Source organism: Myodes glareolus, chromosome 5 (genome assembly GCF_982192425.1).
Source record: "Myodes glareolus chromosome 5, mMyoGla1.1, whole genome shotgun sequence".
In the NCBI taxonomy this organism is placed as follows: Eukaryota; Metazoa; Chordata; class Mammalia; order Rodentia; family Cricetidae; genus Myodes; species Myodes glareolus.
Window position 1 is genome coordinate 87,755,756 of NC_142030.1, and position 129,485 is coordinate 87,885,240.

The following is a 129,485-nucleotide window of genomic DNA, read 5'->3' on the forward strand; positions in this document are numbered from 1 at the left end:
CACAAACAAAGAACAGGGTTGGCCTGGGGTCTTTACTTGTAGCCCAGTAATCTCTTAGTTACCTCTGAACGCTCTTACCTGCCTTCAATGGTGTTCAAACATAATGGCAGCTTTACTTAGTACTGGTGACTCAGGAAAGTTGGTTTGCATAAGGAATAAATAAAGGAACAATTTGTTATAGGATGCCAGAAAATTCCAGTGCTGGACCTGGGATCCTGGGGCCAGTTTTCTCCATTCTGTGCAGACGCTGAGTCATGGCATGGTTCTGGGAAGTTATGTGGTTTCTGAGTGTTTCTGTCATGTCACGCACACACTAGACATCATACCACACTAGAACTGTTGTCAAGACTGATGAGGTAATTCTTGTGAAAGCTTGTTAGCTCCTCAGATGACAGTCACCGCTGTATCTAGAAATGATACATGGTGCAGATGCCTTTCTCACATTGGCTTATCAGAGGCAGCTATACATCCAATGAACCCCAATATTGCCACTGATTAGCTAAGAGTTCCCACACATACCTCCACCTGTGTGTGTGTGTGTGTCTGTCTGTCTGTCTGTGTCTGTGTGTCTGTATATATGCTTGTGGTAGAACCCGTGAATATTGAGTGATCTACTGTTTAGCTGTGTTTCCAATCCCTATTTCTAACCTAGATGATTCATATTCCTTACAGTCTCACTCCTAAATTCCAACAACCTAAGGTCTTCTAATTACTTATGCCTTCTTCTCAGTGGTTTTAGCTGTCAAATGAGGATCACAGGGCTGTGATGAGATTAAGTTAACATACAGTGAACACAGCCTGGTGCCCAGAGAGTGCCCAGTGAGTGCTAGCTTTTATCACTGTAACTCTGAATAGATCTGTGAACACTACTCAAAATAATATCAGTGCTCTGTTATTATTCCTCCTTCCTGCCCCCCCCCTTTCTCCCTTTCTTTGGAAGAGAAGGGTCTTAAGTGGCCCAGGTTGGTCTCAAACTCACTGTGCATTCCAGGATAGCCCTGAACTCCGGATCTTCCTATCTCTGCTTCCCAAGAGCTGGGATTCCTGGTGTGTGGCCTCCAGGCCTGACACTGGAGGTCAAATCCAGGACTTCTCACGTGCTACACAAGCACTCTGTCACCTGAGCTACACTATGATGATGTTTTCTGTAGGAGGAATAACAAGGCTTTTAAATTCTGGTGACACAGACCTGACAGTGAAGACAGACTGGGCTTTTCGGATCACGGGGGTTCTGTGTTTCCACGCTTTCTCAGTAAGAATTTGCTGTCGCTGCTTCCTCTCCTCCTTCTCCCCCCCCCCCCCTTTTTCTTTCCTTGTTTTTGGGACCAGTCTCATGTAACTCAGGCTGGCCTTGAATTTATGTATCCTAGGATAGCATTGAACTTCTGATCCTCCTATCTTAACCTCTTTTATACAGTATTGGACTTACAGGCCCATATCACCATGCCTAGATAAGGAAGCTGCTTCTTCAGCTGTCTGGTTCGGCACTTGGGAGCTCCATCAGCACTGTCTGAGGAGTGAATGAAAAAACACAAATCTATTGAAAGGCAGAAGTAGAGGATGACCATAAGGAAAGAAGCCTGCTTGATATTTTCGGGTTTCCAGGAAACGGGAGGGAAACAAGATAAAGAAGAAAGTGGTGTATCCATGGGGATAGGAGTCCCTGCTGGACTGAGACCCCAGACCTGGAAATGAAAAGCAGAAGGAAGCTGTGCAGTTGGATGAACAGGCCCAAAGAATCCATGGGCTTTGTTTTCGCTTCAAACAAAGTCAGTTGTCTCCAGAAGGCAGAGGAGAGCATTTCTTTCCGACAGTGATAGTCCGCAGAGATTTCCAGTTTTAAAAAGGATCACTCTGAAGGTGTCACAAAGAGCACCCTATTAGAGTGTCCGCCACCCTGAAAATGAATCTTCCTCCTTTGTACTCAGGGTGTTTCCTTGTTAATGGCGGCCTCCCCCTGTGACCCCGAGTTGTTGCACAGCCTCCCTGAAGGTGAAAGCTGCTCATTGTCTCAGTGCTCCCCTTCCCGCCTCATTCCTAAACAGACTCGTTTCCAATTGGGGTCAGAGTAATAGTATCCTGACTAAGGCATCACTGCTGAATCCAGGGACGAGTCTCAGCAACTCTCTTTGTCTTCTTCTCTTCCTCATGCAGTTTATTTAGGTTGAAATGGTTCTCAATGGGATTCAACCCCGTCTGCGCACAGGGCTGTGCTAGATCAGGGCAGCACAAAGGTGACCCGGTCTGGTCGGGTCGCTCGCTGGCTTTGAGAATCTTCTATTTGCTTGTAGAGTCATATAATAGCAGACATAGTATTTCAGTAACACTTTCTTTTTCTAGGCGACTGATTTCTTTTAACTTGATATGAGTGCGCTAGAATCCAGTTGAGATTGAATTTAAGAACATTAGATGTAACAGAATTCTCTAAGATACCTTCCAAGTACCCCCTACCCATATACTTTTGCTGTGCTTTTTAAAAAAATCTCTTACAACATGTACCAGTTTTACACTACATGATATTTATTTGTATATGTGCCAGAAGCCACTAGAGAGAGAGAGAGAGAGAGAGAGAGAGAGAGAGAGAGAGAGAGAGCAAGCCCAGAAAAGTGAGGAGTGGAGACAGAAGACCTGGACTCGAACGTGAAGCTAGACTCCAATACAAGTGGACCCGGAAAGCTTGATCACGCCACTTGATCTCTACGATCCTCAGTCGTACACCTAGAACAGGAAGATAATCAGTGCCCATTTCATCACATAGATGCGGAGACTAGCTACTATTTGAATGCGCTTTCACCACCAGTATTTATATGTTAATTTTATAAAGGTCCTTGCCTCTGAGAAAAACCCTATTAATATTAATTGAATTACTGAAAAAATATGCCAACCCCCCAATGGCATATTGTTATTATTTGGCGCTTTTTTTTTTCCTGCTCTGTATTGTTAGTGGGGCTTATCTGTACCGCCTTATGGGGTTCAGAGAGAAGTGTTTCTAGGGATTAAGCAGAATCAAAAGGGAGGGGCTTGCCAATGGAGTTAGTAGGGTCCAAAGCTCCTCCCCTCATGTTTCATATGTCTTCTCTGATAATAATGGATAATAATAAACGACTGATAATAACGGGGAGGCCCTAGTTGTGTAAAGTAAGATAGTTCTGGGTTCAAACTGTGAGTGTGCCTCTACTATATCTGCAATTTAAGATGCTTTTCTGAGTCTCAGTTCTCTCTGTAAAATGAAAACAAAATAAAATTATATAATCGAAATTAAAGTGCAATGTGTTAAAATAAGACTCAAGGAACTACCAAAACTCAGTATTAACTTCAGTAACATCCACCCATTAATAGAGCAACCACTGTTAGGGTGAGCATCGTACAGTGCTAGAGAGAGACAATGTCATCTGTGTGAATGACAGTTAGGGACTGGCATACAATGTGGCGAGAGTGATAGCAGAGAGGATATGCATTGCTCTGGAAACAATCCGGGAGGGGCCTATGTGGCAGCTCTGCTCGGGAAGTTGGCAGTTACTATTAGGGAAGGCTTTCTAGAGGGAATTTGTGGAGGGGCTTAAAGTCACAAGGACAGAGAGACCACAGTGACAGGACCAGCGCACAGGTCTGAGAAAGCATGCCCATCTCTGGGAACCAAACGAATTCATAGAAATCTATGACAAATTATAATTGTGCATTTTTTTGGTGTGTGTGTGTGTGAAACGATTTCTGCTTCTTTCTATGAGGTAACGGAAGGTACGGAAAACCTGTTCCCTCACTTAGAAAACTTCAATGGGGAGTATCAAGTTAAAATGTCTTTATATAAATACAATACAGGTTTGGAGACTTTAAACTGACCTTCAACCCTGGCTAAACCCCGTGGGTTTAACTTACTGCCTTAACTCACTGCATCCCTCCATAATTTCGTGGTCAACCAGCTGTAACACCTATCTCTCAGGGTTACTGCAAGGACTAAGAAGGTGTGCAAGGCAGGTTCGCAGCAATACGTGTGTGACATAAGCAGCATTTGGAATAAATATCAGTTCTCTCGGCTAAACCACGTGTATCAGGAGGAAAAAGCCTCTCTCCTCCCTTTCTCTCCTGGCCTCCTCCAGCAGTGTCAGCGGCGGCAGCCCGAAGCCGGGGACGTACAGGACGTCCACTCAAGCGGGCACTCTGTTGATTAATGGACAGGGGCGCGGAGCCCGGCGCGGGCTGGGCATGCTCAGTGCGCGCGGCGACGCGAGGCAGCGGCGGGGGCGGGGCCGGGGCCGGGCGCGCCAGGCGCATGCTCAGTCTCCCCATCTGCTCTTTCCATCCAGTGCCGCAGCCGGAAAACCGCAGCGGCCACGGCGGCGGCGGCTGTAGGGGAACGACGCGGCCGGCGTCGGGAGGGGCAGCGGAAAATACGAGGGCGAGCCCGATAAGGCAGGAGCCGGGGGCCCGTGATTTGCGGCCTCCTCAGGGCCGCTACCTCGGCCGTGAGCTCCGCCGAGGAGGCGGGCGGCGGCGACGGGAGCGCCGGGGAAGCGCCGGGCCGCGGGCGGCTCGCGCGCTGCAGCGATTCTGACGTTTTCCGCGGCGGGTCCCGCGGCCAGAGGGGCGGCCGTGAGTGAGGCGGGGCGTGCGCGCTCCGCCATGGCCGGGACACTGTCCGCGACGTGATCGTCCAGGCTGCCCCCGCCCGAGCATTCCGGGCCCTCGCAGCCGCCACCCTCCTCCGAGCCCGTGTGACCAAACGGAGACAAAGGGGAGGCGGCGGGGCAGACCGGGGCTGGAGCGAGCGCGGCCCGGCGCCGCTTCACATCTATGCCCGGGGCCGCGGCGGCTCCCGCGGGCGGCGGCGGGCTCGAGACGAGCGCAGCTGAGTTTTTCCGCGCCCGGCGCCCTGGAGGGCCGCGACCGGCGCGGACGATCTGAAGTCCCTCTCCGCCACACCATGTGAAGGCTGTCGTCCCGCCGTCCCGACCAGCCGCCGTGAAAGATGGGGGATGCTGCAGACCCGCGGGAGATGAGAAGGACGTTCATTGTTCCAGCCATCAAGCCCTTTGACCACTACGACTTCTCCAGGGCCAAAATCGCCTGCAATCTGGCCTGGCTGGTGGCCAAAGCCTTTGGGACAGGTAAGTGGTGTCTTGTCTTCCTCTTCCTCCCGATGATGTCCACATCCCGGTTTTTGTTCCTGATTCCACCCCTTCCCCCATGTATGTCTTCCGGTACAGGTTCAGGGAGATGATGGGAGACCAGCTCTAAGAAAAAGAAAGAAGGCAGGTTTGGTCTTAAATGAGGTGCCCTTGACTGATCGCAGGATGGTTGTCCAGATTCCTTTTAGTGTGTGTGTGTGTGTGTGTGTGTGTGTGTGTGTGTGTGTAAATTAAACGAGCAAATTGTCGTGTTTTCCTAAAATGGCTTCAATTTGTGGTGTTTTCCACATTGTGCTGCATACATTTCCCTCTCAGTCATAATTGTGATTACCCTACCAAGAAATCTGAGTTTATTACGGGAAGAAGGCGGATGGTCCATGGTGCTATATTGATTTTGACATTTGTCATGGTGGCTGCTCTTCAGGCTTTGTAGGATGAAAGGTGGTCTCTGTTGAAGTGCAGTGTTAATTTTTGCTGTCATTCTTTATTTCCTCTACCACCCTTCCACACATTTCAAATCCTTGTTAAGCCACCCATTAAAACCAGTTTTAGTTTTCTGACTGTAGGGTGCTGTTTTCACTTAATATCATTGAGGCATATTCCTTTTTCTAAATGTATTTTGATGTCATAAAATCAGATAAACAAAACCTCCTGCTTTGAGGTTTTCTTTTTGATGTAGAAGTGGTTTCTTGGGGGGTTGGGGGAGGCATATGCTGTTGACACAAAAATCCTGTAGTACTGTGGCAATTCAACACTCCCTCCATAGCCCAGTCTTTGCAGAATAACAGGAAAGGGGCCTCCTGCTGTAATTCCTTAGCTCTTGCTTTAGGAGCTCATGTTGTGGAATGCTTAAAAAAAAAAATTAGTGAAGTTCTTCAGTGCTTGCAAAATGTTCTCTGGATGTTTCTTGGAGGGTGACTGGTTTCCAGTTTCAGGACTGTGAAGATATGTGGCTAAATGGTTTAATCCTGCTGTATTGTTTAGCCTTACACATGGGCCAGTGTTTTCAAGACTTGTACATCTGGGTTAAAGAGTAGATGAATTCCCCCATTTAGAAACGTGTTTGTTAGTTTAGAAGGAATTTTTGTGTGTATGTCTAATAGGAAGCACAGATAGTACTTTTTTAAAAACTGATATAAGAAATGGGAAGCAGTATACTAAATATCTGTTTGGAGAACTGATGAGGCTCTACGTGAAAAACAGGGAAATGGGCAGCGTTTCCTGTGTGGCAGCTAGAAGACGGGGAGGACCCGGGGCATTTTCGCCATCTGAAACTGAGAGGTGCTTGTAGCACAAACGTGAACGCTGTGCTGTTCCCTCTCCCAGAGGCTTCTGAGCAGACATGCCCTACTTTCGGGATGTATGTCAGGCCGGTCACTGGATTCTGGAGTACTGGAACACACTTGAGAAGAAAGGAAGTATGGGACTATACTGTCAGTGCAATCTGCCTTCTGCAGGGCAGCCACTGACATGGATAAAAAGATCTGAGGAAGACCTTAAGAGAGTAGCTTACAAATTGATAGATTCTTTAAGGTGTGTGTGTGTGTGTGTGTGTGTGTGTGTGTGTGTGTGTGTGTGTACTGAGCTGGTACTTGCTGTGAAGCGCAGACTGACCTCAGATTCATAGTAATGCTCTGCCTTAGTACCAGGCCTCAGTGCTGGAGCTAGAGATGTGTGCCACCATGATCATCTTTACTTTGCTTTATTGACAGTCTTTTTTGTTTTATTATTTTTTAATTTTATGTGGATTGGTGTTTTAACTGCATGTACGTATGTTTGTGTGAGGAAGTTGAATCCCATGGAACTGTAGTTACAGACAGCTGTGAGCGACCATGGGGGAGCTGGGAATTGAACCCGGGTCCTCTGCAAGAGCAGCCAGTACTCTTAACTACTGAGCCATCTATCTCTCCAGCTCCTGTTGATAATCTTTAAAACATAAACTTACATAGAGTGACTAGAAAAAAAGGTAATATTTTTTTTTAATTTTTGCTACATTTTTACTTGCCATAAACACAAAAAAGTTAATAGGCAAATACTTCAAAGCTAATAATTGTATTCATTTATTCAAAATATTGACCCAACATTTTTAGAATAATGTACAGGCTTTTTGTTGTTGTTGTTGTTAGAAATGTTCAAAGTTTTAGAAATAATTTATTTATTATATTTATATGCTGTGTGTGCATCACACACCTACCCATTAGAGGCCAACCTGCTGGAGTCAGTTTTCTCTTTAGCATGTGGGCTCCAGGGCTAGAACTCAAACTGTCAGACTTGGCAGCAGGCCTTTATCTACTAAGCAATCTTACTTGTCCCTTCCTAATTTTTGTCCTACAGAATATCAGCTTTAGAACTGTATGTTGAAAAGGCAATTCAAAATGATTAATGAAGAATTAATTTTGGACAAAGAATAAATTAATTGAATTGTAAAACCAGTAAGAGACACTGACATTGTGATACCTAGAAAGCAGATAAGAGGTATTTGCGTGAATAATACTCTTCTTGTTCTGAAAAATATTTCAAAGGCCCCATCTTTTAGAGAGTGTATGTATTCTTTTTTTTTTTTTTTGGTTTTTGAAAGACAGTGTCTCATGTAGCCTAGAGAAGCTGAACTGTGTGGTGACCACTGCTGTGTTTGAAAACAACACATTCAAGGAGCAGTGTAACTGAGGTTACCTTCGATGTTTTCTTCTTTTGACTCATCAGCTGATGGGTGTAGAATCTCTTGGAATGAATCCCACTCCCTTTCTCCTTCCCACACTCGTGTGTGTGTGTGTGTGTGTGTGTGTGTGTGTGTGTGTGTGTGTTGTGGTGTGACAGGGTCTTACTCTATAGTCCTGGCTGGCCTCATACTCACTATATAGGCCAGACTGGCCTGGAATCATACAGGTTCTCCTGTCTCTGCCTTCTAAGTGCTGGAATTGAAGGCATGCACCACTATGCCTGGGGTGTGTGTGTGTGTGTGTGTATTGACACAGGTTCTTGCTGTACAGTTCTGGCTAGCTTGGAATTCATGTGAGTTGTCTTATTCAGCCCCTCCTGAGTGCTGTGATTGCAAATGTGAGCCATCAACCCCCCCTTAAGGCCCAATTTGTAGTGTAAATTTCTCATTTTAGCCTCAGTAGCTGTATTGTCTTTTGTGTGTACATATGTAGGTACATATTCATGTGTGTGCGTGTGTCTGTGAAGGCCATAGGCAGAACTGCCCTCCTCTTTTTGAGACAAGATTTCTCTTTGAACTTGTAGCTCACCAATCTGGTTAGATTGACTGGCTAGCAAACTTCAGGGATCTTCACTTTTCTTCCCTCTCAGTGCTGGCCTTATAGGTGTGTGCTCCCACCAACCCTGGCTTTTTGTGTGGGATCTAAACTCAGGTCCTCAGACTTGTATAACAAGCACTTTTACTTAAAGACAGCGTCCTCTACCCGGCCCCTTTTTCTTACTCCATCTAGTTAGTGGTATAAAATCATTTGCTGTCATAATATACCTTGTCCCATTTCTTTTATGTCCCTGGCAGATACTGTTAAATTCTCATAGAAGTTCTGGCTCCTAAATATTTACAAGGACTGTTAGAGTGTTGAGTAGCCATGAGGTGAAAAAGGTACAAAGAGGCCATTTGGGACATTATTGCAAGAGTCTGGCAAGAGGTGATGAGGGCTCAAGGTGGGGTGGAAATAATAGTAAATCTGCTGTATTCATCGAGCAGTTACTGGGTGTCATACACTTCACACAGTATCTCATTTTAACCCTCCTGATGGCCTTAAGAGGGGGAAACTGTAACTCATCCCACTTTTACTGGGGAGGAAAATGAGATTTGTGGCTTTTGGAGTTTATCCAAAGGCACCAAATCAATGAAACCAGGATCAAAACCAGGGAAGTCTGACTTGCTGTGTGCTTTTACTAGTTAAGAATATTCCTTGGGCCAAAGGAAGGGAAAAGAAGCAAGAGGCAGAGAAATATTGCAGAAATTTAATCCTTAGTATTTCTAAAGGACTGAATTTGGGATACATGGGCGATTTTTGGTTTTTCGTAACAGGGTTTCTCTGTGTAACAGCCCTAGTTGTCCTGGAATTAGCTCTTGTAGACCAGGTTGGCCTTGAACTCACAGAGATCCGCCTGCCTCTTGTCTTGAGTGCTGGGATTAAAGGCATGCGCCACCTCCGCCTGGCATCCATGGGTGATTTTGAAGAATATAAATGAGGATAAGGAGACTTGTGACTGGAAAGGTAAACTGTAGCACCAGCTAACAGAGGAGCAGCAGATTGGGTGGGAATGCAGATGGTTTTGATATTTATGAGCTAGATGCATAGGTCCAAATATGTTGTCTGAGAAATCTGGTAAAGTGGGTAGTTACAAATAGAGCTAAGACTGCAGTGTGACTCCGAAGCCGAGACTGGAGCATTCTGTGGATAGTAGCAATGCAACTGAGTTGCAGGTAGATATGATTGTAAGGACAAGGAAAAAGTTAAAGACACAATTTAGAAGAGTGAGGACTTAGAGGAAAAGGAGGCAGAGTCAGAGCGATCAGTTAAGAGTTGTATTGTAAGAAGAGCATATAGGCCAGTGAGCTGGCTCAGCTTGAGGTTGAGTCCTAGGAACTACATGGTGGAAGGAGATGCTGACTCTGCTCTGGCAAGTTGTTCTTTGACTTTCATACATGCACCACGAGACAAGCCTTCTTCCTTCCTCCCCCCAATAAATAAATAAATTAATAAATGTTTACTTTTTTTTTCTTAGAAGAAAGGATACTAGTGCTGAGGCCCTGGGAGGAAAGGTGTTTGCCAGACAGTGGTTTAAGCAAAGAGGAAAGTCTAACTACAGTATAGTTCAGGATAAGAGGCTTACAGTGGCCACAATGACATTCAGAAAGACTGGTAGGGGTGGGGAGTGGTGCTGGAGGCTAGTCCAGGGAGATCACTTTCAGCTCAGCAGTCTGAAGTCAGATCTCTGTAGTAAAGGAGGCCGGTTGAAACAAGACCCTGAAATAGGCATTGAAGATGAAGAAAATGGTTTGGATGCAGGCCATGGAGGTAGGACATCTAGGTGGTGGTAATGAAACAACAGATTTGGCAAGATTAATGTAGTGAAGTGGAGGGAAAACTAGTCTGAAAGGTAAATTAGTGCACAGTGGTACTTACAATCAGGTTTTGTTGTTGCTAGTAGATAAATTATCCTAAATGCACTGAATTAAAATAAAAAACATTTTATTATACCATGTACTTTGAGCTAATTACTATTACTATTCAATGCATTGAACATGGATTTTTCTTTTAGTTCTAAGAACAACCCTATTGAGCAGATATGTTATTTCTTCCCCTAAATCACTAAATCAGGGTTTTCCAACTATAGAACTATTGATCAGGCAATGCTTCATTCTAGGGCCTCTCTTGTATATTATAGAATTTTATCAGCATCCTCAGTTCTTGTCCAAATTCCATAGTGTTCTCTGCACCTGCTGTTGTAACACATTGTCAGGTTAAAATGGTATTTGTACATTAAAGTGTAAAGAATATCCATATTGGAAGCCAGAATGTAGCTTTCTTTTTTTTAAATAAGTGAAGAAACAGGCATAGAGGGGCTAGTTAAATTATCTTTACCCATCCAGCTAAATCTACTGAAAGTTTTCCTTCTTGCCTGGCACCCTGACCTACTCAGTTTGTGTTCTGGGCAAGGCAGCTCATCAGAAATATTTTTCAGAAGCTGTCAAGGAGTACACTTTAAAAAGGCTGAAGTGTATACTTCATGTTACATGCATATTATCATAAAGAAAAACAAAATCTTGGAAATAGACTAGGAAATGGATTTGAGTAGGGGATCTATTGGATGTTTAAGCTAGTACATGCGGACAGATGTGACTAGGTTGAAAGGGGATAGGAGATAGTTTCATTTTTAATTAATGGAAACCCCACCTCAAATTGACTAACAATAAGGAGCATGTATTGGTTTATAAAACTACAAGAGTCCTAAAGTAGGATGGATTTGGATTGAATCTTCAGGTCTTGTTTTTCCCTGATTCCTTTAGCTGTACCCTTCATCACAGATGGGTTTCATTCTCTAGTTGTCATGGTACAAAATAGCTGTAGGTGGTCCAGGTGTCAGCCAGGACCCCACAGTTCAGAGCCCTTTGCTGATGATTATGTTCTGCATTCTTATCTTGCCTTTTTCTTTTTCTTAAACAAAACCATTTGATGATATCTCACTTATGTATACTAACAATAAACTTTTGTGGCCTCATTACCTTCACAGTCATGAACTTGTGGCCAGTCTTAATCCATCTGTAAATACTTTCACTCCACTCCCACCAATTACTTAAAGCAAATCTGAAACTGCTCTCTGTCCAAAGCCAAAACTCTTTAAACTGTAACCATGTCACTGTCATCGCCAGAGTCCCACCCCAAGGCATAGGTATTATTAGCATTGCAGATTGTTTCGTACAGTCCTTCTTTTTCTAGTTGTTTGCTTGTCCTTGCCAGGGTCTGCAAAAGGGCCATTTGGTCGAAGTTTGTCTTTGTTTTTCAAATATATAGACTCCCTCTCTGTCTTATTTTGTCTTTCTTACAATTTGCTTGTTGGAGAAAGCAGACTATTTGTTCAATAAAATGCCTTGGGTTTCAGCTATACCACTCCTGGAAACAAACCCGAAGAACTCTGTATTCTCCACAGAGACACTTGCACATCCATGTTTATTATTTTATTCCTGATAGCAGGGAAATGGAACCACTCTAAATGGTCATCAACAGATGGATAATGAAAATGTGGTACATATGTTAAAGAAAAATGAATCATGAAATTGGAAAAGAAAAAATAGATGGATCTAGAAAGTATAATAATAATTATATAATATAATAAGTGTGGTCACCTAGACTCAGAAAAACAAATCTCATGTTCTTCTAAATGTACAGATCCTGCTTATAACATATACAGGACATACATAATAGCTGTACTTGTGGGAGAAGTCTAAATTCTGGAAAGGAGTCCAAGAGGAGGGTGATGGGCGGTGAAGAAAGGTAGAGGGTAGGCAGACGGTCACGTGAAACCTGACAGATGAGAAGAGTCGTGGGGAGTCTGCAGGTCAGGAACAGGGAAGCCTGGGGGTAAGAGAAATGAGGACCAGAGAACCACAGAAACACACTCCCTTCAAAATGTCGTCACGGTGTTTGCCACAGTACATGCTGAGAAAAGGAGAGCTTGTATGTTGTTGTCTTAGGAAGCCAGTCTGGCCTTGCACATTTGTAGCCAGAGATGACTTTCAGCTTCAGATCCTCCTGCCTCTACCCCCCAGGTGGTAGTTTTGTAGGAATGAAATTTTTTATTCTTTAGATCTCCAGAGAGTTGTTTAACAAGTTTATTTTCTTCTGGGTTTCTGAGTTGATAATTTGATTTAGAGAATAGATTACATTCAATTTTTTTTTAAATTGGGTTTTGTGTGTGTGGATTTTATTTTAACCAGGTTATACATCATATCTGTCTGTCACTTTGTCATAATGTCTTCTGCTCATTGGAATACTCCTTTAAAAAGAAACTTCTTGCTGCCAGGCTTGGTGGCGTACACCATTAATCCCAGCATTTGGAAGGCAGATGCAGGCAGATTTCTGGTCACACAAAGTGAGCTCCAGAACAGCCAAGGCTATTACACAGAGAAACCCTGTCTTGAAGAAAAAAAAAGAAAAGAAAGAAAGAAACTTCCCTGTATTACTTGGTTGCCCTAAGTGCTGTATGGGAAATTACCCTGATACAGTAATAATCTCTTCGCACATACCAGGCAGCCCATCCCAGAGGTCTTGGAAGAGAAAGCAGAGAAAATAGCATGAAGTGCTGACTCTCATGACTTGTCACATCAGTCTACAGAAATAAGTGAGAGGGAAAAGGTAATATAATTAGGTTAAGGTGGAAGCAGGAAGAGCCATATTTCAAATTCTGTGATAGACAATATTTTTATGCCCATCTTTTCCCCACTTTAGTTTTTCCTGCTCTTGATATGGTCATCAGGACAAGAGTTGAAATTCCAACAAGGAGCCCCTTAGGGAAACACAGCCACTGACACATACTGTCTTTATCAGAGACAGTAGAGGAATGAGCATGTCTGCCACAGTTGAAGCTTCCCAGTAAGCTTAATGAATAGTCATGAATTTTGTGTTCCTTGGGTAGCAAGCGTCTAGGCCATAGTTACGTCATTGTTGTATAGCTGGATTAAGGACTCATGAATATTAATTTTATAGACCCTTTCTCTGTATTTACTGTGTCATAAATATTTAGTACCATATATGTGTATATATTTATAACATGAATATTTAGTATCTAGGTGAGCATTAGGGTATTTTCCATTCCTTATGTTTGTATACATATAATACGAACACTTCAGTACATTCTGTTGAGTCTCTAGTTGCTAAACTTTTCCTTACTTTAAATACCTCAACACATAGTTATGTTTTATAAGCTACAAACTCACTCATCTTTTCTAATAGAATTGAATAGTCTTTAAAGTAGAGGCACACTGAGATATAGGGACAACAGGATAAATGGTACATTCTTTTCTTTTCTTAAAGGAATAATTGGACCATGTTGTAAATCACTGACCTCTGGGAATCTAAAAGGGTATAAAGAATAGCAAGAGAGAACATTGCAGCACGGGTGACCAGTATGTGCAATGGCTCTGTAGTAGACGAGAACTTGGTTTCTAGAAGCCGCGTGTGTCTGGCAGAGTCAAGAGCACTTTTTTCTTATATGCCAGAGGAAGGATTTTAATCCTCAGAGAGAGAAAAAATAATTGAAAACCCTTGGGATGGATGGGCTCTGTGCCATGATTGACTTTGCTTATGCAAAATAATCAGGGTTTGACTAGAAAGAATGATTTAATTTGAAATTTTATTTTAATTAATTAAAAATCGTGTGTGTGCGTGCGTGCAAGTGCACATGCACAGGTGTTTTCACAGAGGTCAGCATTAAGTGTCTTCCTCTGTTGCTTTTTACTTTTTTTTTTTTCTTTTAAGACAGGCTTTCTCAGAACCTGGAGCTCACCGCTTTGACTATGCTGGCTTGACATCAAAATCCCCAAGACTTAGCTGTCTCCTCCACCAGCACTGGGCTCATAGGTGTATACTGTTATGTCCACCTTTTACATAGGTGCCAGGGATCCGAACTCAGGTTCCTTTGCTTGCGCAGCAAATGTTTTACCCACTGAGCCCTTGCCTCAGCCCCAAGTAGAGTAAGTATGCTTTGGAATGAACACAATAATGAACGTGGGCTTGCAAAACCAGCAATAAATGTAGTAATTGAAAAGTGCTGATTGTATGGACGAAAGAGACGTGAGTTGACATGGTAAGGGGAACATTCAGTCTGGGCTCGGAGCTTTTATTGAAGGTTAAAAGAGAGGGAAATAGTAGTAATGATGACTCCTAGATTTCTGGCTTGTACAGCCAGAACACTGTAGTTCATTCGTGTGTAGAACTGTGGAAGATGTTCAGGTCTGGCTGGAAAGATTGGTAGTCAGCATTTTGAGGTCTTTTTTGGTTTTTCGAGACAGGGTTTCTCTGTAGTTTTGGAACCTGTCCTGGAACTAGCTCTTATAGATCAGGCTGGCCTCAAAAGAGATCCACCTGCCTCTGCCTACCTGGTGCTGGAATTAAAGGTGTGCGCCACCACCGCCTGGCCATTTTGAGGTCTTATACTTTTCCCTTCACCTAGATTTACCAAGTGTTAACATACTGTTCAGTTTATTATTCTGTTCTTCCTTCCCTCCTTCTACACAAACACATGTATACATTATATATGTGTATGTGTGACTTATATAGATAGATACAAATATGTGTGTGGTTTTTTTTTGTATTTATGCACTGGGGACATTGTACCACTATGCCCAGTTATTTCACTGTATTTCTTTAAATATAAATTAATTTTCTTAGATAATCTCCATTAAAAAAATCAGAAAATTAGCTATGATATATTTTCTAATCCACATCCCATGTTCAATTTTGTTTCAATGCTAATTATTTCTATTTTATTTCTCATTGCAAAGTTAAATTAGGGATCATGCATCGTACTTAGTATGTTTACATTCGCTTTTAATCTTTGATAGTTCTGCAGTCTGTCATGACAGCAACATTTTAAAAGCCCAAGCACCAAGCTACATGCTGAGCTGGGCCTCAAGCTTTTCCCTTGGCCCCTGTGTTAGTCCTTGCCAATCTACGTTTACACTGTGTGCCTGGTAAAAGCAATCGGTTTTATACAGGAGTTGCCTGGCTCACCTCTTTCTCTGTGGTTCTCTTCAGTGCTCCGGAATGCTGGACTTTCCTTAGCAAATGTCTCCTTCCATCTTGGGTCTGAGTGGCTAGAATGGTGATGAGATCCTGGCATGGGTTCTGGCTGTTTCCCAGAATAGGAATGCTTAGAACTGGAGAAACAGAGGGTAACTTAACTTCTCTCAGTTAAGTTGATAGAAGCTCAGGAACTAGAGACCATGTCCCAAATCCCTGGTAATGTCTACCTTCTGTCTTCCATCTTCTTTGACCTTCTTTCTTTCTTCTCTTATTATTACCACCACCACCACAGCCAGCACTTGTTTTTCTACACCAGATGTGCCCTGTTGCCTCTTTACCTAGCACCGTCTCTGCCTTCCACAAAACCCTTGGCAAAGGTGTCCTGGCACCTAAAGACGAGCCAAATAGCCCGAAGGAAACATGTTCAAATAGAAAAAGTTTCTTTACCCACTGTGTTCCTCCCAAGGTCTGAGTGACTTGACATCCTCTCGTACAGTGATGTCAGGACGGTCTGGGGCTGGAGTAGAGAAGTGGTAACTCCTCTTTTGCATTATTCCCCAGTGTGTGAACCTTCAACGTTAATTTTTTTTTTTAAATAAAATGCACTTTTATCTTAGAAAAAAATGGGTCAGTTTTTTACGGGATGTCTCTTAACTTGGATTTGTCTAATGTTGTAGTAGTTGAAGGTAGTACAAATCTGGCAAAACTGCCACAAAAGATACGTATTCTCAGTAAATCAGATCACATGACATTGTGTTTGTTTCACTGTCAGGGATGTTTGCTGTGATCATTTGCCAAAGTTTCTCCACTATAAAATGAATTCTTTACATTTAAAAAAAGATTTATTTTTATTTTACATATGTGAATGATTTGCCTGCTTGTATGACTGTACACCACGTGTGTGCCTGGTACCGGAAGAGGTCTGAAGAGTGTGTTGTGTCCCCCTGGAAGTGGAGTTAGAGATGGTTGTGAGCCACCATGGGAGTACTGGGAATTCAACCCCGGTCTTCTGTAGAAACAGCACATTCTTTTAACCACAAGGTCATCTCTCCAGCCCCTCTTTTTTCCCCATTTTTAGTTAATAATTTATGGGGATTTGACTCTGTAAACTTGTACCTACTATGTTAGCATCAAGTAATGATTTTGCCTGAATCTCAATTATTGCTGTCATTTCTTCTCATTTATTAGTTGGTACTCTACTACAAGAAGAGCTCTTCCTTTCCTATGTATTTACTTATTTGTTGGGGCAGAATCGTTGGTTCATCTTTTATTTAATGCATTTTAGTCCTTTACTGTTATGCATTTGGTATAACTCACATCGCCCTAGATTTGGCCAGTATGACCCCTTCCATCTGGAGCCACCATCCCCTTGACATAGTTGCATCACTTCTTACAGCATCTCCTTCCTCTCTGGCGTTCATGCTCACACATAGTTAAGCACGTGTGTGAGGGAACATAGGTGTTCTAAGCTATCCTGTACTTTCTCTGTACCAGGCTTTGATGGGAAGAATGCGGGAAACTAAGATAAAGATTGTAGATTGCTGTGGAATGTTAATTTAGCAGAAAGCTAACACAGAGAACATATAGCTACATGTATTTTTTATTTTTCTCTGTGTATAGTATATTTTAAATACTCTGTATTTATACTGACATTTACTATTTCATACAACACTAAAGTTCCTTCTAGTCTTCGTCATATTGTAACCCCTTGGCCACTGTGAAACCTGATTCCTGTGAGTTTAGGTTTTTTTTTTTGTGGCATTCAAGGGAATTAAGTAGGTTGGTGCTTCTGTAATGATCTGGAGCATAAAAGAGCTGGTCCCGGTAATGGAAGGAGGGAGTGGTGACTACGCTTGAGCGTGCCATGCGGCACGTGCAGTACTCAGCACATGGCTTGGTAGTGAAGCTCAGAGGAGGAAGGACTTCTTAATTGGTGTCATCTGTATTTAGGCTGTGCTTTATTTTAGTAACAAGAGCCTGCTCTCTGTCATAGTTCTGTGCATAAGTGACACAGGACAGAGACATTAGAGTAGGAAGGGGCAGAAAGAAAGATGTAGAAGTTAGGGGATAATTAAAATTGTGAAAACTCAAACTTTTGGGAGTTGGTTCTTAACATCTGCCTTGTTGATGCAGGACACTCTCTAGTTTCTACTTTACCGGGCTAGGTGGCCTGTGACCTTCTGACCTGCCTCTACCTCCTCTCCTGCCCTAGAATTACTGTTACAGTTCAAACTCAGGCTGGTAGGCGTGGCAGCCGGCCTGGTACTCTCTGAACTTTTCTCCAGCCCCTCTTTAACAGTGTGATGTCAAAAGCATCTTTAATTGTAGCTTCTTAGATTACTAGTACTATGAGTTTCTTTTACTATTAGTGATGGCTCTTTATGTTTTTCAGCTAATTGAAAGTTCAAAGTTGGGCTTACCTTTAGTTGGAGGTTTTTAGAATTTGTATATCAGTGTTAGTAATTATTTCAGAAACTTTTTTTTTGAAGAGTTGAAAAATGCGGCATTCCCCTCCTATCTGCTGCCCCTTACTGTTCCACTTGCAGGAGTATGGGCGCACTGGCAGCTGACCTCTCCTAGACTGTTGCCTGAGCAATGCTGTCGCTACTGCACTTCCAGTGTCTGTGAATTTCAGAATGTAAATCTAGTCAGCTGATCGTAACATGATTGAGATAGGTATTAAAGACCTGGCGCACAAGAAAAACTTGTCTTCCATCCTTTGCCATTCTCACAGTGCTATTTCACTCGGCCATTCTGTATTTATAAGTTTTTATTTTGTGTTTTGTTCTAGAGTTCAGAAAAGAATGAAACATTTTACCTGTTTTTGCCCGTTTCTTTTCAAATATTCTGTTTTGGCTCATTTTTCAAAAAGTATTCCAAATAATTTTGAAAAATAATATGTAAACCTTGTAATCTGTTTTGAAAGTCTTTTCTTAAGAATGTCGTTGAGGGGCTGGTGAGATGGCTCAGTGGTTAAGAGCACTGACTGCTCCTCCAGAGGACCCGGGTTCAATTCCCAGCACCCACATGGCAGCTCACAGCTGTCTGTAGCTCCAGTTCAAGAGAATCTGACATCATTATACCAATGCGCATGAAATAAAGTTAAATAAAGTTGTTTTTTTTTTTAAAAAAAAAAAAGAATGTCTTTGAGGATTTGTGTTGGGTGTGGTGGCTCTTACTTGTCCGTCCCAGCCCTTAGGACACTTATACAGAAGAATGACTGCAAAGTACTCAATATGGAGTTTTCCTTTCTTTTCTTTCTTTTCTTTTTTAAGAAAATAACTGCTGTTGAGTCTATCCCCTGACAGTTCCTACAAGTATACAGTCCACTCTTGATTGCTGCCCCCTCCTAAGGGGGTTGCTGCTCTTTGAAACCCCAACCCTTCTGCCCTCCTTCCTAGGAGTCGCTTTGCTTCCAGTCCCTTTTTGACTTGATGGGTTTGATCAGGGCCATCCGTGTGTCCTGGGTTTAGCGCTATTTATTGGAACCTGATGGGCTAGCTCAGTGGCATACACAACTAGCCAGTGTCTGTTCTCCCAGAATCCATGGTAGCTGAGAGTTTAGCAGGGAGGGCAGGCCCTGTGAGTTACTTGATGTATTGATCCCAGGCCCAGTCTGTGCGGGCTCATTGCAGATTGTGTTGGCCGTGCTGTGCCCAGAAGATGGCTTTCACACCAACTTTTACACCTCTTCACCCCTTCCTTCTGTAATAGTTCCCAAACTTAAGCAGTGGTTCTCAACTTGCGGTTCGCAACCCCTTTTGGGGGGGTCGACCAACCCTTTCACAGGGATCGCTGAGATCATCAGAAAATAGATACTTAATTACAGTTCATAACAGTGGCAGAGTTACAGCTATGAAGCAGCAACGAAAATAATTTCATGGTGGGGGGGGTCACCACAGCATGAGGAACTGTATTAAAGTCGCGACATTAGGAAGGTTGAGAACCACTGCCTTAGAGGGGATGAATGCCTTTAGGGCTGAACCAGTTCAACCCTCATCACCTTGAGCAGCCACACGTCGCTGTGTTTCTTGCTAATCGTTGTAAAGAGAGCCTTCTCTAATTAAGGCTGGAGGCGGCCTGTGGATATAAGCAGAGATTTATGAGAGCAACTTGGTATCATGACAACTTTTTCATTCTTTAGAGGGTTGAAAATACTTTGGAGAGGATTAAAGGCAGGGTTTCTTTGTGTACCCCTGGCTATCCTGGAACTCACTCTGTAGACCATGCTGGCCTCGAAGTCAGAGATCCTCCTGAGTTTGGGATTAAAGGTGTGAGCCACTGTTGCCTGACAAAACTACTTGTAAGCGTATCTGAAATAATGTTTTGTGTGTTTGTTGACATGGTTTCTCTGTAGCCCCTGATTGTCCTGGATATCCTGGAATTCAATTTGTAGACCAGGGTAGCCTTGAACTCAGACAGCTCCCTGCCTCTGCTTCCTGAGTGCTGGGTTCACCTGAGTGTGCGCCACCACACCTGCCTGCATTTGAAGCACTCTTTGATTTTGCACTAAATGCTTACTCTTCTTGTACTACCAGAGTTGTTTTCAAAGTAGACCTTTCATCTAAGGTTTATGCTGTGCCTTAATGAAATGAAAATAGCACCTTGGCTTGCACCTTTCACCTTCCATCCTTGTGGTCTTGGAATATCAAAGCCATTTTTTAGTGTATTACCTGTTTAGAACTAAATCTCTGTATTTATAGCTGTGTGTCTTAGGACAAGATAACTGTTCTTTTTTTTTTATGTCAGACACATAAAAGGTGGTTAGTATTCATGTTTAGAGCAATGCCTGACAGTGTTCTTATACTTCTCTGATTTACCTGTGTATTGCCCTACTTGTCTTTTTCACCAAGATACTGTAAAACTGTGTGTGAATATGTATAAATGGATGTGAAGCCATTAAGTAAACGTTAAGTGGATGTATAGAGATGTGTGTGTGTGTGTGTGTGTGTGTGTGTGTGTGTGTGTGTGTGTGTGTACTGGCTTGTTTTATGTCAACTTGACCAAACTTGGGAAATAGGAGCCTCAGATGAGAAAATGCTCCCACCAGACTGGCCTGTGGGCAAGTCCCTGATGCATCTTCTTGATTGATAGTTGATGTAGGAAGGCCCAGCACTATGGTGCCCTAGGTGCTATAAGAATGCAAGCTGGGGAGATGGCTCAGAGGTTAAGAATACTGGCTGCTCTTCCAGAGTTCAATTCTCGGCAACCACATGACAGCTTGCAACCATCTGTAGTGAGATCTTGTGCCCTCTTTTGGCACACAGAAAGAACATTGTATACATAATAAATAAATTAATCTTAAAAAGAAAAAGGAATGCAAGCTAATGCAATCCAGCCTGTGAAGAACAGGTTAGTAAGACATGCCATCTAGGTTCCTGCATCCAGGCCCTGCCCACTCCCTCAGTGATGGGCCCTGATGGACTATGATGTGAAACTGTAGACTGAAATAAACCCTTCCTCCCCAAGATACTTTTGGTTGGTGTTCTGTCACAACAGTAGAGCCCTGACGAAGACAGTAAGGCAGAGAACCTAAAACCCTAGTAGTGAGTACTCACTTTTCTTTCTGCATTGCTAGTGTTTAAATGCCAAGATTACCTATTAATTATTTTTACTTCTATTATAGGAAATAAAATATCCGCTAAGACATTTCATAATAATTACCTTTTGTTTTGTTTTCTGTTTTTGTTTTTGTTTGTTTTGTTTTAGAGACAGGATTTCCCTGTAGCCCTGGCTGTCCTGGAACTAACTTTGTAGACCACCAGTCTGGCCTCAAACTTAACAGAGATCTGCCTGCCCCTTGCCTCTCATGTGCTGGGTCTAAAGACGTACACCACCACTGCCTGGCTCACCACACTCTGAAGCTTTTCTCCTTGTTTGCTTCTCCTGTTGTGTATCTCAGAACCATATCTTCTATAGAGGGAATTTGTATCTTTCCTTTTAGGTCTTATGCCCAGCCCCCACACCCCAGGAAAAAAAAAAAAAAGGAAAATCATCTTGCCAATTAAAGGACTAATTAATATTTTTAGAAATAACTTCAAATTCTGTGATGTGAATAGTAATTATTAAATGACATGTGTGAATTTTTAATAGAAATGTTATAAAAAGATTTTTTCCCCTTAATTTTCATAGAAAATGTGCCAGAGGAACTTCAAGAACCGTTTTACACAGATCAGTATGACCAGGAGCACATCAAGCCACCTGTTGTTAATCTGCTTCTGTCTGCTGAGCTGTACTGTCGAGCTGGGAGCCTCATCCTGAAGAGCGACGCAGCGAAGCCCCTCCTGGGCCATGATGCCGTAATCCAAGCATTAGCACAGAAAGGCCTTTATGTCACTGACCAGGAAAAACTGGTAACTGAACGAGATCTCCACAAGAAACCCATACAGATGGTAAGTTTTTGTATATATGTAAGATTATTTCTAGTCTAAAATACATACATTTGTGAATTGTACTATAAAGTAGAAGGAAATACATTTGAACTTTTTTATGGCCTCCACACCTAGAGTTTAAAAGCCATCTTGTTCTTATAAAATTTGCTTCTTGTTCTTATAAAATTTGCTTCTAAGTGAAAGATTTTGACAGATTATTTTGGAATATTTGGAGCCCCTACTTTGGCTTCCATGTGTATACACCTATGCACACATACATATGCACACACAAAAGTAATATTTAAAAATGTAATGGAAAAATGGGGGAAAATCACAAATGTAAGTATTAATTTATATGCTTCAGTTATGGTAAATTCTTACACATTAGATATTTTAGCTTACTTAATAGCCATTAACTCATTCTGGTAGAAGATACATGTAGAAGGATTCTAAGTGGAATAAGTATGTAGGAACTCACAGATAGTCTATAGACATGAACCCAATTTTTTTTTTCCCTTTTGGTTTTTTGAGACAGGGTTTCTCTGTAGCTTTGGAGCCTGTCTTGGCACTAGCTCTTGTAGGCCAGGCTGGCCTCGAACTCACAGAGATCTGCCTGCCTCTGCCTCCCGAGTGCTGGGATTAAAGACATGTGCTGTCACCACCCGACTGAATCCAAGTATTTTGAAGCTCACAGTGTGCTTTGGGCAAATTTCACAAAATATAAGCATCATCAAGAATGTTTCTGAAAAGCAGTCTTTTGAGATGGCCCAGTGGGTAAGAGCACTTGTCATACTGTTGTGAGAACCTGAGTTCAAATCCTCAACACTAACATAAAAACAAGTCAAGTGTGATCTCTTAACTCTGTAACCTCAACACTGTGAGGTATAGATACAGGAAGATCACTGGGGTTTGCTGGCCACCAGCTTTGCTCCAGGTTCAGGGGAGACTGAAAGAATAAGGTGGAGAATGATGGAACAGATACCCAGCATATCCTTTGGCCTCTGTGCATGCACACAGATGTGTACACCCACATAAAGAATGCTAAAAATTAAAAAGTGGTTTGCATACTTAAATGATTTTTCATGAGAATAGTAGTCTTGGGATAAAGGACTATTATATAGAAGGGTGTATTATAAAACTCAAGAGTGAACAAAATCACCAGGTCTAGCACTAAGTGGAAGTGACTTTGCTCTCTGTTATCTTTTTTTTTTTTAAAAAAAAAAAACAACTCACTTTAATACTTGTAAGGAATTGAGAGAAACTTCTCAAGAGTAACTTAGTTAAAAATTTATAAAATAAATTATTAAGGATAACCTGGAATGTTGATCTTTTTCCACATGCGAGATTTTCAGTTCTCGTTGATAGCTCCAGATTCACATATGGTTACCCTCCCTGACTTGTCTACGTGTGCATATGTCACATGTCAACCATTCACTAGTTCTGGGGGCAGTTAAATTCTATTTCTGAATATGCCACAGTCAGCTCTTCAGGATTTACTCTCTTAGTTGGATTCATATGGCAGCTACATTCACTCCTGAGTAATTGGAAGTCTCAAGGCCAAGTAGATAGTTACACAGCACACTATTGACTGTGAAACAGCATTTGTTTGGGAGCTGCTCTTTCAGACCCAGGTAGGTACGCGTTCGGTAACCCAGATGTCCTAACATAGCTTATCTATCTTCTTAAAGCAAACTTTACTTACTTTCTACAGTTTTTCTAGTGCAGTTTGTATGTGTGAAGAAATAAAGTATTCGGTAGCCATCTAATTGCTTTACTTAGGTTTCTTTCACCCCGTAGAGCTTGCTGGCAACTTTGAATGTTTACTATTTACAGACTAATTTAAATAACTTATTGTGCTCCTCTTTCTATAGCGCTGACTTCTAATTGTTAACTATTATAACTTCAGACTAGACTCCATCAGTAGTATCACGTTTATAGACCTGAATTTGAATTGTATACTTTAATTTTTGTCAGAATCAAGAGTTTTTCAAGTTGTAACTTTTTATTGTTGCTCTTCTAAATTACTCTTTTAAAAGCCTATATGAGAACATTTTAGTGGTAAAATTTTGCTAAGGAATGTTTTAAATGTAAAGTGAGAGTTATTTAAATTACCAGTTGCTTCTTTGTCTTGCTTTTTAGAAGGTTTTCATTTAAAATAATGTTCTTCCAGTGAATGTATTGATACCACATTTTGCAGTTCTGAATAACTTACTGGTTTTAGTGGTTTTAGTATATTTTATTTCTGTGTGTATGCCTTGCAGCTTTGGAGTCAGGGTAAATATAATAGTGGCAGAAAAATCATCTTGACTTTTTGAAGGCAAATATTCTTCCCGATTCTTTTTTTTCAAAATGTACTTTACTTGATATATGTGAGTATATATTTTGCCCACATGTGTGTGGGCACTGTATTCATGCCTGGTGCCTACAGAGGCCAGAAGAGGGCATTGGGTCTCCTGGAACTAGAGTTACAGGTGCCTTTAGCCTCCATGTGAGTTTTGGGAACCCTGGTCTACTGCAAGAGTAGCAAGTGCTCTTAACAGATGACCTAGCTCTTCATTTATTTTTTTTTTATCAAAGTCTAAGACAATGTAATATTTAAAGAACTAATTTAAATGGTACGTTTTCCCTTTATTTTGACTCCGCCTTCTGATTGTTGGTTGTTAAAACTTCACACTAGAGTACATCAACTTTCTCACAATTGTGTATTTGTGAGAGTGGTTTTTCAACAAAATGTTTTAGTTTTTTTCTGGGAAATGAGATTAAAATGGGGTGAGAGGGATGAATAGAAGATTCCTTGTCATTTGATGTATTTCTGTAGTGGTGACTTTTGCATATAATTACATACACTATTTTAGAACTTACAGAGAAGAAATTTAAGTTTAAGAAGTGGTTTTACAGTTCTGAAGTGGTTTTACAGTCAGCCTTGATTTCACGTTAGCAGATTCAGCTGGAATTGAAGCTACTTCAGGAAACAAAACCAAAACTGTTCATAGTGAACAGCTTTTTTCCTTGTTATCCCCTCAACAATTTATTTTAACAACATGATATAGTGTTAACTCTCTGTTGGGTAGGACAGGTAACATGGAGAGAGGCATTATACATAAATACTCCATAGATGAGACTTGAATCCTCAGATTTCAGTGTCCCTAGAAGGTCCTGGAACAGCTGCCAGGACAGCCAGGAATGACTTTAGTTCAGTGTTTAAAAGCAAACTTTTCTGAGGATTGACAAGAATAAATAGTAATTAATACCAAATTTTTGACTGGTAATTAACCTAAGGAATAGTTGCATATGTGAAAATTACAGATGAACATTTCTCAACTAGAAGTATATTTTAGGCAAAATCTTATCAAAATTTCAGAATAAATACTGGTATCTAAGCTGACATGAAAAATGGACCCAAATGCTAATAAGTAAGATAGATTGAGAATATGGAAAAGGTTTTGATTGTTCTTTAGTGAAATGTAATTTCATGGGAATTAATATCAGTTGGGCTAGAGTGCTGCTCGGTATCATAAAATTTCAAGTGCTGAAACTAATTGCCAGTTTAGAAATCAGGAAGCAGTAAAATTAAAACATCCCAAAAGCTGTCTGGGAACTCTGAGTATAGACGGTGAACCTCTAGCCAGAGCTGCTGCGTCAGCACCTGTAGGGAAAGAGGCTGTGTGTTTGTGCATGTTCTGCTTTGGCCCAGAGTATTACTGTGTGCCCTGCCAGCTTTGAGCTTGTGGGATTCTTCCTGCTCCCGCCCTCTGCCACACTCAGTCCAGGGGCTTCTAGTTCCTAAAATCTGGTTTTTTATGGGTGATTTCTATGATCAAGAATGTATGGGAAAGGTTTATCTAATCCGGAGTTTTATTTTGTGCATATGATATCACATAGGGCTTGGCAGTGTGAAGTGATTTGCCTAAGAGAGCCCTGCTCTGTAGGGAAGCTAGTTAGAATTAGAACCTAGGCGTAGCTGTGGGTTTCTAAAGCATGCCCTGGCTGTCCTAGAGCTCACTATGTCGAGCAGGTTGGTCTGGAACAGAGGAATCCACCTGTCATCTAGACGAAATTGAGAGATCAAACTCTTGGTTGTGAATTAATTTTCCATCCATATTTGTTCATGAAAGTAGGGAAAAATTGATATCCATAAAACTAAGTAAATGTGCATATGTATATAATGACATGAGATTGTTTTTTAGATATGGTTTGCATGACAAGGTCTATTGTTTATTATTATATAAATCAAAGTATTTAATTGTAGCTGAGTCCTAAAGGCTCCCTCTGGGGAGGGGGTGAGAAGGGGCAGAGTCAATGGCATAGATTTGAGGAGTCAGTCAAGTGGCAAAGCACACTCATTTACTCAGCAATGGGGAGAGCCTTATATATCCTCCTCCCAGCTCCCAAGCTGTGTTCCCATCTGTTGACATTGCATGATTGTTCCTCATTGGCTAGGCACAATCAGGACCTTTGACAGTGCTTGTTGCTGGACCGTCAGACAGCATCACATGCTTGCCCCTCATTGACTAGGCCTGCGCAGGCCCTCTGTCAGCACTGTTGCTAGGTTCTCAGGCAGACTCCAGGCTGTCTCGGCCTTGGAGGCTTATCTTCCTATGCTTATTTTTTTTTTCACTTTTTATTTTGTTATGTTTTAATAAAATAAAAACATGAGACTGGGTCTCATGTTTCCTGGGCTGGCTTCCAATTTACTGTGTAGTTGCCTTGACCTTATATTCTCCTGCATATAACTCCCAAGTGCTGGACTCCCAGATGTAGATGTGTATCACTACGCCTGGTATTGGTAGGCATCAAATCTAGGTCTTCTTGCATGTAAGGAAGTCTCCCATCTGAGCTACATTCCCTGCCCCCAGATTTTATATTGAAATCCTTTATTCTAATGAATACAGAAGAAGTAACTTATTCTGTTTACTTAATTGTAATTAAAGTAGGATGATATATCACTGGATAAGTAAGGCATCACATGTTTTCTGCTGAATTGCCAATGTTGTTATGATGGAAGCTTTATTTATTTACTTGTTAATATTTACTTAGAATGTTTTTGATGAGAGGGTTGGCAAAGTCTTGCTACATAGCCCAAATGATCTTAAACTCATAATAATCCTCCATCTCAACCTTTTCAGTTCTGGAATTACAGCTGTATACTGTTACCTGACTATTTTATATATATGATGTAATATATATATTTGTGATATAATATATATATCTAAAGCTAAATAGTTGTAATCCATCTGTACTATGCTGCTTTATTATACTACCAAGGCAGGGTCAGTGAAGTTGTAGCTATGATATGGGAAGTCCTTCTGTGTATGTGTTGTTTTTATTGGTTAATGAATAAAGCTGTTTTGACCAGTGGCTTAGCAGAATAGAACAAGACAGGAATTCCAAGCAGATGGAGGAGGAAAGAATGTGGAGTCAGAGAAAAGCCATGGAGCCACCAAAGGAGACAGACAGACGTCCAGGAACTTTACTGGTAAACAATGAGCCTCGTGGTAAAATATAAAATAATAGAAATGGGTTGATTCATTATGTAAGCTAGCTAGGAATACACTTAAGTGATTGGCCAAGCAGTATTTTAATTATACAGTTTCTGTGTAATTATTTTGGGTCTGGGCGACTGGGAAATGAACGAGCAGTCTCCAACTACATAGCTAGACACAGATGGTGGAAATACACACACACAATACACACACACACACACACACACACACACACACACACACACATTGGTTTTTCAGGACAGGATTTCTCTGTAGCTTGAGCCTGTCCTGGATCTTGCTCTTATAGACCATACTGGCCTTCAAATCAAAGAGATCTTCCTGCCTCTGCCTTCTGAATGCTGGGATTAAAGGCATGCGCCACTACTGCCTGGCTGGTAGAAATATTTTTTTTTACCCTTAGTAAGGGTATTTCTATATATAAAGAAATTTTATCTTTTATTATGTTCTATGCTCTGTACTCAACTGATCACTGAGAGGATATCTTCACTTAAATAATGAGCTTAAGAATTTAATGAGGAAAACACTGGGGCAAGCCCCTCAGTCAGAAGGCAGGAAATGTGTGCTCTGAACTGTCAGCCTAAGCAGTAGACACCAACCACGAGGTAGAGGATGACCTCTGCTTGGTCCTAGGAAAAGCAGTGTAGGCTAGGTTGACTAACAGGATGGGGTGAACGTGGTGACTGAATTGACAGAACTGTTTGGCCCAAGTTTGTCATACTGTGAAGTATGTTGTTTATGAAATTGAAATGTGTCTCGAGGTCAGATGAAAACTGATACTAAGTATTTTACCTTTTTTCCTGAGTGACAAGATTACGGACTAATGGTCATGGTATTCTCCGTATTGCGTGTGTGTATGTGTGAGTGTGAGTGTGTGTGTGTGTGTGTGTGTGTGTGTGTGTGTGAGAGAGAGAGAGAGAGAGAGAGAGAGAGAGAGAGAGAGGGAGGGGGGGGATATGAGAATGAATACTTGTGGAGGTCAAAGGGTAACTGGAATTGCTTTTCTCCTTCTTTTATGTAGGTTCTGGGAATCAAACTGGGTAGTTAAGTTTGCATTTTACTTACTGAACCATCTTGCCAGTCCTTCATCCAAGTTATGAAGAAATTTTCTGGACTGGGAAATGAAGGGTGTGGTGTTGATAATGTGGGGGAATACAAGGCAGTGTTTAGTTGTAGCTTTAGCATAAGGTACTTATTGGGACATGTCAGGAGTTGATGCCTCAGAATGGATGGAAATGACCCGAATGCTGTGACAAATGTGTTCTCCTAGAAGGAAGAGAGACTTACACAGACTAGAGGTTAAACCCCACAGAGAGGGTATAATCAGATTTGTGTTTGAGAAAGTCGCTTTGGTAGTACTGTCCCTCGGGAGGGTAACATTGCTGGGGCTGAACTACAGAGGAGACAAGAGCTGGGGAACGGTTTGGGGAGAGATGGAGGGCTTGGTTTCTTAAGTTCTGTGAGATGAAGGTCAATTTTTGACTTCTCAGAGTTGGAAGATGAAGAGAGATAACAGAAAAAAAATCAGCCCATACATCACACCTCTAGTTAGTTAATTGGTAGTTAATAGTTCGAAGCAAAGAGCCCTTAGTTTACCTGCTCTAGAGCGCCTCGGGGTTGAGATGGTCTTTATCCTTAGCTTCTGTTCTCCCTCCCCGGTGTATCTGTGTGCGCCTGTGTGCCTGTGATCCCTTTGGCCTCACGTGGAGGCCAGAAGTCAACATGAAGATGTCCTTTCTGTTCGAAGATGGGGGTCCCTGAACCTAGGCTAGTTGGCTATCAGGTGCCCAGACTTGACCTGTCTCTGCTCCCCTGGGGCTGGGATTACAGATTTTTGTCACCATGCCCAATTTACTTTTGAAATCACTATTTTGCTACTTTTTGTGTCTGGGTACTTTTCCTGCATGTGTATCTACACCACATGCATGTGATGCCCAGAGAGACCAGAAGAGGGCATTGTATCCCCTCTTTTTTTAACTTAAAAAAATTGTTAGATGCCTAGTAGATTTCAGCTTATTCCTATAGAATGAAACCAAGTGAAGTTCCTCAGGAACAAATGATAGTCTACAGATGTTCTACCCAGCCAAGGTTAATTCAAAATTGCTTTTACATAGAGTCTTTTTTGTGAAGACAGGGCCATGATTATCGCCATATTATCAGTTCCTGGCCAAAGAGATGGAAAATCAATGAACATTTGATATACTTGTGAGTTTTTAAGAATTAGATGCATTTTGTAAGATCACATCTTTTTAAAAAAATAAAGAGTGCAGTATTGCTGTGCTTTGCTAGGCTTGGACTCAGGTGAGTTCTAGGATTATAGCTCCTGCCATAGGGTTTCTATTGCTGTGAGGAGATGCCATCTATGACCAGAACAACCGTTTGTTTGTTTGTTTGGGAGTTTTATTTTGTTTTTTTTTTGACACAAGATTTCTTTGTGTAGCCCTGGCTGTCCTGGAACTAGCTCTATAGACCAGGCCGACCTCAAGCCAAGGCAACTCTTATAAAGGAAAACATTTAGTTGGGGCTGGCTTCCAAGTTCAGAGATTTAGTCCATTATCGTCACAGTGGGAAGTATGGGGGTGCACAGGTAGACATGGTGCTGGAGAAGCAGGAAAAGATAGCCACTGGGCTTGGCTTGAGTTTCTGAAACCTCAAAGCCCACCCCTAGTGACACACTTCCTCCAACAAGGCTATGCGTAGTCAACAAGACCACATTTCCTAACCCTTTCAAATAATGCCACTCCCTATGAGCCACACCTTATGGGCTGGAGAGATGGGTCAGTGGTTAAGAGCACTCCATGTTCTTCCAAAGGTCCTGAGTTCAAATCCCAGCAACCACATGGTGGCTCACAACCATCTGTAATGAGATCTGGTGCCCTCTTGAGGAAGAGAGACCTGGTCATTTGTCCTCATTAACTTAACTTAGACCTTTAAACTCAATATGGATAAGTTCAGTAGAACCACCATATACGGGCTGCCCATGCATGCTTTGGCATGGCCAGAGCATAAATTTCGTTGATTTTCAGCCCACCACAGTTCCCTATTGTTACTACACTGCTCATTGTCTCTGTAGCTTATGAAATCCAGATGTGGCTAGTTCTTATAGGGCTGTCATGACCTTTTCTAGTCCTCTTTTTCACACAAAACTCTTGGAAGACAAACCTAACTGCACGCAAGACCATTAGGGGACAGTCATGATGCCATCACAGTCTCATTATTATCAGAAGAGGAGCCACGTTTTCATGCACAGCCAGCTGGAGAAAACTAGCTGACAAACTTCCTCTCAGTTTTTTTGAGGGTTCACTGACGCTTTTGCTGGTGGTTATTTTTATATAATAAAATATATTTCAGTGTACTTTGGTAACTTGTTTTAGATTTTGAGGTTTGAGGCACAATTTTTGGCTTAGAAGCAAGTATTATTGGAAAACTTTCAAATTTGGAAAACTATAAAGCACAAGCATTTAGAAATAGAGCATATGTGACTGCTTAAACTGCATTAGGCATGTCGTCTTGTACAGGGAGAGACCAAGGCCATCACTTTACCCTGTGGCACAGGGAATAGCAGTTATCTGAGCAGCGCTGGGCACTCCTGAGCCGCTGTGTGTAAGCTGTCATAAAAACAGACTTGCCCAGCTCCCCGTGGGTATGAATCTGAAAACACACACTCTCCGCTTAAGCCCTGACCTATAGAATGCAATCTGCTTTCATGAGCTTTTAATAAAACCCCTCTTTTATGGTCTCGATGATTAATTTTTCCTGTTTACATGTCTGATTGGTTCATTGGAAACCCCACTAATTCCTTAAAACATTAATTGATAACATTTGTTATGGAAATGATTAAAATTAAATCTAAAAAGTGTCTTTAGATTTTATTATGTAATAAGCTTCTGTCCTAACTGCAAACATACAACCAAACAGTGATTGTAAACCTATAAAAATGTTTCTAGAGAAATTTTTAGATTGCTTTGAGGTATACATTTTATTTGACACTTTGTGGTAAGAAATCAAATATTCACATTTGAAGAATTGTTCTGACTTAACACTAGTACCTGTGCATATTTATAGGGCAGGTATATAAAAGCAGTGCCTAGTGACAGGCTCAGGGTAATTGCATACCTGTTGCTCCAGACATCGATCATTCCTTTATATTAGGAAAATTAACCTACCCTTTACTAGACTTTCTTTTCCCTTTTTTTTTTTGTGGTGTGTATGTGGTATGCATCTGTTCATATCTGTATCTGTGTGGGCACATATGTGTGTGGGTGTGTACAAGAGGATGCATGTGGAGGCCTGCGGTCGTTGTTGGGAATCCTTACTTTTCCACTGTCTTCAATAAGGCAGAGTTCCCTGATATAACTGGTATTGTAAATTGGTGTTGTTTCTTTCAAGTATTTTTTTCTTTTCTTAAGATAATCACATGGACTTCCTCATTTATCTTGTTAATATGTGAATTAAGTGTTTTTCAAGGTTTTTTTTTGTTTGTTTGTTTGTTTTTTGTTTTTTGAGAAAGGGTCTCTCTGTATAACAGTCCTAGCTGCCCTGGAACTAGCTCTTGCAGACCAGGCTGGCCTTAAACTCACAGGGATTCGCCTGCCTCTGCCTCTTAGAGTGCTGGGATTAAAGGTGTGCGCCACCACCGCCCGGCATGTTTTTCAAGTATTAAGAATCTTAGAAGTTACCTCTGCTGGTCCTGGTATATTAGCCCCACCTCCATACACACTTATGTGCGTGCACACACACACACATACATACATATATGAATGATTTCATTCCACTCATTCATTCATTTAGAATGACCATTATGTGAGAGAGGTTTCAGTATCTGAGCTCTCTCAACCTTCTCCCTTCCTTCCTCGTTCCTTCATTCCCTCTCACTGTTTTCTTTTATTAGGTCTTGACAGGAATGACACCATTGTGATTCTAACAACTTTTACCTTTCCTTCTCTTGGTGAAGATTTTCTCTGAAAGTATCACTGATCAATCATCCTACAGTTAAGTTTTGACTGAGCCTTGGTGCTGAGATGGTCTAGTATGGCCCCACATTCAGGGGAAGCGATTGGTGAGTAGACACCAGTGTCAAAGCCCTTTCTAATCATGTTAAGAAGCAAGAGGGCTTAAATTGTAGTTTTCTGGATTTGCCTGGAGTTCACTATTAAGTTCAATGATTTTCCTTTTCCAGAGATGGTTTGCTATTTCCCCCCAGGGCTGGGCCAGCATTGTTTTGTTAGGAGTTTTACTTCTGCAGACCTTAGACAGGGAATAGGGGCAAACTTTTAAAAGAAACCAATATTTAAAAAACAAAAACAAACGACTAGTAAGTACATAACAAAGCAGCTTGCATAATGGCTTTGGGCCATGAATCTGGGCCTAAGCGCAATTAGGTGAGCCCTGTTTCTTCTGTTTAGCCTGTCTTATTTTTATGCAGTTGGGTTTCAGTTCCCTAGAGTAGTATTAATTGGGACACAGACAGTTTTTTATTTAACCAACATGTAGTCTAGAACTATTTTATCTTCTAGTACCCATACCTGTGTGGAATTTGGAATGTTTAAAATAGAGAGTGAGAGACCATCTATACAGTTTGAACAAATGGTTACATTAAGGATGTTGTTAAAGTTACCTGGTGAACCAAAGGATTCCTTGAGTTGAGTTCTGCATAGCTACTCACAGTAACTATTGGTTGTGAAGCAAGTATTCACAAAAATCTTGTGTAGTAAGTAGGTCCTTCCCATTGGATTGTAAAAATACATCCAGCTGGAAAAACTGGATGACAGAAGTGGTTCTGATGAAACTCTGATAAAAGCCTAGTCGTTGACAAGAATATTCAGTTATTTTCATAGCATAAGCTTTAAGATACCTCATGCCAGGGCCATAACACTTTTGAAATTTTCATGTATCTTGTACACATCCACATCAATGAGAAGTCTATTGTATGACTTGAGAGCCTGTTATTACATGTGTTTCTGTAGATAAGATGGAATTTAACCTGTAAACTGCCCAAGGTAAAGGTAGTTTTAGGTCAGAAAGGCCTGACTCACACCCAGAAGTGTATGGACAGTACATTGGAGTTACATTATTAAATTAAAAAGAGGGTATTTAAAGAGGACCCAAGGGATTGAAGGAGGTGAGGCTGGATCAGGGAGGAGTTGGAGGTAAACATGGCCAAAATACATTGTATGAAACTCTGAAGGAATTAATAGAAGTGTTTATTTTTTAAAAGACATTTCAGAACTTTAACCCTAAGGAAGTTAGCTAAGATTACCAAACAGTTTTAAAGCATTTTATTTTTGTAACCTTTGTGAAGAAAATAGTTGTGAGTGGTTCTGCATTAAATGTCTCTAGAGACTTGACCCCAGGGTGACACCGTAGAGAGGTCTCTCCAGGCCGTTAGAGCATGTCCTTCCAAGGGATAGCACAGCTCCAGTGGCCTCTTCTCTTCCACTCTCCTGCCGTGGGGTAAGCAGTTTTATTCTGTCACGACTCCTGCCATGACTTGTACCAGTGCCACAGGCCAGTAGGTAAACTAAAGCCTTCAAAACTATGAGCCAAAGCGAACCTTTGTCCTGAGAAGTTTCTTGTCTCGATTGTTTGTTACAATAACCGTAAACCAACACAGTAGTCATCTGTTTAATCAGAGTGGTAATTCAGAGACTTTGGACGTGGCTCAAGCCTGTAATCCTAGCATTAAGGAGGCAGAGGCAGGAGTATCCTAAGTTCCAGGCCAGTCTGTGGTATAAGCAAGACCTGTCTCACAAAACAAAACAAAACAAAACATGTAGTGAGGGGCTGCGGGCAGGCCTGCTTTTCATCCTGCCCAGCTCCTGCATGGCTAGCTTAGCCCCAAAAATAATAACACATAAGTTGTATTCATTTAAATACTGCCTGGCCCATTATCTCTAGAGAGTTAGTTACTGGCTAACTCTCACATCTTGATTAACCCATTTCTAATCATCTATATAGCACCACGAGGTGTGGCTTACCGGGAAAGATTCAGCATGTCTGACCTGGTGACTGGCTCCATGGCGTCTGCCTCATAGGCCTCTTCCCAGCATTCTGTTCTGTTTACTCCGCCTACCTAATTTTCTGTCCTATCAAGGGGTCAAGGCAGTCTCTTTATTGACCAATGAAAATAACACAATAGACAGATAACCCTCCTCCATCAAAAACAAAACAAAAAAGACTTGAAAAACAAATAAAGAAAATTTTTTCTTAAGGTTTTCTAGATTGATAAACAAAACCTAGTAAAGATAACACAAACACAAGAACTTATCTCAGCAAACCATAAATGTTTGTTTTCCTAGCCTTGTTGCCAAAGGTCATAACAAACCTTTTTCAGGATGATAGCTTCTCTTTGGGAAACCACATAGCCAGGTAGACAACCTGGGTCTCACCTGATAGAAAAGCACTTGAATTTAATTAAACACTGGAGTGTACATGTCCAAGGTTACGAACACACATCATACTATAAGCAAGAAAATCGATACGTTGGGCGCAGAAACGTATGACCATAGAAGTAGAGTACAGTTCAAATATAACATCTAGAAAAACTTACAAGAGTTGACTAAAGTTTGAGACAGAGAGACTCACCACATTAGGTAAGAAACTAAAATAGCAGAAACAAAATGCACAGTTCAAAGGGGGGTTAAAACTCAGGGAAACGGTGCAGAATTAAAAAACAAAACCTTATGAATTCTAGCTAAGAGTACATCAGTATTTTTTTTGTTTCTTTTCTTGTTGTTATTACTTTCTTTTTATTCTTTGTGTCTTTCATATCATGTCTCATGATCCCACCCATTTTCCCATGACCCCCCAAAATAAAACAAAATGAAATTTAAGCGAACAAAAATAGAAAGGGAAAATCTTATCATGGAAGCTGCAGTGTAACACAGTGAGTCACATTTTTACACGCGGGTATTTATTGCACTACATTGAAACAGTCACTGGTCTAGTTCAGGCCCCTGGTCTCTGCTGGGCCATTGATTCTGGACCCTCACTGGGACTCTTTCTGGACATTCTGTTGCTGCCCTGTGTTGAGATCCTGCAGCCTTGGGTCTGCAGGGTCAACTCCCCACCCCCACCCCTGTGCTCCAGCGGATCACAGATGTGGATCAACTGGGCCAACACATAACCTTGATTCTAGGCCTAGTAGTTGCAGGGTTGATCAGCCCACCAGCTCTCCCCTGTCCTCACCTCCAGGAAGAGCTCTCCAGCATTGCCCTGGTTAGTTCACCTTCTGGAGCTATGGGCAGGAGGCGGGGCCAGCTCTCCTGTTTTGTTTCTCAGGATCAGTTCTTCCACACTTCCACTTTGAGGGCCAACTCTCGAGTGCTGCAGCTGGTGAGGGGCAGGGACAACTCTCCCACTTTTATGAGCTCAGGTTCAGCTCTCCCATGCTCACTGGGGCTCTCCCATGCTCACTGGGGCTGGTTCACCCACACCTCTGCCAACATGGTCATCTCTACTGGGCCACCCAGGCAAGGAGCAGGGCCCACTTTCCTGAGTGCTGCAGCTGGTGGGAGGGAGGGTCAGCTCTCTGGTTTCTGTAGCAGGGAGTGGGAGGGCATCTCTCCCCAACCTACTCTGCCACATGACATGAGTAGTGGGGACAGCTCTCCCATGCCCACAACTTCAGGCCTGGCTCACCCACATATCTGCTTTAAGGATTGGCTCCATTGTGCTGCTCAGGTGAGATGCAGGGCTTGCTCTCCTGAGTGTTGCAGCTGATGGAGGGCAGGGACAGCTCTCCTGCTCCTACAGCCTCAGGCCAGCTTTCAACACTGCCTCAGGTGTTGATGGGCAGGAGGTGGGGAGGTATTTCTCTGCCACTCACGTGGCCATAAGACAAGTACATCAGCATTTTCAGAAAACTTTTGAACTGAATTAGATTCTTCCTTTGTACCAGTATATTAATGCTTAGTTTTTGGGAAAAGCTATAGTAATTGCCTCTAACTGTACCTGTGATCCTGTGTTGAGAATGAGTTGGAGCATTGGTGGCCCAAGGGCACAGTGACAGTGGAGCCCCCAGAGCCTGCTCGCCTTCTCCCAAGAAAGTACCTGTAAGTCCTACAGCTGAATCTCCAGGCCTTCATCCATCCCATGGTTTTCCCGTGGTTTTCTGTAAAGTCTAAGACCATTGAAGGGATTGAAGGGAAATTTAGCTCCCCCTAGTCTGATCAAACTCTGAATATATCCTCTTCCTTCATAGTCTGAGGCCCTGATCTCATGGCAAGGAAGGAAGCTAACGTGGTGGGTTGTGCACCCAAATGTCTGGAAACATTATTGTGGCCAGCCCCATGCAAACCTGCCTCAGCCTTTTGTGACCTACTGCTGTTATGCCCAAATCCATGAAGTCCCCCAAAAGCTAACAAGGAGAGTGAGTCCCGTATGTAAAATCAAAGAGCCTTTATTTTGTGCAAGTTTGCAAACTTAGTCTCTCCACATGTCCAACGTATTGGAATAAATGGAGGACCCGGAGCTCAGTCAGAGTTGGGTTTTTATAGTAGTAAAGGGGGTGTGTGTGAGGGGTTTCTGATGTTCAGGACCCCTGATTGGTTGACATTTGTCTAGGGGTGTCCTGGTGAATGTGTGCTGGCAGGTGATCCTATCTACAGAGGTTGGAATGTTAGGCATTTCCTTTGGATGGTCTGTTCTTGGGTGGTACTCAGGTAATCTTAGTTTACGGTCCTTCCTGCAGCTAGGTATTGCTTCAGGGTAAACTACTGAGACTTAGGCCTCTATTAAACTTATCAATGGCTGAGTCCTACTCTGGCAGGTGTTAACGGTTGGAAGTAAAGAGCTAATCATGGCTGGCTCCTATAACTGCAACAGGGTCTTGCAGTGTAGTGAGGACAGCCTGAAACTCACAGTGAAGCCTCAGGCTGACCTTAAGATAACATTTTCCTGCCTCAGTCTCACAAGTGCTGCTTTTAAGTATGTGCCCTCTGCCCAGTTTAAACCTTTGTTTTTGCTGTGTATTTCCCGCTTCCTATTTTGGAACAATAGAGTCATTCCGCTAAAGGACAAAATTTTATCCCATATAAGATATCTCTTTAAAAAATGCCTTTTTAAAACTTTCTTAATCAAAATAACACAACTTTCTTTGGGTCACTCTTTTCTACTTACTGTTTATTTTTCTTTATAAAAATAGTTTGGCATATACCGAAATTAATTTTTTAAAAAATATTTTATATCCTTACAAGTCCCATTAGAAACTCATCTTAATTTACTTGTTTACATTAGAATTACATATATTTGTTAGAATTTAAGTCAGGAACCTTAATTTTTGCTGAAGAAAACAATCTTGAATTGCTTACTGAGTGATTGAACACATATTTTGTCACTCATAGAAAAATGCACTTCCTCAGAGAGCAGTTGTTCAGTGTGGTGAGGACATTTTATTTGTAGACCCAGGCTGGTCTTTTCTGCAGTCTAGAAGCCAAGCACACTTGGCAAGTGTGCTCCTAGTATCCTTTGTCACCAAGATTTCAGTGTTTGACTTATTTGGAAATGATTCAACTGTCGTATGAGTCACCCTAATAACATACAGTGAGGAAGACTTAATTTTTAAAGGATAAGTTTATTTGGGAATGACTGCTCTTGTAATCAAGCATGAGATTCTCTCTTCTTCACAATCTACTGCCATCCATCCATCCTTCCTTCCTTCCTGTTTAAGGAAAATGGTGGTATCATCTCAAATAAGAGGTGCTTATTCTTAGCCAAATATGAATGACTAAGACCTAAGAACATAGATTCAGGTTGTCATAAATAGCATGGTTCTAGTGTGGAAACTGTCATGAAGTTTATTGCTATAAAACAAAAAAGTCATAAATCACAGCATCTACCATGGATGGTAACTAGACAGGTTATAGAAAAATAGGGAGACTCTAGTAAAGGTTTAGATGTTTTCTAAACTCATTCTTAACATTTGAGTTGGTAGAAGCTGGTGGTCTGTTAGTACATCCTTAAAGGTTTTGTGTATAGCTACAAGGTTGTTTTGTCCACAAAAGAGATAAACAACGAATGGTTAGAAAAGGAACCAATGGCAGTCCAAAATAATTTGGGTCCAAATATGCAACATTCTTAACTCTTCACAATTACAGATTTCTAGAATCTTCAGCAGGAGTGTGACTTTTTTACCCTGAGAGCTTCTGTTTACAATTTTTTATCCTGCCACCTTTTGTAACCTCTAACTCTTTTTTAAAAAATTGGCATAGATTATACAAAGTAATGAGCTTCATTATGACATTCTTATATATGTATATAATGTTCTTTGATCATCTTGCACCACTCATTTTCCCTCTTCTACATCCTAACAGTTTCCCCTTTTAATTTAACATTTCAATTTTTTATCCCGAGTTCCACATACAGGAGAAAACATGTGACACTTGTCTGCAGTGCTGACTTATTTCACTTAATGTGATGATCTCCAGTTCCATGCTTCTTTTTTATGACAGTTTTATTCCTTATACCTGAATAAGATGTGTGTGCGTGTGTGTGTATGTGTGTATGCGTGCAAGCAGGCACATTTTTCTTTATCCATTGATAGGCCCCAAGGCCAATTCTGTAACATGACTCTTGTGAGTAGAACCATAGTAATCATAGATAAGCCGGTGCCTGTAACATGAAGGGCCGGCTTGTTGGGGTTTCCGTCCCGCCCGGTACCCCACAGCCTGCAAGTCCCAAAGAAAATCACATAAAGTCTACATTAGGTTATAAACTGATTGGCCCATTAGGTCAGGCTACTTATTAGCTCTTACAATTTTTGTTACCCATTATCCTTATCTACGTTAGACACAGCGCTCAGTACCTTTCTCAGCTGGGCAGGTTACATCCTGTCTCTTCGGTGGTCTGCGCAGGAATGGCAGAGGGAGCTTCCTGCTTCCCAGAATTCTCCTGTTCTCTTTGCATCACCTCTACTTCCTGTCTGGTTTTCCCACCTATACTTCCTGCCTGGCCAATCAGCGTTTTATTAAAATACATGATTGACAGAATACAGATAATTCTCCCACATCATTTACCCCCCCCCCCTTTTTTTTAAACAAAGAAAAATACCCATAGTCCATTTGTTGGGAGTGTGGGCGTAGTATTTCAGGCTACTTCCTGCTGGTTGGGGGCGCTGATAATCTTATGGGGACCTAAAGAAAATTTAGAGTTATAATCAAGTCCCGACTGAAGTATCCTGTGAGTCTCGATCATCTCAGGCAGTAGTCTTGAATCTGTTCTGGATGTAGAACTCAGACATCTGGGCCATCTGTTCCTACCAGAGATTTTTTTCAGGTGGTCTTCCTTTATTGAACCTGATTTTTCTTAATTCAGAATGAATCCACAGCCTCTCATTTTCTATGGAAACAAAAGCAAAATCTCTTCTCCAAAGTAGCATACCTTTTGACTTCAATTTTGAAGCCAAGGTATTTTCAAAATACCTATCTTAGGTTAGTTCAGCAGCATTTATAAACAAAAGTCTTTTAGCAGCTGCTGCTCCTTCCTCAGCATTTAAACAATTCAAAGAGAGCATAATAGCATACAGTATCAAGATTCTCTGTATATTTTCCATCTTTATGTGGCTTTACTTAGAGATCCCACAGTCTCTGCCTCCCCAGTGCTGGGATTAAAGGTGTGTGCTACCACACCTTGAACTCAGAGATCTGTCTGTCTCTGCCTCCCAGGCATTGGGATTAAAGGTGTGTACCACCACACCCAACTTCTCTCTCTCTCTCTCTTTTTTTTTACTTTAAGAACTTTAACTTTTATCCATTTAGAGGTTTTCTTCCTCTTTGAATCTCTATTTACTGCATATCTCTTTTTTTTTCTGACCACATGAGCCTTTAATTTACTAAGCAATATGGAGAGCCGTGGCTTTGACAGCTGGATCCAGCCCATTCCTGAGCTTTCCAGACTCATGGCAGAGGTACCACTGGAGCCATTTTTATCATCACAACTCCACAGTGTTTCAAAGTCCCTGCCAGCAAGCAAGTTGCAGCATTCTTCTCACAGACCACACTCAGTTGGACTGCCTGCCTGAAAGAGTCAGAGTTTGCCCAGGCAGGATGGCCCAGAAAGCCGGCATTTTAAAAACAGCACAGCTTTTTTCCTGCTATGGCTGAAAACTGAAAAGCTTGCGGTCAGCTTTTCATCAACACCATTTAAGTGTTTCGTGGCAGGACCTCTTAATGAGCTACAAAGTTTTGCAGCTAAAGCTGAGTCAGGAAGCCTCTCTTAGATGAGAGCATTTACTTGCCTCTAGCAAGCAGAGCAGACCTGAGAAATTGCTGCTACCAAGAAAACATGCTTTACTCTATTCTTTCCCAAACTTTCTCAGGCTTTCTATGGATTCAGTTATCCACATCTGGGTGCCATATGTAGCATGAAGGCTGGCTTGTTGAGGTTTCTGTCCCACCCGGTACCCCGCAGCCGGCATACCCCAAGGAAACTCAGACACAGGACTCCATAAGATTATAAACTGATTGGCCCATTAGGTCAGGCTACTTATTAGCCTTTATAACATATATTACACCACTATCCTTATCTATGTTAGACACACGGCTCAGTACCTTTCTCAGCATGGCAGTTCATATGTTGCCTCTTCGGTGGTCTGGGCAGGAATGGCAGAGGGAGCTTCCTGTTTTCCCAGAATACTCCCAGACTCTTTGCTCCACCCCTGCTTCCTGTCTGGCTTTCCCGCCTATACTGCCTGCCTGGCCAATCAGCATTTTATTAAAATATGATTGACAGAATACAGACAATTCTCCCACTCCAGGTGCCTCCATAGGAAGTTCACTTTGGTTCTTTTTGGGATGCCCAAAAGTGGTGTGAGATTTAGTTTTCATTTGTTGAGGAAGTTTATGTGGGGGTTTGAATGAGACTGGCCCCCACAGACTCATATTTAAATACTTTGTCCCCAGTTACTGGAACTTTTAGGGAAGAATTTGGAGGTGCGGCCTTGTTGGTGCAGGGGTGGGTTTTGCAGCAAAAGCTCACTCCAGGCCCAGTCTCACTGTCTTTCTGCTTCCTACTTGTGGATCAGAATGTAAGCTCTCAGTTACTGCTCCAGCGCCATGCCTGCCTGTCTGCTGCTGTACTCCCCTCCATGATGGTCGTAGTCTCACCCTCAGAAGCTATAAGCAAGCCCTCAGTTAAATGATTTCTGTTATAAGTTGCCTTGGTTCTGGTGTCTCACGACAATAGAATAGTAACTAAGACGCCTCCATACCAAATTTTTATAGTGGCCGGACTAGTTTATATTCCTGCCAATGGGGTGTAAGGAGTACCTTCCCTTCCACACACCCCTCTGCAGTTTTGCTGATATTTGTTGGATTTTGATGTTAGTTATCCTGACTGGAGTGAGGTGAACTCTCCATTCTGTCTTTGATTTTTGTTTCCCTACTGACTAAAGATGTTAGACGTTTTTTTATGTATTTATGTAACATTCATACTTACTAATTTTCAAAGTGTCCAGTTTGTTAACCTATTTGTTGAATGGATTATTTGCTCCTTTGGTATTTAATTTTTTGAGATATTGCTGTATTCTGGCTATTGATTGCCTGTCATGTGAATATCTTGCAAAGACCTCCCATTCCTGTGCTCTTTTCACTCCAGTAATTGTTTCTGTTGCTGTACAGAGCTTTTTAGTTGGATACACCTCTGTCTATGACTTCTTGCTTTTATTTCTTGAGCATTTGGAATGATATTCTGAAATTTCTTCAGTGTTTGAGGTCAACACTGGGGTCTTTGTATTTTCGGTTCTAGCTTCAGTCTTCTGCAGGTGGGCATCTAACTACCAGCAGCACTTGTTTAAAAAGCTGCCTTTTCTTCATCTTTCGGCATCATTATCAAGAATCAGGTGGCTGTATGTGTGTGAGCTTGCGTCTGGGCTTTCTGTGGTATTCTGCCGGTAGATGGCTGTTTTGTGTTAGTCCAAGACTCTGTAGTGTCATTTGGTTAGGTATTGTGATATTGGAGCAATTCTCATGATTGCTTTGATCATTCTGGGTCTTTTGTGTTTTGCTGTGCGTTTTAGAATTTGCTCCATTCTTGTGAAGAGTGCTATTAAGATTTGGAGAGGATTGCATTGCATACGAAGATTGCTTTCGCTAATAATGCCATTCACAATGTTAATTCTGCCAGTGAGCACAGAGTCTTCTGCCTTGTAGTATCTTCCATACTTTCTTCATAATTTTTGGTTTTGGTTATGTTGTAGAGATATTTAATATCTGTGGTTATTGGGGGGAGGGTGTTTTTGGAGGTTATTGTGAATTGGGGTTGTTTCACTGACTTCATTATTGTAGAGAAGAAAGCTACCAGGGCTTGAATGGTGTTTTTCATGTGCTGTTCCATTGCTTACAGTGTTTTCAGATCTGGAAGCCATCCATTGAATTCTTTGGAGTCTTTAGCGTAGGATCATACACCATCTGCAAACAGGGATATGTGACTTCTTCCTTTCCTAAGTATTCCTCTTATTTATTTATTTGTTTGTTTGTTTGTTTGTTTGACATACAACTTTAACTAAGCTTTCAATTACTGTGTTGCAGAAGAATTCTAAGAGTGGATGCTCTGTATTTTAGGGAATATACTTTCAGGTTTTCCTCATCCATTATAATGTTGCTGTCAGGTTGTCATCTATGGAAGTATGATTCTTCTATCTTAGGTGCATTGTTGTCATAAAGGGCCATTGAATTTTGTCAAAGACTTTTGCTTTTATTGAAATGATTGATATTTCTGCTCCTGAGTCTATTTGTGTGCGGTTGATTGGTTTGCACATGTAGAACCATTGCATTCCTCAATTAAAAAAACCAGCTGATCATGGCCTATGATCTTTTAAATATGTGTTCTAGCACTGTCTTAGGGTTGCTGTTGCTATAAAGAGACACCATGACTGTGGCAATTCTGGAAAACATTTAATTGGAGCTGGCTTGCAGTTTAGAGGGTTAGTCCATTATCATCATGGTGGAAAACATGGAGCTGGAGAGGTAGCTGAGAGTTCTATATTTGGATCAGCAGGCATCCGGAAAAGAGAGTGACGTTGAACTTGGCTTGAGCATCTGAAACCTCAAAGCCCACCCCTAGTGACATACTTCCTCCAACCAAACAACGCCTCCTAATAGTGCCACACACTATCAGCCTGTGAGGACATTTTCATTCAGACCACCACAATATTCTTGATATGCATTATGTTATTTGTTTTTCAGTTCTAGAGATTGAATCCAGGATCTCATTAATACTAAGCAAGTGTTCTACTACTGAACTACAAATCCCTTGGCTTTTTGAGACAGGGTTCCATGTAGTTCAGTCTAGCTTTGAACTTATACTGCTTTTGACACCTGTGTGTTGAGATTTATAGGTGTGTGTCACTTTGTTCAGCACGCCATCTTATTTTTGGTGTACAAACTATGTTGTGCTGCTGCTACTACCTGGTTGTGCAGTTTAGGGTATTGATGCTCAGCAGCAGGAGAGATTTGCCGGAGATCACTTAATTAATCTAAGGGTTAAGACCAGAAATTTTATGATCTCTTGATATTTGGAAATGATGCTTTAAAACTATTTCCTTTTAAACAATATACTAATGTAATTTGGCTGCTGATAAGCAATTTCTTTATATGTCTGTCCAGAATGATGCATTGAAATGTTTTCACTCTTCATTTGAGGTTAAATATATTCCAAATGGCAAACCTGTATGATATGTATTAATTACTAAATTGGGATTAACTCTTACAAACACCCTGCTGTGTCTATGCTGTATGTTCCATTTTAGTAGGACGACTCAGTTCCTTTCTGTTTATAATCTAAGTCTTAGTTTCCTCCTCTGTCCCTATGGGGGACTTCTGTATGGGGCTGAGACCAGTGTTCATTTTTAGGAATTTTTCTCGTAGTTATATATCTGATTTATAAATTATAGAAGCCATATAGCCATTTAGTTTCTTTGTCATAAGGCTAATATACTTCTTACAACACTTTGAAACTCTTGTTACTGCTTTTCAAAAGATGTGTGTATATGTATGGTGCAAGTGATTGTGTGGCTGTATGTACCCATGAGTGCATGTCTGGAAACCAGAAGAGGACACACTTATCACCTAGAAACACGGTCTTTCACTGAACTGGAGACTAGCTGTTCCAGACAGGACCTGCCTGTCTCCAGCCTCCCAGTTGAGGGCTTCTGGGTGTGCAGTCCTGTCTAGCTTTTTCTGTGGGTGCTGTGAATTCGAATCCAGGCCCCTCTCCTTGCACAGCAAAAGCTCTTGCTCACTGAGCTGTCTCCTAGCCCCACAGTTCATTTCTTTAATATTTCTACCCTTCATTTCTCACCATAATGTGTACCTTATTTTTTGCCTAGCCTACTATTGGAGAAAACAAAAATACACTCCTGGTAATACAGATATAGATCCAGCCCCCTATTGACCTTTGGATGATGCTTCAAATTTCACTAAAATCAAAGTCCTTGAAGCCCAATGTCCATTCCTTTTTATTAAAATGTGTGTGGAGCTCTCCTGGTTTTTGTTTGTTTTTTGTTACCAGTATTTTTGCCCTTGCTCCTAAATGTCATATTTCGCTCTGCCACCTAGTGGCCTCAGCAGGCACTGTTGCTTCTACTGTAGTTAAGGGTGTTAGAGTGTAGGTTGGCATTAAGTCTGCAAGAATGGCGTGTGATTGTTTGTGTACTGCCTACTTTTCCTGGTTGATGTGTAACCATGAATCAGTTAAATAGTTTTTCTTCTGTAAAATAGACACAGTAGTGCTTAACTCCAAGTTTGTATATTAAATAAGTTTTCTATAGATCATGAAAACATTACGTACTGAAGACTTTGCATAGTGAGAGTACCAGGAGGAGTTAACCGTAAGAAGCTGAACAGCACCTGCCGTCAAACAGTGCTAACTGTTGTCATCAGTATGATGTTAATGTGTATAGATCGGAAATTATATTTTACTTAAAACTACCATTGACCTTGAGTCTTGAGTTTGTTTTTGTTTTTAGTGTTGATCTTTCCTGGGTCTGATTGATATATATATACATATATATATATGTGTGTGTATAAAACATATATATATGTACTTTGTGTTTTATACAATTCTTACATTACCTCTATTTTCTAAAGTAAAAACATAAAAAATTGAAACACAAAGAGTTGTTATAAATGAGTACCACATAGGAGTAGCTGTGTACACACAGTGATAGAGTCATCTCAGTTTCTTCTGTCGGACTTGAGCTGTTTTAAAGCTGCCTTAGTAGTTAATGTTTGCTGTTTACTATCCCTGCAGGTTTAATGTATATCTTTACATACTGTAAATAGCAAGGCACTTTCTAAGTTTAGCTTTTATTCATTGCTTTTTCTTCCTGTTTCATATATATGACATTAATATAGAGGAACATTGTTACACTTTTTTTTACTAGTTTTATTATATACATTTCACATATTGTAAAGTAGCCACATCTTTCCTACATTACCCATTATAGAACATTTGTATTTCCCTTTTGATGTAAAATACTAAAATGAATCCTTTTTTAGTGTATATGTGTGTGTTCACAATCACACATCAGTAGAAGGCAGCAGTGGAAAGATTGATTTCCTCTTAATACTGTGAAATGTTCTAGAGGAAAACAGTCAGTTCACTTCCTCAACCTCCAGCACAGAACCCACCCTTAAGTGGGTAGTAGCCAGTAGGTAGCTCATTCCTTCCTGTCTCCCTCCTCCTATAGATGTAGTATGTAAGAAGGTAACATTCTTGCCCTCCAGAAACAAGAGTTTTGTATGCAGATGACTATATAGAAGTAAGAGAAGTCAGTAGCTCTCACCCGATTGCTCTTTAGCATTATCGCGGAAGGCGTTAGATACCTGTGCTCATTTTCTGCTCCATGAAGTCAGAACATAATTAAGCGTAACTACAGTCTGGAAGAATCTGCTCAGTTTAGAGGTTGGATGAGGCATCTGATTGGAAAGGGCAAAGGAAAAGCTTTACAGTGTGAGTCCCATTCAAACCTGTGACAGTCAGTATTTAAAGGAGAACTTAAGAACCCAAGACACAGAAGTTTGAGAAAGACTGACACACTTAAAGGCTAGTAAGGGGGTTTGTCAAGATCATGATTGGGAAAACCACAGAGACAGCTGACCTGAGCTAGTAGGAGCTCAGTGATCCTGGACTGACAGCTGGGGAACCTGCATGGGAATGGACTAGGCCCTCTGAATGTGGGTGACAGTTATGTGGCTTGTTCTGTTGCAGGGGGTGCAGGGAGGCTGCAATAGGACCAGGACTTATCCTGGATGCATAAACTGGCTTTTTGGAGCCCATTCCCTATGGTGGGATACCTTATTCAGCCTTGATACAGCGGGGAGGGGTTTGGTCCTGCCTCAACTTGGTATGCCAAACTTTGTTGACTCCTCAAGAGAGCCCCTACCCCCTCTGAGGAGTGTATGCAGGGTGGGATGGGAGGGTGAACTGGCGTTGGTATGTAAAATGAAAGTAAAATTTAGTTTAAAAAAGATTAGCAGACAATTTTGTTTTTCTATTTTCAAAAATGTATAGGGTGAAGAAGGGATTAGTAAGGCTAGAGTGAGAGGCACAAGTCAGATAATAAAGTTTTACCTCCATAAGGAGTTTTTGTGTGGCGGTGTACCTGAGGATGCTTGAATGTCTACCCACTCCTAACAGGGAACTAAGGACAGTCTAAAGTAAAGATACCACCAAAGTCCAACCTAATAAGCCAGTGTGTTTTATTGGGGTTACTTATAGGAACAGAAACGACTGAGATGGCTGTATTAACAAAGTGCACCCTGGCGTGGGTTACAGTTCACAAATGGGGAACCTAGAACAGCACAGCCCACAGGCAACTAAGCAGGTTGGAGGGTGTCCTTCCAGGCAGCTCAGCTGGTCTAAAAGAGTCTGCAGCAGTCCTTACAGCTAATATGGACTGGAGAATAGAACAGCCTGGTAAATCTGACTAGCTTCAGGGGCTTCCTGAAGCTGTTGAGTTATTTACTTCCCCCAGCTTCATCTTTTCTTAGATCATCCTGTCTTTAACCCCCCTTTTAATTTAACATTGCGCATCTTAAGGAGCTTCCCTCCAAGATGGAAAGTTTTAATCTCCAAGGAAACAACAGGAGTCCAGGTTTTATTACGTAAAAAATATGGGTTTTTTTTTTTTGTAGGAATGATAAGATGCAGTCTCTGATTAGGAAAAATTATCTGTTCCCTAGTTTATAACATCTTCAGAATTCAAATGGATTTAATATAATGAAAATAAGGAAATAGGTTGGAGAAGACTGTAGTAGACATGGTGTAAAACTTCAGAGCCATAAAGAAAAGCTACAAGATGGACAGATTTTACCAAGAAAGGCTAGGAAAATGTGTTTGCTGTCTAGACAAAAGAGGACTCTAACAGTATGTGATGAGCTCTCTACAAGTCAATGGGAACGAAAACACCCCAAAGAAGAGACAGGTGAAAGATACTAACGGGCAGTTTCTGAGGAAGTGCAGATAGTTGCTAACCACATAAAAGCATGCCGGGCAATAATCACACAATTGCAGAGTCAAGTATGAGATTTTTAACCTTTCATATAGATGAAAAAATATTTTAAAAAATGTAGAAATGGATAACATTCTTGGTGGAATGTAAGATTGGCGTAACTTGCCCGGTCAAAGCTTATACTGTAGTTTTGGACCCAGTAGCCCCACAGGAAGTAATTGTCCTCTAGAGGTCAGTGTTACAGCACTGTTTGTGATGCCAAGGATACCAGACAGTGTGAACAGTCTGTTAACTAGTGTATGTTAATTCTTTGTAAGAATTGATCCAACTGAAGGCACTGCTGGGAAGTGGAAGAGGGACCATTAATATGCTTTAGTAATATTATATTTTTTAACTACCATATAACAGACTCATATATTACCAAAAACAAAACAAAAACCATGAGAAAATACTGGAAGTTCTGTGCCATAGGAGTTAGATGAGGGAGAATTTGGAGGCAAGAAAATTAGTTACAAGTTCTTTTGTTGTTTATTCAGAAGTGAAACTCTGTCATCTAGATTGAAGGTGCGCCAATATTAATGAAGAGCAGAGAGGGATATTTAATGTTGTACTCTGGGTTTGAGAAATGAGGGAAGATCATCAGCAGCAGTCCTGGAATCTGTACACTGCATTGCAAACAATGCATGCATGATTATCATGTGAAAAGGAGAGGAGGCTTTGAGTAAATAAAGAGCATCTTATTATAAATCTTAAACAGTATTTGGAAAATAAACTAGTCTAGTATCAGCTTATCTTAGCATGCTTCATGCTTTCTTAACACCTGTCTGTATTTTGGCTTTACTACTGTTTTTAAGAAAATGCTAATATTTTACAATAAAGCAGTTTCTAAGTGTAATTTCGAAATTGTTTGTGCTTTTCTATTTTCAGAGTGCACATTTGGCCATGATTGATACTCTAATGATGGCTTATACTGTAGAGATGGTCAGCATAGAAAAAGTAATTGCATGTGCTCAGCAGTATTCAGCTTTCTTTCAAGCTACAGATCTGCCCTATGATATTGAAGATGCTGTCATGTACTGGATAAATAAGGTAAGCTTATGCTCAACTGGAAATGGATCTACTTGCAGAAAACTAAAATCTGCATTACTCATTGCTCCTGTGTGACTTTTTGTTTTAAATCAAAATGTAAGCTAAAGTTGTGCCATTTACTTAAGACATTTTGTTTTAAAAAGTATAAAGCTGAGCCAGTGGCTTAGATCTGTAATCTCAGTATCTGTGAGGCTGAAGCTGGAGGATCTGATCAGGTTCAAGGCCAGACTGAGCTATAGTGAGGCCTAGTCTTAAAACAAGAGTGATGCAGTGATAGAACAGATTTATATGTCTGACGGTGTCTGTAATTGTACTCACACTTCATAATAACTCCTTAGGTTAATCCAGCTCATACCAGATTATTGCAAAACTGAGAGCACTCAGAATAAGGAACCACATAGTGAGCAGTGAAATAATTTTGGATGTGATTCTCATATTTCTGATTGTGAGCATCTTAGGTTTGTTTAACTGAATTGTACAAAATCATATTGATTATGGATTCACTTTTTTGGAGATTTTTTGGTTTGTGCTTTAAATTAAATTTTTAATTTAATTTTCCTTGTCATTTGAGTAGTTAATTCTTGACTCACATTCATGCATCCAGTTTTGAGACAAGGTCTCACTTTATAGACCTGACTGACCTGAACCTTGTAGAGATCCTCTTGGCTCTGTCTCTGGATTACAGGCTTGTGCCACCTCATCCAGTTGGACCAACTCTCATTTACAGTTGTCCTTGCAGAGACAGGCAGTGAACAAATATGGAAGTTATGTCTTGAGATGTCGTTCCTTAATTATTTGTTTCCATGAAGCTTATCATAAGCTAAATTGTGCTGGAGAGATTCTCTGTAAGTAAAGCACTTGCTGCATAAGCTTCAAGTCCGGAGTTCAAATCCCTTGAACCTACGAAAAGCTGGCAGCCCACCTGTAATCAGTGCTCGAACAGCAGGGGTGGGAATGCTGTGAGGTCATGTCCAGAAGACAGTGTTTCACAGCTCTCCTCCCTTCCTCCAGCTCTTATGGCTTACCCCGTTTTCCATAATGTAGGGATTATATAGATGTCCCATTTAGAGATGAGCACTCAACAGTCTCTTATTAACTCTTTGACCAGTTATGAGTCTCTTCTTCAACGGCTACCCACTGCAAAAAGAAGCATCTCTGGCCAAGGTTGAAAGCAGTGCAGCTTTGTGGGAATAAACATGAGTATTTAGAAGGCAGTTTGACACGTGATGGTCTTACCCATTGCTGGACTCCGTGTTCTCTGATATGTTCAGCTAGGCAAGTGTACTCACTAGTACAGTAATGCCCTGACAGTTACGGGACTAAAAAAAACACACTCTCAGACTGGATTTGAGGCCTGCTCACAGGAGGGAATTTGTGCCTGATACTGTAAACTCAGTCAAAAGCCTGTGGCTGGGGTGGCTATCGGCTCTAGGGAAGCTACTATTATTTCAGTAAATGCTTGTGTAGAAGGAGAGAATTAACTCTAGAAAGCTGTCCTCTGATCACCACATGGAGGTCGTGGCAAGTACATAGCTAACAATGTTGAACACCTTTAAAAATGATTATTAGCCAGTTATATTTTTTCTTTTGAGAACTCTGTTCAGTTCATAGCCGTCTCTCTCCAGTCCCCTCTGCATGACTTAATGTGAACACATGTTGGGTTTCCTCAGAAGTTCTTCCTGGGCCTTTGGAGATAATTACTTAATCATGGTTAATGATTTTTTTTTTTTTTTTTTGGCTCTTTGAGGCAGGATATCTGTAGTGTAGCGTTGGAGCCCATCCTATAACTCTGTAGGTCAGGCTGGCCTGGCCTTAAACTCAAAGAGATCCTCCTGCCTCTGCCTCCCAAGCCCTAGAATTAACGGTGTACGCCACCACTGCCTGGAAGTTAATGATCTTTTTGTTGTGTTCTTGAGCCTGGTTTGCAAATATTTTGTTGAGAATTTTTGAAGCTATATTATTCATCGGGGTGTTTGGTCTGTAATTTTGTTGTTGTTGTTGCCACTTTTGGAGTGTTTTGAGCGTCCGAGTAATGTTAGCTTTGCAAAAGAGTTTAGCCATGTTTCTTCCTTTTCTATTTTATGGATTAGTTTGAGAAGTGTTGGGTTTAGTTCTTCTTTGAGAGTTTAGTAATATTACCAGTGAATCCACCTGGGTCTGGACTTTTTAAAATTTTAAATCTGGGATATTTTTAATTACTGCTTCAATCTCACTGCTGTTAGATCTTCTAAAATTGCTTATCTCATTTTGATTTAATTTTGGTAGGTCATATGCACCTAGACATTCATCCATTTATTTTATATTTCCAGTTTAATAATGTCTGTTTTTTAGGTAAGACTGAAAGATTTTCTGAATTTCATTGGCATCTATTGTGATGGCTTCCCTTTCATCTTTAATGTTATTAATTTGTGTCTGCTCTTTCTTTTGGCTTGTTTGACTGATTCATCTTATCTTTCCAAAGAACCAACTTTGTGTTTCCTTTATTTTTTGTTTGTTGTTGTCATCTCACTAATTTCTGCCTGATGCTACTGATTTCTTCCCATCTACTGATTTAGAATTGGCTTATTTTTCTTTTTCCCAGAGAATTGAGGTACTTCATTAAGTAATTTATCTGTGATTTCTCTGCTTCCTAATGGAGCCGTAAGTCATCATCTTTCCCACCCCAGGACTGCTTCCGTTGTTCTCTGAAGACTTTGGTTTGTTTTGATTTCGTTTTCATTTGGTTCAAGACATTTTTTTTTTCCTTCTTGGTTTTTTTTTTGTTTTTTTTTTTTGAGGTCTCCTTCAATCAGTTCTGTCTGGCTTAATCTCTCTGAGCTCTAGGGTCTGGGATTTGCAGCCTCAGTCCTTTGTGATATGGTAGAATACAAGAAATTGTTTCAGTTTTCATGTATTTGTTTACTTGTTCATTATTCTGTTGTGTGATTCATTTAAAAGAAAATCCCTTGTACTAGTAAAAAAATGTATGCTTTGCAGTGTATGGATAGGATATTCTGTATATACCTCTTAAGTTCATTTAGTCTGTGATATCATTCAGATGCTTTTCTGTTGATTCTTTCTTGCCAAGATGACCTGTCCATTGGTGAAAGTAGGTGCTGAAGTCACCCCACTGCTGTCCTGGGTTAAATTGTGACTTTATATCCATCTAGTAATATTGGTTTTATAAAATTGGGTTCACCTTTGTTGAGGACATACGTGTTTAGAATGTAAAATCCTCCCTTACCTTTTTGACCAGTTTTGGTTTGAGTTCTGTTTTGTCAGAAACAGCAACACTCACTTGTTTCTCTCGGGTCTGTTGTATTGGAGCACCTTGTTGCATTCTCTCGCTTTAAGGTAATGCCTGCTTTTTATGGTGAGGCGTGTTTCTTGGAGGCAGCAAATAAACACTTTATTCTTTTGATACACTCTGCTAGTCTTTGTCTTTTGGTTGGAAAATTGAGACTTAATATTCAGAGTTATTATTGAAAATTGTATATTGATTCCTACTATTTTTTCGATGTGTAACATTTTTTCTCTTCCTCTATTGCTTAGTATTAGTCTAGTATTGTGTGTTTTTCCTGTGGCCTTATGGATGGATTTGTATTTCCTTTTAGTCTAAGATTTCTTCAGGTGTCTTCTGTAGATCTGCCTTGGTGCTCACGAATCCTGTCAGTTTTTTATCGTGGAAAGCTTTTCTTTTCCCTTCGGTTATGACAAGTAGCTCAGCTTTCTAGAGCTCCGGATTGGCAGCAGTTCTCCCTCAGAACTCCATGCCCTGCTGGTTTTTGCAGTTTCAGTGGAATGACCTGGTGTTACTCCAAGGGGCCTGCCTGTCCTGTGCCGCTGTGCTTCTCTCTTGCCTGTCACTGTGCTTTGTTCTGTGTGTTTAGTGTTTTACATTAGAATGTAACAAGGGTTCTTTTCTAGTATTCCTGTTTGGGGTCTGTCCTGGGTAGCTTTATGTCATCTTGACACGAGCTAGAGTCATCTGAGAGAAGAGAGCCTCAGTTGAGAAAATGCCTCCCTGAGATCAGGCTGTAGGCAGGTCTGTGAGGCATATTCTTAATTAGTGATTAATGTGGGAGTCCATGTGGGTGGTGTCACCCCTGGGCTGTGGTCCTGTGTTCTGTAAGAAAGCAGACTGAGCCATGGGGAGCAAGCCAGCAAGCAGCACCTTCCATGGCCTTTGCATCAGCTCCTGCCTCCAGATTCCTGCCCTGGTTGAATTTCTGCCCTGACTTCTTTCCATGATGAACAGTAGTAGAAGCGGAAGCCAAATAAGCACTTTCTCCCCCAGTCGCTTCGGTCGCGGTGGTGTCCTTGATGTCTGTTCCTTGCCAGCTCTGGGAGATTATCTTTTATGGTTGTTTTGAAAATGTCTATGCCTTTAGAGTGTGAAGATTTCCTTCTATACCTTAGCCCAAAAATTTGTTTCAGAGTGGGCTGGAGAGATGGCTCAGTGGTTAAGAGCATTGCCTGCTTATCCAAAGGTCCTGAGTTCAATTCCCGGCAACCACATGGTGGCTCACAACCATCTATAATGAGGTCTGGTGCCCTCTTCTGGCCTGCAGACATACACACAGACAGAATATTGTATACATAATAAGTAAATAAATATTAAAAAAATTGTTTCATAGTGTCACATATGTCTTGAAATTCTTATATACCTCCTTTATATGTCCTCTTCAGGTTGTTCCAGGCCCCTTAATATGTCTTCAAGCTCAGATGCTGACCTCTCCTCCATCCATTCTGTTGCTGAAATTTTCCGATTTTTTTAATTTAACTTAATACTTTAGCATTTTTTAAAGATCTGCTTATCTTTATTTTGCATATGTTTACCTGTATGAGTTTATGTGTAGTACATGTGTGTCTGGTGCCCAAAGGGTCCAGAAGAAAATATTTTAGAGGGTTGTGAGCCAGCATGTGGTTGCTGGGAACTGACCCCCATGTCCTCTGTGGGACAGTAAGTGCTCTTAACTGCCAGTAAGTGCTCTGTAGCCCCTGACCAAGACTCAGGTGGTTGAGCTTGGTTAACATCTGGTCTCTGCCTGGGCTTAGAGAAGTAAGTGTTACTAGAGGAACTGACACAGGAATGCTGCTTCAGTTTCACGTTTATAACCACAGACTTCAGGTGAGCACAGCCACACAGTTGCCAGTCTAAGATGGGCTAGAAGTCTGCTTCCCCACACTTAGAGACAGTTTCATCTTTTCTAGTCTCCATCCCTTGCTAGTTTTCCCTGTTACTTTGAGCTGCAGCTAAGTTGGCTGACCTCATCTACTTAGAGGTAATCCATCAGGTTAGAATTGTTTTCTCTTCTCACTATTGAATGTTTGCCTTTCTGCTTCTCACTGTCTTCTTTTCCCTAGTTTAGATGGAAAGCTTACCCCCCCCTCAGAGGGAGTGCCCCCAAACCTGTTGCTCTAGAACAGTGCTTCTCCATGTAAATATCTGCAGTATGACCCCACAGGTTGAGAATTGCTTCCTAGAAATTCCTTCACCCTTTTTCATGGTCTTGGTTCCTCTGCTTAGTTTTAGAATTTCATATGGGAACTTCTTAAACTGCAGGGTGGGTCTGTGTGGAGCAGGAGGTGCTGACGGTGCCGATCTGTGATCTTCCTGCTGTTCCTTCTTAACTGGGCTGCGACTTCTCATTCTCCTTCCCGGCTGACTTGTCCTCACTGGGAGCCTGTTCTCATGTTCTCCGTCCACACACAGCCTCATCTGAGTCTCTGAACACTCCCCGAAGTGTTACTTCCCTAATTGGTCAGCCCTCTGTCTACTGTCTCATCTTCATTCATGCTCTGAAATTGTTCCTCTTGATCAGTTTAAGGTCTCCATTCTGACAGATCCAGTGCATACTTTTCTGTCCTCAAATTAAACTCAGCCATCTTTTAAAGCACAAGCTGTCGTGCTGAAAATATTTGGAAAATCTGAGGTAGTTACTAAAGCTTTCCTTTACTTGATTGGATCTAAACACCAGACTTCCCTCCAGTGGCCTTCCAGCAAGTGTTTTTTCCCTTTGGTCTGTGGGTTCTTTTTTTAAGCATATATAATCCAAGGTGTAGCCAAAATTTTGAGACCAAATTATAGGTAGACCAGTGGTTCTCAACTCTTTGGGGGTTGAATATCAGATACTTACAGTATGACTCGTAACAGTAGCAAAATTATACTTTTGAAGTAGCAACAAAAAGTGTTAGGTTGGGGCTCACCACAACTTGAAGAACTGTATTAAAGGGTCACAGCATTAGTTGGTCTTCCTTAACTGTGATCCCATCCTTCCCAGGATGCTCTTCACATACAGAGATAATCTGATGTCAGATTTCTCTTTGATTCTTCAAGCCAGTGAGACTATGTTTCTGCTTAAGTTCTAATCACTCTTTCTGAGTCAGCTGTGGGGAGGCCACACGACCTGTTTTAGTTCTGTCACTATGATAAAATAACCTGGCATCATTGTGGGGCGGTCACAACAAACTCAAAATCAAGAGCATGGAGAAATGAATGGATGCTGCTTGCTTGCTTGTGTTCAACTTGCTGTCCCCACTCTTACACATTTCATTATACACACACACACCTCTTACACATTTCATTACACACACACACACACACACACACACACACACACACACACACCAACCACTTTCCCACCATACCATCTCCCTGCTCCTGCCAGTGGTGCACTAACAAGTGGGCTGTATCTTCCCACATCTGTTAACTTAAGACAGTCACCCATAGACATGTCCTCAGGCCAACCCAGTGTCATTCATTGGGACTCTTTCCGGGTGATTATAGGCTGTGTCAAGTCAGTTAAAATGAACACCATATAAACACAAATGGAGTCCGCTGTGTTCACTTTCTTCCAGAGTCTTTCCTTCTTTCCCTTGCCTTTGTTTATCTTTACCAGGTTTTTACATGCATACACATGCATGCATACAATGCATTATGTATTTAGTGCTGTGGATTGAACACAGGGTCTCACACATGCTGCCTCATGCTCTATCATTGAGCTGTATATGTACTCCAGCCTTGCTTTTTATGTTTTGTACAGAACTTATAATTATTATCTCGGACGGGCTTTGTGTGTTGAACACCTAGCAATACAGTGCATTACAAGTATACTAAACTCTTACTAGAACTAGAACTTTCCAATTTCTAGAACACAGGTGCTCTACATGTACTGTTAATTTATGGAGCTGATGTTAGAGTTTTAAATAAAGTTCCTTATAAGGTACTATTTTCTAGTTAAAAATGACATTTTATTTGTCTGTTAATTGTACTTTATATTGGTCATCTAACCATGTGATTTTGTTGCTGTATTTTAATGCAAATTCACATTAACTTTTTTTTATATTTTAAGGTGAATGAACACTTGAAAGACATAATGGAACAAGAACAAAAGTCTAAAGAGCATCACACAGCTGAAGCGCCAGGAGGTCAAAAGGTACACACTGCAGTGCGGAGCGGGTATGATGGGCAGTCATACATGTTAGAGATGCGAGAACTGTTCTAGGAAATGCAAAATAACCCTTCGTGATTGATTTGTACTGCGATTAGAAGCCTACCGAATTTAGGTTTTAAAGGATAAAAAATGATATTCTGTAGAATACCCTTAGATAGCAAAAATGATTAGCTGTTAGATTCCCCGGCTCTTCAGCTGCATTGTTCTTTACTTCAGGCTTCTGTTTATTGGAGTGATTTTTTTTCCCCCTTCAGAAAGACTATTCCTTTCTTACAGTTGGTCTCCCAGTATCTAAGAATCTAACCTTACAGTCTTTTTACTTTAATAATATGGATTTATTTATTTATTTATAGGTGCAATATGTGATTCTGAATCTCTGAACTAGAACTCTTTGTTGCTAAGATACCCTCAGTGTCCTAAATGTGATTCTGTTTGGGGAGAGCAAAGGAGAGGAGGTGGCGCTGGTCTTGGCTGTTAGGGATTCAAGTAGCTTTAACTGAAGTGTCAATCATAGAACACGTGAGAACTGTGAATGGAGAGCCCACTGTCAGGCCCTCTGTAGCCTGCTAATGGATGATTCTGATGACTTTTCCTTCACCTCCTGCTCTATCTTTTCTCCCTCCGCTGCTTCCTCTGAAGTCTCCTTCCAAATGGTTTTGGAAACTGGTTCCAGTAAGTTTTCCTCACTACTTCACTTTTCTCTCCAATTATGTGATGGTATTGGTGGAATTGTTTATAGCTTGTGCTATCGCTACCTCATACAAATCTGTTTGTTATCGAGTAGAGAGATTAGGTTTAATATACTTTCATCATATAAAATGGAAAATAGTGGGTCCAGCCAGTGTTAAGTTTAAAGCATAAACACCTTTGCTCATCACATCGTTCATAAACCATTATTAGTAATGCCAGTGGGTAAAACAACCCATGGGTACAAAATCTTGGTGGTATTAATGGTTTTCCTAAAAGTGAATTTGAATAATCCCATGTGTAAGTTGTCTGCATGTTTGAATTATTTTTTGTCAGAGTTGTTTTCTTTACACCCTAATTGAAGACAGCACTTCACTATTTGAAAAATCAGAAGCCTATGTGTCCTCACCAGTATTGTACCTAACTGTGAAACTGATTTCATATGATGATCGATATTTCAGGATTAAGTATGGGCAGTTAAAACTAGGAAGAAAGAAAAAAAGAAGAAAGAAAGAAAGAGAAAGAAAAAGAAAGAGATTCCCTATAGCTCACAGACTGTAGATAACTTATCTGGGAACTTTAAACCTCATGTTAAAGTTCATTTGCTCAGTCTTTAGTAAAATGCTTTGACCTGCTCCTCATAATTGTCTAAACCATAGACATTCATTGTTAATGTGAGTGTACACACACACACTCACACTCTTTATCCATAAGTGCTAATTGACAAAGAGAATAGAATAAATGAAACCAGTTTTGCTGGTGATGCTAAGCTGGTTCAGTCCAGCTCTCCTGCTTGGCAGTCAGAGCAAAGAAGACGGGTATGGAGCAGTGCTCACTACCTGGAAAGCGAGCTTACCACTGATTAATTTTCTTTCTTCTTCTGCTCTCCTCCCTCTTTCTTCTAAATTATTTCTCAGCAACAAAATTCAGTTTTTTAGGGCTGATGTAAAAGTCAGTGATCAAAGAGTCTAGATTAGGCTATGCAAGACGCCTCCCAACAGCAGCGTTCAGAAGCCGAGGCTGGGGGACTGAGATCTGTACAGTGTAAGCTACTGGTACACCCCATCTCCCCAGAAAGAGAACAGGAAGAGAAAGTATAATCCGTGTAAAAGATTTGTACATGTAAATATTATTTTCTACATATAGGGAAAGTTAGGGATAGAATGTCTGTCTTGCGTTCCTCCAAATATTTCTTTTCAAAAGGAAAACATGTTCCATGATTCTTGTCAGTCCGGACCCAGGGAAAGAGAAGCAGAAATACATATCTTTTTCTTCATTGGTGCGTATACTTTCTGGAGGATGTCATTTAAAAGAATTTAATGCACCTTCATGTATTAAGTGTTTTGTTCAATAAATTTGAAATTTTCTGTTTTTAGTCTCAAGTATTTTTTCACAATTATATTTTAATTTATAAATTGCAGAGGTGAGAGTTTAGATAGAATTGGAAGAAAATATTTAAATTGTTCTCTTATAAAACCAACACCTACAGCTGGAGAGATGGCTCAGCAGTTAAGAGAACTTACTACTTTTGCAGAGAAACCATGTTCAACTCCCTGAACCCACATGCTGGCTCACAGCCCTCTGTAACTCAAGTACCAAGGAATCTAACCCTTTTCTGGCTCCCACGGATAGCAGGCATACATATGGTGTACATATTTACGTGCAGACAGAACACCCATATGCATAAAATAAATCTTTCTAAAATGACTTCTAAATAACAATAGCCTGTGTAATCATACATTTTGCCAATAAAAGGCTTTATGTGTCGTCAGCAAATCATAAGCATTATTTGTCTGCCTGTAGTGGAGCTACCAGCAAATGACAGCTAGCCCGCACTGACTGCTTCTGTGTGCCCAGTAGTGAATACAGTACTGTGTGCCCAACATCTTTTTAAGTCTCCCAGTGGTACTATGAAGTAGGTTTTACAGAGGAGGAAAATGAGAAATGAGAGTTTAAGTAACTTGTCCAAAGTCACAGCCAATAAGTTGCAGAACCTGGGTGTACGTGCAGGTAATTGGCTAAGAGTTTTTCTCTTAACTTTTTACAGCAGTTTTCATTCTTAGAAGTCTGTCTTACTTAACATTTTTATTTTTATTTTATTATTTTGATTTTAGAGACAAGGTTTCTCAGTGTAGTCCTAGCTGTCTTAGAACTCGCTCTATAGACCAGGCTGGCCTCCAACTAACAGAGATCTGCCTGCTTCTGCCTCCCAAGTGCTGGGATTAAAGCTGTGCGCCTCCACTGCCTGGCACCACACTGACCTCTGTCTTAACATTTTATCCAGTCACATCAAGTTATTTTTAGAGATCAAAGTCTTATTTTTCTGAGGGGAGCAGGATCCTTCCACTTAGCTCTGTTCCTGGTTCAAAGTCTGATGTGTATACCCTGACATTCAGATGACGGAGCAGAATGCTTTGGTGCTGCTTCTTGACTCCAGATCTCCTTTGTTGATAGGACTAGCTGCTCCTCTCCAATTTTGATAGTTCTTATAATTATTTCTGCTCAAATGATTCCTTTGCTCTTCAACAGCTGTCTTTTTGTGTAGGAACTTTAGTCTTGATTAAGTCTAATATTAAAATTTTAATCAGTAAATGAACAGAACTGATTTGAATGTAGTGTTCAGATCTGTTTTGTTATTGTGTAACTACTATAAACTAAATGCCATTTGATATCATTGTTAAAATGTTATATTGCATCTGATTTAAATTGGTATTATTGCTGTAAATTTAACCTTGGTATATAGTATTGCCAAAAAGTGAGTAGTTGGTATTTCTTGTTTCTCCTGATTTATAGTTTCTTAATATTGTTAAGAACTATAACTACAATTCTGTGGGATTTTATGTTTGCTTTCTTTGCATTATTTAGTATTTATTTAGATCTCTTTATATTGTAGGCTCGTTACAGGAAGGAACAAACATTGCTTAAACAACTGCCTTGCATTCCATTGGTAGAAAATTTGCTGAAGGATGGTACAGACGGCTGTGCATTAGCTGCCCTTATTCACTTTTACTGCCCTGGTGTTGTCCGATTAGAGGGTAAGTGTGTTCCAGGGATATATTTCTGAACTGTGGATAGATGGCAAAAATATTTAAATCAACAGTATTTCATAGCTAATGAAGGATTATTTTTAAAAGATTATGTATAATTCTGAGAAAAAAATTGAGAACCTTTTGTCTAGTGGCTATTATTTATAAGTACGTTTGCTAAACAGTTTTACATAATTGTGTATTTGTACCGTCAGTAGTTATGAAGTATTCATATTTAACCCAAAGTCATCCCCTTTTCTGTTTGAAGATATTTGTTTGAAAGAAACCATGTCTTTGGCCGATAGCTTGTATAATCTACAGCTGATTCAGGAATTTTGCCAAGAATACTTAAACCATTGCTGCCATTTCAGCTTGGAAGATATGCTTTATGCTGCTTCATCCATAAAGGTAAATTAAATCTTTTTGATAAAGTTTAAAAATCGTGGCAACAAACTGGGGGTGTAACTCAATGGTGCAGTAGTACCATCATGTACAAGGGCCCAAGTTGAATCTCCTCAAGTACTAGCAATAGAAAGGTGGGGGCAGGAAGATCAGGAGGCAGGAGGTCACGGCCAGCTTGAACTTTGTAATGGGTCTGAGACCAGTGGAGCTATAGCAAAGCCTATCTCCAAAAATAAATGAATATAAATACTTACAAATTAACTTTATCAGTAAAGAACTTGGGTTGGTTTTTTTTTCTCTTTAAAGTATCCGTTGCTAGTTTCAAATCTTTTAGATTGTGAGGGCAAACACAAAGTTCTATGTAAAATTGATGTATTGTCTTGGTGTGGGCAGAGTAGATTAGGAACCATTAAATGATTTTTGATCATAGGTAAATGTTAATAGAAGGTGAGAATCTTCCTTTAAAGGCTGGGTTTGAGTGTATGCCGATAATCCTAGTGTTCCAGAAACTGACAGCAAAGCATGAGTTGAATTCCTGCCTGGGGACATGATGAAACACCTGTCGAATACTGTCAGATAAACAGCAAACCAAAACAGTAATGAAATCGTTTCAATGAAGAATTTTTAATTAGAGAACCAAATGAAGCACTTCGGTGTGTGTGTATGTGCGCGTGCGTGCGTGCGTGCGTGCGTGTGTGTTTGTGTTGGGATTTTTGTGAATGTGAGGTTAAGATAAGGACTGCCACACCTAGCTTTTCTGTAGATGCTGGGGATCCAGCCTTAGATCCACTGTACCCCACTGAGCCATCTTTAGCCTCTTTGATAGATTCTTAAGTCAGATGTCAAATGCTTTTTTTGCTCAGGATTACTTTGACTCTTCAGGACTTGAGGGTTTCCACATGAATTTCAAGATTGTTTTTTCTAGTTCTGTAAAGAATGTCATTGGAATTTTGAGGATTACATTGAACTTGTAGATCACTTAAGTAATTTGGTCATTGTAACTATTAATTTTGTCACTCCATGTGCTACTTCAGTTTCAGAGCTTTAGAAATAAGTGATTTTATAGTATGTTTAGATTAGCTTAGAAGTAGCAGTTTTCTGTTGCCTAATCAGAATTCCAGTGCTAATCCTACTTGGATGTGCTGAGGAGCTCCTCTCATGAATATGCTAGTGCCTTACACTTGGAACCTTCTTATTCTTTAGTATCTCCTCTTTTTCCTTTGTCCATTTCAGGATCTCCAAAGGGCAGAAGATAGAGCCAATGATAAAAGCATTTCCAAATGAGGCACTAATCCCAGTGACTCAAATGGTACCCCACTCCCTACTCTGACACATCAAAGAGAAACCTTGATTAATCTATTCTGAAGGTTTACTTACACCATTATTTCCTTTATATCTTACTAATGACTTTTCTAGTATTTTCTATAAAATATAAGTGCTACTTCTATGATATGAAATGAAAACTTTTCATATGCCTAAGATATATACTTGTTTAAAAATTGCTATAAAGTTTGGTAGTGTTTCTTCCTGTCCATTTTAGAGAATAGACTAGAATGTAGACTTTCCAATAATCCTGATATTTAGATCATTTTGAGCATGATCTAAATATAAAAATATTTCCTTAAGTCAACTTATTTAAAATAAGTAATTGTCAACAAAAAGTCTTTGTTCACATTCTGCATTCTTTGCTTAGTTGTCACAGCTACAAGTTTGAATTTAGTGTGTATCTTAAGGCTCTAAACTCCAGAGAGGCTGCTGGGTCCATGCTCGTGGGCTCCTCATTTTTACTTTAACTCTTAATAGTGGGTGTTTAGGAATGTATGGGAAATGAGCACTGTCTTTTCTCTTATAGAAATACAAATTGGGGTATGGCTGCTTAGAGGACTGTTGGACATTGCCTGGGCAAGTTCCTATACTGGATCCTAAGCACCACAGTAAAGCATTGAAGGGTCAAGCTGTGCCCTAGTTGGAGCCTAGCTCCCTTACAGTCTACTTGATAGACTGTTTTTTAAAGGGATAGTGGCCATCGAAAGGCTCGTAAAGGACTACTTCTGTTGTTGAAAAATTAGGAATGATTCTTTTAGTAGAGGCATAAATATAAATGTTTTGGGCTGGAGAGATGGCTCAGTGGTTAAGAGCATTGCCTGCTCTTCCAAAGGTCCTGAGTTCAATTCCCGGCAACCACATGGTGGCTCACAACCATCTGTAATGAGGTGCCTTCTTCTGGCCTACAGAATATTGTATACATAATAAATAAATAAATATTTAAAAAAAAATAAATGTTTTGTAATATGATTGACCCATTTAAAGAAAGGTGTTTGAGAGTTTTGTTGTTTTTGCTGAAACAGAAAATTCCATAAGACATTGTTAAGTGAAGGTAAAGTCGACAAGAATATAAGTACGTGCACGTGCATGTGTGTATATACGTGTATGTGTGTATGTGTGTGCATGTGTGTATATACGTGTATGTGTGTATGTGTGTGCATGTGTATTTTAAACCTTTGTCTTATGTTTTCTTCAGGGCTAGGGATCAAACTCGGGACCATTGATCCATTATTTCTTAAATGACTCAGTGTAATAACTATTTACATATTGTATTAACTACTAGTAAGTAATATAGAGGAGATTTTAACTATTCTATGGGGGCTAGCAAGATGGCTCAGCTGGTAGAGGCTCATACTAAGCCCAACACCCTGAGTTTGATCCCAGGACTCACATTGTGAAGGGAGAAAGCCAGGTCCCCCCATGGAAGGGTACACATAAGTTCTATGCATATACTACATAGTCTTACGTAAGTGGCTTAAACATCCATAAGTCTTTGGTATCTATACGGGGCCCTAGAACCAACTGCAGATAAATGCTGAGGGAAACTTTTATATAGACTCAGAAAAGGAATCTTTGGGATAAATATAAAAGTAATTTCTTCTTAGTGTGGTACTAGATATGGGAGAAGGTGTTAAAATTTACTAGACTTCTCCCATTCTATATATTCTTTGTTGTTTACACTGTTTAAATATGTATCTGACCTTTTTGACTAAAGGAAGTGGGAGTTGGAGATATAGCTCAGAGGTTAAAAGCATGTACTGCTCTTCCAGAGGACCTGAGTTCAGTTCCTGGTACCCATGTTGAGTGGTTCACAGCTGCTTCTAACTTCTCTGACACCACTTTGTGGTTCCCACAGGCATTTGTGCTCACATACACAAACCTGTGTGCAGATACATGCTACATATAGGTCAGGTATGGCGATGCACACCTTTAACCCTAGCACTCAGGTAGTAAAGAAGCTAATCTCAGCTACCAGCCAATCTGGTCTACATAGTGAGTTTACTGGCCAGCCAGGGCTACATAGTAAGATTCTGTCTCACAGCAAATTGGGGAAAGATTATTTTAAATTACTGTTGTACCCTTTCTGGAATGTGACCAATTTGCTGTCATTTAATCATAATTTTTATAATGAAATAAGCCCCAGTTTAGTTACCAGAAAAGTTATCCCTTCCTGCTCTGCCATCTTGTGGTCAGTTTTTGCCATGATTTGTTAGAACAATTCTTAACAAGGCCCTTAAATATTCCTTTTCTACTGACAGATAACTATGGCACATTTAAGGGATGTTTTTTCTAAAGATGAAGTCAGCTCCTAGTTAACTGTACTAGCAGAGTAGAACCTAGAACCAGTACTTACAAAGTTTATCCTTTGGCTTTAGGGAGTGTACTGTAAAGATAAAGCAAAGGTATAAGTCATAATGACCACAAAGGACTGAGGAAGGATTTATTTCTATGTAGTTTCAGAGGTTTTGGTCTATGGGCAGCTTAGTTCTGTTGTTTCTTGGCCTTTGGTTAACCAGCCACCGTGGTGGAAAGGCCTAGAGGGGCAAAGCTTCCTTCGTGGTGAACAAGAGAGAGTACCCGGTTCCTTCTCATCCTTTTATTCCTTCTGGACTACCAGCCCTCCCACCACCACGGTGCTGCCACATTCTAGATTGTTCTTCTCCACTAGGTTAGTTGTCCCTGGAAATGCGTTCACAGACTGAACCAGGAGTGTGCTTTACTCATCGGGCACTTAACAGTTCAATTGTGAGGACAGTGAAGGTCAATGTCATACCAGAGATGCCTTTGTCAGGGTTTGGCTGTTTTTGCTGACTTACGTTTGTTATTATGGGTCAATTTATGCATTTCTTCAATAAATACTCATTCTGTTCTGGGAACTCTTTTTAGACTAGTCCACACATAGTAAAGAGCATAGGCCCGGCCTTCCTGGGCCTTTCAGTGTGGCTTATGGGATGATAAACCTTGGAGAATGTGATATTTGATAAAGCTGGTTAGATTTTTTTTAAATGGTCAACCTTTTTTTCCTTTTATTGAAAATAGATTTTTTTCCAGATAGTCTATCTTAATTACTTTGCTCTCCCTCTACTCCTCTTAGCTCTTCCCCCACCTACCCAGCATCTTCCTGCCATCCAGATCAACCCCTTCTGTCTCTCATTAGAAAACAGAGGCTTCTATGGGATGATAATAGAACAAAATTTAACACATTGGAACTATTCAAAACAAATAGAAGGAAAAGAGTCTAAGAGAAGGCATGAGAAACAGAGACCCAATTGTTCACACTCAGGAATCTCATAAAAATACTAAACTGGAAGGTGTGTGTAATTTAAAAGATAAATTAAAATTAAAAAAAAAATAAGAAGAACCCTGGCACAACATCATGAGACAGGAACTTCCGAAGGTGATGCTGAGTTCATTTTCTGTTAGCTGTCTCTGGGCATCATCCTACCCTTAAGAGTAGTTTGTTTTCCCAATGAGACCCTCTTGGAGGAAACTACGTTTTTATCTGAAGTGGTTATTATACAAGATAGAGCTTCTGGGTTAGGGGTAGGGGGAATGTGCCCACTTCTTTGAGCTCTAGGACCCCAACTGGTGCAGACCAGTGCAGGCCCTGTGCGTCCTACCTCAGCCTGTGTGCGTCTTATGTGTGTCGATCATGCTGATGTGGAGGACCTTGTTTGGTGTCCTCCATCCGCCCTGGCCCTTGTACTCTTTCTGCCTCCTCTTATGTGGGATTCCCTGAGGAGGGATTTGATTGAGACACCCCCTTTAGGGTTGAGTGTTCTAAGGTCTCTCGCTCTCTGCTCAGTGCCTGGCTGTCAGTCTCTGGAGCAGAAATGCCACCAGTAAGATTAAACTGGAATAAGATCAGTTTATGGAGAGCACTGCTTCAGTTTTAGCAAATGCTCTGTAGGCCATTAGATTCATTCAGTAGTGGGTGGTCGTAGCTATTATCTGTGTTTCAAAGAGGAGAAAGATAGGAACATCATGGTTCTGAGGAGTTCAGTGGAGTTCTGGACTAGAGTGGATCAGGCAATAGGAAGGGGAGAAATAAAGGGTTAGTCTGAGCCCGTTCTTAAGGAATTTCATTAGTAGAACATGGGTCAGGAGAAATAGGACATGATGATTAGTGAGAGGGGTCTTATTTTTCATTGGAAGAGAGTTGAGAGGAAGGATAAGTAATCAATATAACTAGAAATGCAAAGCTGTGAGAGGGCACGGTGCTGACCAAGCCAGGATGTAAGGGGTTGAAATGTTCTTGTTTTTAAAAGTACAAATTGTAATAGCTTCAAGTGATAGCTGTTCATGCATAAGCATTTGGATATCCTGGGAATTTACAATGAAAACAAACACTGAGAGTAAAGTGGGAAATTAGCAAATTTGTCTTCTGCTCTGTGTCACCCTCCACTTACAAAGTCCTCACACTTACCAAGTCCGCTGAGATGTTTGGGTCAGTGTCAGAGATGTCCTTCCATCCCGTTTCTCCCAGTTGCCTCCCTTTGATTAAGCGGTAGTAACAGTTGGCTGAAAACAGACCTTGGAGATGCCATTGATGCCTTTGTCTTCCGGGGCAGTAAGATGACAGATGCTGCTGTGACCATTGCTAGCTTAAATGTGACAAAAACCCAGGTGATGAAACCCAAGGAAGTGTTTAGTGCCTTGAGGATTGTTCAAAATAAACAGATAAGCAGAAGGCAAGCCATCAGAAAACACCCTATATTTCCAGAGATAATAGCCATTATGAGGAAGCAGGTTTTGTGTAGTTCTACTTTTAGAAATATATTAAATACCTAGAATTGAAATTATCCTTCATGCATATTTTAACATATAGGCCTTATTCTTGTACAGTAGGGTCACATCTGTAATCCCACTGTTCAGGTATCAACATTGTCTCAAATAAATAAAGAAAAATTAAAAGCCCTGTTGTGTGATGTTTTACTCTTTATTTACTCTTTTGGCTTTTTTGAGGGCCGCCACCCAGCTCCCAAATAAAACACACACACACACACACACACACACACACACACACACAGTCTTATTCTCACAAACGCCCGGCCTTAGCGGGTTTCTGACCAGCTTCTCTCAACTTATACCATCTACCTTTTGTCTCTAGGCTTTCCCTTTCTTTATTTCCTACTTTCACTCTTACTTCATGCATGGCTGGATGGCTGGCCCCTAACGTTCTTTCCTCCTTTTCTTACTGCTCCTTTCCCAGATTTCTCCTTCTGTTTATTCTCTCTGCCTCCCAGCCCCGCCTATCCTTGTTCATCCCTCACTGTTGGCCATTCAGCTCTTTATTAGACCAAGTATTTTAGAAAGCAAAGAATCACAGCTTCGCAGAGTTAAACAATGTAGCATGAACAACAGCAACACATCTTTCCATCATTGAGGAAATGTTCCACAGTATAAACAAAAGTAACACATCTGAAAATATTCCAACATTTCTCCTTTTCTTCTTTCTAAACAAAATTTAAAAGTTTTAACTTTAACTTAGTAAGACTGTATACAGTAAGAACAAGTAAGTACTACATTCACAAAGTACTGAATTCCAATTCATGTCTGATAAATTTAAAGAAAATACTTCATTATCCATCCTATCTTAGTAAATCCAAAATTTTATACCCAAACTTACTTTCTATCATATCTAAGGAAAACTGCAGCTAATACTATCCATTCTTCAACTCTATCAAGGATCCAGAAGGGTATAATATTATTTAAGTAATAGAAAAAAACACTGCATTGATAACAACTTCCAGAAACTCTAGAAATGACAGACATCTGTCTGCCTGGACAGTCATCCAAAGTTCCTTTGCAAGTCATCCATCTTCAGCCCACAGACCCATAGTGTCTGGCAGATTGTGTACTGGAGCAGGAAATTTGAAAGACTGTCCTGCCTATATTGGCCGTTTTCAGCCACTTTCCTCTGTGTCTTGCAGAGTGTCTGGCAGTTTCTTGTGTGAACCCTAAAGGACTGTCCTGCTTTGTTTTGGCAAAGTTAAGTGGTCACTTTCCTGTGAGTCCTGCATGATCAGTTTATCCACCATATTGTCAAGCAGTCCAGACAAGAGCAGCTTCGTGCCCAAATGTGGCTAGCCTTGCCACATTGAAAGCAAACTCCTTAAGGAGCTTCTTTGATGCCAGTAGCAGATGTGTCTTATTGTCATAAAAATCCCTTAATTAACAAAACATTTTAAATGCCATATTCTGTGGTTCTTTAAGAGGTTTGAAGACCATCTATCTAAAATATATCTCTATATGATTTGGAAAGCATACCTAGCATATCTACAAGGTTAAAGATGACTAACTACTGACCTGTGTTTCTTGATTACCCTAAATAATTCATAATAACTTTTAAAACTAGAATTTTATCCTACATTTTTAAATGAACTGCCTAGGTACAATACCTTAAACAAGAACAGAAACATATATACAATATGTTGTAACAAAAATAACCTTAAATTGTTGTGCATATACAAAACTCTTTTAAATGAGTAGAAACATATATACAGTGTGTTGTAACAAAAATGACCTTAAATTTGTGTTTATACACACAAGTCCTTTAAAGAAGAGTAAAAACATATATACAGTGTAACAAAATTGATTTTAAATATGTATCAATGTAGCAAAATCCATACCAGTGCAAAAGATCTGAGATTAGTAGTTTTTTTATCCTATATTCCCCTGAATATAACAAACATCCATGACTGACAAAACAACCTGAAACCACCCACTCCCCCATTTCTCTTGAGAATGTGAACGTTGTGTTTTATAAACTGCTTCCTGCTAATTATGAGTGAAGACATCCCCAAGGATTCCTGAGAAAAAAAGTGAGATAATAATAAAGTCCTGGGAAGACCACTTATAACCTTTTTTGATAGATATCATCTGTCAAGATTCAGGAGGGCTTCCTTGATCAAACCAGATCCATATGAATCTGGAATTAATCCACAGCCTTTTGTTTGCTGTGGAAACAAAAGTAAACCCACTTCTCCAAAGCAGTGCATCTTTTTAGTTCCATTCTACAAATACATTGAATTTTTTTTTTTTTTAAAGTTAAGGCATTCCTACAGTACCTAGGCTGGTTTATTTCCACAGTCCCTCTTTCAGTTCCAGGTCTCTTAGCAGCTGTCCTTCGCTTTTCAACAAAAAGTCAACACTATTGTGTATACAGGATCCAGACTGTATTTTCCATCTTTACGTGCCTTTTATCTTTTACCATCTCTTTAAAGACTTTATTTTTTTAAAAACTTTTTTCTTTCTATAGCTGTTATAACTATTTTCTTTCTTTCTTAAAACTACACACATTGTAAAACACAACGGAGCCTATTAGAAGTTTTTTCTGTCTGAACCTCTTTTACTGCATATCTCTAATCTTTTTTGACCAAACAAACTTTAGACTGCTAAGCTACACCTGATTTATGGATATTCTATAGGCTGGCTCCACCCACTCATGGGTCAGGTCCTGGAAACCAAGCCTAAAGCTTGCAGCCAGGTCCAAGGCATGTGATCAGGAACTTCAAGGCATGTGATCAGGAACTTCCTAGAGCTCTTGTTGCTGATGCTTGTGTGTGGCAGACATTTTTACTTTGTTTTTTGTTCCTACTTAACAGACTGGCTACTCAAAGGCTCACCAGCAGGCATAAACTCTTAAAGGAGCCGTATACTTCCCCAGCTTTCACAGGTCATACATAGAAATAGGGACCCATGTTGGTACACCAAAATGTTATGCCATGGTTTACTCTTTTGGCTTTTTTGGGCGGGCCTGCCACCCAGCTCCTAAATAAAACACATGAAGTCTTATTCTTTCTTATAATCATCCAGCCTTAGCTTAGCATGTGTCTTGCCAGCTTTTTTTCCCTCTTTCCTTCTCCCTCTCCTCCCTCCCTTTCCTCTCCCTCCTCCCTCCTTCTCCTTCTGCTTCCTCCTCCTCACTCCTTGTTTTCTAGCCTATACTTCCTGCCTGGCTGCTGACCAATCAGCATTTATTTAAAACATAATTGACAGAATACAGAATTGTCCCACACCAGTATAGTCTTACAGAAGTATGCTTTTGAGGACTCCTTTAAGCCATTTAAAGAATTATTTGTGTTTTCAAGTATAAATAAGAAAATATTGCTATTCTTAATGTTTTAAAAATTAGAAGGGTGCATTAAATGATAAAAAACAATGTTTTTATTCATTTTTAGATTATTTTAGTCATAATAATCTATAGAGTTTGGGGGCTGGAGAGATGGCTCAGAGGTTAAGAGCATTGCCTGCTCTTCCAAAGGTCCTGAGTTCAATTCCCAGCAACCACATGGTGGCTCACAACCATCTGTAATGGGGTCTGGTGCCCTCTTCTGGCCTGCAGGCATACACATAGACAGAATATTGTATACATAATAAATAAATAAATATTTTTTAAAAATAATCTATAGAGTTTGATATTACTCAGCATGTGGATTACTATTGAATTTAGCATTATCAAATGTGGATACAGTATTTAAATGACATTTAATTACTTTTCAAAAAATTTACTTTTTTTTAAAAAAATAATTTTTTGTTCTTTTAAAGATTTATTTATTTATTATGTATACAGTGTTCTGTCTGTATGCTTGCCAGAAGAGGGCACCAGATCTCATTAGAGATGGCTGTGAGCCACCATGTGGTTGCTGGGAATTGAACTCAGGACCTCTGGAAGAGCAGTCAGTGCTCTTAACCTCTGAGCCATCTCTCCAGCCCCAAAATTTACATTTTTTAATGGCAAAAACTGTGCTATTTGTTTGTATTTACACTGGAAGAAAAGGACATTTGTTTTCTCAGAGTTTGCATAGCTAGAGATAGTGATGCTTGGAAGATTTGCTATAAAACAAAAAGTATCAGAGATCTGAATGTGTGTGTTTACAGGTGCTAAACTTTTTACTCCAGACTTAATAAAGCATAGTGAATATTTTTAATAGTGAATGAGTAGAATTCAAATCTGTATTTGAGAAAATAAAGCATATTTGTTTATCACTTTGGACTGGTTTTACCTAGGGCTCCTTTTAATTTTCTTAACTCTCTTCTATAGAGTAATTATTTGGTGTTCATGGCGGAGCTCTTCTGGTGGTTTGAAGTTGTGAAGCCATCATTTGTACAGCCACGTGTTGTGCGTCCACAAGGAGGTAATCGGGTTTTGTTTTTTTTAATGTAGAAAAATGGGAAGCTTATACTTCTTATCTGGTTATTCTTTTAGGTAGAAACTTATTATTATTATTTTAGTATCCAGCTATTATCCTTGGTTAGAGTCTAAATGTTTTAATAGTTAATGTACTGCAAGAAACAGAAAAAAACAGTTTCTGCATTTGACATCTTATAGCATGGGACTTACAGTATAAACTGGGTGCTGTATGTCTTTCGTTCCTATCCATAGTTTCTATTTCCTGTTAGATTCCTTGTTCTTGACATCATGTTACCTGAACTCTAGTCACGTCAGGACTTGACCTTATCAACAACTTGATTCTGTTAAATCACGAAACACTTTGTGGATCTATTTTTTTTAAACTGACAGCCTTTATTATAGGAAAATTATGATAAAATGAACAAGAGATAAGAGGGCTGTTGTAAAGGTCCCTAGGAAAGACTTTGAGTTACTGGCAAAGGCTGGGAACACAACTTGGTGGTGAAATACTTGCCTAGCTTGCATATAACCCTGGGTTCAAGCTTTACTGGTACAAAGCAATAATAATAATAATAGTAAAATAAAGAAAAGAATTTTTGTTTGTTTTGCTTTGTTTCTATAGCAGATGTAAAACTGTAAAACTGACTGTCTCAAACACATATTCCTACATTTCTTCTAAGCTTAGAACTTCCAGGAAAAATATGGGGCCAGTTCTTCCTGCTACAGTGCCTACTGCACCCTGTACAGAATGTGATTATTCTGTTTCCAAGCTACTTAACAGCTTTCCTTGGTTTACATTTCATTTTTCTAATCACTGTAGTTAAGTTCAACCTTCCCAGGGATAAAAAGGAGGACGAAAAGATTAGGAACTAAGAGGAGGGCAGGCATACCATTCTAGTGGGTATATCCTTACTTTATAAAGTGTGCTGATCTCAGGCAAATTCTGCATTATGAGATAATTTGTATTTGATTTATCCTGATATCTCAAAACCACTTAAAGCAGATTGTACGTACCGAGCAGTAGATAATAGAGTACCTTGAAAGAAGCTGAGATCGATCCTTAAGGCCATTCATGAAAGTCACTTATCTCTAATAATTGTCATAACCAGTATTTATACAGTATTTTTGCAATTAGTGTGACCTTTTACTTGCAGTTTTTGCAGTTTCATCTGTGAAGCCCAGCGCTTAACAGTAACAAAGCTTATGCATTAAACATCAGTCAAAATCAAGTTGCTTTCTTCTAGAATTACTTACAAATATGTAAGCAAGACATAGTGGTTCTTCTTTTTTTCCAGTGAAAAGATCTGACCGTTTTTAATTAACTACCAAATTACCAGCTATTTCATAAAAACCAAAACCGAAACTGATCTGGTATGTCTACAATTTTATGAAAACTTTCACAAGATTAAGCACTTGGGTTATCCTTATTTTGAATTCCTGTATTTATTTTATGATCCCCCCCCAGTTAACCTTAAGTGGATTTTTAAAAGTCTATTAAGAAATTTTTTTGACCTTTTGGAAATTATTTAAGGGTACATTTCTGTTAGATGGAGTTATTTAAAGAGAACCAGGGCAGATCTGGGGTCCTAGGTTTGACCAGTAGAACACACTGCAGGGGTGGGGGTGTGTGAGAGAGAGCCATGATTACTTTAGAAGTAATGAGGGAGATAGAAAGTAAAATTTAAATGATTACTGTGGCTGAGAATGTCTAATGTAGTGTTACAAATAATTTGAGCATACAATTTGAAGTTGTATCGTTCATTCTAGCTGAACCTGCGAAAGATGTGCCATCAGTGCCTGTCTTGAATGCTGCCAAAAGAAACGCCATGGATAGTTCATCTAGTTCCGACTTTACCTCAAGGTAGACTCCACTGTGATGTTACCATGTCCATGTCAATTACTAATGAAATCAAATCATATTTTGACATTTAAGAGGGTTTCTTAACTTTGTAGTTGGATTTATAAATTAAGTTGCAATATCTTATGCTACTAAGGCCTATTTTAGTTTAAAAGTAACTGAAATTTATATTGAAATGACTCTTTCATAAATAGGTTTTTAATGACCACAATAGAAAATGGTCAATGTTCTGAGTTCCAAATAAGAAACCTAAAATTAAATTTTTGCTGCATTATTCCAATAATTGAGACTTATTTAATAGTATAACTGAAAAAAAAAATCTGGTAGGTGACTCTTAGGCCTCAGAGAACTTTTAAAATTATATGTGAATGTTTACATTTTTCACTGCATTTATCTATGTGTGTGAGCACATGTGGAGGTCAGATGCAGTTAGTAGGGGTCAGTTTGCTCCTTCTGAGACTACTTCTTCCTGGGAGCAAAACTAGGTCATCAGCCTTGAATACAAATACCTTTACGTTCTGAGCTTTCTTGCTTGCCCTGAATTTTTTAATTTACTATTATTTAAAAAAAAAATTTGAAATAGGTCTTCCCCACTTATGTTAGTTAATTTTTGTTGCTGTGGTTCCAGAAGGGGGGTCCAGCAGGGGAGGTGTGGCAGCAGGCAGCCAGAGCAAGAACATAAAGCAGAACAGTAAAGTACAGGTGGAAAGGCTCAGCCCCCAGAGCCTGACCCAGTGACACACTTCCTCCAGCGAGACTGGGACCTGGGTGTTCAAATGTCTGGGGCAGTGGGAGCCTTTTTTTTTTTTCTTTTTTTTTTTCCATTCAAATCACCTCGCCACACCGCCACTTTGTTTTCTAGGTACCTAGTTATTAAAAAGTAGCAATTGAATATAATATTGAATCTTTATTGAATGCTTTAGTCTTTAACATAAGGAGCTGAATTGAAAGTAGAGTGTCCTAATAATTATCAGAATAACCCTGACTGGTGATCCAGGTGTATTATAAGTCAATTGTTAGTTTAAATTTTTTAATTTATTTATTTGGTTTTTCAGGACAGGGTTTCTCTGTGTAACCCTGACTGTCCTGGGACTTGCTCTGAATACCAGATTGGTCTTGTACTCGGGGATCCTTCTGCCTCCTTCTCCCAAGTGCTGGGTTTAAAGGCGTGCATCACCATTTTTGGACAGGGTCTCACTATATAGCTCTGGCTAGCCTGGGACTCTCTGTAGACCAGGATACCACTAACTCACAGAGGTGCACTGGTGCAGTGCCCTGCCTCCTGTGTGCTGAGATTAACAGTTTAACAGTGTGCACCACTATACCCAGTCTTAGACTTTTCATTTGTATTTACTGCAGCTTAGAATTTATATTAACTTTAGACTCCCCAATCTATCTTATTCTTTTGTTTAACGTTACTATGCTTTGTGGGTTTTTGGAAAATCAAGGAGATCTATTAAAAATACATTTTAAAAAGGTATGAGTAAAATCTTTAAAGTACTCTTTGCATTCTTGGCCTAATTATATAAAAATAAAAACTTATTCTGAAGCTGTCATTGTCATTTAAAAGGTTTTTGTCAAGTATGTGTTTGTGAACAGTCAGAGTGACTGAACTTGCAGCCCTTTTCCCTCCGTATTTCCTACCTTCGTGAACTTCCTGGTGTCTATAACGCATCTATCTCTTTAAAGTGAAAGGAGAGCTTTCCTCTCCTTAGCCTCCAGTGTACTGCAACTTCGTTAAGTTTCCATTCTGTGCCTGCCTCACAATTGAATGCAGGAGGATTAGTTATGAAGTACTAGGGATCTGGTGCTGGGGCATCGCTCAGTTACAGAACGCTTGCTTAGCATGTCCAAGGCCCTGGATCTGACCTCCCAAGGGACAGATGTGTATGTAACTAATCTAGGAACTGCTGTTTATATTTTCCCTAAGGGAAGCTTTCTAAATATAATTTCCTCAATGCTGTCCTGAGTGACTCCATTTCCTTCTGGATCACCATTCCCATACTCAGTCTACTTCCATTCAAACGTGAACAGTGAGGCTTGAGAGTAGATTATTCAGTCGTGACTAGGACAAGGATCTAAATGAACAGTCCCCATGTCTCTGTGTTTCTGACCCTGGGAAAAAGTAGCTTGGGTCCTATGGAGACTCATCTCTTTTATCTTAGATAGCCCAGTGACTACTTTTCTCTTTTCTAGGAGAACCCTAATAACCCAGGTAGATTCTGAATCCTTGAGTTACTGCCTATTGTTTTCCTAGGCTCCTAGGCCCTCTGTCTTCTATGAGTCTCCCCATGATCCTTCGTAGAACTTCTTGATGACTTATTTATTTAATTTATGTACATTGGCATTCTGCCTGCACGTGTATCTGTGTGAAGGTTTTGGATCCTCTGGAATGGGAGTTACAGACAGTTGTGAGTTACCATATGGGTGCTGGGAATTGAATCCAGAACCTCTGGAAGAAAAGGCAGTGTTCTTAACTGCTGAGCCATCTGCAACCCCCCTTCAATGAACTTCTGAGGAAGGATTTGATCATTTTTCCTCTCCCTGGGAATAGTGTGATCACATCTACAGGTGTTAATGCACCAAAAAATAAAGGTCTGATGAGTAAAATGCAGGCAGTCACAGCAAAAGACAGGCCCAGCAGCTGCCTCATTTCCTTGGCTCAAGTTGATTCAGAAGAATACACGCTAAAATCCTATGTGCGAGTTTGAAAGTGAGACAGCCAGCTTTTACCAAATAGTGGTAGTCGTTATTTGGGGAAGAAGAAAAGAATGAACATGTTTTAATAACCAGTTTCCTAGTATTCAGGATAAGCTGAAGTATATTTCAGAAGGAGGACTATCACAGACATGCTTAGAAACTGTCTGTGCTCTTGACAGTCCTAACAACTGACTACATGTTCGCCGAGAGAATAAGCTGCACATGCCAGGGGAAAGATTCGGAGACCCCAGACAGCATTTGGTTTGCACAGGCAATCACTCAGTATTTTTGCTCTCTAGAGAGCTCATTGACTAAGCTTTCATTAAGTAGTGAAAGTACAACATTGATCCTGACCTGAATCTGTGCAGACTTGTTCAGAGTCTCTGTTGATATGGGCTGAAGGATAGGATGATGGAGTGAGCCAGAGCTCCTGCCCCTTACACCTGATTCCCGTCCACTGGGGATAGGATGTATACCTTCTCTTGAAGCCAGCAGAATATGGCCCCTGAAAACCCAAAAGGAGGATTGAGAGAGTATCTTAGGCCAATTAATCACTATCACCTAAGAAAAGAAGTTCTCAGCTCCCCCGTGTTTAGTTAAACGGGGCAGAGTTGGGTAAGGTGTAACAGGAAAGCCTGTGTCTTTATGAAGCTCATTGTCGGCGGTGTTGGAGGTCTAGAGACCCAGACTGTTCTGAGAGGCTTGTCAGGGTCTTCTGTGGGATTTTATTATACAGAAGGTTTTAGAGAGTTAGGTCTCCCTAAAATACTGCAAATTAATGGGTTTAATTTGCTTTTTAATTTTTTATAAAAGTGTGTGTGTGAAAAGAGAATTTATTATATTTACTCTGTGTTGGGAAGGAGCTGTATTTACAGTCTCATCATTTGCCTTTTAGATGTGCGCGTCCTCAGGCTCACTCTTCGGCCTCAGGTAAGGTATTGGAAAGGCCTGTGAGGAAAATGGAGAATGAGTGAGAATAAACATAAATATCTAGTCTTTTTCTGAAAAGTCTTTGCTCTGTACATGATGGGTGGTCTGTAGCTCCATGCCTGCTTTCCCCCTTTTTTGTGGTTTTAGAGATCTAACCAAGGACCTCAGCTATCATATGCTAGGCAGGAGCAGTACCAAGGAGCTACTTTCCTAGCTCCTGTGCTTGCTTTTGTTTTGTTTTGGAGATAAGATCTCTTACAGCCCAGACAAGCCTCAAACTCCTTCTGTGGCCAAAGATGATCATGAACTTGTGGTGTGAGTGCTGGGGATGCAGGTGTGCCCCCACTGTGTCCAGTTAATACGTGTGCCACTGTGCTGTTTCTGTTTTTTCTTGAGAAGAGGTCTCTTTGTGTTACCCAAACTAGTCTTGTACTACTACCCCTCCTGCCTCAGCCTCCCAAGTGCTAGCCAGTATTAGAGCCATGAGCCACTCCCTAGTGGATGTGCGTATATGTTTGCTTGGTTTGTAATAAAATTCTTTACATGTATATACTTACTCTGTCAGGGAAGTACATTGGAATAACCCCAGAGTCTCTCATGCTAGTCAGTTGTTAGCTATAAACTACATATTCCTCTTTAAAACTTTATTTAAAAAATTACTTTGTTGTGTTTTAATTACTGAGGTTCCATGTTTTAGTGCCTTTAATGAACTCTCAAATATGTTAAAACGTGTGGTTTCAATGAGTTTTCCTTTTTCGCATTTGAAGGAGGAATTAGGAGGTCTTCATCTATGTCTTACGTTGATGGCTTCATAGGAACATGGCCGAAAGAGAAAAGGTAAGCAAAGTTATTAGTACAGTCATGTTACCAGAAAAGTCACTTTTATCTCCCTCTGCTTTTTTGTTGTCATTAGCCAAGCTGTCAAATCAAAATTTTAATTAGGACTTAACTTTGAAAAGGACAGCATAGGGGTCTGAAAGAGGCCAAAGAGGCTAAATTAAAAGGTAATGAAATAGTCCAATCTTTCCTTGAGGTCCATAAGATAGTGAAATGAAGCCGCAAAACAATCCCACACCAGTTAAGAATTAGGGATAATAAAAAGGGTTATTTATTTGAGGGGAAAAACTTACAGATCACTGTCCCAAACAACAGTCCTCTCAATACAAACAGGAAACAGAGTCTAGCCACTGGAAAGGGAGCCAGAAACAAGAGAGAACGAGCGCACTAGTTCTGCTGCTTTTTAAAAGTATAAGAAACCACACCCAAGTGGGCTGGTATCTTAAAGGCTATTGGCTAAAGGAGCGGAAGGAGCTCCCACAGCACCTCCCCCTTTTGTTTAAGTAAGAGAGTTCCAAGCCCAGTACAAAACAATATACACTAGGAACAGATATCAAGTATAAGATTACAATTACAATCAGCATAAACAATATTAAGCAAGGAACATATGCTGAATGTTTTAATAAACATTCTGTCCTAAGGAGTCTAAGTCTTATATAGGAAATGGCTTGGCTAGATCATAAGAGTACAGTAACTACAACTGTCTAATCTTTAACCCCATCAGAGGCCTGAGAGAAGGGAGATAATATTACTTGAACAGGCAGGAAGTACAATCAAGTAGCTTCCAAAGCAAGCAATATATGAGGAGACAATTAGCTACCTGAGCAATCACCCAAAGTCTCATTTTGCAACGTTGAAGCAACGTTGGCTAAGGCCTAATGTAACTGACAGACCATTTTCAGAGGCAGAAAATTTTTTAAAACCATTTTACCCTGTCTCGGCAAGATTTGACAGTCCTACTTATCTATTTCCAGATACTGTGTAACTTGTCAGTGGTTGAGGCATTGTCAGTTCCTTGCCCAAAGGCCAGTTTTGCCAAGAAGAAAACAAGCTCCAAGTGGAGTGTCTTTGGTGCTCAACATTCTCTCGGGAATAGATTGGTGCTGTCAGAAGCAGTCGTGTCTCATGTCAGCAGAACCCTAAGTTATTTAGATGCCATGTTCTTTGAAGTGGTTGAAAAATACCTATCTAGACAGAATACAGTCTCTATGTATCTAAAGAACCTAATTGATCTGACTGTATGTACAACATACATGAACAACTATTGACCTATAATAATATGAAAATATACCCTAAAAGTTGTATCAATATACAAAATGTCTTAAACCGAGGTAGAAGCATGCATATATATAATCTGACAAAATAACTTTGTAATATGTACAAATAATGTAAACAAAAGTAACAAATATAATTTGAACTTGTATCAATATACAAAAATTATCCCAATGTAAATTATCCATAAATAATAGCTCCCAAGTGTTTACTCTATTACCCATTAGTGAAAAATGAAAGAAGGGCATAGACTTTCAAATAATTGTTCAGTGGTGTTTTTTAAATCATTTATTTATACAGTTTCCTAAATATTTCGTCTTTCCATCTGTTTTAGAACTTCAGTGCATGGTGTTTCATTTGATATTTCTTTTGATAAAGAAGACAGTGCACAGAGTTCCACTCCAAACCGAGGAATCATCCGCTCTGTTAGTAACGAAGGGCTTACTCTCAATAACAGCCGTGCATCCAAACACATCAGAAAAAATCTGTCCTTCAAGCCAATGAATGGAGAAGAAGAAGAAGAAGAAGAAGAAGAAGAAGGCATTGAAGAAGAACTTCATGTAGACCCTCGTGGTGACCTCAAGTCTACCGTGCCTCGTAGCACAAATGACCTAAATTCTAATGAGAATACTCACTACAGGCTTCCAAATGGGGCTTTACAAAACAGAGGACTTCTAGATGAGTTTGGCAATCAGATTGAGACTCCAAGCATTGAAGAAGCATTACAAATAATTCACGACACTGAAAAATCTCCTCATACGCCTCGGCCAGATCAGATTGCTAATGGCTTCTTTCTTCATAGTCAGGATTTGAGTATCCTAAATTCAAATATCAAGCTAAATCAGTCTAGTCCTGATAATGTAACCGATACAAAAGGCGCCTTGAGTCCCATAACAGACACAACCGAAGTTGACACTGGGATTCATGTTCCTTCAGAGGATATTCCGGAAACAATGGATGAAGTCTCTTCGCTGAGAGATTACACTGTTAGCTTAGACTCTGACATGGATGATGCATCTAAATTTCTTCAGGACTATGATATAAGAGCCAGCAACCACAGAGAAGCCCTGAGTCCTTGCCCAAGTACCATCAGCACCAAGTCTCAGCCAGGGAGCAGTGCTTCCTCTAGCTCCGGAGTGAAAATGACCAGCTTTGCTGAGCAGAAGTTCCGGAAGCTCAATCATACCGATGGGAAAAGTAGTGGGAGCAGTTCTCAGAAAACTACACCAGAGGGCTCCGAGCTTAATATTCCTCATGTAGTATCTTGGGCCCAGATTCCAGAAGAAACAGGCATTGCCCAAGGACGGGACACTACCCAGCTGTTGGCTTCTGAAATGGTGCACCTTAGGATGAGACTGGAAGAAAAGAGACGTGCTATAGAAGCCCAGAAAAAGAAAATGGAAGCTGCTTTTACTAAACAGAGGCAGAAAATGGGAAGGACAGCATTCCTAACTGTAGTGAAAAAGAAAGGGGATGGGATTTCCCCTCTTCGAGAGGAAGCAGCGGGTGCAGAAGATGAGAAAGTGTATACAGACCGAGCAAAAGAAAAAGAATTGCAAAAAATTGACGGACAGAGGAGCAAGTCTCTAGCGGACATAAAGGAGAGCATGGAGAATCCTCAGGGCAAATGGCTGAAGTCTCCAACCACGCCCGTTGATCCCGAGAAACAGTGGAACCTGGCAAGCCCTTCAGAAGAGACTTTAAATGAAGGAGAAATTTTAGAATATACAAAGTCCATTGAAAAGCTAAATTCATCCCTGCATTTTCTACAACAAGAAATGCAACGCCTGTCCCTTCAGCAGGAGATGTTAATGCAGATGAGAGAGCAGCAGTCTTGGGTGATTTCACCTCCACAACCCTCTCCACAGAAGCAAGTTCGAGATTTTAAACCTAGACAGGCAGGCTTGTCGTCAGCTACTGCTCCGTTCTCGTCTGACTCCCCACGCCCTACTCACCCGTCTCCACAGTCTTCCCACAGAAAGAGCGCATCTTTTTCTGTTAGAAATCAAAGGACTCCACGGCCAAATGAATTAAAAATAACTCCTTTGAATCGAACCCTGACACCTCCTCGGTCTGTGGATAGTCTTCCTCGGTTGAGGAGGTTTTCACCCAGTCAGGTTCCCATTCAGACACGGTCATTTGTGTGTTTTGGTGATGATGGAGAGCCTCAATTGAGAGAGGCTAAACCAAAAGAGGAGATTAAAAAGGAGCCGTCAGAGTGCAAAGGGACCTTGGAACCTTGTGACCATAATCCTGGGGAGAAGGAGATTAAACCTCTTGAATCAACAGTTGCTGAGGTCTTGTCACAGCCCGTCACAGAGACTGTGCGTGTGACAGCAAATGAGGACCAATTGAGTCAACCCACAGACCCGCCTCCTAAACCTGCCCTCCCATCTACTGCTCCTAAGAGTGTCAGTCTGATTGAAGTTTCTCTGTCAGATTTGAAACCCCCTGAAAAGGCCGATGTATCTGTTGAGAAATGTGACGGCGAGAGTGATAAAGAGCAGTTTGATGATGACCAGAAAGTCTGCTGTGGATTCTTTTTTAAGGTAATGCTGACCCACACGCTCCGAGCGTCCTCTTGGGATGGGTACCTGTATGCTTTCTAAATTGATGTGTTTGCTTCTTCAGGAACCGTCTCTTTCATTGCAAGGCAGCCATTATTCCTGAAACGTGTCTAGGCGTGCCTGCCTTGTTCTAAATGCTAAGGTACATTGTGGTGCTACGGCCGTATCCCAGTGCAGATTCGAGCTGCAATCCTCTGCCACAGTCTTGGCATGTTAAGGCTTTTTTTATCATATTTTTTTGAGTTTTTCAAAGTTATCCGATATGGGCCATACAAAGTGAAACGTTTTTAAAAGCATGTAGCTTGATGTTATCATTAAGATGTAGGTCTCTTTTTCTGGGAACCAAAGGCAAGGCCTTGCATCCCGAGCAGAGCTTTGCCACTGACTATACTGTCTGCTCCCCAAAACCTCTTTTAAAAACTACTTGAAGAGGGGCTCTTCCAGAGGTCCTGAGTTCAATTCCCAGTAACCACATGGTAGCTCACAGCCATCTATAATGAGATCTGGTGCCCTCTTCTGGCATGCAAGCATACATGGAAGGAATGTTGTATACATAATAAATAAATAAATCATTAAAAAAAAAACAGCTTGAAGAAAGATGTATACATGATCTGTTGGCCATCATATTACCTGCTTATATTCTGCATCACAGACCCTATTTTGTTTTTCTGTAACTGAAGATGCATGCATGCTTCAGATTTGTTGTTAAGGCACAAAAACGGGTGATCTCTATTTTATCTGCACAGGTTAGGAATATAATTACTATTGCTGTTAGATAACAATAGTTAAATAGTACTTCAACCAAATAAATGACAGAGCCTAGACACTATTATTCTTGATATAAAGATCTTAGCATTTATAAATAAAACCTTAATAATATTAGTGCTTTTTCTCTCCCCAGTTATCCATTTCGTCATCTTTGTATTTTTCTAAATTACCTCATGGAAGAATGTTAGTAACAGTCTGAAACATGTGCTGCTCGTACTTCTTTAGCTGGGGACTGTTAGCGTTGAGCCTGTAGAGCTGCACAGGGCGGGTGTGATTAGAAAAGTGCCCAGCGCACGTTCTGAGAGTGAAGGCTTAGCGTGCAGTAGTCATGGGGAGAAGCGGCACGCTGAGGCTGTTGAGATGGCGGGGATTGCTAGTTTTACTGCTGACAATTTAATGCTGTGATTATTTTAAATTTTATCTCATGGTGCTTGTCCCTTAGGCCTCTCTAGACATTTAGAAATTTGGATGTAAGTCATGTTTTGGCTCCTAATCATGTACAACTACTGAGGTTTTTGTTTGTTTGCTTTTGTTTTTTATAGACTGCTACTATAGATAGTAACACAGCAAAGTTTTATGTGCATGTTTAGAGACGTCTGCTACCTTATTCTTTACCCACAAAGGAAAATGGGGCAGGAGAGTCTTCAACATAAACTAGGCATCCATCTGTACCTCCATCGTGTTCATGTCTTGCCTTTACTGCCCCAGAGGTCATCCCTTTGACATGGTATAATTTCTTACATGGACCCCTAGCCATCCTGTTCTTCATGCTGCTGTCTCCAAGAGCCAGGTTCCACTGGAGACTCCTCTTTTATTTCTAAAGGTGGTGCTGGAGAGTGAATTTATATCCTCAGGCATTCTGGGCAAGGGTTTGTAAAGTTCAGACCTCATCACAACTCAGGAACATACAACTAGACAACGCATGCCTACTTGTCTAGACTCTTCCTCTTAGTTTCCAGACCAGAGGTTCTCAACCTGTGGGTCATAATCCCCACAGGGGTCACATATCAGATATCCTGTATATCAGATATTTACATTATGATTCATAGCAGTAGCAAAATTACAGTTGTCAAGTAGCAATGAAATAGTTTTATGGTTAGGGGTCACCATGACATGAGGAACTGTATTATAGGGTCACAGCATTAGGAAGGTTGAGAACCCCTGATCTAGACTGTTTTGAACTCTGTTTCCCCTAAGATTTTCATGCTTCCTTGATTAGTTAACTGTGTCTCTGTGGCATCCTGCGTGTCCTGACAATGCATTTGTAATCCAGATTTTTCAGTTCTCTTTGTTTTTTTTGTTTGTCTTTTCTTTTTTACTTAGACTGTGAATACCCAGGGGGACTGGTTCTTTTTACCCAGAGTATAGTGTAATGTGTATGTTTTGTTAGACACAGAAATGCATGTTTGAGCTGATAGGTTCAGTGATACCTTCTGACTTTTTTCATTCATCGTGAAATATGTCTCTGGGCTTCCAGGTAAAGCAGGAGGCAAAAGTGCCTCTTTTCTGTGTGATTTAATACCTGTCATGCCCAGCACTGTGGTGTAAATATATTAGCCACTAAAGAAATCAGTATCCTCAAGAAGTCTTTTAAAAAGACAGTGAACCAGTTCTGCAACTTGTTACTCGCTTCTTGCTTGAATTGTAAAGAACTGCAGCGTATAGGTCTCCTGAGGACTGAGACTGCCCTCGTGGATCAGTAAGTCCAGGAGGGTTACAGATGGCGATCTGTTCTCAGAACGGCAGAACTTCAGAATAGGAATTATGCCCATCTCTTCTTCCAGATGAAGCCAGACTGTCAGCACCTCAGCTGAAAAATAACTCAACTAGAAACAAGCCCTGCACCACTGATGGGACATGACATTTGATGGCTAGTTTTGGAATGTTTCTTATCTGATTGTTCGTTATAATCTAAATATGGTTTTTAAAATGGGGACTGACTCGGCTACTTTAGGTTATTAGAATCAAAGCCAGGTATTTGAAGGCGAGTGAGGTGATTCAGTGGGGACAGACACTTGTCAAAGCTGACAATCTAAATTGGGAGTCAAGTTGTCCTCTGACTCCCATGCATATGCCATGGCATAAATACAGGGTAGACAAACACACATAAATGTAAGTTTTTTTTAATTGTTGTTTTTAGGCCATTAGATGGTCCATCAGGTAAAAGAAGGGCTCTTAACACCAAACCTGGCGACCTGAGCTCAGTCCCTGGGACCTACATGGTGGAGGAAAGAACTGCGAACTCCTCCTACAAGTTACCCACCAGTCCACCCAACTCCACACATGAACTGTGTAATGTATGTCCACACTGGAATGCCCAAAACATAGTAAAAACAAACAAACAAACAAACAAACAAAAACTTGTTTTCATTTTTTTTTTCTTCTGATTAAGTTTTAGGGATTTTTACATTTTCTGCATCATGTCCACATTTGGTAAAGTTGTAATTAGTTAAGATTTTCAGGTATGAGTAACTACAAGATGTGACTATGTTGCCAGGCAGTGGTAGCACATGCCTTTAATCCCAGCACTTGGAGGCAGAGACAGGCAGATTTCTGTGAGTTCAAGGTCAACCTGATCTACAGAGTGAGTTCCTGGACAGCCAGGGCTATAACCCAAAGAAACTCTATCTTGAAAAAAGGAAGGAAAAAAAAAAGTGGCTATGCTAGAAAACAAAAAAATTGAAATCTAAAATGTTTACTGTTTTTCAACAACATTTGTCCTTAGGATGATCAAAAGGCAGAAAATGACATGGCAATGAAGCGAGCAGCTTTGCTGGAGAAACGTTTAAGGAGGGAGAAGGAGACTCAGCTTCGGAAGCAGCAGCTAGAAGCGGAAATGGAGCATAAGAAAGAGGAGACAAGGTAAGGATGCCGCTGCCAAGTTCTGTATCTCGGCAGAGAGATCTGCAAGTGTGTCCAGGGGCAGCTCCACAGCTGCGTGTTACTAACAGTTTTCAGATGTCCCGTGGGCAGTGGAAGGCAGCTGGATCCTTGCTGACTTTGGGTGATTTTTAGAAGTTCAAAGTATTCATTTTGTTTGTCAGAGTAAAGTTCTCCATGAACATTAACTTTGAAAATCTATATTAATGTTTAAAGAACATTAAATTAACTTCACTGAGAAACATACACACACACAAAGATGACCAAAATTGTAAATGCTCTCAAGTACATTTTAAACAAACTATATTTTCTCCCAAGGTTCTGAAATATAGTAATTTTCTTTTTCTCCTACCAAACATATAGCTCTCTCTAGTGTCATTTGTATTTGGTATACAAAATAATCAATTCAGCCATTTGGTTTTTAGGCGTAAGACTGAGGAAGAACGTCAGAAGAAGGAAGACGAGCGAGCACGCAGAGAGTTCATTAGGCAGGAGTACATGAGGCGGAAACAGCTGAAGCTAATGGAAGACATGGACACAGTAATCAAGCCTCGTCCTCAGGTGGCAAAACAGAAAAAACAGCGGCCAAAATCTATTCACAGAGATCATATTGAATCCCCCAAAACACCAATCAAAGGCCCTCCAGGTAGCACCAGTTACTTATAAGGAGGTCTGTTCATAAACACCAGCTTGGTTTGTTGTACTAACTTGACATTGCCTTGGTAATACTAAATTGGATACACAGTTTGAGGTGATGCATGGCCTTATTTGGAAAGCCAAAATAAGCAAAGGAAATTTTTATTTAATCTAGGTGCGTTATATGTGCATGCATATATTTAGTAGGTCAAATGTGAAATGCTAAAAATGTAATTTAAGTACTAACTTATTAGAAAATCCTGTCTACAGATGTAACGTCCATCAGTTACCATATCTGTCTCCCTTTTTTTTCCCACTCTTAAGACAGGTCTCATAGCTCATGCTAACCTGAAATTCGCTATATAGCCAAGGATAACCTTGAACTCTGGTCCTCCTGTCTCTGCCTTGTAAGTGCTGGAGTTGCAGGCATGTACATGTACTTGTGCCCCTCTAATGTAGTGTTGGAGTTGAATCCAGGGCTTTGTTCTTGATGGGCAAGCACTCTCCCAATGGCGCCACATCCCCTAATGATTAACTACTGTGTAAAAATTTAGAATTTAGGATAAATGTTATGTGTGTAAAATGTATAAGAAACGTGCCTGTATTTTTTGTTGTCATTGTTCTGGAGGTTCTGGGTGAAAGATTAAATCCAGGACATCGCACATGAGATGCATGCACTCTCCCGTTGACCATACCCCTGGCCGTTGTTATCTGTACAGTAAAGAACATCAGGTCAAGATTTCAGAAGCCCCCCACCTGTAAGATAGAGTCAAAAATCCAAAATTATAATTTTTTGGAGTTGAGAAAATACATCTTTTAAATTCAACTGCATAGTTTTTAAGCCATTTTATTTAAAGTAGTGCCTTAGAAAATTTCAGACAGTTCCTGTAGTTAGAGCTAAGGATAAAGGTAGAGGCCTTACCTAACATGCGTGAGGCTCTAGATTCTATCCTTAGCACTTCAAAACTAAACAGAAACTCCTATAGCTAGCCCGAGTCCTAGAGTTAATAACCTAAAAGTCACTGTTGCTAGGCAGTGAAGCTTCTGCTTGTATTCTTGGTTTTTAGCACAAGCTGGCCTACAACTAGCGATTGTGCTTCTGTATTCCTTCCAGTATCCGAGGCTATAGGAATAAGCCTGGTCTGGTGAAACTCTTTGACAATATGATACTGGCTTGTGAGACTGAAGAGAAGGCTGTGAGTAGCGAGATAGTCCAGTGGTTCAGAGCACGTGCTGCTCCTACAGAGGAACCACATAATAGTTCACAACCATCCATAACTCCAGTTCCAGGGGATCCAGCACCATCTTCTAGCATCAGCGGGCACTAGGCATGCAGGCAGGACACACACATACATTCAGGCAAAAATTCATGTACATGTAAAATAAAAATAAGTCCAAACAAAAACATGGGGAGAAATTTTAAGTTAATTTTACACATAGAAAGTAGATACTGCAAAATACTTGTTTCTTTCTTGAAAAAACCTGAGCACAGTATCAGGTCTCCTGTTAACCACTTTACTTTTGGGACAGCAAGTTAGTTTTGTTGTAGCCTAAAACTTGATTCTGAGATTAAATTATTTCTATATGCATGCACCATATTATGTGCTTAGATTCAGAGTAAAAAAGAAAAGAAATTAGAAAGCCCAATTACCATTGCTGGTGTTTTCTAATGGACAGACTCTTTTCTAGTTTCTTCTTTTACATTTCCAATTTTGTTTCTGTTCAGGATCACGAATTTACCGTGTTTTTTCAGTCTCTAGCCTCTCTTTGGCATCGCTGAACACAGGTGATAACGACAGCGTTCACTCGGGCAAGAGGACACCAAGGTGAGCCCTGAGCATTTTTTTTTTAATAGAAAAGAATGTGGTACTTGCAATTAAATAAAAATTAGAGTTATTTTATATTTTATAACAAATGAAACATCACAGAATTTTAGTTTAGTTGTGGTGGTGCATACCTTTAATTCCAGCACTCAGGAGGCAGAGGCAGGCTGATGTCTGTGAGTTTCAGGCCAGGCAGGGCTACGCAGAGAAACCCTGTCTTGGAAAAACAAAAAAACTTTTTGTTAAAATGATATGAAATAGAGCCACTAAGATGACCCTGTGGGTGAATGTGCTCGCTGCCACCCCTGATGAGCTGAGTTCAGTCCCTGAGACCACAGGTGGGAGAAGAGAACTGGCTCCAGTAAGTGTCCTCTGACCTTCTGCATGACATGGTACAGGTCACACACAGCGTGCCCATACAATTAGTAAATAAATCTGTAAATATAGTGATTATAGTAAATAATCTATTTTTCTCTTAGAATTTGAGTTAGTAACATTAATACTTTTATAAGCTGTAAATACTAATAGTAACATATGCAAATAGTTGCTAATATGACTATAATTAAATAATAGAAAGAGAAAAATAACAGTAACATTAAAATAACCTAAAAAGTAGTTTTATTTGCTTGGATTTCACATTCTGGAGCCTTTGTATCTAACACATGGATTATAAGATCTCTTGGACTCCTTCTCTAGCATATAGACGAAATAGAATCAGTGTCTTCATGAACTAGAAGACCCATATCTGCTGTAGAACTGTCTTTGTACACTGTAAATATGTATTGCTCTCTTGGGGCTGGAGAGATGGCTCAGTGATTAAGAGCACTGACTGCTTTTCCAGAGGTCCTGAGTTCAATTCCCAACAGCAACATGGTGGCTCACAACCATCTGTAATGAGATCTGGCGTCATCTTCTGGCACGCGGGCATACATGGAGGCAGAATGTTGTATACATAATAAATAAATCTTTAAAGAAAAATATGTATTGCTCTCATTGTTAATAAAAAGCTGATTGGCTCATAGCTAGACAGCAAGAGATTGGACAAGATGGCCTGACACAGGGAGAATGCTGGGTAAAGAAAGGGCAGAGTCAGAGGAGTCGCCAGCCAAATGCAGAACGAGTTGGACACACAAAATGGGATAGAGGTAAAAGCCAAGAGCAGCATATAGATTAATAGAAATGGGTTATGTTTTGAGAATTAGTTAGGGCAGAGCATTTATAATTAATATTAAGCCTCTTTTTGGTTATTTTGGAGCTGGCGGTTGGGACAGGAAAACTGCCCACACGCATCAACAAAGAGTGTGTCTCTGGCTCTCAGAATCTCGGACTTGCCATTGTCTTACCATTCTTGTGCATATGGAAAAAGTTCATCCCAGTAGTATTTATAATGTGCCATGTAGAAGATACAGTATCAGCACTACCTTGTTCTCAAAGCTCTAGGTTGTTTTGCTTGATACTATCACACACAGCCTCAGAAACCCAAGCATTTGAGACATAAAATTTAAGTTATTCATGTTTAGGTCAGAGTCTGTAGAAGGCTTCTTGTCTCCAAGTCGCTGTGGCAGTCGAAATGGTGAGAAAGACTGGGAAAATGCATCAACAACTTCTTCGGTGGCTTCTGGAACAGAATACACAGGTTAGTGTGAACATTTCAGGGGAGCGTTTTCATTGAATGCACTCATGAGAGCAGGTGTAGGGTGCAGTAGAGGAGTTACTGAGCTGGACGGGTGGCACACACCTTTAACCCTGGCACTCAGGACGCAGAAGCAAGAGATCTCTGTGAGTTTGAGGCCAACCTGGTCTACAGAGTGAGTTCCAGGACAGCTACACAGAAAAACCCTGTCTCAAAAAAGCAAAAATACAAACAAACAAACAAACAAATAAACAAACAGAATGTTATTGTTCACCTCGTGGTGTAAACACAGTGTCGGTTATAGTAAGGAAAGTGCCCCCACTGAGGTGCCAGCCTTCAGTGATACAGCCCCACTGAGGCAGTATTCACCCCGGGCAAATAAGGTAGGCTTCTAAGCAAAACTAACGGTATCACTTAGCGCCATTTGCCTTAATATTCCTGACCATTTCTCTGTGATAATTGGGGTTCAGAGAGACCTTAGAAAAGTTTTATCAACAAAACATTGTTCCTCATAAATATGTGAAGGAAATTCTATCCCTAAGTGTTCCCCAACTCCCCCTAACATAGGGGCTTCAGTTATAAACAGCCTGGGTAACTTAATGAGACTCTGTCTCAAAATAAGACATAAAGACTGGGGATATATCTACTGGTGAAGTGTTTGCCTAACCTGAGTTCAGGCCCTAGCACCACAGCCATAGCAGTAATGGTAGCAGCAGCGTTAAGGGAACCTAGAGGTCGGAAGAATGCATCGGGTCTGGGAGGGTATGTCCGCTCATGCCCTGTTCCCTCCGGTCCTCCTCCAGCCTTTTGTGAGTGGACATGATTGAATAAAATCAAATCAAAGAACAGAAAGTGAGAAGACATCTAGAGACAAGGGACAGTAAAGGGAGTGAGGAAAAGGTGGCCGCGTTGAGAGGTGAACCGTGACAACAGAGAAGAGTGGTGTGTGGGAAGAGCGGGAGAAGGAGATGAGTCCCGGTCCTGTGCTTACTTTCTGGCTTTCCCTTTCTCCTCTTTGTTCTATAGCTTTGGTATGATCAATTTGACAAGCTTTTTTTTAAATGTATTTATATGTATGAGTGTTTTGCTTGCATGTGTCTGTTCCCTTCCTGCATACCTGGGGTCTGCATCAGGAGGACATCAGATCCTCTGGGGCTAGAGTTAAAGATGGTGTGAGCCGCTGTGCAGGCACTAGGAATCAAACCCAGATACTCTGGATAAGCGAGCAGCCAGTGTTCTTGACCACTGAGCCATCTCTCCAGCCCCAGTCTGACAGCCTCTACTGTGAGTATGGAGAGTATTTCCCTGTTCCTCTGTCTGCCTCTGTTTGTAAAATTGAGCAGTCTGAATACCCTGAAAAGGATGGTTTTCTCCATTTTTGTGTGTACATGAAGAGCCAGAGGGGTGTGTGTGTGTGTGTGTGTGTGTGTGTGTGTGTGTGTGTGTGTTGCTTTTGGATTTTTAAACAGTCTCAGTATGTACCTCAGGTTGGTCTTGAACTCAGATATCCACCTACCTTTGTTTCCTGAAAACTGGGATTAAAGATGTGTGCCAGCACTCCCAGCTGTGTGTGCTTTTGAAATGGAGTTTCTTTCATTTGCCTATCTCTACCTCACCAGCACCCCTCCCCTTTAATATAATGTCTTTTCTGGGGTTGGACTCACATCCTTGTGCTTGCTAGATAAGTACTTACTGACCGAGATACCTCCCAAGACTACATTTTCTTGCAAGCTAAAGCTAAATATGGTAGCTTATACCAGTAACCCCAATACTTGTAAGGCCGAGGGAAGAAGATGGCCGTGAATTTGAGGCCAGCCTAGACTGCATAGTTATTTCCAGGTCACTCTAGGCTTACAGAGTGAGGCACTGGCTCAAGAATAGAAGAGAAAAAGAAGGTCCATAGAAGCTTCAAGTCCAGAATTTGGTTTCTAAAAATAACTCTTGGACCCTTTGTATATTAAGCTCAACAGTCAGTAATCTAGGCAGCCTGGGAAGGCTGAGGAGACAGTGTAACAGTTACAGGCAATATCTTGTTCCCAGCACTGCCTTCATGGGACAGTGAAACAAAGCCACAAGAACATCCCCCAAATTTGTCCTTGTGTGAATAAAATAATGTTGTGGCTAGAATGTAGCCCCTAAAAAGATCATAAAAGCTGGACATGGCGGTACACACCTTTAATCCCAACACTTGGAGACTTGGTGGATCTCTGTGAGTTCGAGGCCAGCCTGGTCTACAACAGGAGTTCCAGGACGGACAAGGCTGCATCGTGGATGGACCCTGTCTCAAAAAAAAGTCCATAAGAAGCTTCAAGTCCAGAATTTGGTTTCCTCTTGGAGTGACATCAGTGTAGGAGCAGTCACATCGTGGAAAACTGGTTCTATCTGGAGATGTTATTTCTGTAACCGTTGTCAATGATTTTTACAGGACCAAAGCTCTACAAGGAACCAAGTGCAAAATCCAATAAGCACATAATCCAGAATGCATTAGCTCACTGCTGTTTGGCTGGAAAAGTAAATGAAGGTCAGAAGAAAAAAATATTAGAGGTAAGTGTGTTCTTATGAAAATTAAATTTAGAATCTCAGAACTTTAGGGGCCTCCTGGACCAGTGCCAGGGTCTTCTGGTGGGCACTGGCATCTCAGCAGCATAGGGGTCTGTAGTGCTCTCTTAGAGAGTTCTGGAAGACCTAAAGGGTTAATTAAAGGCTAAGTAGAGACTTGAGAATTTTTGGTAGACTACATAGTAAAGTGCCTGCTTAGCACATGGAAAGGGTCCCTAGGATGCCAAAATATTAACATAAAATTTTATTTTAAAATGTCATAAATTTTAACCAATAAATATTAACAATTACAGAAACATTCAATAAAATGTTACAGCTTTATTGTTATCTTGTTTTTGTTTTCTATTTTAAAGGAAATGGAGAAGTCAGATGCCAACAACTTCCTAATCTTGTTCCGGGACTCAGGCTGCCAGTTCAGGTCTTTGTATACTTACTGCCCAGAAACTGAAGAAATCAATAAACTGACTGGGATAGGCCCTAAATCTATCACTAAAAAGATGATTGAGGGACTTTACAAGTACAATTCTGACAGGAAGCAGTTTAGCCACATACCTGCTAAAACTTTATCCGCCAGTGTGGACGCCATCACCATTCAGAGCCACTTATGGCAGACCAAAAGACCAGTCACGCCCAAAAAACTCTTACCTACTAAAGCATAGGCGGCGGGGGTGCTTGCTTCAGAACTTTTGCGGTAGATTTCTACTTCATCTTTCCTGCCTGTAGAAAATATTTCTAATTGCCAACAAGATTTTTATCAATTAAAACTGGACCTTCACTCTGTTGTTGTGAACAACTGGAATGTAAACAGTATTGTGGAGCGAGAAGATTCTTACGAGGGGATGAGGCCAAGAGATGAAGGAAATGTCGTGATTCACACACAGAGGTTTGTGTGTCACCAGGTTCGCCTGCCTGGTGGCAGAGACCTTGAAGCACTGAATTCTCATGGACACAGTGGGACGCAGGCTTGAAATGTGGCTAGATGACAAATGATGTGTTGTATTTTTTTAACCCTATGCTATGTGTGCACATCTTCAGATGGTTTTGTTGCTGTTGTTGTTACTCTTCTCTCTCCTGGGGGCTTCTTCTAAGCTGCCTTTGTGTGTTGTTTCATGTGGAGATCATGAAAGTAGAGAGTTCACATTGAGAAGTAACTCGCACCTTTCTTGTGATGGTAAGAGAAACACTAGTGTTATGTTTTACAATAGCCCTCATGTTTAATGGTGTTACAGCATTTGCGAGAATCATTCTAAGTATTTACATTCTGTATTTATTACTCACACAAGTATTAACATTCTCTGTTGAGTAAGGAGGTGTAACAGCTGCTCCTGGGCTCCCTGCAGCCCACACAGGCTTAGCCCAGAGTATCTTTTAAGAAGCTGCTGATTAAATCAGTATGTTTTACACCACTTCTGGCCAACTCAGAATAATTCAGGTTGTGCTTTTAACAACAACAAAAACACTTTCTATTTCTTTTAAAGTCACTTTATAAGCTGGCAGAAGTGAGTAACACTTGAGTGTCGCCTTTCAGTATGAAAATAAATGTAAGGCTTCCTGGGCCATTCTCAGGAAGCCTTTATATTTATAAATGATATAGAAACTATATTTAGAATTTTTAAACATGTACAAAGGGCTACATTTTGATTTGAAAGTAGCTTCATGTTATTTTAGTTGTACTGGGTTTCCTTTTTTAAATCCCTTTCCAGTGGAACAGCTTAGGGTAAGGACACACTTGAAATCTCCTCTACACTATCTTCGTTCTTTAGCAAGTATACCAGAGGGTTAGTTGGGGAAAACTTCATTCTCAGGAAAAGACTTGAATGATTGATTATGTGACCCTGTTATGTTTCAGTGTTGTGACAGCTGTGTACACTGGGGGGCGGGGGACATAGCGTTTATGTGAGAGAGTAGTTTGTTTTCTTTCATGGATGTAGAGATGAAAATATGTACATTTCTCTAATTGAGTTGTTTAGAGAGAGCACTCATGTCTCATGTGATGTATTTACTTATTTAAAAAGAAGAATGGAATGGGATGTCCCTGAGCTGTACTTTACTATTATTATAAGGCTTCTAGGTATCAGTGCGTCTGGGTTTTCAACATTTTCTCAAATGCTGTCAATATTTTACTGTAATTTATGTTCTTATATTTATGTATATTTGTTAAAACTGTAAAAAAAAATTTTCATGGATTTTTTTCCAAAACCTGTGCAAAATGTATGTGTAGCTCAAAACTTTGTGATCTACTGCTTGCATGTAAGAGACCAGGATATGTAACTCTTATATTTTAAAAGTATACATATATGTATATATGAATATTAAAAATGGGGAATTTCACATTTTACCTTTCAGACACCAATTTTTATCACAATTAGAAGGAAATGGTCAAAGATATATATCCTTAAGATAAGACTAGTCTAAAAATTATGAACAAACCTAATCAAAACAAAGGAATTTAATAAACATTTTATATGACTAAACATGGTCTTTCCCCTATCAACGCAGTCTTGCTATCATCTGAGTGTTAAATAAAGAAAAGTTAGATGCAAGACAGTGGAAGAACTAATGAACACTAAACACACCTGTCTCTGCTCTTAAATTGTATATCCAGCAACTGAACTGAATGTCTAGTGTCTAAAGGTAGGGTGTGAATATTGCCACAAAGCTCATTGCTCTCAGTATATTTTACTTTATTAATGCAAGAGGAATACAGATATATTTCTTTAGTCTGCAGATTTTTTTTTATTATGGTGCAGCTTTTTAAATTATGTTCTAAAATTATACAAATGAAAATGGCCGTTCCATAAAGTTTGGCGATTTCTATCGACCTTATTGAAACACAAGTGTTGTCATCGGGAGGTCAGATCACCATGACAAGTGTTCAGTTTAAATTGCCAAATCCTTGTCATGGTGAGCAGTGTGGCCTGTCGACTTCTGCTACTTAATACAACTTCTCAAGTTTTTAATTCCTCTCAGTTTTATTTTTGGAGAACTGTTACAGTTTTTATTTGGCTGTTTAAAGCCAAAGTCATCTTTCTCGGCGTGACTTCATGGACACTGTTGGGCAATGTGCAGTGTGTGGTGTGCTTACTGTCCACTCCTGAGCACTGCAGGTGATGCGTGCTGTCGATGCTGTCAGACTTGCTAGTTCCTGGTACAGTGTAGTTCCCCTTTCATTTGAATAAAAGCATGGCACCAGATGACTCTGACTCTTCAATAAAGTGTGTGTCTTGTCTTTGGTAAAATTATCTGCACTCGGGAGGCTGCTTCATGGAGTTTTCCTGTCTCTTAGCCTGTGTCTAAATATAGCGATTTGACGATTTACTTCTAAGAAATCTTCATGCATAATTATGTGCCTGAAGAATGCTCAGGCATTGGCATGAGCCCCACCTTTTTGTAAGATACTCATTCCTGAGAGTACAACTACACTCTCACAATATTCTCCAACATTTTAATTTTCCAGAGTCAGAAATATCTGATCCTAAAAACTTGGTGTATCACAGAAATATGCGTGAGCCATGGGGCTTCCCCCTCACCTGGCTAAGAAGTGGGTGAATGTCACTGAGGTAGAGGAAACTACTCCACAGTGAACAGGAACACACATCTTTCTCTCTGACCTCTACACAGAGATAATGAGTAAAATCTAATGAATCAAACAGCTGCAAACCTGACTTAGGAACCAGGAATTGGAAGAAAAAAAAGAATCTGAAATGAGTGAAACTCCATCATCCCATAGAAACAATGCTAGTGAAAAAACAGATCCGTGCCTTCCGAATGACACTTCCTCTTTTAGAAATCAGATGTGTGGGTGTTGTATAATTTCATGGAGGATGGGGAAGTACACATGTCAGAGTTGCTTCTCCAATAGGAAACTCAGTCACCTGTGTGCAGCTTCCTAAAAGACACCAAACCTTAGTGTCACCGCTGCACATAGGCTGTTTGCCTACAGGTGCCAGGTATTCGTGTTGCTGCTCCACCCGAGGACCTGGGTTCAATTCCCAGCACCCATGTGGTGGCTCACCACTGTCTGTCTGTGATCCCGGTAACAGAGAATCTGATGTTTCCTGGCCTCTGGACACCAAAAGTACCTGCCAATTGACAGAGGAACTAATGAAGACATGGTTCTCAGAAAACAGTGGTCAGTAAATGTGCCTCGTTGTTTACCGTCCTCATCCAGGAAACTACAAATCAGAACTAAGATTCTGTCTCGCACTAATCAGAAGAGCTGTCGTGGAAAAACAAACTACAGCAAACACTAGGCTAACGCCTTCAAGGCTCTTACTCTTTCCTCTCCTATAACAGAAGAACCTTAACCTCAGGCAGCCTCCAAAACCTAGTATGCTCCTCATCTTCTCTGCTCCCGACTGGTGGCCAGGCGTTCACAGCCCATGCTTGGCACAGTAGACCCGTCAAAAGGTCCGTCTCCATCTGTCTGTTTTCCTAAGCACAAGATTCATCCTATCTTCCTCAGTGGTCAGAACCATGCTGTAGACATCAGTTCACACAACAGGCATTAAAAGGCCTCACAGGCTCATCCAACTCGCCTTTCAGTGTGGCGGAGCCATAGGGAAATCTCTGTAGTCAACAAAACAGAAAACTAAGACATTCCAAGCTATCACAACACTGGCCGGGGTTGGGGTTGAACCATGAGAACTCCATGTTCATTTTATTGTTCAGCATTGTGTTTTGGACTACATGGGGAACTGGAGAGCCAAGGTGATCATCTCAGTGCTTGGTGGAACACACATCGTTTGTCCACACATCTTCAGGAACCCGTAAGCTTGCTTTGGCCTCAATACAAGGCAGGATGTCACAGTCTGCCTTTCATCAAGGTCACTGGTACAGGATGGCTCATCTTCTCTAATAAGAATTCCCTGCTGGAGAGGAAGCCCCTAGTACCATCTTGTATGTCTTTTGAGTTCCCTGATGATAGCCTTGCCCAGAAGCAGGAAGGGGCTGTTTACAAAGTCAGCTCAAACTGAAAGTGACTTTAGAATTGGTTTTCTGAATGGCAGAACCTAGTGCTAATGAAGCTTTGCGAGCTAGAAACCCGCACGGACCTGTGAAATCACTGGAGAGTTATGGCAGACAGGTAGTAAGTAGCTTGGCAGCTTCGGGGGGGCACAATACCATCAAAAGAAAACAGTATTTCCTCTCCAAATAAATTCTGCAAATTCCGGGAGCCTTTTTATATAGAGGTACTTACCTGCTGCTTCTCTTTAAATTTTCTGTTTCTTTAAAACTTAAAAAAAAAAATTGCAGAAAGACAGTATCACTTTCCTTGAAAGCTGCCTTCCTCCCTTGTCTCCAGTTCTGCCCCTGCTCTCCTCCCCCATGTCTTCCGAGGACCACCAAAGATATCTGGGGTAGATCTAGCCCTGGGACAATCACCCAGCTGCCGGCCACAGGGCTTTCACTTTGACTCATCCCCTACACTAGAGTCCAATGCTCATGCCTGACTCTATCCATTCCCAGCCACCCCACCCCACATTTAGTACCTGAAAGTTTCTAAAATAACCGAACATTCGAGATGTTCAGTGTGAGGGTGGGGCCCTTGCCTGTGTGTGCCAGCCATCTCAGGTGGTAAGGCATCAGGGCCAACCCGAGTAGCCTTTGTCTATCCTGTGCCCCTCAGTACACACACCTACAAAGGACCGACACTAATAGTGAGTAGAAGATACATCAATGGGATGGAAACATGAGGTGGGGCTTTGCTTGGCTTTACCCTTGAAATTCAGACTAACGTCCTCGACAACTGCCCAACTTGAGTACAAGTTGTGTTTCAATCCTTCTAGCAGTTTCTCTTTGTCATCCTTCTTTATCTCTTCATCATGGCCCTGAAGGATTCATCAGGATGACACCAGGTACCATGAACTGTGTGGTCATCAAGTCTTGACGATTCCTGGGTGAGGTCTCTTGTAGATTCCTAGTACGTTTAAACAGCTGCTATGTGCAGAGAGAATGCTCTCCTGGAAGGAAGGGCGAAAGCACTTGCAGCAGGAGAGCCGCAGACAAGGGCCCCTGGTGATGATACCACCAAGCAATACAGCCGACCTCATGGCTCACAGCCATCTAGAGCTCCAGATCCATGGAATCCAACCTCTGGTCTCCGTGGGTACCAGGCACACAGGGTGATGCACACATAAAGGCACTCATACATACCCTTAATAAGTCTTTACAATGATAACCATAGAACTCAGGGTTTACACCTCATGTCATAACATTTATTGTTGCTGTGACAAAATTTCTGACAGAGCAACTTAAAGGAGAAAGGATCTGTTTTAGGCTCGCTGCTGGAGAGGGCACAGTCCACCACAGCCCAAGAGAGTGTGATGGAATTCATTCGCAGAGGTAGGAGTAGGTTGAGGTAGGATACCACAAGACCCTCCCCTACAACCCCACATCTACCAGCTAAATCCTATGTCCAGAAGGTTCCACAACCTTCCAAGACAATGCCACTGGAGCCCCAAGTATTGATATATATGTGCCTATAAGAGACATTTTGCATTCAAACCATAACACATCAAAGAGAGTAACCTTCTTAACTAAAAATGATAAATCTGACTGAAACTATAAAAACTTCTTTAAATAGCTGAGAAAAAGTTTGGAAACATATCTGAATGAAATGATCATGATTTATTCCAAATAAATAGTTTATAGAAATTAATAGTAAATATATATGATTATAATATGTAAGAACATGACTACCTGAATATCACAAACTATAACAAAAGCACCAAAACCACTGAAGTATCTGAATTTAAGTTCTTAAAAAACTAAGCACTGGGCAGTGGTGGTGCAGGCCTGTAATTCCAGCACTTGGGAGGTAGAGGCAGGTGGATATCTAAGTTCAAAGCCAGTCTTGTCTATAGGTTGAGTTCCAAGACAGCCAGGGTACACAGAGAAACCTGATCTTAAAAAATGAAAAATAAAAAAAAGAAATAAGCACCTGGAAAAAATGCAGATTTCTGTGGCATGGAGAACAGCAGACAGTAAACTAAGCACACTCTAACGGCAAATATGGCTGAAACAGTTGTGTAAAAATCTAAACATTTGGAGAATATATGACATACAATATTTTAAAAAATCTAAGAATAATGGGAGTATGTGAACACTTTGAAAACATCTTCTATAGTTGGGTTTTATGTTTTTGTTTTATGTCTTGAGGGCCTGCCACCCAGCTCCCAGATAAATACACAGAGACTTATTCTTACTTATGAATGCCTGGCCCTAGCTTGGCTTATTTCTAGCCAGTTTTTCTAGCTAATCCCATTTCTTTTTAACTATGTTTAGCTCTGGACCTTTACCATTCTTTGGTCTATATATCTTTATTTCCTGCTTCCTCTGTGTCTGGCCGTGTGACCGGGTGGCTGACCCCTGGGGTCACCCTCTCTTTCTCTCTCTCTTTCTCACCCCTTGCCTTCATGTCTCCTATTTATTCTCTCTGCCTGGCAGCACCACCTGTCCCTCTCCTGCATAGCTGTTGGCCGTTCAGCTCTTTATTAGACCAATCAGGTATTTTAGACAGGCAAAGTAACACAGCTTTACAGAGTTAAACAAATGCAACATAAAAGAATGCAACAGACCTTTGCATCATTAATCAAATATTCCACTACATAAACGAATATAACACATCTTAAACTAATATTCCACAATATCCCTCCCTGGATGAAGAAAAAAATCCACCAGCCTATTAAGTCTGATTGTGTTGAAGAGCCAAATCTGGGGTGATTTTCATGAAACTTCATAATGAAAGAGGCAAGTACAATTCCAAACAAATTCCTTGAAGATTATGGCAATTTTTACAGAAAAATGAACAGTGGTGGGGAAATTGCAATGCTCTAAATACAGCCTATTTAGGGGTGGAGGAGGGGAACCTCCTGAAAGAAACTGAGATTCAATGTTGTATGCTATTCTCCCTCCATCCCAAAGACAATACAGGACCCTGGACAGGGCAGGATGGACCACAGAACAGCCAATCCGGAGGCTCCCACAGTACAGATGGAGGAGGCCTATGAGAGATGGTGTCAGAGAAGGCTCCCGGGGTCGGATGGGAAAAGGGCCACCACTTCTGTTTAGCCCCTCACACTAGTCAGAGAATGGGAGCACCCTCAGCTGGAAGAGATGGCTGTTTCTATTGACTAACTTGTTTGTAATCCTGTGTCCTCCTGGGGAACAAAGAGACAGTAGTTGCCCACACCTCACAAAGCAATCTGGGTAGCACACCTCACAAAGTAGCCTGGGTACCACAAGAGTCCAGGGCACTGTCCTTCACTCTGGCCTTTGTGGCTTTCTCCTCTGATGGGGAACCTCAGCCAATCACATTCTGCTTAGGGTGTGTCCCCCTGGGGCCACACAAAACAAATAAAAGATCGAAGTGTGCTTGCCGCTTTGCCCCTGCATCCTCGGATCGTTGGGACCCTGGTATAAGTTTTCCTTTCTTCTGTTTATTAAAGCTATATCTTTTATAGTAAGCTAGTCTGGTTAATTTTTAACTACCGATCGACCTCGCCCCTTCACTCCTCTCTAGACAAGCTGGAAAAAGCCACTGGGCTTGGGCCCCAGCAGAGAAAATCCACCCTATGTGCACAGAAGACTTCCCTTGGGTATGAGATCACAGCCAGGAAGCACTGATCTGTGTTTTTCAGTAAACAACCTACTTCTACTTCCCCTCTGCCCTTGCTCCCCTCCCCTCTGGGCAGCTGCCTCCGTCGGCCTTCTCCCTGGTGATGTGTGTCTTCGCTGTTCGTCTCCAGCTTCCATGATCACTAGACTGAGATGTGCAAGGTGGTAGAAGTTCTCAGCACTGGGCCTGGCCTCTGTCTAGACTCCGTCCCACTGGTCTTCCCGGGAAGGTGGCTGTAGCCCCTGTGGCCAGTCGGGAGGTAGGCTCAGCTCAGCATCACCATGTGGGTAGTGGGCCTCTTGGAGAAAGCCCAAGTCTAGCAACGGGGAAGCCCACGAAGAGATCAGCCAGCTTTACTCCCTGACCTTTTGACTGCCTTTCCCAGCTTATAACTGATGAGAAATATTCCTTTAAAAACTGTTATGCTTCTTTAGTACATGTGAGTGTGCGTGTGGGCATGTGTTTATGACACACACATGTGATCAGAACACAGCTTGCAGAAGTAGGTTCTTTCCTTCTACTTTGTAGGTTAGGGGATTGAACTCGGCTCCTCGGGTTTGGTGGCAAGCGCCTTACCTACCGAGTCATCTCATCAATCCAAGGGAAAAAAAAAATGTCTTGTCAGGAACGGACTAGATATGTACCCAGACTCTGCACTTTTGAGTTAATGGGCTGATTTTGCAGAGAGAGGCAGGCCCTTTCCCCTTACAGAAAGGCAATCAGGCTACCCCTCCCTCTCGAGCGTAAAATCCTTACTCCGGATTTGGACAGAAACGTGAGGACATGTAGCCCTCTATCCCATCTTCCTACTTCCTGCTCCATTATCAAAAAAAGACCCAGCCCAGGGTATCCTGTGGCCCAGTTTGTCCAGAACAGTACCTTTTACTACCGTGCTTCTTTTCCTCTCGGTGCATCTTGGTTTGATTGTGAGTTATTTTATCATCTTACTTCCAATCACTGTCAAGCTGGGCACACACAGCTGCCCTTCTGTGCTCTGGCCCTTTAGAGAGACATCTTCCATGCTGCTCCTCGTTAGAGAAATCCCAGGTCTACCTCTAACGCTGTCTGTGTGGAGACCTGTGCTGATCTTGACACATCCTCTTCCTATGCCACTACGTAGGGAGCTGGAATGTAGCTCAGGGGCATTGCACTTGCCTGATGAGGAGGAGCCCTTACCTCCTGCAAAATAAAATGATAATCATCTATTTCAGTCCCAAATACAACAGCCTCTTGTGAAGTCCTGCCAGAGCTTTCCCAAAGCAGACTTACACCGGAAGCCTTCCAGGATCAGGCACGGTGATGTTGTCAGCTTCATCTGCTGGCCGCTCTCTCACGCACCTACACGCCTACCTTAGGCTCTTGCAGTCTGCCGGTGTCTTCCTACACGTCTCAGTGTCCTTGTTTTTATATCCCCTCCTGGGCTGACTCACCCTCCCTGTTCTGCCACACTTTTTTACCTTTATTCTCTTCCTAGACCTGACCTGAAGTGTTGCCCCTCAGTGACCCTTTCCCTCCAGCAGCACGGCCCTTGCTTCTAAGCTCCAGGCAGACTTTGCTTTAAACATGGACCACGGTTTGAGTGATGGCATGTCGGCCATTGCACACACGGCCTGTGTCTCTCCCTGCCTCAGTTATGGATCGGAAGTAAAGATGCATTTCTTGCAATGCACAGAACAATGCCTGCTACACAGAGAGGTCACTGTGGATGGAACAGAAACAAACAAAACTGACAATCCCCCCGGAATTTCCAACACCAGGTCGCTCAATGCATCAGTCACTCATTCCTGGTGACAACTGGCGTGGCTCTGGGAAGACATTCTTCACATTAGTTCCCACGCAGCCCATCAATGGATGTCTGTTAAGAATTTGTGTGTAGCTCCTTGAGAAAGTATACCCTCCCTCACGCACCCTTGTCCCGCCTCTTGCCATTCCATGCAAACTCAGGCATCCTGCACACCCTTATCCATGAACCCTCTCCTTCCCCTCACTCCATAAGGGCTCTCTGAACTCCTGTCTCGTGATTTAGAACAGCAAACCTGTTGTTTCGTTTGGAACCATTTTGTGTCGCCGGGGTTATGACCCTGTTTGACTTACCCCAGCAAGGTTTTGAAGGATGGGAAAGGAGGGTTAACCTAGGACCCTGGCCCTTTCCAGCAGGGCATTCCAACTGTGACTACCCTCTCTAGCTTTAAAACCCTTCCGCACGGCGCCACGAGGACAGGACTAGGGTGGAAACCCACTCCAGGTGACACGTCTAGTCCTTCATCCCAGAACTAATTAGTCCAGGAGCTCTGGGGCAATTCTTGATCAGGAACCATGGGAGGCTCCATCAACCTCCAGGTCCCGTTTGTGCCATACGGCAGAACAAATTACAGACAGAAACTGAGGCATCTTTCTAGTTAGAAGCCCTTGTGCCTGGTCGGTCTTCTCCCCTTCAAACACTCAAAAACAAAAGCAACCTCTGGTGAGAACTGGTTAATGCTCTAGGGCACCCACTGCCTCTTGCACTCCATATCAGATTTCACCCCCCTCCCCTACTAGGGCCCAGATAATAGGCCGAGCACCCAGAAATGATGAGTTATCAACTCTGAATGGCCACAGGTCTCACAGTTCAAAAGGACATCTCCTTATAGTAATCTGTCATGAAGCCCCCTTTAGACCAGCCCCAACTTGGAAGCCACCATTTCCACCACAGAGACCTGCCCCTCCCGGCCCACACTCTTCTCCCCCTTCACCTTCCTACTCAGCCTGGGGTGGCAGGAAGGGAGGTGCTGGGCACCGGCCATGAAAAGCAAACCCCCTCAGAGAGAGCTGCACTGCGCCAGAGTGCAAGCAGGCCCAGTGACCCTAGCCATGCAATCCACCGAGGCCTGGAGGCACAGCTGGGGTATGACGTCCTGGGACTATTATTCGGGCTCTGGCTCCCTGGATCAAATGGAGCTTTGCCCAGTCTGGGACCTGCCCTACAGCCATGCCATCATCTCTGCGCTCTACCTGGCAGCCTTCGCTGTGGGCATGCCCGGCAATGCCTTCGTGGTGTGGCTGTTGATCAGGCAGCGGGGACCGCGGCGGCTGGTGGACACCTTCGTGCTGCATCTGGCTACCGCCGACCTGGGCTTCGTACTCACGCTGCCACTGTGGGCCGCGGCGGAGGCCAAGGGCGGCCTCTGGCCCTTCGGGGACGGCCTGTGCAAACTCAGCAGCTTCGCGCTGGCGGCCACGCGCTGTGCGGGCGCGCTGCTACTGGCGGGCATGAGCGTGGACCGCTACCTGGCCGTGGGCCGGCCGCTGAGAGCGCGGGCATTGCGGAGCCCGCGCTGTGTGCGAGCCGCGTGCTGCGGCGCCTGGGCTGTGGCGTTCCTGGCCGCTCTGCCGGCCTTGCTGTACCGCCGGCTGCAGCCGAGCCTCGACGGCGTGGGCAGCCAGTGCGCCGAGGAGCCATCGGATGTGCTCCAGGGCCTCGGCTTGCTGCTCTTGCTGCTGACCTTCGCGCTGCCGCTGGCTGTCACCCTGGTCTTCTATTGCCGAGTGTCGCGCCGCCTGCCGCGCGTGGGGAGGGCCCGGAGCAATTCGCTGCGCATCATCTTCGCCGTGGAGAGCGTCTTCGTGGGCTCCTGGCTGCCCTTCGGCATCCTGCGTGCGGTCTTCCACCTGGCGCGCCTTCGGGCGCTGCCGCTGCCCTGCACGCTGCTGTTGGCGCTGCGCTGGGGTCTGGCTATCGCCACCTGCCTGGCTTTCGTCAACAGTTGTGCGAACCCGATCATCTACCTCCTGCTGGACCGCTCGTTCCGAGCCCGGGCCCGGTTCGGGGTGTGCACGCGCGCCGGGCGCCAGGTGCAAAGGATCAGCTCGGCGTCCTCGCTCTCCAGGGACGACAGCTTGGTTTTCTGGGGCCGGTCCCCAAAGGCGAGCTCTGCCTCGTCCTGGTAGCCTCCCGGGGTGGCACAGGTGGAGCGGCCGCGGGGCGACTGGGCTCCCAGATTCGCCCCAGACTGTGCATCGGCTTTCTAAGAGCTGGCAGCTAAGACTGGCTGTTCTCACAAACTGATAGGCGTGGGAAGATGGGGGTGTTTCCTTAATTTTCCCCAGGGCAAGAAAGACTGGAAAAGCGAAGGAGAAGCGCGGGTTCACGGAGTAAATGGGAGGGAAGAGGGTTTTCCTCTCTGCTTCATTTGATGTAGCTCAGCCCAAACATCTAACCCAGACTCTCAAAGATCTTTCTTGCCCCTGACTATTCTTTGCCTTTACCCCCTGAGAAATTTCTACTCCAAGTCAGCCCTCTAACAGTGCCACCTCAAAACTGTTCTGTAGAATGAGAGGAGAGACAGTTCTCTCGCTCTGGTCATCTTTGTAGCTGTGTTGCCTGAATCCTGTCTCCTTCCCAGTTTGGATTTTCATTTTCAAAGGCTCACCAACCCCAGAGTGAACTGCCCAACTTGGTCCTCCCCAGCCGTTCCCTCTGAGTACCTGCCCTGCTGTGGCGACCCCTCTCCCCTCTGGAGAAGCTGTTCTGGCCTTCCTTCTGGACGCTGAGATTTTCAGGGGGTATTCAGATTCCCCATCACTCATCCAGGGACCCCAGGTTCTTCTGTGAGTTCACATCTCAACAATGATAATAAACCATTTGTTAGCCCGAGTTGGCAACTGTGTCTTGACTTGAACAGCAAGAGTCAAATGAGTATCAGAAAGCGCATCACACAGCCAGACAAAACTCAACTCAGAAGTTGAGGCGCCTCGGGGTGATGGTTTGTGTGATGTTGAGATGGAGAGGACCAGTTGCATCTATATCAATGTGGTACTCTCGGGAGGGCAGAGAACTGCTTATTCTTTTAAAGGGCATCTCACATCTTGAAGCTTGCATGATGAAAGAAAAAAAAAAACACAAAGAAGACGTACAGCATCTGCCTGCCAGGTGTCATCTCAAGGAAGAGATGTGTAATTTTGATTTTTTAAAAAAATGTGGTCCAGGCTTTCCCCCAAGCTCTGGGAGTCCTTCCAGTACAAATGTTTGGAATTAACCATTTCAGACTCTGGTTTATCCTTTGAGGCTTCTGGAGGGCTTAGAAAAGAATTTTTTTCTTGTTATTTGTTTTTTTTTTGCTTGTTTTGTTTGTTTGGGTTTTATTTTTTTATTTTTATTTTTTTTTTGTGACAGGGTTTCTCTGTAGCTTTGGAGCCTGTCCTGGAACTCACTCTATAGTTATAGACCAGGCTGGCCTCTAACTCACAGAGATCGGCCTGCTTCTGCCTCCTGAGTGATGGAATTAAAGGCGTGCGACACCATGACCCAGCCTAGGAAATGTTTTTATTTGAGAAGATTTGGTTTAGAAACATCTTGATCAGCAAGGGAAAAGGATTCCAGGAGCAAGGCTGTCCCTGAGAACCACGTCCTTGCCAGACTGTGGATCATGGAGTAGCCTCACAGACTGATGCTTCTGTGTGAGGTTAGATCTGGAGATGGCATTCTCTCTGGCTGTTTAACCTCTCTCCTCATCTAGACGGATGCTTCTGTGAGAGGTTAGATCTGGAAATGGGCATTCTCTCTGGCTGTTTAACCTCCTCTCTCCTCATCTAGTACCGCTGCATTCCCTCTAGCACTTGAGACTATTGGTTTGGAGTATATTTAGCAACACAGCCCGCTTTGACCCCACCTTGCAACCATTCCTGTCAAAAAGAACATTGCTGCACGTCCCCCTGTACGCCTCGGGAGCGACAAGACTGAGCCAGCTGGGTGTACTTCAGGCCCTTCTGAGTCTAAGTGCTCATTTATATCATAGTCCTGCCTAGCCTCACCGTTGCCCTCTGAGGTGAAGGCCCCAGGGCTTCCAGGACACCCTCGTGGAGCGATGTGTCCAGATTGAAGCTTACAGAGCAGGCGTTGTTCTAGGATGCTGGGACAGGGCCTGCTCCAAGTTCCTCTCTGATTTCTCAGCTGAGTTCCCTGAAGACAGACAGATAGAAGGCTTCTCGAACCCATGGGAGGTTTTCATCTCCCATCCTGCATTGCTTACTGAAACTGGCATTTTCCTCCAGCATAGAACGATGCACAGAGCAGAGCAGAGAATGGGAGCAGAGAACGGCCCCCTCTCTTGGAGTGCAGCACTCAATTGGGTTCTCACGTGCTCCTTACTCCACGGAGAATGAGCCCCCACTTCCCGGTGAGGGAGAGAAGGCACGGATACAGGAACTAATAATAGGTTGTGGAGGAAGAACACACTAGATTCTTTTAGAAATCAGTTGTGGGGGGAGGGCTGGAGAGATGGCTCATTGGTTAAGAGTATTGGCTGCTCTTCCAGAGGACCCAGGTTCAATTCCCAGTACCCACATGCCAGCTCACAACTGTCTGTAACTCAAGTTCCAGTGGATTCTACATGCAGGCCAGACATCAATGCATATTTTTTAAAAAAGAAAGAAAATAGAAAACAGTTGGTCCATCTTTATCAAGAACTCTAAAGATGTACGTATTCCAGCTGGGCGGTGGTAGTATACACCTTTAATCCCAGCACTGGGAAGCCACAGGCAGGTGGATCTCTGTGAGTCTGAAGCCACTGTGGTCTGCAAAGAGGGTTCTAGGACAGTTAGAACTGTTACACAGAGAAACTCTGTATGGTAAAACAAAAAAGGGGGCATATTCCACCCCCTCAAATGCCCACACTCCCTAACTTTATAATAAAGAAGTTTTTAAAGATTTAGATCTAGAAGGAGAAACTCTAAATGTCCAAACATAACACTGTGCTTTCAGGACTATGATGGATTTAAATGCAAAAGTTAAGGTCGCATTCAGTGAGGAACCAGGAAACGCTGGTAGTAAGTGTCCAAGAGATAAAAGATAAATTTCAAAAGTTAAATAACTTTTTTACACTTTTATTCTGAGGCTGCAAAACTATCAGCACTGGTTCTGTCTCTTAGTTAGCATTGTGTTGCTGTGCTAAAACACTATAATAAAAAACAGCTTGGGGAGGAAAGGGTTTATTTCAGCTTACAGCTCCTCATCACACTCTGTTGCTAAGGGACGAAGGGGCAGGAACTCAAACAGGGCGGGAACCTGGAGGCAGGAGCTGGTGCAGAGACCATGGAGGGGTGCTGCTTACTGCTTTGCTCCTCATGTCTTACTCAGCCTGCTTTCTTATACCGTCCAAGACCACCTGGGTGACACCAGGGGTCGCACCACCCACAGGGGACTGGGCCCTGATGCATCAACCACTCATTAAGAAAATACCCCCACAGGCTTGCCTACAGGCCAATCTGGTGGGGCGTTTTCTCAGTGAAGATTCCCCCCTCCCCATGATCACAGCTTATGTCAAATAGATATGAAATTAGCCAGCATAGTCTCCACTGTATCAAGACTATCTTTTCTTGCTTATCCCTCCTGGTTTAGGCATCAGGGAAGATCTTCTCTCCTGCAGCTCACTAATAGAAGGCCAGGTATTTCATTTATTTGCTGACTGGGCTCTCATCAAAGCATGCCCTCGATGATTACAGAGAACGTTGTCATTTGATTGCATGCTGTGCCCCCAGGACCTAGAGCAGTGGCCCCATGCAGCAGGTGTTCCCTAACTGCTGCCAAAGGAACGACTGCAGGACTGTGTCCCCGTGGGAGATCATCTGAAAGGTGAAAGAAATTACATTGCCTTCTACGCATGATAAAAGTTACTACTTTACCAAAGGGCAGGGAGAAAGGCCAGAGGAAAATTCAATAAATGTGAACAATGATTGTGCTGGAATTAAGAGAATTAGAAAACCTCTCTCCTCGATTTCATTTGCAAAAATGTTTATAAGCATTGAAGGGCCATTAGTATATAGTGATGCTTCCAATACAAAGAGGCTGAAATTAGACCAGGACCTGGCTCCTCATGGTCACTTCCAGTTGCCTGACCCTGGGCCCCTCACCCAGGCTTCTGAGCTGAAGGCTGGGGCTGATCATAGCTACTCCGCTGTATCATACATCAAAGGAAATGATGTTCTTGAAAGAACTCGGTAAGTGGTGCTGGTTCAGGCAGATGTGCCCCAAGAGTATGTCCTCAGGATTAACATTTCCAGGCCCTGATCTCCCTCCCCACCTTGTTACTGTGGAGAGACCTGTGGGGCTACTCTGGGTTTGAAAAGGTCAACACCTTAGCTAAGGCTGTAACTTAGTAATAGAGTCCTTACCTAGAAGGTAAAAAGCTAGATTCCTTGGAGGGGAGGGGAAGGACAGGAGGGGAGAGAAAAGGAGGGAAATTCCACATCTAGGCACAAGGCTGGCATATGGCTGTGTGTCGTTCATAATTTGCCTCTTGTGACTAATTCTGACCTTTCTCCTCACCTCCCTTGACCCCACGGGTCTGTTCTCAGGGCACAGTGTGGGAACTTGGGCCCAGACTGATGAGTGATCTGGGGAGTTCAGAAGGCTGGCAGAGCCAGGATGTGTGTTGGTGATGTCTGATATGACTCAGCTGCCCTCTCCGCCGAGGGCAGAGGGACCCTGGACACCATGACGGCATCTCACTTGTGGGTTTTTTTCAGGCCTAAGTCCCTCACCCTCCTCACCTGACCCCCAGACTCAGCAGCTGCCACAAAGGATAACCAGATCAGGAAATGCTGGTAACTTCAGGGGAAGGAGAAATCGGAGGTGTGAAATTACCCTTCCTCCCCATTATCTTCAAAATCAAAAAGAACTTTCAAGTTTGTAATCACTCCACCTGAGACTTGTGTTTACAAAAAGTCACTTGATTTTGGCCCCATCAGCTAGTTGTGTCCATTCTAAGAACGAGGAGTCCAAGGGCCAGAGATGTGGAAGTCACCTGCTTACGATAACGGAAACCCTTTTATCTGTGGGGCGCACTGTGGAAAGCACTGCATGAGCTCACTCAGTCTATGGTCCCCATCAGCGAATCTGAGGCATTGAGGGCGGGAAAGCAAAGGAGCACAGGCAAGACCACAGGCCAGCGGATGGCCCAGCCATCACCTGCCTGCCTTTCCTGCCCCTGCCACTCCTCCCTGTGACACAGAGTCACCTTCTCCGTTTTGAACCTAACTCACAAGGACAAACGACTCCCTGACCTCTTCTCTCTCTCTTATAATAATGTCAGATTTTTCTGCTGGGCATGGTGCCTTTAATCCCAGCACTCATGAGGCAGAGACAGGCAGATCTCTGTAAGTTCCAGGCCAGGGCTACATAGTGAGACCTTTTCTTAGAGGGAGGTAGGGGTGTGTGTGTGTGTGTGTGTGTGTGTGTGTGTGTGTGTGTGTGTGTGTTAATATTTCCCTGCAGTAATTATTAAAGTAATAAAAGCTTCTTTGATTTTTGGCTTGTGTGGTTTTACTTTATTTCACTTTGCTCTGAAACAGAATGCTATAGTATATTGCCCAGGCTGATCTCAAGACCTTAAAGGCTCAACTGAGCTTTTATTAGTCTGCTAAGTGACTGGGATAGCAGGCATGAACCACCAAATCCATTTTTTAAAGGAAGCTATAGTAAGATAGAATAGTAGGAACTGTGGGAAAGGAGCAGATGCTGGGGAAGGCAGTAGAGGAAGGAGGGATGGGAGGAGAGCTAATCCAAACTAAGGATGTATGAAGAAATTTTATGAAGCCCCACTTGTTGGTAAGCTAATTAAAAATAAAGTAAGCAAAGGGGAAACAGGAAATAGCAAGTGTGGGTGAGAATGCAGCTCCCAGGAGACATGGCTTATTAAGTGAAAATCCCAGTGACAGGCATGGGTTCTACCTTTTTTATTGCTCAGGGTGTCCCCAGAGGCAGCCCAACAGCACAGGTTATTGTGGTTGTTCTTGGTTGCCAATGATAACGAGATGGTATGACCTTGCTGCTGAAAACATCACAGTTTGGATGCAGAACATAAAGAAACTGATCTTGAATTGACCAGGAGTCTCTCGGGGTGGCTAGCTTTCACAGTGCAGGGCAGGCTATGTAGGTTGCTGGAGAAGAAAAAACACCAGAGGCCTTATTCAGTACTGACTCCTGCATAGTTCAGTATCATCCTACCAGGCAAGATACGCCCACTGGCGCAATAGTGGCCGGACAGCTTATGGGGGCAACCAAATGCTCTCTTGATTAGATGTGAGGCCTGCTCTGAAGGAGAATTTGTTTTAGTCAAGGTTTTCTAGAGCAACAGAACTTAAAGAATGAATCTCTCTATATATATAATAGAGAGAGATTAACATGTATATATATTTTATATATTGGTGCATGCATATGTATGCTTGCATGTGTATGCTTGCATGTGTGTGTGTGTACAAAGCAATGCTAGGGCTTGAATCACACTTTTTAGGCAAGTTCTCTGTCATCAAACTACAGTCTTGTCCCTGCTGCTATACGTAATACACATTACAGCCCAAGCTAGCCTTGAATTCATGATTCTTCTGCCTCTGCCTAAGTGCGAGGATTATAGTTGTGAGCCCCATGTTTGACCTGTTTGCTTTACTTATGTAAAATAAGCTGTTTTTATTGTGTTCTTAAAGTTATATTACATTATAATATAAAAGTAACCTTTTCAATTTAATTAACCTGCCCACACTTATTTTTTCTTCAGATAAGGAGTTTGTGTAGCCAAGGCTTTCCTAGAACTCATCATGTAGCTCAGGTTGGCCTTCAACTCAGATCCTCCTGACTCAGCATCCCTGGGATTGCAGGGATCTGCTACTATGCTTAGTTACTTTTTCAAGTTTCACTCATGTGATTTAACCCAATAATTCAGGATAAGTGTCCTTGTACAAAATTATTTATGCCCAGAAGCCAGGATTATTTATACCCAGAGGCAGGAGGAGTTCCAGGCCATGATGAGTTATGTAAGTAAGAATCTGTTTGAGGAGAGGGAGCCCATATTCAACCCTAGATAAATTCCTAGACCTGAAATTATTCATTTCTTTTTTTTTCAAGAGTCTTTTTTACATAGTTCAGTCTCTAACGCAGAGTTCTCAGCCTCCCACATGCTTGTATCTTAGGAGTGTACCCCACACCTGACCCTTAAAGTAAACTTGCTCATTAGAGATTCTGCACAGCCTCAGAGTGTGTGTGGGAGTAGGGGTTGTGGTTTGACCCAAGGAGATGTGATAGACAGAGGTGATGCATAGTAGCTTCCCTGGCTGTCTTCATGATGTGCACACTCCCCATCTCCCGTCTACATGTCTGCCCCAAACAAGTCTAAAACACAGGGCACACAGGGACCTCCTATTCTAGATCCAAGGATCATGAAGGCACAGTCTAGTGTCATAAGATTTTGCTCTTATTACCATGCTGGCATGAATATCTTTCCCCTCCAGTTAGGGACTTGCTTGGAACATTTGTGTCAAAAGGGAACAGACACCTGCTGCCCACCCCTTGCCTGGGCTCGTCCCCTTAGTCACTGTATCACCCACAAGACAGCACTCTCAGTAGCAGGGACCATGGACTGGCGGAAACACATCACAAAGGCACGCTGACAAACGACACAGTGCGCTAAAGAAGGCAGGGGTGACGTTCACAACTTCTGCTGCCACTGCCTGGGTGCAAGCCCCAGCTCCGCATCTCAGTCTTTGTGACTTTGGCTACGTTAGCCACTCTCTTCCGTGTCACAATCCCCACCTGTAAATCGGGGCTAATCCGACTATCTTAAAGGGTGGGTGACGGGTTAACTGTGTTGCTATGTGGAGAGGTCAGGATTAGCCTGCACATAGGAAGCATTGTATGTGTTGTAATTAGCAGGAGTAAACAACGGGATATTTGCTAAGTGGCACTGGATGCTGGTGTGGTTCTGTACAGTGCCTCTCAAATTCACTGAGTGAATGAAACTCTTATTTTGTAATTCCATGTTCCAGTAAGCAAGGCCATGGGGCTCCCGCAGCGACACAGACTCCCAATTCTACAAAACAACGGTTGGTAATTTAAATCTCTACCCCATTCACAAAAAGATAGAAAATGTGGAGTTAGGGCTATAAATGAGGAAAATAAAAGCCTGCTGGCCCTTAGCTTGGGGTAAAAAATAAATAAATTCCCACTGAAGCTAAAACTTACATGATGAATCTGTACTGCGACTTTGTGTTTCCTGGGTTTTTAGAATATGACTGGTCAGTGTGTCCCTGGGTAGAAGCCTGGGAGTAGGCCAAGGACACTTTATCTCCCTGGGCTCAAAATTTCCTTCCAGGGGCTAGAGAGATCACTCAGCTGTTAGGAGCATTCCCACTGTACAGGCCCAGAAAGACAAATATAATATGTATTCACTCATAAGTGGCTTTTAGACATAAAGAATAACCAGCTTACAGTCCACAACCCGAGAACCTAGATAGCAAAGAGAACCCTAAGAGAGACATACATGGATTCGCCTAGGAAGGAGAAAAGGACAAGATCTCCTGAGTAAATTGGGAGCATTGGGGGCAGAGGGGAGTGAAAGGGGAGAGGGGAGGAAACAAGGGGAATAGGGAAAAATGTAGAGCTCAACTAGAAACAATAAATTATATATGTGTGTGTGTGTGTGTGTGTGCACGCGCGCGCAGGTGTGCATGTGCATACACATACAGATAGATAGATAGATAGATAGATGGATGGATGGATGGATGGATGGATGAATGGACGGACAGACAGACGGACGGACGGAGAGATAGATAGACAGGCAGGCAGACAGACAGACAGATAGAGTGCGCTCGTGCTCTTGCAGAGGACCTGGGTTCAATTCCCAGCATCCACATGGCAGCTCACAACCATCTGTAACTCTAGTGCCAGGGGAGCTGATGTCCTCTTCTGGCCCCCACAGGTACAAGGCACCTAAATATCCATACATGTAAGCTAAAATGAAACTTATATTTTAAAAGATTACCTTCCAGAGCTCAGAAAGAACCCCAAGATGAGAGGTCCTTCCCCACAGCAACACCGCCATTAAAGTGCCACACAACCTCAGTGTCTGCCGCCTTCCGTCCCAGCACTGCTACAGGACAAAGGTCAGGAGACTTCTTGGCTCCCAACCCTCAAAGATTGCAAACCCACCCGTGCTTCTTCTCCGGACACTTATTTAGCTCATTGCTCCTCTGAAATATTTTTTTTAATTAAAAAAAAAGCATCAATAAAAATTACAGGGACAACGGAACAAACTGACAATTACTAAATTTAGTGCTAGGGATGTAGGTGAGCTTGGCACCGTGCTTGTCTGGTATGCACAAAGCCCTGTCTGAGTCCCAGTACCACAAAGACCAGGCATGATTCCAGGCTCACTCCTGGAATACGAGCACTTGGGAGGCAGAGGCAGGAAGAGCAGAAGTTCAAGGTCGTCCTCCTCCGCACAGCAAGTTCAAGGCCAACCTGAGCTACAAAAGACCTTGTCTCTCTCAATGAAAGATTTTTTTTTTTTAGCGGGGTGGTGGTGGTGCACACCTTTAATCCCAGCACTCAGGAGGCAGAGGCAGATGGATCTCTGTGGGTCCGAGGCCAGCCTGGTCTACAGAGTGAGTTCCAAGACAGACAGAATTGTTATACAGAGAAACCCTGTCTTGAAAAACCATATATAATTTTTTCTTTTTTTTCTAAGTCTACAGAAAAGTTTACAGTAGTAAACTTTTAAAAGTTTGCAGTAGTTTACAGTAGGTAAAGGGGAATCCATAAGCCAGACTGATGTCTCCCCACTGTGCCCCATCCCTCCACCAGCAGCTTCCCACTAGAACTCCAGTACCTGTGGCTGCAAGCACAGAGGCACAATGCTTTGACCTAAGTGAACTCAGACAGAGGATGGGCACCAGCTGGGGTCAGAGCTCAGAGGTGGAGGCAGGAGGAAGCCACACATGGCCCACTTCCACTAAGTACACAGCTATCATCCGACCTCAGTGAACACCCTCCTTCCTCTTTTCTGATCGTGCTTAAGATATTTCAAGAGCAGTCAAGGATATGAGGTATTAAGTTTTCTCTGATGGACGCAGCCACAGCTCCGGTTCAGCCCCGACACTGGAGGAGTCTGGCCCTTTGAAGCAGCTAGTCACTAAGTCACAGGAAGTGGAGAATGGTCACTGGCAAACAGGTCTGGATCTTCAAAAATATAACCACACAGGAATCTAAATAGTGTTATCCTGAGGGTTAGGAGTGAGTAAGGAAGAAGAATACGGGGTATTTTTTAGACTGAAAATGTAAGAAAACATCCCTTTGAAAATCACTGCCACGAATTGGATGTTTCTATGGGCAAAGGATAATAGCAAACAGAGTTTCATCCGCATGGGTTCACTGCCACGCCATGAGGGTGGGGTGAGGGTCCCAATACACAGAAAGAGACCAAGGAACTTGACATGTTCCTTGTAGTCTTCTACAAGCTAGGCAGGTGCTCCACCGCTGGGCTACACACCCAGCTCCAAACACACATTTCTATTCCACCTCCTAAACTACCTACCTGAGCCACTTAACATCAGAAAAAGCTAGAAGCCTTTTATCTCAGCACTCTGGAGACAGAGGCAGGTGGATCTCTGTGAGTTCGAGGCCAGCCTCGTCTACAAGAGCTAGTTCCAGGACAGGCTCCAAAGCTACAGAGAAACCCGTCTCCAAAATCCAAAAGTAAATAAATAAATCAAATTTTAAAAGGTCAGAAGGTGACAGCCCTAACCGTCTCAGGCACTACCTTAGGAGGCATTTGTCATCTCAGATCTTTTGAATTTAATTGTTCTTAGTGATGCTAAATAAGAAAACTATTAGAAAGGTTATTGTCCGGGCTGAGCCCCACACTGGGGCCAGCAGACCAGACCAATAGAGTCACTCATTATAAAGTTCAGCAGCCTGGCATCAAATTGCTCAGGAGGAAGAGACAAGCACTAAATTCTCAAACTGGAAGCATTTGATTGGCAAGATAAGCAAGTTTCAGAGAGTTGCCCCTTAGGGAAGTCACCAGAGTGACCTGAAGGCAGCCAGTCACTCTCTCTGCCCCTTTCATGAGTCATACATAAAAATCCTCCAGGGCCTAAGCTAAGTGTGCTGTATTCCATTTCTTGAAAGCAACAGAGCCAGCCCCTGGTGAGCGTAAGGACCCACTGGGCCCCTGGTGAGCATAAGGGCCCACTCAAGCACACACACCACACCTCACAGGGCCAGTCCTGACAGTCCCTAAGTTCCTGGGCTTGTCCCCTGGCCTGGAGATGAACTCTTATCTCACCCCACTGCCAGGGAGAAACAGACAGGACTGGACCAATAGGTCTCTAGACCCCACTGCAGCTGACTTCCAGCAAGGCTCTCCCGAGGAACCAGGAAGACCTTTCCAGGGGGGCCCGTGGAAGGTTTGGAGCAGAACATCTTTGAGGTCCGGGTGGCCTGTCTTGGATGCAGCCCCCGCAGCCCTGGATGAACATTTATCTTTCCACTGCTGTACTTAATTGTATCTTTAAAAAAAGAAAAACAAACAATAGCAACAAAAATAAACCAGAAAACCAATCCACAAGTCACTCTTACCTTAAAGTTTCAAGTCGTCTTTAGGCCTCCAGAAATAAGATGGTAGACATCACAGGACTTGGTGGCAGGTGGTCCCCAAGGGGATGGAAGTTAGGTGGGAGCTTGGGCTCACAGCAAGAGAAGGAACAAGTTTTGCCATCCTGAGAGGAGTGATCCAAGTCCCTGTTAGTGTGGACACAGAATGTGAGGACGTGCCCCGGGCTGAGGGAGATCAGCCCTCTCCCCATCACTTCTGTCCTGGGACTGTTTTAGACACAGAAGATCACTGATCCAGGACGTCTGTGACCAGGACAGTTGTGACAACTACCACCCTCTAATGCTCTCGCCTGGGAGAATGGGCTTAAGTAGGGACAGAAGGAAGCAGGTCAGCGATCAGTGATTCACAGGGAACCACAAAGGCACCTGCCCATGGTCTCTCAATTCCACAGAGACTCAGAGAGCCAGGACAGAAGGGCTGGAGAGGAAGGGAAAGACGGAAACAGAAAAGGCAGAGAACATTAAAGAGAGGGAAGATGGTGGGAGCCCTGGGGAGAACTCAGAAAAATCTAGAAACTAGACTAGAACTGATGGTATGTCCTGGGGGTGTGGCCTGTCTCAGGCAAGTCTAGGTTATGACTCCAGGGCTTGGCCTGTCCTATCTTCAGCATACTTCAGTGTCCTGGGTCCACTTTTGGGTCTCTTCCCTTTGGCAGCCAAGGGAATCTCCTCACCTGTCCTCCTAAGTCAGTCCAGCCTGGACATCAAGAGTTCTAGCCATAGCTGCAGAACTATAGTGCCTACTGGCACTGCCCCAGTTTGCAGGAAGCGGTCAGGAGAGGAAGCAGGTCTTGGCCCAGTCGTTCTGGGGTTTCCAGAGAGCTGCTTGCCAAGACATTGATAGGACAGTGTCTGGGTGGCTAACCGTGGTCTCTCATTCCCTCAACTGTTTCTGAGACTATGTGGGTGAGCTCTCTCCTCTGCCAGGCCTGAGGTTGGAAGGACAAAGCAGAGAAGCGTCTAAAATTCAGAGCAGGAAGCGCCTGGGGACCGTCCCTCTGAAGGAGGCTGAAGGGGTACAGACAGCATGCCCAGCTTCCAGGTAGCTTTCACAGGGCCGGGGGATCTTGCTCTGCCTCTGCCTCTTCCTCGTGGGGCAAGAAGTCAGTTTCTGATCTCCTTCTAGAAAGCCCACCAGCTAGAAGAAGGCCTTTGCCTCTTCAGCCAGTGCAGAAAAAAGAGAAAATAGACGGAGGTTAGCTGAAACTCTCCCGATCTACAGCTTCCATCCACCTCCAACTGATCAGAACTTGGGTTTCTGGGCCAGAATTTCTGTCTCGCCAGCCCTGGCTTTTGCGCATGCTCAGTTCCAGCATGCTAGGCTTTGGGGGTGGGGGTGGGGCTCTGCTGTGAGACAGAACAGCAGCACAGCCTAAGGATTTATATTTATTCAACTGCTTGAAGTTTTTTGTTTGTTTGATTTTTGAGGCAGGATTTCTCTGTGTCCTGGAACTCGCTCTGTAGACCAGGCTGGCCTCGAATTCAGAGATTCACCTGCCCCTGCCTCCAAAGCTCTGGCTGGGATTAATGGAATGCGCCACCACCCAGCCACTGCTTGAGTTTTTAGAAAAATGATTAAATATGTCCCATCATTTTTTTTTCACAAAAAGTTGTATTTCCAGATTTTATTTTTAAAACGGATGCACTCGGGGTTGGAGAGATGGCTCAGAGGTTAAGAGCACTGCCTGCTCTTCCAGAGGTCCTGAGTTCAATTCCCAGCAATCACATGGTGGCTCACAACCAAATATAATGAGATCTGGTGCCCTCTTCTGGCCTGCAGACATACATGCGGCAGAACACTGTATACATAATGAATGAATAAATAAGTATTTAAAAATAAATAAATAAATAAAAAAATGGATGCACTTTCTTGTGATAACAGTTGTGGTGAGGGCCCTTTAAGACAACCTGTATTTTCTAGTTTGTCCTATTGTGCCCCCATCTTCTTTCAGGCTCACCTCATCTCCTTCCCCCAATTCAAACCAAAACTAAGGATGAGTTGCAGGAGTTGCAGGACCGTAAACAAAATGCTACGATGTTTGAGGACCAGAATTCTTACACCTGATGTATTTTATTCCTTAACTTTTCAGTCCCTTCAGCACCTAAAGTTTTTCAACAAGCGCAGGGCTGTGGCCACACAGGCTCTGTCTTCACATTCTAAGCCAACTTAGTTGAGTGCTTCTGAGTCTTGGTTTCCCCATCTGTCAAATGCGCATAACAATAGCCCAACAAACAGCCACCTACAAACCCAGGCTTACAACACAGACCACTGTGAGAAGTAACCTCAACTGTCAAGCTGATGAGGTTAAGGCTCACCATAGAAACAAACATTTGCCCTCATAGCGTCTGTATTAGGTTAACTGAGGTAGGAAGTCTCCTCCTAAGTGTGGATCACAGCATCCTGTGGTATGGGGGCCTGAACTGCAGAAGAGTGGGAAAAGCTAGCTGACACCAGCTAGTGTCTGCTTCATCACTGTGGAAGCACTGCAAATAGCTTTGGTCCTACCACTACAATAGACTCTATTGCCTTAGACTGTGAGCCCAAATAGACTCTTCTTTCCATAAGCTGCATCTGCCAGGTTTTTTTGTCCCCGTATTGAGAAGAGAACTAACATATCTTAGACCATTTTTGGCTGCTATACCTAAATATGTGAGACTGGGTAATTATATATATTTTTAAAAGCCCTCCAACCCCCCCCCCCCCAAAAAAAACAAAGCAAAAACAACAACAACAACAACTGAGTTTTGCTGGCTGTGGTAACACATAACTTTAATCCCCCGGGAGGCAGAGGCAGACAGATCTCCGTAAACTGGAAGGCAGACTGTCTACATAGCAAGTTCTATGCCAGCCAGGACTGTATCGTGAGATCATGTACAAAATAAAAAATCAACAAACAAACAAACAAACAAAAACCACCTTAAAATCCAGGACTAATTCTGGAGGCTCAGAAGTCCAAGAGCACAGTGGTGTAGTCTGGCAAGGGCTCTTCCTTTTGGCACAGCATGACACAGGCCGTGAGATAGAGCAGGCAGGCTATCTAGGGGCTCTCCAGGCTCCAAAGTCAGCATTTACCACACCTAGGGCCCCGCCTTCATGATCTAATCCTGACCTAATGATCTAAGCCGGGTTATTATTTAAGACTCCAGCTTCAAAGTCATCAATTTACGAATGGGGATATTAGCTTTGCAGCACTTGAACTTTGGGGAGCCTTATTCATACTACTGCACATGCTAATTGCTTTGATTTTGACATAGGCAGCAAAAAACAAACAACGACAACAACAACCCCACCCCCCCCAAAAAAAAATCTTTTCTTAAGTAGAAACTAAAGGCTTCGGGAAGGTTGGCATTTTAGGGAACCCTCATTTTCACTGCTCTAGGATCAGTGCTTCCTAGATCCTAGAAGCTGTAGGATCCTGCTTCCTAGACACATGGGGTATAGAATCTATCAAAGCAGGAAATCTGGGCCCAAGGCTCCAGCTCCTGTCCTGGCTGAGGTTCTGTCATTTCCCAAGGCTACACCTTGGTGTGCCCAGGACACACAGTAGTTTCCTTCCCATTCTCAGTCTGTCTTGTCACTTTCTTGACCCACAAAGACTCCTGCCCCTCTCTGCACTGGCATTTGCTAAGTGAGCCTAGGGTTGGAACATTCGGGAAGATTCTACTTCTCATCCAGAGAAAGGGTTTCAGTGAGCACGTGGTGGGGCTAGGGCTGGGGTTATAGATCTGTGTTTTACAAATTTCCCTATTCTGTTGGTAGCTGAGTATTGGTCACTTGTCTTGTCCCTTGACAAAGGCTACTTTAGGAAGGGTCTGTTGGCTCATGGTTTGAGGACACTGTCTGTCACGTGAGAAGACACAGTGGCAGGAGTGTGAAGCAGCTGACCACAGTGCATCCACAGTAAAGAAGCGCAGAAATATAGATGTTCGCTTTTTTTAAATATTCATTTATTTATTATGTTTACAACATTCTGTCTGTGTGTATGCCTGAAGGCCAGAAGAGGGGACCAGACCCCATTACAGATGGTTGTGAGCCACCATGTGGTTGCGGGAATTGAACTCAGGACCTTTGGTAGAGCAGGCAATGCTCTTAACCTCCGAGCCATCTCTCCAGGCCCCATTTTTTAAAAAATATTTATTTATTTATTATGTATACAACATTCTGTCTGAGTGTAGGGTGTTCGCTTTTCTCATTTTAAGTTCAGCCTAAGACCACCAGATCACAGAATACTGCCACCCATTTACCCATATTTAGGGTATGTCTTCCTAATCTAGAAACTCCCTTACAGATATCCCCAAAGGTTTTTCTCATGGCGGATTCTAGATCCTGTCACTTGATAGATTTGTTAACTATCACAAATTTACCCCTTGTCAACTTGACATAGACATATCATCTTAAAACCATAACGTTCTTCTCCTATGGGGATAAGTCCAGGGCCACATCATAATGAAAAGTGTGTTTAGTCTAATTTCAAAAGTCTTCATAGTCTTTAGCAGTTTCAACACGGTTTAATAGTCCAAGTCTTTTCTGAGATTCTAGGAAATAAATTATATACTTCCAATACACAATTGTATGGAGTAAATATTCACCCGGGAGGAATGGGGGTATAGGAAGGAATGATGGAACCGAACCCCAGCAGGGAAAATATCAAGTCCTGTAGCAACAAGTCTGGCATCTGGGGTTTCTGAGAGAATCTTAGGTAGCTCTGCTTTTCCGTTTCTTCTGCCTATAGCACACACACTTTCTTGAGTTTGCTCTACTTGTTAGCAGACTTCCTGTGGTCTTAGCATCTCCAACATCCTAGGGACTCCACTGTACATAACCTAGGCTTCACTTTCACGGCTGCATGCAAGGATGTCTGGAGCCCTCCTTGCAGGACTCTGACCCCTCTACACACTGGCTGGCCTGCCTGGATTTTAGGGACCTCATGCAAACCTCCAAGAACTTCCTCCCTCGTTCTTGCATCTTTCATGCCTGTTAATTCAATATTTTATAAAGCTGCCAAGTTCTGCTGCCAGCGTGAGAAGCCGCCCAGTCCCCTCTTAAAAATACAACAAACAAAAGCAAAACAAAACAAAAAACATTGACCTTTATGCGTGACACTTTCCTAGGCAAACTGCTTGGAGAAAGAAAACCCTTAGGTGGTATTCTCGGGACAAGTGTTCTCTCTTTTGTACATTTTCACAAGTTAGGGCCTTCAGTGGGTCGGGTCTTCCCCTTAGAAAACCGTTCCTATTATCCCAACATGGTGGAGGAAGTTATTTTGCTGTTTATTTTTTGAAATAGGGTCTTGTTTTGCACCCCTGGCTGGCCGTGGGACTCACAAAGATCCACCTGCCTCTGCCTAGGGAGTGCTGAGATTAAAGGTGCGCAGTACCGCACTTGGTAGATGTGTTTTTAATGGTGCTGATCCCTTTAGCAATTGCTGCTGCTTTCTCACGCTCCTTGTTAACGACTTTAAACTTGTGCACAAGTTTGGTTTAGTGTGTGTGTGTGTGTGTGTGTGTGTGCGCAACTTTTACATTTTTCTTCTTTCTGCTCTTCCTCGCTGTAGATCTGAACAAGAGCAGGGAGCAGCCTGAATAGGAACAGGCCACAGCCCGAATGCATGATCTTGTCTTGACAATTCTCCCATCAAGCTAATTAGCTTGTTACTTCTCGATTTGGCCTCATTCAAGTTCGCAAGGCACGGGCAGAAGAAGCCAGATTCTTTGCCAGACTATAACTCCAATGGCCTGGAGCCTTATCCCTGATAGAGTCCTTGCTCCTCTAGGAAGCCTCGTGAGTTGGGCCCCCAATGTTCAGGTCTTTCACCATTCTGGCCTTCTAAGCTCTCACCAGTATGGTCCATTCAACTCTATTTACAACATTCTCCTCCTCCTCATTCTGGAGTTCACAGCTGCAAACTCTTCCACATTCCACCAAAAACCAGTTCTAAAAGCCTACACGTCACATGGTCTGGCTGATCACAGCAATGGCCCCCATTTCTTGGTCCCAGTTTTCTGTATCTGTTATTTTTCTAGCTCTTGTGACAGCATCCCTAACAAAGCAAGAAGGAAGCATTTATTTTGGCTAAGAGTTTGAGGGTAACAGTCCCTTCTCATGAGGAAGATGGGACAGCAGAAAGCAACTAGTATTGGTACTCACCTACCTCTCCCTCTTTTGTTTGAATACACCTACATTTAATGTATAGCTTTCTACCTCAGTTAACCCAGTCTAGAAATCCCCTGTTGAGTCTAGATCTTGTCAAGCTGGCAATCAGTATTAACAAGCATGAATAATAATGGTACCTCCAAAGTCCAGCTCTAAGAGTTCCCAACATTTCTTCTCTTGGGTCTTTTCCCATTTTATACAATTTTCTCAGACCATCTTGGTAAGGGTTCCCAAATCATTTTCTCCAACTTCTCTTGAACTTTAGAGCTCTAGGCAGACAGGATAGACAGGGCAGTATCATTACTATTCTAACGTAAATGCAGCTTAAATGGAGCTTTCAAGGCAGGAGCCTGGGAATTCCTAGCCCTCTTTCCTTCTCATTGCCCACTGAAGTCAGTTACCAACCTAGGCTGGGTCCATGGCCTGCATAGCTCTTGACTCATCCACCCCTACCCTCACTGCCACAACCTAGGCTTAGATCCTAGCTCTCTGTAGAGGAGCTATGTGACAAACTTTGCCTGGGAAGATGAAACACACATCTATTGGTCCCAGATAGGGAACCCATGGCAGACCAAAGTAAGGACACCACCAACATCCAACTTGGTGCAACAATGAGCTTTATTGGGATTACTTATGGGAGTATAGGCCAGGGGTTACTTAAAGGAGAAATGTCTCAAAGGCAGCTGCATCACCAAAGTCCACCCCAGCAGGGAACCTAACACATACTGAACATCCTGCAGGTCACTCAACAGGCTGGAGAGCGTCCTTTCTAGGTGCCTCAGTTGATCTAAACCTCCTCCATCAGCTTAGCTGGTTTCTGATTCTTCCAGGCTCCTGGTCTGGTCCCCGAGTCTTCTTTGCAGCTTTGCTTGTCTGAGAAGGCTCTTTGCAGCTTGGCTTCCTTCAGTCTGAGAGGGACTCTCAGCTTTTATTGCTTACTCTGGTGTGGAGGGGCCTAGGGAATCTAGTTAGTTTCGGGGACTTCCTGGAGCTATTTTGATTTGTTTACCTTTCTACTTCCCTGCAGAACTGAATGTTTCAGAGTGACATCACTGCCTTCCCAGATTTCCTTATTGCCAGGCTCTCTGCTCTGCAGGCTTACCCAAAGTCACCTGATTATGGTGCTGCCTTGTTCACATGACCTCCAAGATCTGTGGCCTTCGGGAAAGCGAAGATTTTTATCGTCTTGGTTAGTGTACAGAACACAGGATAAGGGGTCAAACATTATTTGGGGTTGTTGTGATGAGAGGTTGAAAGGGTTTTTTTTTTGTTTTTTTTTTTCCTTTGATGAGATTAATATTTTCTTTGATGAGTCCATTTAAATCAGTGGACTGTGAATAGAGCAGATTTCCCCCATGGGTAGGTGGGGCTCACTCAATGGGTTTGTGTCATGCCCTGTGGATTCTGCACTTGTCAGAGTTCATATTCGTATGGCTTCCCCACTCCCCACCCCTTCTGGGCTATCCTGACTCGTAGTTACTCTTCAATTCCTTCAGTCAGCTTAGCTCATATACTCATTAGAAAAAAGGCATCTACGCGTTAAGAAAAAGCGCAAGTTCCAAATGAACATAGATCTGATTACAGATAATATCGACTGGAGCTTGGGTGAGTTTTTTTAGACAACCACACAGAACTGCTCTGCCCCAGGACGGGTCCCTGCCTGTCGCAGCCTCATCCCTCTTCCCCATCCGCTATCCTAAATTCTTCAAATTTATGCTGTAGACTCAACAACCCTCTAGTGATGAAGTCTGAACTTAGCTTGGCCCTGGCAAAGGGTTTCACAAGTGTAAACAGAATCAACGAAAAGAGGGAAAGAGCAAGTCTAAGTGAATGAATGGATGGTTTCGCGGGCTCGTAGCAAGCAGCAGGAGGCGCTGCCCAGGAGTGTGTGCCTTGCCTCTCCGCAGCCCGCGCGTTCTGCCCGCCACCCCTAAAGGGACTCGGCTGGGGCCGCAAGAGGGGAGGCGACCCCAGTTCGATCGCGCCGCAGTCCGGGCCGCGAGAAGGAATCGGCAAGGAGGGGGAGGGGCTGCTGTCTCCTTTCATTCTTCCACGCTGGGGTCTCCGGAATGAAAACTGCCCCCAGCCGGGCCAGAGCGAGGGGATGAAAGGCGGCCCTAAGACCTCTAGTCGAGCCTCGTCCCGCCCGGATTTCGGAAACCGGCCTAGCCGGGGGGTGTCCGGTCATGTGGCCGCCCGAATGCAGGAGGTAGGGGGCAGCGTCACCCCTTGCGCTGTTGCTCCCGCAGGATGCAAACCCGGGCTGGCACTGTACCATCTCAACGTGACGCCCCGCCCCGTCTCTTGGATCAGAATCTCAAATCCCTTCTAGCATCTTCCCCTCTCTCCGCTGGGCCTTTGGTATGCCCCAGGGGACAGATGTCTTGGGATCTTTAACATTTGGGATGCTGCAAATGCCGAAGTTAAATGAAATACCTCCGGGGAGGGGAGGCCCGGGGGAGCCTTGGGGAGAGGGAAGATGGGCGGGACCAACAGGTCCTGAAGCTGTGCGGAGGGCGCGGGGGGCGCGGGGGCAGGCGCGGGGAGCCAGAACTCGGTGGGACAGGTAAGACGGAAACTTAGTGAACCGGACGCGGGAGAACTGGGGGAGATCGAGTCCCTGAACCCCGATCTTCATGCTCAGCAGAGGGGGTCTTGCAGGGAACGGGGGTAATTTTACCAAGAGGTCGAGAATTCCCACCCCAAAGCCGTTTCCAACGGCTCAACCTTTCTCCTTCGACCCTCTCCCCAGCCCGGTGGATCTCCTGGCCAGGTTCCGGCAAGCCAGAAGGCAGGCAAACAAAAGGAGCCCAAGTTCCAGGCCGGCCTGGAAGGGGAGGGCGCGGTGGGGGAGGGGCTGGGGGGGCAGGACAAAGGGGCTTTTTACGGAGAGCCTAGAGGTTTGATTTCAGGGTGCATCCCCGGCTAGCCCAAGTTCCTTTCCCTGGCTTAGTTGGGGCGAACACCTTTCCCAGTGGCCAGATAGAAGAATGGAGAAAGAAAACAGTAACGGGGGTTGGTCTTCCATCCCTCTTGCCCTGAGAGTCCCAGACAATTTCCCATCTTTTCCCAGTTGTGAGCTCCTGTGGCTGGCCATTGATTTGTTAATTCATTAAGTAAAGTTATTGGGACTGCTGGTGCCTGTACTTTGCTGGGCACCTTTCGGGATGTGGAGGTGCTGAGGATGGAGGACGGGCTTTTAAAAACTTTGACTCCTAGCGATCACAGAAATCTAAAGAAGGAACTTCGGGGCTGCGAGGGGGGCATATGGTTGGTTACAGGTTTGTGGAAGAGTTTGTTCACGAAAGGTTTTGAAGAGGAGGCTTTCCCGCGAAGGGTTGTCTTCCACGGAGGTCGCACTCCAGGGCTGTGCAAGGGGCCCTCGCTTCCTCGCCTGTCGGTGGGCTTCCTTGTTGTCAGTGCCCTGGAACTAGCGATCAGAAGCGTCAGCTTCCTGGTTCCTAGAGTCGGGCTCCGAGTTCCAAGTTCTAAGCTACCTCCGGAGTGCCCACCTATCCTTGGTGTGGCCCCCTCCTAACCCCCTCCTTGGCAGGAGGGCTATTGGCTTGTCAGCTGCACTCCAAACCTTATATTCTGTTGGGCTGGGGAATGCTGAGAGTGGATTTGGAGTATTTAAAAATTGAAGATCAACGCAAGCAGGTTGGTCTGAGGTTCATGGCTGAGCAGGGGCCTACTACCCATCTTCAACAGAAGTCTGCACTGCAACCCTGGGTTTCTGCAATAAAAGAAAAAGGAAAATGCTCCGTTGCACAGCTGACCTGCAAAGGAGGCTGGGAGCAATGAGTGAAGTTCTTCCTACCTGATTAGTGGGTGCTGAAGAGGGAGGAAGCTGATGGTTGGTTTCGGGGCTTGCCTCTTTGCAGGTTGCATATTTCTTTGGTAGGGGAGACAGGTTCTGCGTGAGGGGGGTTGAGTTTATGATGCCGCTGGCCTGGCTTCTTCTGCTCAAGTCCATTCTTGAAAAGCAGGTTTCAAGCAGCAGGAATCACTGGTGAAGCCTGGAGGCTTTTCCTGGAAGACAACTTAAGGAATTTATGTCCCGGTGTGCACAGGCCTTAGCCCGATTTTGAATTTTGTCCTTGGATTCAGATGGCATTACTTGAGGCCGTAGTTCTTAACTGGGTCCAAACCTGACACCTCAGGCTGCAGGGGCAGCATCAGTAACCATGGCTTTCCATGCTGAGGTCGGTTTCCTCGTGCACTGAAGTTATATGTAAATAGCTTCATTCATCGATTGCTTGAAATGACCCGTTGCTGGGTCCTGTTTAATGTTAATAATGAAGTATACATGTTGTTACGTTTTTGTGGTTTCGGAATTGCACTTCAGTATAATTGGGCTTCATAATTGGTCTCTTTATTGTAAACATTAAAAAAAAAACTGAGCAGAGTTGATTCTAGAAACTCCACCACTGACCCCAGTTGGAGCTGGGGGGATGGGCCAAGACAGCTCAAGCCCAGAGTCAACCCCTCGCAGACACTGGACAAGCATGTAAACCTGTTGGGGGATGGGAAGGGACTGCAGTACTGTGGAGGACTAGGGGGGTGGGAGGTTCAGAGAGCATGCTCCCCACGGTGGGGAGGGTCTGTCCCCTGTGAGGGCCCCTTGGCCTCTGCTTGGGGAGCGGAGGAGGTGGTCAGCCTGTTGGAGTCCAGGGCTAGCGTTGTTTGGAAAGAGGGTGTGTAGAGGAATGTGAAGGTATGAGAGGGGGTTGTGTCTAGAAGGAATGGGGTTGTAGAGAAGGGTGGCGGCAGACTGTGACACAGCTCTGTGCAGGAGATGCTTAACAGCCAGCTTCTCTGATGTTTGGGCGCTAGGGCATGGAGAGTGAGGACCGGGGTACCTTAGGGGCTAGAAGAAGGAAGCAATGTAGATCCGTATTGAGCACCTAGGTGGCAGAGGTGGAGGATGGAAGGTATGGGACAAAGGCTCGAGCGATGCAGTCGGTCTGCAGTGTATCTCTAGCCTCTGGGAAGAGGCCGCTGTCAGCCTCAGGTCTTGTATACTAAGAAAGTTTTCATTTGCTTGAGGGTCAGTGGACTGAGAGGCCTGGAAGCCAACTTTTGGCAGGGACCAAGTTCCAGGGTAGTGACTGGTTCCCCGTTTGGAGAGCAGGCTAAAGATTGCTGCTCTCCTGTGGAGTGAGCGATGGCTACACTGTTGATCAGTGCCCCACAGAGGATTGCTGGGCTGGGTGTCGGTTATAAGTGGGATGTGATGCTCTTCATGTTGCTGGAATAAAAAGAAAACAGCGTGGTCCCCCATCTCTAGCACCCTAGAGTCTGCAGGAGCAATCCTGTCCGGTTTTTGTTGTCCATTTGCTTTTGTTTCTTTCTCAGGTGCTGGGTTTTAAACTTGTACTCTACCAGTGCCGTCCATACATTCGCAGCTGTCTCTTGCTCCTCCTCCTCTTCCTCTTTCCCCTCTTTTTAAAAATGTAGTACCTTGCTCTATTTGGTCCTCAGTCTATGGTCTATGGACTCATGCAATCCTCCTGCCTCGGATCACAAGTAGCTGGAACTGCAAGTTGCTACAGGTGCCTGACACAATCCCCAACTCAGCCCGAGGCTTGAGGCTTTTAAATCCTAATCTGGGAAAACTGAGGCTGTGGCTTTCGCCTGTGTTAGGGAAAGCAGTGCCCTCTGTGTCTGTAGATTTTCTGATGATGCTCTCTGCATACAGGGAATTTTTTTACTTGTTTTTTTTTGGGGGGGGGGTTAACATTCTTCAATTTCTAGGAAGAAAAAGTGGGGTACAAGGGAGGCCAGAACCATGCAGGACAGGCACTGAAGTATTTCATAGCTCAGTACACTGTATTCGGGTTCTTTGTGGCTATGGAAACCTGATTCTGCTGCCTTCTGGTTGCCTTTCATGGGGAACCCCTTTTTCCCTGCTCCCCTCGGCCCGGAAGTGCAGAGGCCTAGGTGCTGCCTGCCGGCGACTGCCAGCAGCCGGATTAGTTCAGGGAAGGACTTGCTCACCTGCTCCTCCCCTCTGACTCAAGTCGTAACAAGTAACCTGGTTCCCCTGGCCCGGCAGCCTGGGAGGGACAGCAGGCAGGCGGGACCTGATGAGAGGGAGAGTCAGGGCCATCAGCGTGTGGAGAGCTTGCTGGAAGTGGGAGTACCAGGTGGCCTGCTTGTGACCTGGGAGACCCTGAGGTGGCACAAGGGGCACCTCAAACCCCTGCTCAGAAGTCTTTCCTGATCTGAATTGAGCTCTGGAGCAGGTGAGAGTGGGGCCGGGGCAGGGGTGAGGCCAGTCTCTGGGTTTGAGCTGTAGGCAGACCAGGAAATAGAGGGAGCCCTGGTCAGACATGGCTATCATTCCCCTACACCTAAGGTCATATTTAGGTTCAGGAGAAAAAGATGTTTGCTAGTGGGTTTGGGAACAGGGACTCTGTCTCTGTGAGCAGGCCTAAATTTCCAACAAAGATGAGCTGGGACAGAGGGGATCTGGCTTTGGGGACACATTTGTGATGTGGAGGGTCCCCAGTGGCTTCCCTGAGAGAAAGTAAGTAGGAGCTTCGCTCTCCTTCTAAGACAATCTTTCTCCCTCTGGCTTTGTCTGGGGTGGCAGGCGCATTGCTCTGGGCTGGCTGGGAGGGTCAGTGGGGCAGAGAGACTCCTGAGTTGGGGGTGGGGTTGTTACCTGAACTGCCTTTTTCTCAAGCAAGACCTCCCATGCCTAGGCCCAAGCTCTGCTGGGTGGGGCCTGTGCTGCCCCTGTGAATTCTGGGGGAAGGTTCCTCACATTGGAGAGCTGTGCTATGTGTCTCTGTGGGTGTCATTCTCAGTCTTGTATTGCCCAGAAGCTAATTCAGACATAGGGGCTGGGAAGGGCCTTCGGCCTGTCTGACTTTCATTATCCTTGTGAGGAAAAGTGGGTCTTCGGAGGCCAGAGACCCTCCTCGGCTGTCTCACAAAGCTGCACGACTGGGCGCCGAACCCAGGTCTCCGGACCTGTGTACTTTGCTCTCCTTAGAGCAGCAAGTGAACCCAGAGCTGACCCTGCATCCATATTGGGTCCACAGTGACTATCAGAGCCTTGAGGAGAGAGAAACTGGAGAAGACATCTAAGACATCCCTTAGTCTCTGAACGAACCCCTCTCTCGTCTGCAACAGCCCCCCTGAGAGGAAAGGCTTGAGTTGTTTCAGCCTTTCAAGGCAACTTCTTAGTGGTTAATAATTAATTAGCAAGTGTGACTAATTGATGGCTTCCCCTCCCACTTATCCCCTTCCTCTGTCCAAAGCAAAAGGCTCCAGGTGCCAGCTGCCAGCCCTGCTAGAGTCTTGGTCCTGTTTCCTAGTTGCTTGTCCTCTTCTGGGGAGGGTGGGAGGATGCCCTGAGGTGGGAGAAAGACCCCAGCTGCCTGCTTCTCTGGGCTAGAAAGAGTAAGGGTTTGAGACAAATGGACAGCATGAACTAACAGTTGCCCTAGCTTCCTGGAAGTCCCAGAGGTTAGGTACGTGGCCGGTCCCTTCAGTGCGTCCGTCAAGGCGCCACGTCAACTTTTATTTCTTTTATTCACGCCTTCAGTCTCCAGACTTGCTTGGAAGATTGAAATTCCAGAGTGCAAAGTACATGTCGATTTCAGGGGCTTGGTTTTAACCATTGCTGCCCACGGCGCGCTGATAAGCTGTGCTGTTTACACAATCTAGAAAAACTCTCCTTACCCACCTGCTCTTTCGGGCTCAGTCAGCAGACGTGGGGAGCTTAGCTGACAGAGGAGCTTACCCCCTCCTCTCTGCTTCACGGTCAGTTCTTCCAAGGAGCACCATTCTGCTCGGTTGTCTGTCAGGCAGGGACGAAGCACCCTGCTCCCACCGTGCCCCACCCCTGCAGCCCTCGTCCTCTGTGGAGGCAGCAGGATAAGTTCCAGACAGAAACTCTGAAGGACTTTTAGACTCTTGCTCAATGAGCTGACTCAGTGAGGTGGTGGTGGCTGGCCTCTGTTTCCAGACCTCCGCCTGGGCTCCACCCACCCTTCCCCACCCCTGCTC

The 129,485-nt window shown here is 42.6% G+C and overlaps 2 protein-coding genes and 1 long non-coding RNA gene across 7 annotated transcripts; 2 read left to right on the plus strand and 1 right to left on the minus strand.

The window, feature by feature from the left end:
• The first annotated feature begins 4,326 nt into the window (after nt 1-4,326).
• Nucleotides 4,327-94,459, plus strand: Camsap2 (calmodulin regulated spectrin associated protein family member 2). 5 transcript variants are annotated; one of them, XM_048430928.3, is made up of 18 exons: nt 4,327-5,105; nt 21,512-21,771; nt 48,628-48,789; nt 56,124-56,207; nt 56,865-56,897; nt 59,806-59,947; nt 60,207-60,346; nt 70,713-70,806; nt 72,570-72,663; nt 76,256-76,290; nt 77,058-77,127; nt 78,734-80,948; nt 84,460-84,596; nt 85,040-85,260; nt 86,977-87,076; nt 88,594-88,709; nt 91,132-91,250; nt 91,619-94,459. In XM_048430928.3, exons 1-18 carry the CDS (start codon nt 4,967-4,969, stop codon nt 91,922-91,924), a joined length of 4,467 nt encoding a protein of 1,488 aa, XP_048286885.3. In that variant the 5' UTR covers nt 4,327-4,966; the 3' UTR covers nt 91,925-94,459. The 5 variants fall into 5 exon arrangements, with proteins under 5 accessions (XP_048286885.3, XP_048286887.3, XP_048286886.3 ...); XM_048430929.3 differs by having other exon boundaries at nt 4,329-5,105; nt 87,004-87,076; XM_048430930.3 differs by lacking the exon at nt 56,865-56,897 and having other exon boundaries at nt 4,328-5,105.
• Nucleotides 94,460-102,738: 8,279 nt separating this feature from the next.
• On the plus strand, nt 102,739-103,815 carry Gpr25 (G protein-coupled receptor 25). Its single transcript, XM_085687452.2, has one exon. It carries the CDS (start codon nt 102,739-102,741, stop codon nt 103,813-103,815), a length of 1,077 nt encoding a protein of 358 aa, XP_085543578.1.
• A 5,718-nt stretch (nt 103,816-109,533) lies between these two features.
• LOC125398320 (uncharacterized) lies at nt 109,534-116,566 on the minus strand. The gene is made up of 3 exons (XR_007231352.2): nt 115,984-116,566; nt 115,274-115,435; nt 109,534-109,803 (listed from the first exon to the last, which is right to left on the minus strand). It is a non-coding gene; the product is annotated as an uncharacterized LOC125398320 (long non-coding RNA).
• Nucleotides 116,567-129,485: the final 12,919 nt, after the last annotated feature.

Excerpts from the sequence above, each read along its gene's own strand:
- Camsap2 (XM_048430928.3), top strand. The coding sequence starts at position 4,967 with ATGGGGGATGCTGCAGACCCGCGGGAGATGAGAAGGACGTTCATTGTT. Across the intron at positions 5,106-21,511 it reads GGCCAAAGCCTTTGGGACAG|AAAATGTGCCAGAGGAACTT; the intron begins GTAAGTGGTGTC and ends TAATTTTCATAG. Across the intron at positions 77,128-78,733 it reads ACATGGCCGAAAGAGAAAAG|AACTTCAGTGCATGGTGTTT; the intron begins GTAAGCAAAGTT and ends CATCTGTTTTAG.
- Gpr25 (XM_085687452.2), top strand. The coding sequence starts at position 102,739 with ATGCAATCCACCGAGGCCTGGAGGCACAGCTGGGGTATGACGTCCTGG.